We start from the raw sequence: 144,179 nt of genomic DNA on the forward strand, positions 1-144,179 counted from the left end.
AATTTATAGAAAATTTTGAATACATTATTACTATCATTATCATCATCTAGAATTGTCACGTGCAAAGCACGTGCACATTTACTAGTACTATATATAAAAGTGTGGATGCAGCGTGAAACTTTTTTTTGGACTAAAATTACCCTCTATTTTTTTTTTGTTTGAGAAAAGGGTTTATTTTAGTTTTAATGGCTATTAAAATGTTTATATTTGTGTATTTAGTCCATGCCTAATTATAAGGATTGAAAGCGTAACTTCAAGTATTACTTTCCACTTCATTTAATCTCTTCTCATTAAGTCTTATATTTAAGGTATTAAATCCCATTTTCTTTTATTAAATCATATATTTAAGTTATTTTTCAATAATAAATGCTACTAATTATATCTATGTCAATATTTTTAGCAATATAATCCCATATATTTTAAAGCTGACTAAAAAACAAAAGCACTCTTTATTTAAGTGGTGGCTAAGCAATTCAACCATTCAAATCAAATCGATCAATTATGAAATCATAGTTAGGTAATAAAATTTTTAAAATAGAAATAATTATATAAAATTACAAAAATGTAGGAAGAATTACACATTTATGATAATTTTATTTATGCCAATAAGGTATTTAATTTGTGCTCGTCGTCGTTCATTGTTATTGGTGGTGTTGAAAAAACCCGGCATGTATTAATGCCAATAAGGTATTTAATTTGTTATTGGGTGATGGGGATTCTAGTTATTCTGGTGAAATAGGATGATTTTTATTTAATTGTCTTAATTGTTTGCTAATGGAAAGCCTTGAGCATTGTTGAGGAATGCAGAAATAGTAAGCACGTTCAATAAGCACTTGATAAATATTTTGACAACTATAAAAAGTGGATTTTAATATTTTCCAAGGATAGGTTGGGGGTATTTTAATTTAAGGGACAGATGCCAAATTTTTTTTAAGTGAATGTGCTTATAACTTATAAGGTTGTGCCTACGTGATCCATACTGTGTCTTTTCTCCCCCATTGCTGTAATCACACTCTCCTGTACCCGCTCTTTTATCATACTTGTAATGTTGTATTATATTATTATGTTCAAATGTATCAAGGGGTGGCTCAATTGGTATATTGGTTGGTTAGATTCAACATGGATGCATATTAGATTCCTGCAACCATCAACGTCTGGGGAAGAGGAGGGGTTATTAGTGTAGTTTGTATCACCAAATACCAAAATAATAATAATAATAATAATAATAATAATAATAATAATAATAATAATAATAATAAAAGAGATTAATCGGATGTATTGGGTTGGGCCTAATAATCCCAATGAATAATTGGATGGGTTCTGAGTTTATCGTTATAGACCTTACGGTTCAGTTTGGAAGGAGCTAGAATGCACTAAATCGTGCATACTTGGACTGTAGGGGCTGATGCCCTTATATAGTTGGGCTGCCGTGGGTCTCATGAAACACCTTCAAGATCCTCGCCCCGCGCTGTTAGGAGTCTGTTCTGCCTTGGGAGGTGGATAACGTGTTAGCTGATAAGGCCTATCGTATCCGTCCAATCCGAGTGGGATATGAATAAGTCCCTCGGTCGTGACCCCGAAGAGCTCGGATGCAGCTGGCATGCTTCTAGAAGTTTGACATGTCACCTCGGTAGGTTAGGCGATCTTGAGCTACCCAGACCTCGATCATTGCCGAGGTGCTTGAGACACTTGAGGTGGCTTGGCTTACCTAGGTGGTAGGTGGTGCTGAGGTGGCGGTGAGTGCTGATTCACAGTCTAGTTGGTAGGTCCTGTCCACGTGTCCTCTGTTTAATAGGTCGGGCGAAATCACCCCACATCAATTGCCCCCCACTCCTCGTGCTAGGGGTCTGACTTGGTGCGGGGAGTTCATGACGAGCTCAGGTGGATTTGGCCCGGTTTCCTTCCGAGTTGATGTTCGGTCCAGCGGTTAGACTGTGATAACCCGCCTGGCTCGATCACAAAACCAAATTGCGTATTGGGGATGCATAGACGTCACGTAGGTTAAAAACTCCGCGGATGTCAAAACGTGTGCTCAACCGATTTTGGCCTCGGGAGACGTGCAACCAGTTTTCATGAGAACCGTCGGATCACGTTGATCTGGAACGTTTAGAGTCAGTGGCTATAAGTCTGGGCCTTGGGGTCCCATTCGCCTCGCCTTATATTGCGTGTTCGAATTCTGGAGGTCGTGCATTTGCTCCCAAGTCGGTGCTATCTGCCTTTGTCTTCGAGGTCACTCCCTTCCCTCTTTGGTCCTAGGTAAGTCGCCTACTTTGTCTTAGTCTCCTTGTCTATTTTCTTTCCTTGGTTAAGTATGTCTAGCAATAGTATCTCGGGTAGCTTGCTTGACACAAGTGGTGAATCCATCAGTGCCGAGGTGGATGCCTTGGTCCCGAACGTAGAGTTGGGTCTTGCCAAGGTAGTAAGCTCGACACATAGTTCTGAGTCCAGCCCGGCCGAGGAGGCCACTTCGATACAAGAGCGTTAGTCTGCCGGGGAGGAAGCCTCAACATCTCGCTGCTCTCAGGGGCCGGATCGCTTCAGTCCTTCTGTCATGATGGTAGAGAGAAGGGTATCGTTGGGACCATGATCACGACGTGATCGTGGTCTTCGAAGAGTAGTTAGTTGCCAGACTTCACTTCCCGCTCCATCCTTTCATTATCGAGGTCATCAAGTTCTTTGACATCGCCATAGACCAGCTCCATCCCAATTCAGTTCGTACCATTGTATGGATCATTTCCTTCTTCCATGACTATGGTAGGCCTTTGAACTTAGATATCTTCAGCTCGATCTGTTCTATCAAGAAAAATCCCGCCAGCCTCCATTCGGTGGAAAAGCACAATTATTATATCTCCCCTCGACCTGGGTACAAAGTCTTGCATGGTTACCCGAACAAGGTTTCAGCCTGGAAGAGACGTTACTTCGTCATTACTGTTGTTGGGGGGTGGCCGTTTCTGACGTACTGGAGGACGACCATTAGTGACCCCAGTGTTAAGCTAGATAAGCATATCAAGAAAGAAATCCGTTCTTGGGTGAAGCTTAGATTAAAGTTGGAAGACTTTTTGACTGAGGAGAAACTGGTTAAAGCTGGCTTGAGTCCTCCAGGTAGGTCGCCACTTCGGTATGCACACACATAGCCTTTCTCATTTCGTTACTTCTGCTAATTGGGCACTTTTCTCCTCACAGGCATCATGGCTGATATTCTGATCTCGAAACTGTTCACTGACATGAAGAAGAAGAAGAAAAGGAAGATGTCCCATACTGATACCCCAGCGGCTGAGCTCGCCATCGTGCCCTTTACACCTGCTACTTCAGCAAAGGGGGAGAAGTCCTGGTTATCGATCAGGTCGAAGAAGACCAGGGAACCAAGTCGCCACTCTGTGAGCCCGAGGTGGCCCAGGAATCCGAGCCTCGGCCCAGTCAATAGGAGGCTGTCGCTTCTAGTGCGATCCCCAAGGAGGGCCAGAGTATTTTCGATGCCCGGGTAGCCACTCTCAAAATCAAGGAGGCTCTCTTTCCCGCTGAAGTCTCCAAGTATGCCGGGATGTCACATTCTAAGCTCGCTACCACAGCTTGGGGTCATGTTATGGTGGTATGCTTATGAACTCACTTCCCTATTGTTCGTGTTTCCCACCTTTCTTAGTGATCTGGTCTTCTTGCAGACGAACTCAATGATCCACTCACTAGTGGAGTAGTCCGACTAGCAGATGGCGTTGCTGCAAATCTTTGAGGCAAAGACGAAGGCTTTAGAGGCCAAGGTGCATGTCATTGAGGCCATGACAGAACTATTGAAGGTCGTGGATTGTGCGAGGAAGTGGAGGCCGAGGCGAAGCGAAGGGACGAGCAGATTCGTGAGCTGATGAAGGAGGTCGAGGAGCATAAGACTTCCCTTGTCGACCGTGAGGCCATTTTAACTCAGGAGATCAAGGAGGTCGGAGCTCTTGCTGTCAAGGCTTATAAAGCTTCTCTAGAGTTCGACAAATTTGTACAAGATACTGCTACCTTGGCCTTTTGTAAGGGCTTTAAACTTTGTCATTGGTTGGCCAGGCGTGTGCTTCCTTAGCCCAACCTTGGACCACTAACCACTACTGGGGTTACTACGGAGATGGCGATCCAATCAGAGAAGGAAGACCCTGACTCCAAGGAAGAAGGCGATGATAGCGTCGGCGAGGAGTTTGGGGAGAAGTCGGGCAGTCTGGATGCAGTAGTCGACGAGGTCATGGAGACCGATGAGGTTATTGCTACAGATGAGTTTATGGAGGTTGAGCCAGCCAAGGACTCCAAGCATATCGATAGTGGGGGCGGGGAGCCCCATGAAGATTGATGTTTTGCCTCTTTCTCCCTCTCTCTCTCTTTTTTTTATTGTATTGGAACTACTTTTACAAAGTAATGAAATGCCACCTTTTTGTCACTTCGTGTACAATAACATATGTTTGCAAAAAATTTCAAAAAAGTATAGATTACCCCAAGGTGTTGAGGTGACGAGCTAAGCACAGTTAGGAGTGACCTGACGTTGATGTAAGTCGAGGTGAGCAGACACTGTAGGGTATAGGCCTAACCTGTTTGCGCACTGATGAAGTGTAAGCTGGACTTGTCCGTTGCCCATGCTTAGAAGTGACTAGGTCTTATTTTAGAACCGGGGTCACTTATTAGCTCGGTGCCATGGCCCTTGGGCATTGGGAGCGACTCATAGTCCACTCTCCTTTGTGTGACCTAACCAGCTCGCTGGTCTTCTAGATTTTGAAAAGTTTGTGGATGTCTTACTCTTGAGCTCATAGGTAGTACTTTTTCAAATTATCAATGTTCCAAGCACGAGACACCTGCTTCCCTTCCAGCGTCTCGAGTTCGTACGTACCTTCACCGAAAACCCGTCTCACCCTGTACTGACCCTCCTAGTTCGGTTCGAGCTTACCCACGTCGGGCTTAGGTACCATGACCTTCCAGAGTACTAAGTCGCCAACTCGGAACTGGTGCCTCTTGACCCGGGCATTGTAGTACCGAGCTACTCGCTATTAGTAGGTCATAGTCCGGATGTAGGCCAGGTTGCATACCTCTTCGATCAGGTCGAGGTTCATCCATAGTTCGCTGTCGTTGGCCTCCTTGTCATACGCCTCAAGCTGCAGGGTCGGTACTTCGATCTCGGTTAGGATGGCGGCCTCCGTACTATACGTAAAATTGAACGGTGTCTCACCTATTATAGTCTTGATAGTTGTTCTGTAGGCCCAAAGGACACTGGACAACTCGTCCGCCCACAAACCTTTAGCTCGCGCTAAGCGAGCTTTCAGTCCGCGGAGGATGGCCCTGTTCGTCACCTCGGCCTGTCCGTTTGCTTGCGAGTGTGCTACTGATGTGAAGTTTTGCTGGATCCCCATCTTGGCACACCAGTTCTAGAACATGATATCTTCGAACTGCTTCCTGTTGTCTGATATCAACACCTTGGGTAGTCCGAAGCGGCACACTATGTTATTCTAGAAGAAATTCTGCATGTTCCGGGCTATGATCGTCACCAGCAGCTTGGCCTCCACCCACTTCATAAAGTAGTCCATTGCCACGACCAGAAATCTCCTTTGCCCGGTTGCTGGTGGGAATGGACCAAGGATATCTATTCCCCACTAGGCAAAAGGCTACGGGCTGGTTAAGTACTTCAAATCAGCGACAAGCTGATGAAGGATGTTAGCATGCCTCTGGCAATTGTCACACTTCTTGACGATTTCGAGTGCATCCACTTTCATTGTGGGCCAGTAGTACCCTTAGCTTAGCGCTTTTTGGGCGTGCGCCCTACCCCCTAGGTGTCCTCCACGGAGACCTTCGTGGATCTTGTGCAGTATCCGGTCTACTTTTGAAGGCCGCAAGCAATGCAATAGGGGAGCATGAAGGATCTCCTGTACAACTACCCGTCAATAAGGATGTACTGGGCTGACTGACACTCTACCCTCCGAGCTGCATTGCGGTCTGCTGGGGGTCCCGTGGAGCAGATAGTCAACAAGCGGGTCGACCCAGCTCGGTTCTGCTTGCAACATAAGAGCAACCTCTTCTGCCCCCCCTGAGAATGATGGGTCGAGGTAGGTCTTCTATGTACACCGTCCTCATTGTATTGTCGCCTGTGCTCGCCAACTTCAATAGTGCGTTGGTCTCGGCATTCTATGACCTCGATACTTACCGGATGAACCAAGAAAGGAAGCCGGGCAAGAGTTCTCTCACCTTGGCCAAGTAAACCATCATGATAGGTTCCCATGCCTCGTACTCACTGTTTACCTAGTTCACGACCAGCTGGGAATCACTGCATACCATGACGTGCTTCACGTCGACCTCCTTCACCAAGTTCAGCCTGACTATCAATGCCTCGTACTCCTTCTCGTTGTTCGATGCCTCGAATATGAATCCAGCACCGCTTCCTCGCTGATTAGACGAGCCGTCAATGTGGAGGATCCAGGGCTCCTCATCCCAGATCAGGCCTTCCCTGACCGGAACTGGTGCCACTCTGGTTGACGCCTCCGACGTACTAGTCGGCTCAGACACCTTAGGGGCTAGCGCACTGAACATGCATTCCGCGATGAAATCCGTGAAGACTTGGGCTTTAATCGCTGGGCGTGGCTTGAACTAGATGTCATACTCGCTCAACTTGATGGCCCACTTCATTATTCTGCTTGAGACCTCGGGCTTCTGCAAGACGTGCCTTAGGGGTCTATTGGTGAAGACAATGATCGTGTGAGCTTGGATGTAAGGGTGTAGCTTCTGAGTTGCAATGACCAAGGCATAGGCCAGTTTCTCGATGTCGGGGTACATTGTCTCAGCTGCCTACAAAACTTTGCTTACATAATAGACGGGCCGCTGGACCCAGTCTACTCCTCTCATTAGTACCGAGCTGACCACCTCGTCACTCATAGAGAGGTACAGTCTCAGCTCGTCTCCTACTTCAGGTCAGGTTAAAATCGGTGGTATACTTAGGTATTTCCTTAGCTCATCAAATGTGAACAGGCACTCGTCGGACCATTCGAAGTCCTCATTCTTCTTAATTTCCTTGAAAAAAGGTAGGCACTGATCCACTGATTAAACTTTGCCCATCCTCGGGCAAGACAAAACTCAAGAAAAAATAAAACAAGAACAAACTAACTATCCTACCGATTTTTAAACTCAACTCTCATTCATCTTTCTCCACAAATATTCTAGGTTAACTATTGCAAACCATTAAATCAAAACAACCAATTCATACACGACTCATTCATCAGTCAATCCAATTCTTGCTACTACAAACTAGGTAGTAAACTAGGGAAAACATTTTCATTTCCTCTCTCTCTCTCTCTTTTTTTTTTCTTTAAAAAACATGGTGGAAGTGAGTGCATTTTATGCTCCATCTCACTTTTAGGATTACTTGGTCAGTAGGTGCATTTTATGCTCCGTCTTACTGTTGAATTTGCTGGATAGTAGGTGCATTTTATGCTCCATCCTACTGTTTGAATTGCTTTTGTTGGTAGGTGCATTTTATGTTCTGTCCTACCAATTGAATTGCTTGGTAAAATATTTACCCTATTTACTTAAACCTGAATTTAGGACTAGCTTAAAAGGGATGGTTTCAAATGGATGATGTACTCCTTGATCATATTTTCCCAGAATATTGTTTCAATTGATTTCAAAAGAGTTGAGTTTTTTTTTTTTTTTTTTTTTTTTTTTTTTTTTTTTTTTTTTTGCAGAAAAGCACGGCCTAAATAAAATTTTAAAACACAACCTAAATTCTAACCTAAATACTAAATCCCCTCCCCCACACTTAAAACTTACATTGTCCCCAATGTAAGGTTAAATTCAAAGAAAGGGTAGAAAAACTAAACTAGAAATGTAAAAACAAACTTCCCTATTTTTAATAATCCTGAAATTGGATCCTCTAACTCTCGTGGTTGCAACTTTCGGTGTGCTCCCCTTTCATCCATCATGGGCGGGTTCAAATATGGAATAGGGGCCTGCAAAGCAGAGGGTAACCGTCTCTCATTAGAAATCGACAACATAATATAATGAGCATTACCTTGTCTTGGCTTGAACTCTTCTTGACCGGCCTCCAAACAGTTCAAAATCTCCTTAATTTATTCATCCAAGACTTGTACATTTTTACAAGAATTAGGAATGCAGCTTCCTAAAGGATCATCTAATTTAGATGCGTTAATTTCAGCTGCGCCAATACCAATGCAATCGATTGCATATATTTCATGTTCAATTGTGTTGGGATATTTCATGGTTTTAAATACATTAAACACCACTTCTTCACCATTGATTCTAAGGGTAAGTAGACCTTTTCGCATATCAATTAAAGCATTACCAGTAGCAAGAAAAGGTTTCCCTAAAATCAGAGGCATTGTCCTATCTTCCACCATATCCAACACAATGAAATCAGCCAGAATAATAAAATTGCCCACTTTGACTAAAACATCTTCTACTATTCCCCTAGGATATTTAATGCTTATATCAGCTAATTGCAGGGTAATAGTAGTAGGTGTTAGTTCATGCAATCCAAGTTTTTCGAAAATAGAATATGGCATTAGATTTATACTGGCACCCAAATCACATAAAGCTTTTTCAAATTCAGTATTTCCCTATGGTGCAAGGTATAGAAAAGCTCCCTGGATCCTTAAGCTTTGGGGGCAATTTATTTTGGAGGATGGCTGAGCACTCTTCGTTCAATTTCACCATCTCACATTCCTCCCATTTCCTTTTGTTCGACATCACCTCCTTCAAGAATTTGGCATATTTTGGCATCTGCGACAATACATCAAGAAGAGGGATGTTAATATGTATCTTTTTAAACACTTCCAAAAATTTCTCAAATTGTTTATGCATGTTAGCTTTCAAAACTCTTCCAGAGTAGGGAAGGAGAAGTTTAATAGAATCTAAATTCAGTTTAGGTGTACTCCCTTCAGTCTCCTTTTGTGAATCGGCTACTTCAGCTTCCTTGTCATCATTCTGGGTCTCGCCAATTGTCTTCCCACTTCTCAAAGCTATAGAGTTTATTTGCTCTCTTGGATTCTTCTCCGTATTGCTGGGCAGCCATTCCTCCTTTCTTTCCGACAACAGATTCACAATCTGCCCCATTTCGACTTCTAAGTTTTTGATTGATGCTTCTTGACTTAAGAATCTCTTATCATGTTCTTGGAGCTTTGCTTCAGTAGTATTGATGAACTTAGAAATCATTTCTTCCAAATTACTCTTCTTTTCTTGTGGGGGCGGCTACAGTTGGAATCCCATGGGTGCTTTTTGCTGGTTGTTGTTCCATGAAAAATTTGGATGATTCCTCCACCCTGGGTTGTATGTGTTTGAGTAGGGGTTGAAATTTGGCCTGCCAGTATGAGAGATAAAATTAACATGCTCATGTGAAGCAAAAGGGTTACCTAATGGATAGTTAGAATTAGTATGTCCTATTTCACCTTAGAAATCACATGGGATGCTAGATGATGTATTCATTGCTGCAATATTAAAAGTATCAAATTTTTTATTCAGACTAGCAAGTTGAGCAGATATGGCTAGAAGGGAATCGATGTGGTGTACTCCCCTTCGATCAATTCGGTCATTACTCCACTGGTAGCTGTTCGACACCATCTCTTCTACTAGATCATAAGCTTCTTTTGGTGTTTTTTTCATGATTGTGCCACTTGCAGTTGCATCAATAATAGAACGATTAGAGGGGGTAATACCATTATAAAATGTTTGAATTTGACGCCAAGTTGGTATCCCATGGTGAGGACACTTCCTAAGCATCTCCTTGAATCGTTCCCATGCTTCATACAGAGATTCTCTCTCTAATTGAGCAAAAGTAGTGATATCATTAATTAATTTTGCTGTTTTAGAAGGTGGAAAATACTTAGCCAAGAATTTTTGGGTCAGGTCATTCCAAGTGGTGATACTTCCTGTAGGGAGTGAGTTAAGCCAATCTTTAGCTCTATCACGCAATGAAAATGAAAATAGTCTAAGCCTAATGGCATCATCACTAACTCCATTATGTTTAAATGTATCACATATTTCCAGGAAGTTAACAATATGTGCATTAGAGTCATCATTTGGCAACCCACTAAATTGAATACTTGTCTGAATCATTTGAATGATTGCAGGCTTGATTTTGAAATTGTTGGCTTGAATTGTGGGCTTGCAAATACTGGAAGTAGCCCCATCAATGGTTGGACAGGCGTAGTCCAAAAGGGTGCGATTTGCTTCTGCCATCTCTTCCTCAACTTTTATTGCTAGTTTGCCAATTTCAACATCCTCCCTCGTTTTGCCTCTTGTTGGCTCTTTGCAACAAGCGAAGGGTCCTGTCTATTTCAGGATCTAATCGTGCTAATCATTCTTGTCTAGTGCGTGTCATGCACTAGTGAATCTAAACATAGCTAGAATTCGAACAAATAAAATAAAAAAATATAAACAGAAATAAAAAGTCCAAATTAACCAAGGTTAACAAGCTCTAATATTATTTTTGGATTAAATCCCCGGCAACGGCGCAAAAAACTTGATAGCTATGATTATAACCCTAGCAAGTGCACTAGTTATCAAGTAGTATAAAAATATCATTCCTACGAGGATTTAACAAAATAAGTATTAGAATTACAGCCTTCCCTAATTATTTGGACAATCAAATTTCAGATTTAAGAGTAAAAGCTACTGAAAAACAGAAAAAGAAAACAAGAGCAAGAGTACCAATGCTGAAGTATGCAACGATTGACTGAATTCGATAGGACCTTTGGTCCGCCTAACCATTCCAATGAATGGTAATAGATGAGATTATACAAGATAACTTGTCATTCCCATAAGCTGAAGTTTTTCCAATTTTATTCAATATTCTTTCTCAAGATATATCAAAACTACTTCTATCAGGTAACCCCTCGATCTCTCGACTAGAGTTCTCAAGATAGAAATGCATTCAATTCATGGAAAAACTATTACATTCAGATGAATCATGTATATATACCCCTATATAACATTCAATTCACACTATGAATTATTTGGTCTGCTATATGAATTCTTCTCTTGATTCATTCACATAAACCAAATCAATTAAGAGATGGTCACTCCTAATAGCATTAAGCAAGATAACTCATAGATTATATGGAAATCACAATCTTAGAAAAAATCAGAATAAACATATATTCATTGTTATGATTAGGTTTTCCACAGCCCTAGCTACAAATAAATCAGTTCATACTAGAGGAAATAAAGCAAACAAGAGGAAAGAAAGAACTCATGGTATCACCCTTGGAGCTGAGATTTCCACTTCTCCTTGTCACCACCTCCTTCTTGCAGTCTTCTTGCTTGATAGATTGGTTGCTCTTCTGCTTCTTGATACCTCTCTAGTCCGCCCCCCATCCCTTTATATAGCTTAAAGGGGAGGGGGTGGTCTCCAACTCCTTCTTGGAGTTTATCTTTCAAAAATAGAAAGTCCGAGTCTAATCCTACTCTTATCTCTTTATCTAGTGAACTCAATCTCTTTATCTTTCTAGGATTACATCACAAATTTAAATTTGGTAGGACTCTTCTCAGTTTCTTGTTCTTGCATTCATATTAGGCTTCCACTGCGAATTGGGCTGCTGCAAGGCTTTTCTACAAGTTGGGCCTTCCTACGAATTTGCCCCGACTTCAGGACCAGATTTGACTTCGATTCTGGCCGAATCTGCGAAAGCCCAAAATATGAAAGTTGTAGCTTTCTCTCTTATCTTTCTAGCGAGTCTTGAATCAGCCCCATCAGATCTATGAGAGTTAGGCCCAGATTACCGAACAGTGCCGAAACTGTAAAAAATCATCCGATTTGCCTTGCTTTTCTCCTGATGTTTTTTTTCATGCCCTGAACCAAAATACAAGAAATATGAGTCCAAATAAGTATTAATTCAGTATAAAAGACTGAATATTTGGGGATAAAAATATGATAAATTTTATTCTCATCATTGATTTAGACCTAAACCAATTTAAGGCGGCTACCTGGCCGGTTAGTCTTTGCACTTCCTTTATGTCCCGAGGTGGTCACATATCTAGTATAGCCTTTATTTTGTCTGGGTTGGCCTTGATGCCACGTCGATTCACTATATAGCCAAGAAACTTTCCTGACGTGACCCTGAAGACACATTTATTTGGGTTGAACTTCATGTATATACTTCATTAGAATTTGAAAAACAGAACTTAAATCATCGATTAAAGAATTTGAAAACTGGGTCTTCATGACCATGTCGTCAATATAACATTTAACTTTATTTCCGATAAGTGATTCAAAAACTTTGTTTACAAGTTGCTGGAAGGTTACTCCAGCATTTTTCAATCCAAAGGGCATTACTTTATAGCAGTATAAGCCTAGTTAGGTTACAAATGCAATTTTATCTTAGTTTGCTAGGTCCATCATAATCTGGTTGTAGCCGGAGTAGGTGTCTATGAAGCTCACCAACTCGTGCCCTGGGGTCACGTCTACTAGGAGATCTATTCTGGGAAGGGGGAAGCAGTCCTTTGGCAGGCTCTGTTGAGGTCTGTGTAGTCGACGCACAAGCGCCACTCTCCGTTAGCCTTTTTCACGAGCATTGGGTTGGCCACCTTGCTCGGGTACTAGACCTCTTTAACAAAGTCTGTTGTGAGGAGCTTCCCAACCTCCTCATCAACTACCCTCAACCGCTCCGGGGCGAGAGGTTCCATTTTTTTTTGTCTAATTGGCCTAACTAAGGGATCCACATTAAGTTTATGAGTTATAATACTTGGGTCAATGTCAGGCATTTCTTACGCGGACCAAGCAAAAATATCTAAATTACTAAGTAAGAAACTTACTAGTTGTGACCGAAGTGGTTTGCTTAGTAGAGCGCCGATTTGGAGGGTCTTCGTCGGCTCGGCGTTAGAGATTGGGACCTGGACTATCTTCTCCATTGGGACAGCTCGCTCCTCTACGTGTTCGGGGGGCGGCTCTAGTTTGACCGATTATTTAATTCTTATATATAATATATAAAATTTTTAAATGTTTTATATAATTTATATATATAATAATTAAAATTATATAAATAATTTATATATTTATTAATTACCTAAAATAATTAATTAGTCGAATTCTAATTGAACCAAATATTTGAATATTCAATCTGATTCAAATTCGAATGGAATCAAATTTTTTAATCGGATTCAAATTCAGGATTCGAATTCAGATATTGTCTGATTCGATTTGAATTCAATCCGTTTACACCCCTACCACTAGTGGTTCTTTGTTTTTTTTCTCTCTCACCATCCCTCCTCTCTCTTCATCTTCTCTTTCTTCTTCCCCCTTTTGCCTTCTAATTCCCTCTCTTGCTTTGAAGTTCCATCTTCTCCACAACAAGCGAACATGGGAGAATTTGAATTGTTATAATATGGGCAACCAGTAGACACCTTAAAAATAGTGAATTGTTATAATTATCAATTTTCAACGGTTTTAGTAGGTTGAATTTGAATTATAAATACGGGCACCTTTGGAATCTTATATATATATATATATATATATATATATATATATATATTAATAGGATAGGGGTGCTCCCTCCGTGAGGAGAGCAACCTATTTCCTATATATAATTTTTTTGTTAAAACGGGTTGACCGTTCGGTTCAAACAGTTGGACTGTTTAATACAATAGCCGAATTCCTGATCGGTTTGATCTCTGGGTTAGTTTTGAAAATCATGATGTTATGTCATTCGAGCGTGTGATTTATAGGACTAAAAAATGGAACCGTTTTGGCCACTAGTTTTCAGGTTGATGATTCGACTATTCAGTTCGAACGGTCCACTCTGACAACAAAAATGAAAAAAAAGGCCAAAAACCATTGAATGGGTCAACGGGTTGATGGTTCGACCACTCGGGTCAATGAGTTGTTGACCAATTCAACGGTTTTTGGCCAGGGACCGGGATTGGTGTAGAACGGAACTGGTTGCCTAGACGGTTTCCAATTAAAAAAATAAAAAAATGGATGACCCGTTCTGACAACAAAAATTACAAGAAAAAAAATTGAGTGTGTGAGGTCCATTAAGTTGTACAATACGTGCTATGTCATTCGAGCACGTGACTCATACGACCTGAAAACGGAACCGTTCTGGCCACCGGTTTTTGAGTCAACGGTTCAACTGCTCAGTTCGAACAGATGGCTTGTTCTAACAACAAAAAATAAAAAAAAAATAAAATATGACCAAAAACCATTTAACGGGTCAATGGTTTGACCACCTGGGTCAATGGGCCATTAACCGATTCAACGATTTTTGGCCAGGGTCCGAGATTAGGATAAAACGAAACTGGTGGCCTAGATGGTTCCCAATTAAAAAAAATAAAAAAATGGCCGACACCACTGAATGGGTCAACGGGTCGATGGTTCGACCACTTGGGTCAATGGGTTATTGAACAATTCAACGGTTTTTGGCGAATGACTTGGTTAATGATTCCATTCCAGCCCCTGCGAAGCAATGCCCCTCTGCTAGTATATCTTTTAATAGGAAAGGGGTGGTCTCCTCTTTCGCCAAATGGCAGTCTTATATTTTACATTGTTTATTCTATAGGTTTAAACCATCATGTGAAAAAACAATTTTTTTTTTTTATAAATGAGTGAAAAACCTAGTCCATCTATTTTTCTCTTTCATACAGTATTCATCTCTCCCATCTTCAATGCTACATTCAATATAATAAGTAAAGAAGTAAAGATAATAAATAAAGCTTTCCTCAGTTGTATGCACTAAAAAATTCAAAAATTTTGGCCTTTTTGTTTTGGTGGTAAAACGGAATTGGTTGCTTGGACAATTCCTAATTAAAAAATAAAAAATGACGGTTTGATCGCCCAATTCAAAAGGACGACTCATTTTCACAACAAAAATTATAGGCAAAAAATTAAGTGTGTGAAGTTCATTAAGTAGTACCATATGTGTTATGTCATTTGAGCATGTGACTCATACGACACGAAAACGGAACCGTTCTGACCACTGGTTTTTGGGTCGACGGTTCGACTGTTTGGTTTGAACAGGTGGCCCGTTCTGACAACAAAAATAAAAAAAAGACCAAAAACCATTGAACGGGTCAACGGTTCAACCATTCGGGTCAATGGGTCATTGACCAATTCAACCATTTGGCCAAGGACTGGGATTGGGATAAAACAGAACCGGTTGCTTGGACGGTTCTCAATTAAAAAAAAAATAAAAAAGGCGAAAAACCATTGAATCAGTCAACAATTTGATTTCCTGTGTTAATGGGTCATTGACCGATTCAACGGTTTTTGGCTAGAGACCGGGGGTGGGGTAAAACGGAACCGGTTGCCTGGACGGTTCCCAGACCAAAATGTCTGTTCGTCCAGGTCAGTGGCGGTTCAAAAACCATGGTTTTTATGCTTTTGGATTTTCACTATTCAAAGGTTTCTTCTACTATGGGCTTTATTCGAACGTGTGCGATATGTTCCTTTTTTTTTCATTTTCTACTTTTGTTTGTTTGTTTGTTTGTTTGTTTTTTGTGTTTGGTCTTCTTATTTAAGATCCTCTAAAACAGTCTAGGGTTTACCACAATTTTATTTCTTCCTTTTTGTTTTTTCTTTAGGTTTTCTTGTGCAATGTTTTTTTTTTTTTTTCTTATAAGACGACCTGCTTTGTCACTTTCTTTGATTGCATGTATGTTTAGCTCCGTCAAGGTTCAAAATATCAATACTCCCGATATGTCGCTAGGGGCATATTGGGCATTTCGATACTTGTTATTTTACTTTTTTTTTTTTTATTTTTTTCCAAAACTAGTTCAGGGGAGCCGGTCTAGGACCCCTCTAGACCCCTCCATCCCCTGAACTGGTCAGACCCCCGATACACCCACTGTAGGGGCGTATCGGAAGGGTTCATGAATGATACGTATCGGTCGATACGGGCCGATACGTAACGATTCTTTGAACCTTGAGCTCCGTCTCAAAGCGGAACTTTGGACTCGATTTTCTGGTTTTTTTCCTTGGTTTTTCCAGTTTGGTGGATTTACCACCAATTTTTTCTATGTTTAAGGTCACTTTGACTTTATCTTTCAAGGTTTTGGAATCCCTTGCAATGTCTACCCTTCCCATGATTACGACTACAAATTTATTTCATCTAATTATTAACATCTAGAAAAAATGACCCGAAAATGGAACCATTCTGGCCATTGGTTTCTAGGTCAACGATTCAATTGTTTGGTCTGAATAGGTGGTCCGTTCTGACAACAAAAATTTAAAAATAAAAAATGGCCAAAAACCATTAAGCGGGTCAATGGGTTGTCCACCTGGTTCAACGGGTCGTTAACTGATTCAACGATTTTTAGTTAGGGATTGGGTTTGGGGTAAAATGGAACCGGTTGCCTGGACGGTTCCCGTGCCGAACGATCCTATTGTTCGGATCAACTGGGAGTTTTCGCTATAATACAAATGACAATTATGAAATAGAACTCAGAACTATCACTATATGATCGTATTCTTTTATATGAGATGCTTTGCTGAAACAATATTTAAAAAACGAGTACATGATTATCTCTTTTAAGTCTTTCTGAGCTTTTAAGACTTGAATACTTTAATTACAAATTTCTTATTAAGAAATTATTATTTTTTAATATAATAAATTGTAATGTTACAATTCTATGCATTCTAGCCCCCCTCCGCTAGTCCATATTATTGTGTTTATATGAGTGTCATGCAATGTAAGTGTTTGGAATACTTTTCCAAAACGTTCCAACATTACCTATGTTCACATCTTACCATGAGACTGATCCATTATAGTGAGATGTGTGGTTAGGATCGTACAATTGTGTATATATATATCATCCCTTACTTTGTGTTTTGTGAATATGATTTTTGGAAGAAGCACAATTTTGACGTTTTTCGTTACTATTGAAAGAGCGTATATGCATGCATACAGTAAAGAATAATATTTAGCTTGAATTTATAAATTATATCAAAATCAACTTCCTTCTTTGTTATATTATAAATAGTAGAAATTTTCATTTCATGTGTGTACGGTGCCTATATTAAAACAAATATAATTATGCATTATATCATGTGTCAAAATATTACCGTTTTAAAAGCTGGCCTAGAGATGGAACGACTAGCCACAGGTTTCTAAGTCAGCGTTTCTATCGTCCGGGTCTAATGGTTCGGATCAGTTACATTATTAGGGCAATTAGACTTTTAGGTAATTAATTTTTTATGGGAGCCCGTGGTTATGATCAAGAAAGAAAGAAGAGAAAAGAAAAAAAGAAAAGGAAGGAGAGAGAAAGAAATAAAGGAAGGAGGGAAGAAGGAAGAGGTGGAGCGGTGATGATGATAGCAATGGTGACGATAACAATAGAAACGCAGATCTCATATCTGAGATCCAGTTTTTCTCCGGTCTCCAACCTCTACAATCTTCTTCTTTTTCTTCTCTTTATTGTATATGGTATCTAGTGATATGAGATCTGAGATGTTCTTCTCTCTCTCTATTATATCCGCAAACTGCTATCTTGGTTTAACGGGTTAATGGTTCAATCGCTCGTATCAGTGGTTTTTTGACTAAGTTATTGGGTTTTGGCCTAGGAACGGGCTAAGGGTGAAACAGAACTGGTTGCCTGAACAGTTTGCGGGCTGAACGATCTGACCATTCAAGTCAAAATGCGATTCAAAACAATGTTCAAAGTATCAATACGTATTGGCCCGTATCGACTGATACACATCATATCGGGAACTCCCAATACACCCCTACAGAGGGTGTATTAGGGTTTTGACCGATTCAAAGTATGTACGAAAGACCACCTTAAACCGACCCCTTTAAACCGGATTTAAAAAAAAAACTAAAAAAAACTATCGATACGCCATGGAGCATATCGATATTTTGAACCCTGGTTAAAAACACTGCAAAATATTCTATTTTTCCAATATTTACTGCTTTAAATCATGTACAAACAATGATATAATATATATGGACACGTGTTGTGAATGAGTGGTTAATTTCAACCTGATTCCAGCTCCCATTGTCCTCCGGATTAATTATGGTTAGTGGTTAGTGGGTGGGTTGATTTTCAACTTACACCCGATCCATCCAATTGCCACCCCCAATTGATCCTATCAGTAAGAAAACCTTTTTTTTTTTTTTTTTTGAGAAACTAGCAGTAAGAAAACCTTGGGTTTACATGTTCGATGTCGGGTGAACCCTGCCAACTTGGCCTGTCGAATTTTAAACATCCAAATACCCTTATCTTTTCACTCATGCTTAACATTTTCACCAATGAATTGGTATCGAAGGCTTGTAGCGGGCACATGACAAGTGACAAGATAAGGTCGGACAAACGATGTCAAAATCATACAGTTTCTGGTTGGGTACATGACAATTCAATAACTAATACCACCGCCGTGAAAGAAGCTTCTCGCCATTGGGTTGGTGCCAAATGGGTCGTATGACAAGGTCTGGTGGTTTTGTAAATTCAATCTTGATTAGTTAACAACACTAAATTCTAACCCACCTACGCTAGACAACCAATGGTTATAAGTAGTGTAGACGGAAGGGGAGGGGGATATGAAGAAAAGCCTAAAGTTATCAAGAGTCAAAAAGATTGATTGAAAGTTGAAGGTTGAAGCCTAATATCATCAGTAGTTCAGAGGTCAAGTTTTAAGTTATTAGTTTATCAACATGGAATCGCTGACGCGGAAGCCTCTGCGTTCTTGCCAGAATAAACAATTGGCCTTCTGGTTCTACAGGGTACTATCGATCTTTTATGATTCTGCTAAGAGTGTCATGTGGACGGAGTCGATGAGGGACGAAGCTCTAGAGGAGCTGGACTTGACTGAAGAAAATCTCAAGGTGGTGGACGTTGGAGGTGGCACCGGTTTTACAACACTGGGCCTCGTACGCCACGTAAAACCTGAAAACATTACTCTGCTCGATCAGTCGCCTCATCAGTTAGCCAAAGCCATGGCTAAAACACCCCTCAAAAATTCTACTTTTGTTGTGGGCAACGCTGAAGATCTCCCTTTCCCCGACGATTTTGCCGACAGATACGTCTCTGCCGGAAGGTACCTTAATTACCCTGTATTTTAATTACTAATTTCTACCAACCTCGCTATGTTGCTATTATTATCGGTTGCACTCACACCCATGAAAGTATGTATAGTTCCCTTTTCCCTTTTGTACTTAGATCATCATCAGTAGGTACTGTTATTTCTTCTTCATTTCATTCCTTCTTTCGGAGGTTTTTAATTGGCTTGGTAAACTTGGTGCACACAGCATAGAATATTGGCCAGATCCACAGAGAGGGATCGCGGAGGCTTATAGGGTGGTGAAGAAGGGAGGAAAGGCGTGTATCATAGGCCCTGTTTATCCGACTTTCTGGCTTTCAAAATTCTTCGCAGACCTTTGGATGCTGTTTCCTAAAGAAGAAGATTACCTCCAGTGGTTCGAGAAGGCTGGTTTCACCGATGTAAAGCTCAAGAGGATTGGACCAGAGTGGTACAGGGGAGTCCGAAGGCATGGCCTGGTCATCGGCTGCGTTGTCACCGGCACCAAGGCTGATCATGGTCCATCTGCTCTCGAGGTGAGTGACACACTCTCACGAGTTCCGGATCACCTGTTTAGCGAACCCGATGAACAGACAAAACACGTAACCTCTAAGCAAGGATGTAGGATACGAACGAATACCACTCGTCGAGTTAATTTTTCGACGTGTCTGCATATCCATACGAACGAATACCACTAGCGGCAGCGACCGCTCTCCGTCAGATTAATGCGTCCTTCTGTTATATATTTTATTCACGTTGTCTTCCGTTATTTATTCTCGTCTATCTGGAGATTTTGAATCTCTGACAACAAATCAAGTATTAACTCCATGTTGGGTAGAGATACTCGATTCAAGCGCCATGCAGCTGCTATATGTCTTGACACCACCCAACCAACCAATCTATCTCGTTAATATTTATAAGCTTTCAGACAAAGATACAAGAGAATTTATCTTCAAACATATGGTTGGGATAATTTCTAGAAGTGATTTTTTTTTCTTAATATTATCCTCTTTTAATACCACATGCAACCTAAATGCTTTCCAACTTGTCTAATATTAGATCGACAATACAAATTAAAAATTAATTAAGAGAGCTAAGCATCTCCCTTCAATGCTTTTAAATCATGACCTTAAATTTATTGCTGTGGCCCCACCTAGATGCATCTCCCTTCATCTAATCCAAAGTTGGGCCATTATCAATACATCAAATACTTTGATTTTATTGTTTCAGTGCAGCCTCAATCATGGTTATACTGCTTTTCTGCCTCTTTGGTCTAGAAACATGGTGCATAGACGAGGTCTGTGGGGTCGGTGATGCTCAATGTTTTTAAATTATATGCATCTCCCTTAAATTAAAAGGGTATTATTGCCTATTGGACAATATGAGTTTTATTTTCTTTTCACTTGTTTCTAGAATTATCATGTTAATAAAAAATAAAATATATCCTCTAACTTTTATTTTTTGTTATTTTTTTGAAATAGAGGTGCAACTTTTGGGGGTTGGAGTTGGGATTTTGTTAAAATTCAAATGGGCCCAATCCGAAGCTCGAACCCGAAATAGTGTAAACTGTTAATTTGTGTCAATTTGATTCTCATTTTTTAGAATTAAAAATAAGATGATTTACTTTCAAAAACAAATTATATTTTTGAAACTATTAAATTATGTTTTCTAAAAAATAAATTTTCACTCCACTAAGAATGATGTTCGGTTTAAAAAACAAAATCAATTGTGAAAACCTCAGATTCACGAGGTGTGGGTTTGCCGCCTTAAATTTTTCCTCTCTTTCAATTTTCATACTACCCAAATAGTTATTATTTATTATTTTTTGTATTTTTAGTCATTTCTTGATATGTATGATGAATATCAATATTTTTTATTTATTGTACTTATTTTTATTTAATATGATAAATATATAATACTATAGATATGATTAATTTTTTATATTTTTTATATAATTTACTTTTATATTTTATTATTTAATTTATAATATCAATAATTTGATCGTTAAACTGATAACCCGTCACCGGGAAATTAAAAGTCGGTATATTTTCAAGTTGCTGGTTTCAAAAATATAAAGGGAATGGTGAGACTTGATCTTTAATCTGAAGCCACAATTAAAGACAAGCCAACGGCACAGGAATTTTACGACTAATATAAGTCAACTGAATTAGGGGTCCGGAATCGGAATGGGTTATTTCGATTCATACTTTTTGGTTGGTGGAATTTGAATCTCATTTCTCATTCCTGCTAGTATTGTATTTGAGCAAATGATCATTCTCTGTTCTTCTCTTAGAAATAAAATATTATTCCTGCTTATTCTAATTTTTATTCACATTCTTATCTAAATCAATTAGATTATGGGAATAGACCATTTTAATTCTGATTCTAAAATATTTTGATTCCAATTTTAATTTTAATTCCAAACTGCAAATCAAAAGGAGCCTATAGGCTTTATTCACAATTGACCGAACCTCTGAGATTGAACTAATTAGACTCAAAACCAAATGAGATAGTACTAAAGAATGTGTATGTGTGTATGATGATCTCTATATTAATATTAATGCAGCTTGGGAGCAAAGTAGAAGAAAAGAAGGTGGGAACGGCGCAATTCATACTGCTCTTCATCATCGGTTACATTGCATCAGCATACTTTATGCTTGTACCACTCTATATGTGGCTCAAGAACATGTTCGTTCCACGTGGCAAATCCATATAGGTTATGGTTATTATTACTAGATGTATGCGTATCCTTGCAAGGTTGTCTCGTCGTCATTATCGTCTCGTCATGGTCAAGGTTTGTGGTGGTCGTCGTTTGTTGTTGTTATTGGTGGTGTTGAGCAGACGGCATGTTAAGTCACTAATAGATATTTAATTTGTTGGGGGATTTGGATTAAGTTTAGTTTTTCTCAAGATAGTTTTTATTTAATTGTTACTGGAAATCCTTGAGCGTTGTTGAGGAATGCAGACATTTGCTTTCTTGTAATCAAATGTTATCAGCTGTTTTTGTGTTGTAATTGCGCTGCTCACAAGCTCGCTACATTGGCTGTTAAGTTGGGGTGAACAATTCTTGGATTAAGTTCCCTTCATTTTGTGAGAAATTACTAGTGATTTTTCGGAAATATTTTTCTAAATAAGAAAATGACTATTTTAGCCATAAAAAATTATTATAAAAGAGACATTTTGTCCCATCCAAGTATTGATGACAATTTTCTGTGCAAATGGGTATCAGTTACCCAGATATGTAATGATGAGGACGAATTTGACCCTCCAATGACATTGTGACACATGGCATTCCGAAACAGCTAGACGCCACCTAAGTGATGATTTGGAGTCTCAAATTGTAGTTCGTCTTCGTCCCGACCTGGCGAGTTGTCTTTATTGCCAACCTAGCAACTTCGACCACAACTTAGGCCGGTTAGGAGCACCTCGTCTAGGGCTGACCTGAAGCACCTCATCATTGACCGATGTGACCTCGACGCGAAGAGTGACCTCCCTCGAGGGCTTGCCGACCCGACTGAGGTCCAGGAAGCGACATACGAGTTGTGCTTGCCAACAAAATTGGTATGCATATCCCGACACTCCCAAGTTTCTCAGAAGTTGGCCTACGTACCGAGTGTTCTGGAGGATGGCCAACATGCCTAGCGGTTACCTCCAGGGATCTTGGACTGGTTAGGCGACCTCCCAGAAATCTCGGATGCGGTGTGTGAAGCCCACGCCAAACAAAGCTTATATAAAGGCACCAACCCCAATGACACGAAGAGGTACGTGTGATTAAGTGCATTCTAGCTCTCTTACTTCTCAAACTCTCAAATCGCATATACTATTACTGACTTAAGCATTAGAGCGACCTCGTCGGGTTAGCCACCCCGAGTTCTTACCTCCCTTTCTTTGTAGTTCGAGCAGTCTACTTGGCGGCAGGCATTTGAGCTGCACTACAGCTAGGAGCATCCAAATCGCACACTATCAATTGGCGCCGTCTGTGGGAAATGCTACAAGAAACTAAGATCTCACCTTCTAAAAGGCTAAGTCCTCATCTTCCAGAAAACTAAAGATCTCACCTTTTAGAAATTAAAATTCTCACTTTCTAATTTCCATTTTTATGAACTCAAAGGCACTTTTGAGCAGCATCAACACCCATAACGAATACTGATTACTGGGGGCAAAAACATCTATGATGAACCTAGAGAACTCCCCTGTAACAATCAGACAAGTTCAGGCCGAACTCAGCATCCCCAGTGCCCCAGATAAATACCCCACTACCACATGTTAACGTCCCTTTCCCCGCGGTAGAGCCATCAGTAGTTCCTGCCGGGATCGAAGCGCGGCAGTTCCATGAGATGAAGCATGAATTTCTAGATGTGAGCATGGGAGTAGCTCGACGTATTCATGTCGCTGCAGATTAGGCAGCAGCAAAATGACCTTAACAACCAGCAGCCTGGCGACAGGCACCTCGGAGTAAGCTGTCCCTGTTGGTCGAGCTAGTTATGGTTCTCGCAGGAAGTTGATGACCAACAGACTAAGTAGCTCTTCCGACTTTATTTCAGCCCAGATAAGCCTCCTCATAAGTCCTCTTCGCGAGGTCTCCTCTATAGATTGAACCCTTTGTAGCTCCCGCGGGAGTTAGCAGCCTACGAACTATGCAAACCCCCTTGTGGGTCGAGCCCCTCAAGGCTCCCGAGCGAGTCGGCGATCTACAGTTAGTAGAGCTGACCCTAGAGGTTGCTCCTTATGCCTTCTCGTAGGAGTGGACAACCAACATCATTACGAGGCTGATGTAGCGCAGCCGTGGCCCCAAACTTCTGACTCACATCGACAACAACATTATGCCCTCGCAAGGGGGGCAAAACAAGTACGTCGTGGTCTCACAAGCACTCATGTAGGAAGATAATCCCACGAGATGACGTAGAAGTAGCCATATGAGAAGTTACTACAGAATGACCACCCGCTTCGGCGGAAAGGTCAGGCCGCACGTCGGCTAAATTAGGATAAGGAGAGTGGACTGCAAGTTGCTCTCAGAACTTAAGGGCTAAAGTTCCAAGATAATAAAAGACCTTGGCACTACATGAGACCCATTCGCCTCTTTGGCATGGGTAGATAAGTCCTAATCGCCTCTTTAGCATAGGCGTGCTATGTCCCAGTCGCCTCTTCGACATGGGCAAATAAGTCCTAATCGCCTTTTCGGCATAGGCGTGTTAAGACCCAGTCGCCTCTTCGGCATAGGCGTGTTAACCGAACCATGGCACTTTTTTGTAAACCGAACCGGTGGTACCGGTTTTTCCAATTCTCCAAACCGAAATCGAACCGATACCAGTAGTTAATCGGTCCATCGGTTTCAGTTTTTGACCGGTTCAGTTCTTTGGTTTTTCGGTTTTTTATATTTATAATATATATTAAACAAATATATGTATAATATTATATAATAAATAATAAATGATATATAAAATATTATAAATATTTGAAATATATATAATATATTTATAAATATATCATTATAAATACAATATAAGTATATATTTATATATAATACATAGAAAATATGTGACATATATTAAAAATATATATAAAATATACATAAAAATATATATACCGATCGGTTTGGTTAACCGTCGGTTTTTTTTAGGTTAACCGAAAACCGAACCGATCCTTCGGTTTTTCAAAATTCCCAAACCGAAACCGAATCGATTGGTTTGATTAACCGCATTTTGGGGTTTGGTTTTCTCGGTTCGGTTCGGTTTTTTGGTTTTTTATGGACACCCCTGCCTAAAGCCTAAGGGCTAAGGTGCTGAGCTGATAAAAGAGCTCGGCACCACATAAGACCCAGTTGCCTCTTTTGCATGGGCAAAATAAAAAGCAGTTCGCATTCATCACGAGAAAGAGAACAAAGGAAAGACTAGTTTGCTTTTAGCACCATGACAGACGCAAACTTAGTCGATCTCTTCATAGTAGACCTCCACCTCTGTTTCAGGCTCTGCATCGAACTCGCTGGCTACTCTTTTGAGAACCAGCTCGAAGGAAGTTGCATCGAAGTCTACCTAGGTGGAGCGACTTGATAAAGCAGTCACACAGAACCCTCTCTTGAGGATGGCATGATAAACTTCGCTCTTGAGGTAATGGTCGGATTGCTGAACCCCTTGACGGTTCCATCCCTAATAAGGAAGATGTCCTCGGGGTACCTGCATCACCTTTCCTCGAACGGATGAATTCGCTCTCGTGCCCCGATAATCAAGACGACGAGGTCCTGCGTAAGGCTGCAAACACTTGGACTCTTCCGACTTGAGAAGCAAATTGGACCGATGCTTACGATTAAGAGCTTACCAAATCAGTCATTCCGAGGCAAATGGAGCGATCTACTCCCTTCGCCGAGCTACTTTCAGCTCGGGAGTGGGGGGTAATTGATGAGGGCGAATTTGGACCTCCAATGACATTGTGACACATGGCATCCTGAAACAGCTGGATGACACTCAGACGCCACCTAAGCAATGATTTGGAGTCCCAAATCGTAGTTCGTCTTTGCCCTGACATGGCGACCTGCCTTTACTGCTAACCTAGCGACTTCGACCACAACTTAGGCTGGCTAGGAGCACCTCGTCTAGGGCCGACCTGTAGCACCTCATCATTGGCCGATGTGACGTCGACGCGAGGAGCGACCTCCCTCAAGGGCTTGCCGACCTAACTGAGCTCCAGGAGGCGACTTGCGAGTTGTGATCGTCGACAAATTCGGTATGCATATCTCAACACTCCCAAGTTTCTCGGAAGTTGGCCCATGTACCGAGTATTCCAGAGGATGGCCAATGTGCCTTGCGGTTACCTCTGAGGATTTCGGACCGGTTAGGCGACCTCTCGAAAATCTCAGATGCGGTGTGTGATGCCCACGCCAAATAAGCTTATATAATGGCACCAACCCCAATGACACGAAGAGGTACACACGATTAAGTGCATTCTAGCTCTCCTACTTCTCAAACTCTTAGCTCTTATATACTTTTATTGACTTAAGCATCAGAGCAACCTCGTCGGGTTAGTCACCCCGGGTTCTCTGGTACCTCCCTTTCTTTGTAGATCGAGCGATCTACTTAGCAACAGTCGTTCGATTTGCCCTACAGCTAGGAGCATCCAGGTCGCACACCATCTTGTAATACCTAAGAAAAATAAATTTTGCATAGACCTCACATAAATCCAAAAAAAGAATATGATCAGTTTCTTAGTCAATAAGAACAAAAATCTCATTGAGAAGGCCCTAACATTATCCTCCCCTTGTGATTGAGGGTGTTCTTTTTCTTAATGTTTCCACAAAACAACATTTAGGCTAGTTTCATTCTTCAAGAACCAATGAGGATTGAGTAATGGAACTCGCCTAAAGGCTGTTTTATTGGAAAAAAATTAAAAAGAAAAATGCAGAGCAAAGGAAGATTCCAAACCCTATTACATGCTTCAATTCTGAATCCAGGTAATTGGATTTATGGATACTTAGGCCCTGTTCTCTTTTTGGTAAGATACTGACCCGAGTAAATGCAATTACCTAGGTAAGTTTTTCCTGGGAAACATTTACCCAAGTAAGTGCATTTACCCATGTTCTTTAACTTTTTATGCAAATAAGAAAATGACCATTTTAACCATAAAAATCCATTACTAAAAGGGGCATATTTGTCCATTCAAGCGTTGGCAACCCCGTAGGTGAGAAAGTTATTTACCCACCTAGGAGATAGATCCAGGAAAATAAACTTTTCTTGATCCCTACATAAATCTGAAAAAAGAACATAAAATTCTTGGACAATGAGAACTAAAATCCCATTGACCAACTTCCCCCTCTCAAAATCCAAAAAAAAAAAACGTCCCCTAACTGTTTCTTATAACTACACGTTTTTTATTGCTTTGTCTTTCTTTTCCCTTTTTTTGGATAAGCAAACTCTCAAATTCATAATCCCTTCTCTAAGTTTCAAATTTACATACACATGGTAGACCGCATACCTCTTGGCCAAACCATACAAACATCATCCCTACCAGTCATTTAAATTATTTAGAGAGAGAGAGAGAGCAGACATTCCTCACCAGCTGTTTTCTTCTGATTATCTTTATACCTTTTAACTCCCTGAGCGCCAAAAGAAAATTAACAAAAACAAATGAAAAAATAGAGGCACCACAAAGAGAGAAAATGGTCCACATTCACCATGGAATTCTCGCAACAAAAACCAATTTCAGTGCTAATTACAGCAGTTGGTTCAGTAGAATCATGTAAAGCGAAAAGAAGCAAGAAGGTAGCCGACAGAACAGAAACCCAGCATTTCAGACTTTTCAGTGAACTTGGTTGATCAGTACTGTTTTGTAGTTACAGAAATAAACTAAGATGGCTTGTAATATTTTGTAGGAACAAATGGCATTTTGGTGACCACACCATCATAGGATTTTCCACGAATTACAATCTTCACCTTTGTTCCTGCCTTGTGTGATCCAGATTTTACGTAACCCATGGCTATGTTCTTCTTGAGGCATGGACTGAATCCACCACTTGTCACTTCTCCAATGCCCTTGCCTGTACCATCCACAATCTCACTGTGGCTCCTTGGAGGTGGGCCCGAAGAGAAAAAACCAACACGTCTGATTGATGGACCCTCTTCAAGTTGTTTGAGGATTGTCTCAGCACCTAGAAACCCGCCTTCTGCTCTTCGTCTTTTTCCAATGGCCCATGTAAGCCCAGCTTCTACAGGGGTTATGTGCTGTTCCATGTCATTTCCATATAAACAAAGTCCAGCTTCAAGCCGGAGACTGTCACGAGCACCCAACCCAGTCAACCTTATTTTCCCTTCGGATTTCTCCAAAATTGCCTTTGCAAGATCCACTGCATGCTCTGAAGGAACAGAAATTTCAAAGCCATCTTCGCCAGTGTACCTGAAAAAGTGTATGCAAAGTACTGAGATGTGAGGCAATGCCCACTATTCTTCTTTAATAAAAAGTAACACAGAAAAAAATCTTAGTAAAGGGGAATAGCAACTGGAGATAAAACTTGTATGTTATGTCATTTTGACACCTTTGGCATCAAGTTCCATAAAATGCGACCACGGAACTTCCTACAGAGAACAGAACTTTTAGAAAGAAATATACAAATTCCTTCATTTACTGAAATGGCATTGCAGTATAATGGTCTTTGACAACTAATGATGGCTGGACAGCTGGACATGCCCTTAAATAATTCCGAAAGCCTATCCAGTATTTCATCATAAATAAAGATTTGTGGATCCATCTAGTTGTCAAAATTTTTCATTTCATATTTTTGGGTAATAATGTTCCTTCTACCAATAACAAAAACAGCACCCGGCACTTGTTTGTTTTTTCAGATAAAATAAGTTTTATTAAAATAAAAAGAAATTACAAGGAAGATGATAAGGAATCACCCGAGAGTAGGCCATCAAAACTCCCTCTCTTTCTGGGTATGGAGGAAGGGACCCTGCCCCTTACAATATTGGAGTGACTGAACAAGATATCCATTACATAAAAAATTTCAATGAATGATTTGATTGTCATCGCCAATCCCTATCACCCAGTTCAGCTATATTGAAGAATCCTATAATTGCACTAATTAATCATCCAACTGATTTGGCTCACCAATTAGTCATAGACTGTGACTTGGTTTCAGGGGGAAAAAGGAGAATTTGCCAATCTCTTTGTACCTAGGAATAGAAGTAAAGAGATTGCCCTACTTAAAACCCCATACATCCCAAACCCAGCAGGATTGGAGTCCCTACTGCAGCAGTCAAAGTTGTTCAGGTTCTGCTATTATGTAATTATGAAAAAACCTTTCACAGTGTCACTACAAAACAAGATTCATGAATGTTTTACTCCTCCAAGAAAAAAAAAAGACAACGCTATTAGAAGTATATGCAAGATGTATTTTTGGTTTCTGAAGATTTTTGAGTATGATGAGAATAGTGACTCCTTTTATGGTGGTGAGACTACAACATCCATTAGTTTAGGGATGGATAAAGAGATTCTGTCCCACTCCATGTTTTTGTTTGTTTTATTCTTTTCAGATTTTACAAGAAACCATTGAAGTTTTTACATCTCTGATTTCAAGGTAGTACTCCCTTATTTTCCTTGGCCATAAGTCCAACTCCAAGCACCACCGTTCGAACTAGCTTGAAGTCTTTACCCCTAAATCAGTTACTCTATTGGTAGGATCATAGAAATGCTTAAATACATAAGTTCACAAATTCACGGAGACAATTGCTCTAAGCAGCAAAGCCAAACTCATACAAACAAAGATGGCAATGAAGGGAAATGGGTACTTAGCTCAACAGAGAGAAGAAAATGAGCTATAGCTGCCTCATCATGTATAGTCAGCTGTAAGAAGAAACCTATCTTTTTTGGTAGAAAACTGCAATCAGAAACCAAAGGAAGCAACATACCCAGTTCTAGTAATAAAGCAGTGCACCCCATTGATATCTATCATTCGGAATTCCCCGAAGTATATCTTGCTCAAATCATCTTTTGTCAAATGTTGGAGAACAGGTGCAGCAAGTGGACCCTACACCAGATCCAAACACAAAATGGTAATAGATATCACTAAAAGCCAATAGCCAATGAGATTGAATATAGAAACGAAATTGGCTGCTTAGGCCACTTCCCCCAACACCCATGGAATGCTAATAAGTCAGTATATTTATTTGCTAAATTATAGAGGGAGCAAAGAAAATATCAATTGTAAATATTAAACTTTAGTCTCTAATGTTTCAATCTTATTTTTCCTTCTTTTTGAAGTAAAGTTTTTACAACTTGCACATAACAGAAAATTAACCATAGTTATTTAGCATAAAAACATGTAAAAACAGCATTAACTATGAGGCAGTTAAACCTTCAAACATAACTTACAAAGAAGGATAAAATAGCTCTCCTATGATAGAAGAACCTATGAAAGATGAACAGAGAGAGTTTCCAATACAAGATGGTAAGACAAACTGACTGTGGCTCAGTTGGTAGGATCTCTGACTCGTTGTAGCAGAGACCTGGGATCAAATCCTGCTGCCACCGGGGTTGGGGGGGGGGGTTAAGGGGATGGGGTATGTGTTACCGCCTGTTGTGTAGCCCCATTAAGATTTAAAAACACACACACACAAGATGGTAAGAGTAAGAAACAACTGTTTATAGTAAGAAAACTCGAAAAGATAATTATTTTTAAAAACACCAAGGGAATTCAGAAAATAAAAGAACCGTTGGTCAAAGAACAAGTCAATCAGAAAAGAACCAATGCTAATTCCAACCAAAGAATAAAACACCATCAAATAATTGTTCAAGAAACACGGGAAATCAAGCGAAACTCTAATTTAGAAGGAAAAAATGCCGAAATTGAGAACTACTTGAAGGATCAATCCAAGTGCAGAGAGATCGAAAAAAGATTACTAAGGACATCCATGACAGAGGGAACAACAGAAATGCAAAAAGTAAATAATAAGGGAAAATCTATGATGCGGGAAAGATATGGTATGCAAAGAATTTTGACCAATTAAAACCCACCCGTGAATTTTGATAAATAACACCTAATTCGCTACCATGTTTATGATTCCAGTTAATTGGTCGGATGTTTTTCGGATATCATATCTTTTCCATATCATAGTTGAACCCAAATAATAAATATCAATATCATCGGCATTAACCCCAAAGCTAGGGATGCCAGCAGCTCTTTCCTCTATCTAAAACCATATGTTCTGTTGAAGTATCAAGTCTTAAAGAATACTTGATAGATATGTCGTCATTAGATGAACCCAGGTGCCATAAATAAAATTGATAATTAACCTGGAGGGCAAGAAGAGATCTCTCATCGTGGATGTGCCACGTGACATCTCCTCCTTGGGCCTTGAATGATTTCATGTGCTCCTCAATGTGTGCCAGGTCTTTATCCCTACATCCCGCATTAACAACCAGGTATATGTGATCATCCTTCACCTTGGTGATGACAGAATCATCAATTGCCCCTCCCTTCTCGTTCGTAAAGACAGTGAGTGTCCCAGTCCCAGGAGCGAGCCCAGCAACATCAGCAATTACGAGCTTTTCCAAGAATGGGACGCAATCCTTACCCTTAAGACTGAGACCACACATGTGGGAGACGTCAAAGAGGCTACCTTTCTCCCTGCAATTCAATGTGGAGTCCATGATTGAATCCTTGTATTGAATTGGCATGCTCCATCCGGCAAAGGGAACCATCTTCGCGCCATTGGCAACATGGAAGTCGTGGAGAACTGTCTTCTTGAGTTCAGCTTCAGAGGCGAAACATCGGCGTGCCACAGCCTTCTTATCAACCTGATTAAGGCGACGTGTGATGATTTGCCCAAGCTGCCAAAGACCTCCACCTTTCATCTTATTGCACAATAAGAAGCTGATGTATTACCAGAAAGAAACAGATAATAAAACACATTAGAGAAATGGATAGTGATCTCTAAACAGGTCTTTCCAACACATCCAGAAATTTGAATTTGGAAATTGTACAACTTTCACCGCCTCCACCGTCTCCCTTTCGTGGGGAAAAAGAGAAAGGAAAGAAGAAGAATAGATAGATATATTGTGGTCTTATAGTGTGTCTGGAAACAAGTAAAAGCACTTGAGCAATCAGAGTAATGGTTATATGGGAATACACTCAGATCCACTAAAACAAAATCAAAGAAACATGTCAGAGCAATCAGAAGCGTGTAGGTGAGAGAGAACCATGGAAAATGCAAGAAATATAATCAAATCGAGGCAGAATATCTTGACAAGCCAATAAATTACGCAAGTGTCTATTTGTGTATAACAGTAAACTTGGTGTACTATAAAGGAAGCAGGCACCAGCATGAATCATGTGAAAACAATCACACAAAGCTGTTCGATGGATATCCCAACAGATAATGCAGATCAAGAAAGGAAGTAAACGACTTACAGAGACTCTTCTCTTCCTCAGAACAAAGCAAAACCCCGAAAGCAACGCAGAAATCAAGCGGAAAGCATCTGTTCCTCTGCTGCAAGCATGGAGTTGGTGAAACACTATTTTTATTATATTTATAGTAATATAAAATTGAGATGTTGGTGGTGTGTAGTGGGTGGCGGAGGATTCCTCAGCCAGATCGAGACAGGTTACCCCCATCGTTGGTGAGTGGTGGTGACCATCTCTGTGTACGTGTGTTCGATCGGGTTCGCTACTTTGTTTTAGTCTTTGAGATGGTTGTTTTAGCCTTTAGCCGATTCGGAAATCGTATTTACGGATTTATGGTTCCAAACACAATTTTTTAGCAAATAATGGATAACCCCCTATATTTTTTGGGACGCGACACGTAGGCCCGTTTGTTTCATGATAAATCGGAGGGGACCAAGTGACTAACGAGAGTTGGGATCTTTTGTCAACAAAACCGTTTCAACCCAGATGAGATTAGGATCCGACATGTATGAGATGTGCGGTGTGAGATCAGATTCGTAAGTTGTTAGAATGTATTTTATTGGTAGGTGATCTAGACTCGATTAAGGATGGATCGTAGAGAGAAAATTAGTTGAATGCAATAGTTGTTTAGCATTATGGGTTCCATGTATTTTATAACTAGTGTAGGGCATTATCATTGATCCATAACTTGCTATTAAAGCATTCACCTAATCCGAATTTTGGATTCCAAAGAGCATTTTTCATAAGTACTAATACCCATCTTTTATTTGGGTAAATGAAATTTCCAAGGAGAGACTAAATATTGTAAACTTTTTCCACTAAACACGCCTTTATAAAATGAATTTATCCAAATAAATTTTATTTAATACTAAAATTACCTAGAAACAGTTGTATGGGTAAATGCAATGAACCTGTGCAAATAAATATTGACCACATACGATATATTGTATTTAAATTTTACTTTTAAGGTTATGTTTGATTTGAAGGAAACAGTAGAGAAAGTAAGGGAAATGGTGCAGAGTAGTGTAAAGGAGTCGCAGAGACGATTTTTAGTAATAGGGTCGAAATCTTTCAACCTCGTATCCTCATTAGGATCTGAAGGAGAGCTGACAATTACAGAACGTAGTAGAGGAGCCTGGATGAGGATCTCCCTAAAGGAGAATGAGGTAAATTGGAATGTATTTCACTTACAGAAGATATAGAGGAGCGGAAGCAGTAGGAGATGCCATTAGAACCCAAAAGGCTTGCCAACAGAGGAAGGGTAACCCTATTCCAAGTAAAAGAAAACAAATGGGGAAGATTCATTAGACTAAGCCACTAGGAAGGAACAAATAAAACAAGAAGTATGTGCGTTCCAGAAGAGGCAAGCAAAAATGGTTGGTTAGCTTTTTTATAGAGCCTGAGATCGTTTCTTGAAAGCAAAACAATGCCAAGCCATGGAGTCTCATCACAGGGAAATTTTCCACCATTGGAGAAAAACAGTAGTAAAGTGGTAGTAGGAGGAGGTTCAACTTTTATCTCCATTGTCCATCAAAAGGGGCCTTTCGGAATTTGGAAGACAGCTTTTGTATGTACCAAGTCCAGAGATATAAGTTGGAAAGAAGGGGAGTTGGGATTGTCTGCAAACCTCCACTCTGTTGACTTATTGAAGTTATATCCATTAGACAGTAACAGAGCTGTGGACTAGCTTAGAATCTTTCTCCATTTACAACAAGGGGGTCTCGATCGCTTGTTGGTGGCGAACTTTAGATACAATTCCAGAGAAACTATGCTTTGACGGTTGGTTACTGATACACGGTCTCCCCTTTCATCTCTAGAAGGAAGAGGTTTTTTTCCCTGAAGCCTCTGTGGAGGCCTTGAGGAAGTCAATCCTAAAACAAGGGACTTGGTGGATTTGCGAAGTGCTAGGACAAAGGTCGAAGGAAGAGGGGTGCATGCAGTTCCACGTTCAGTACTAGTTCTTGACGAAGGGGTGTGGTTCCGTTGTACCATGGAAGTGGAGAAGATGAATGAGTCACCACAACACGAAGGAGCCGAGTTGACTCAATAACAAGCTACGGTTACACGTGGCGAGACTAAGGAGGCTGATGCAACATCTGCCCACAAAAAACTTGTGAGTGTGAGACAAGTTTTGAAATCCTCAAAAGGTAAGATGGTTGTAGAAGGAAAACTCAAGGAAAGTAATTTGGAGAAAGGAAAAAGTATTCAAAATTTAAATGCAAAATCAGTTGAAGCAAAACCAACTGAAACAAGGCTCGTTACAACTCCTAAACCGAGGGTCAACCAAATACCCAGTCTCTATATTTTCTCTTTCCCACGCCCAAGAATTTGGGTCTAGTTAAGATGAAATTGGCCCAGTTGTCTCTAGTAAACTCAGCCCCTGATAGCCTGCCCACCAGCCACTCCTCTTTTCGAAAACGGTGAGATTCCAATCACACCCCAATATGCAGATAGTTGCACAAGAGATATCAATCGGCCTCCAATGCCAAACAATAGTTCTTCGATGGAATCAGTGGAAGATCAGGAGGAAACCTCAGATTCATACCTAAGCTCTTACGAATTAGAGATTGAGATTAATGGTTGCGTGGTGGCTCTGGAAAGAGCTAAAAATCTGTTTGGGAGAGAACAATGGAGAAGTGTAGACATTCTACAACCCATACTTTTGACAGACCTTGAATATGGTCTTTCTGACTCTGGACACCTTGAAAAGGGAAGGAGTTCTGATCTCCTAGCAACTCCAAATTCTTATACCACAGGACAATCTCTGAACCCTTATCCATCTAGACCTCTCTGTTTTCATTCTTCCTCTCCCATTTCCCCTATTCCTGATAGTGTTTCGTGTGTTAATGGTGTCATAGGTCAAAGTGACCAACTATCCCATCCATCAGAAGGTTCTTACGATAGAGGGAACATCTCTGAGTCTTGTTGGAAGAACAAGCAGAGATGTTTCCATGCCACAAAGTAGTGGAATGAAAATAACGAGTAAAGAGGGATGTATGGCGGTGGCTCAGAAGCTTGGGATAACTTTTGCAGAAAGCAACAAAGAAACCAACAAGCCTCGTGGAGCGTCAGAGAAGGACAGAGAAAAGGCAGGGATAAAAAAGGAACAAATAGGGAGATAAAATGACTCCAATGGGGTTTAGTCAACCAAAGATCCTTCCATCTAAAGATCAATACTTGTGGAAGTCTTTCTAAAAAAAGGATGACTTAGAAAATATCGCTATATGTGTGCTTTCTATTTAAGGCTGATATAATATTAGGTGTATGCCTAAAAAGAATGATATGAGGGAAGGAGGATGGATAGAGGGTTAGTGGAAGGAGGCTTTGTGGAGAAAGCAAAATGGAGGTCAAAGATTTTCTCTTTGAAGAAATACAGATCAAAGGAAGAATGGGACTGAAAATAAGAGAACAGAAGAGGGCTACGGTTCTTGTGGAAGGCTCGGACATGATTGTCTGAGTGAAGGAATATGTCTTTGATGCAGCAACTAAAGAGAAACAGACAAAATGGAAAGAAAAGTTCAAATAATCAGGAGATATGTGATGAAAGGGGAATGCAAATGGTGCATTCATATCTCTCACTGAATATTTTTCTAAAGGAAGAATGGCAAAGGATGGATAAAGATAGCTGGAATACTAACAAAATTCCTAAATAGAAGGGAATAGAAAAAAAAAAGAACTATCGGAAAGTGATGAAAGGGAACTAAGACCAGAAACTAGAAGACAGATCATGTATAAGGAAGAGGTACCAGAAAATAAATTTTTAACCATGGCAAACAGTAGGAGGGATCCTTCCTGGATAGCAGATGGAACAGCAGGAAAATGGGAAAGAACACTAGTGGTTGAAGCTGGAGGATTGGTGGAAAGTTGCAGAACTACTGAAGCTCAAACTGGAGCTAAGAAGCACCTTCATCTTAACTCCGTTTGATTCTGCTAAGGCAGTATTGGACCCTCTCGAAAACCAGGTAAATGTTAGAGCATGCTGTATCCAATATGTTCTGGGGACCTTTTCAGTCTATAAATGGTCTTTTTCTTCAAACTCGAAAGTGTTCTTAATGGAAGATAATGTTACTGTCCGAGTGGTTGGGCTGCCATTCCATCTCTGGAATCAAGAAACTGCAAATTCAATTGCTTTGCTGTGTGGAGCTCGCCTTGATGGTGTCTTCTGGGGAGATCTACAAAGTGCAGCCATTCTACTGGGTGGAGTAAAACCAGAAGATATACCGAGGAAGGTGACTGTAATTGTGGATGAACTGTTCTTACCAGCTTGGTAAGTGTCCTCCATTGAAGCTAACCTTTGGAGGGAGGCAAGGCAGGAGGAAGACGAAAAGGTGGAGGAAATGGAGTTATGTAGCAGCTTGAAGTTGGTTGGAAAAAAGAGACAATGAAGTTTCACTGAAATGGAAACTCTACCTTTAGACAGTCCAAAAGATTTGGGTCAGGAGACTATTAGGAAACACAAGGTAGAGGTTTGACAACCAATAGAACCTTTGCTCAAGTAGCTGCTTGTGGCACCAAACAAAATATTTTGAATGATTTAAATGAAGGGCAGAGATATTGGTAGCATCAGAAATATGCACGGGAGTCCAACCAGTAGACCCATCTCTAAATTGTAATTTTGGGCCCAATAGGCCCGAAAAGTTAAGTGGGCTATGCTTAAAAGACCCAAGAGTGAGGGGGGCACGTGACAACTTAAAGGAGCACGTGACAAGGTTGGCTCCTCAGGTAGACAATAAAATCTGTCTACCATCGTCCTCCTCAAGCTCTTTCTCTTGTTCGAACAGTTCAGCGAAGGTCTCCAGCTCGTTATAGTGGAGACCCTCGAAGAAGATGCCGCATAAGGAACAAGATCGTCGTAACCTCAGGAGTATGAAAAACAATGGGGTTCTCGACTCTGATTCGAAAAGATTGACAGATGATGAAGAACTTTCTGATTCCGATTCCGATTTGGAAGAAACCGTTAGCTTGGGAAGTATCGACCTCCAAAAGCCAAGAGATATACTAGAAGAGGGTAGCCTAAACACTGAACTGTTATTCCTAGAGGAGGAGATGGATTCGCAAGATTCTGGTAATATCAAAATGCAAAGAAGAGTGAGCCTTAGCAATGGAGAACAGATCTTTCCCAAACTGGGTTTGCTATACAAAAGACAGGTGGAGTTGGGAACACTGAAAGAGGTAAGGCAGAGTGCATCCCGACCAATAAATGAGTCCTTCCCATTTGTGCAGCCTAGTCAGGAATCAAGCTTGGAGCCTTACCTAAGGAGTCACGTAGAGGGAAAGAGAAGTGAAGTTTCTTTGACTATAAAGGGTGAGGAAGTATTGGTTGTACCTAGTCCGCTTCCACTGCTGAGTCCGGAAAAGGGGAAGGGCCTAGTCCTGACTCCAAGAATTGATACCCAGCAGCCGGTCCACATGCAACCATCTATGCTAATTCCAGGTAAGCCTGTCCATTTGGTTTTAGATACTAACTTGGGTTCTCTGCTTGTAACAGATGTCTTGGAATCCCGACCAGACCAACCAACTGGTAGCAGGGAAGTGGCGATTGATAATGATGGAGTTCGATCAAAGAAGGGAGTTGGGTTGTTAGAAAGGAAACAAGAGGAGTTAGAATGGATTTGGGAGCAGATTTGTGCCCTGCTAGAGGAATATAAACAGAAGGAGGAAATGATAGAGGTGGCTCCAAAAAACCCTGAATCAGAGGCAAGAACCAATAGATTGGGGCAGGAATTAGGAAATAAAGGGCAGAATAGGAAGTCAGTGGGAAACAAGGGTAGGAAAAAGAACAAAAAGTCTGAAGTAGAGAGACTAATAATGGACATTGAAGGGGATATCGAGTTCAGTGGTAGAGGGGAAATAAAGAAGGGTTCTAAATGAAGGAACACTATATTGGAGGGCTAAATTCTTGAGAGGTAATGAAGATAATAAGCTGGAATGTAAGGGGTTTGGGTAGTGCTAGAAAAAGGAGATCGATTAAGGAGTTACTTAGGAGAGAAAGACATGATGTTATGATGTTGTAGGAAACAAAATTAGTTGAATTGGATAGAAGGTGGGTCAGGGAGATCTGGAAAATAAGAGGGGTAAGATGGTGCTCAACTCCATCATGGGGAGCCTCGGGGGGAATAGTAACTTTGTGGAGGGAGGACTTTGGAGAACCAGTAGAGGAGCTAATAGGAAACTTCACTGTATCCCTAAAATTCAGAATGGTGGAAGATGGATTTACTTGGGTGCTAACAAATGTGTATGGTCCAAATAATCACAGAGAGGAATGAGTTATGGGAGGAGCTTCATGGAATTCAATGTTTGTGGGAAGGTCCTTGGTGTTTGGGGGGTGATTTTAATGCAATAAGATTCACAAATGAGTCAAATAATCCTAGGAATGAGTATGAGGAAGTTCAATGACTTCATAAATTCCTGCGAGTTACGAGAGCTTCCTTTATTACCGACTACCTACACTTGGTCCAACTTCCAAGAAAACCCAACCTACTCAAAGCTTGACAGATTCCTATTTAATGAGGGCTGGGAGAGCCATTGGAGAGGTTTGGTGGCTAAGGCCCTACTTAGGATAACCTCTGACCACTACCCTATAGAAGTAGAACAAGAACCTCTTGGTAATGAACCTAGACCATTCAGGTTTGAAAATATGTGGCTGACACGCCTAGACATCTTGCCTAAGGTTAAGGAATGGTAGAGTGAAGAGATGAGAGAAGTGAAATGGGATGGGGTTAGATTCCACAAAAAATTAAAAAGGTTGAGAGGTAAAATAAAAGAATGGAATAAGGTTCAATTTAGAAGAATGGAGGAGGTAAAAGCTAGATTATTGGTTCAGATTGAGGAGTTAGATGCAAAAGAATCCCAAGGGATGATGGATGAGCAAGACAGAGAAATGAGGAGGAAACTGAAAAAGGAGTTAGAGGAGACTTTGTTGAGGGAGGAGATCTCTTGGAGACAAAAATCCAGACATAAGTGGATCAATGAAGGGGATGGGAATACCAAATTTTTTCATGCTTTGGCTAATGGGAGAAGGAGAAAAAAATTGATACTAATGCTTGATGTTGATGGTGTGGAGATAACCTCTCAAGAGGAGATGCTTGAGGTTGTGGATCACTTCAAATCCATCTTTCAAAGACCCTTAGAGAATCAGTTAATAGTAGGGGAGGAGAATTGGCCAACTTTGAACCAAATAGATAAGGGATGGCTGGAAAGAATGATTGAGGAAGAGGAAATTAAACAATTTGTTTTTTCTATGGATAGGGCTAAGGCACCGGGTCCTGACGGATTTACAATGGCATTTTATCGGGACTGTTGGGACATAGTCAAAGAAGACTTAATTGGTGTATTTAGAGAATTTGAGGATAAAAATTTTGTGAGTCCTGGAATCAATGCCACCTTTATAGACTTAATTCCCAAAAAGAATGATGCTAGACACCCCAAATATTTTTGGCCAATTAGCCTGGTGACAAGCGTCTATAAGATTTTGGCAAAAGTGCTCTTTAGGAGGATCAAAGTAGTTCTCCCCTCTCTTGTTAGCCAAGCACAAGGAGCCTTTATATAGGATAGACAAATTATAAATCATATCCTTATTGCAACGAGAGTGTGGAAGAGATAAGGAGATCGGGTAGGAAAGGATTTGTCTGCAAGCTGGACTTGGAGAAAGCCTATGACTTGGTGGATTGGAATTTCCTGTTGGAAATGTCGAGAAGATGTGGATTTGGGGATAAATGGTGTAATTGGATAAGAGGATGCTTAAACTCTTATCGTTATTCAGTGTTGGTGAATGGGGTGGTTAAGGACTTTTTTCTAGCCAATAGAGGCTTAAGACAAGGGCATCCACTCTCCCTTTTCCTCTTTACACTTGTTGTTGATGTCTTTAGAGGATGATCTCCAAAGCAGATGAGGAGGGCCAAATAAAGGGATGGAGAATAGGAAGCAGAGGCATTCCAGTAACTCACATTCAGTTTGTTGATGATATTGTTATTTTATGTGAAGAGAATGAGTTGAGCAAAGTGGAGAACCTTAAGATTTTAATAAGTACTTTTGAGAGGGTCTCCAACTTGAAGGTAAATTTTGATAAAATTTGTGTGGCTGGAGTAAACTTGGAGAATACGGAGATTGAATCCATTGCAGAATGCTTAGGTTGCAATATTTCTTCTTGGCCTTTGACATACTTAAGGCTACCCTTAGGAGCCAACCCTAAAGAAAGTAGTTTATGGGCCCCTATTGTGAAGAAATTTGACAAGTGCTTGGCGGCTCGGAAAAAGAGTTACATTTCAATAGGGGTAGGCTGACTTTAATTAAGGCTACATTTGCCAACCTTCCAACCTACTTCCTTTCAGTGTTTAGGATTCCTCCAAGGGAGGCTAAGAAACTGGAGAAGAGAATGAGGGATTTTCTATGGAAACCAGGAGAGGTGAAAAAGGATCACTTGATCAGATGGGAGATAGTTAACAAACCAAAGGAAGAAGGGGGTTTAGGGGTAGGGAACATAGTGTTGAAGAATGTAGCCCTTCTAGGGAAGTGGCTATGGAGATGGCCCAGAGAGAGAGAGAGAGAGAGAGAGAGAGAGAGAGATTATGGCATGAGGTGGTGGCAAGCATTCATGGTTGTGTAGGAAATGGTTGGGATTCTAGGATATCTCATCGAGCTACCCTTACTACACCTTGGAAGGCTATACATGGTATTCTCCTTCGTTTCCATAGATTCATTAGGTATGATGCTTATTCTGGTAATACAATTCTGTTCTAGGAGGATATTTGGGTGGGTACTCAACCCCTCAAAGATTGTTTCCCCACGCTCTATTCCATTTCCCTTCACAAACTTGAGCCAATTGCAACTTTTCTCCCGAGCCCGTTAAACCCCTTATCTTTAAACTAGGACTTTGGGTTGTTAGACAATTTTGTATGCCCTTAACTCCAATTAGTTTTGATGTACTTTAGACATTTGGTGTAAATGAATAAAGTGCATGTTTGATTCATGTTGTGTGGTATGTTTCTGTGTAAGACCCTTAAACTGGACACTTAATGAGACCAATGTTAGTTAAGAATGTTCATAACCGTTGGATAAGTCTGGGGAGATTTATCCAGCCAAGGCTGACACTGGTGTGCTACGAAATATTAGGGTGCCTGTCTCAGTGCCAAGGTGAGACCCAAGGCACATGTAGTGTAGGATTACTTGAATCTTTGAACCGGACCAGATTTCCAGTATTGCCCTTGACCTTGGAGATTGATGGGCAAAACTAGAATGTTACACCTGACCCCTAGACTCGATTATGATACTGCACTAGGTGTCAGATTGGGCTGTCTTTGATATGTCAATCAGTGAGATCCTTAGCGGGGGTCCAAATCTGGGTATATTGGGACAGTCTGAGAATTCATTTGAGTGGGTGATCATAGTGACAGGATCAGCCCCTTTGTCGGACAAAGGTAATGATCGGGGATGCACTCTCTCTGATGGAAACCAAACTGCCAGCAACTGATTTCAATCGTTGGAATTTTGTTTTGCAAAATTTATATATAAGATATATAGATATATATATGGTTTCAAAATGTTTGCAAATGGTTTTAATTCCCGGGATCGATAGTAGCAGAGAGTGCAACACTGTTCATTGCAGCCGAGGGAGAACTGATTTCAATCGTTGGAATTTTGTTTTGCAAAATTTATATATAAGATATATAGATATATATATGGTTTCAAAATGTTTGCAAATGGTTTTAATTCCCGGGATCGATAGTAGCAGAGAGTGCAACACTGTTCATTGCAGCCGAGGGAGAGGTCCTCTCTTTTCGGGCAGTGTTTGATCATTATGGGTTATACTTGATGGGCTAATCTTGCATTTGCGCACAGTCCCTGGGTTTTTATAAGATGGCTTGTCCCAAGGACCACTTAGTGTAAGTGTTAGGCCGATAGAGTCCATGTGATGGGCTTAGGGGGTTCATTGGGCTCTCTAGTGAATTCGGTTAGGCCTTGTAACAAAGGCTAGGCCGAACCCATGTGGCTGATGTGGAGATCAATGTTTGGGTCCCATGCCATACAAAGAAGCCCAACTGGGCAGCAGTTTGGAAGCCTATTGTGCACTTAATACATTTTGGGCCTAAAGCCCATTTCGAATTGGGTTGATTTGATCAATCACTTAAAGAGGCGGATCTGAGATTAGGTTAAGCCAAAAAGGATTGGGTCTTCACCCCCATGCAGATCCCTAATGATCTTTTCGTGGAGGGAGGTGCAAGGGATACACAGTTGTTCCCCCTTCATAAGGAACCCTTCATAGATGTAAAAGTTTTCTGCTGGCTGTCTATTCACACATTTCTCACATACCTGTTGGAAGTCCTCATCCTGGGCATATAGGTCTTTTAAGCACTCAAAACCCACAATCTCAATACTGAGGGTCTTGATGTGGGCTACTTTTCTGCTAAGAGCATCGATCACTTTATTTTGTCGTCTAGCCTTATACACAATTTTATATGGGAATTTGTTTAGAAAAGCAGACCATCTAGCATGCAAATCACTTAATTGTTTTTGCCCACTGAGATATTTTAAGGCCTGGTGATCAGTGTAGAGAACAAATTCTTTTGCAATTAAATAGTGTTCCCATATGTTCAAGGCTCTAACCCGAGCATAAAATTCTGTCATAAGTAGACCACTTTCTCCTGGCTTCATATAATTTTTCACTAAAGAAAGCAGTGGGTCTCTTTTCTTGGGACAATACAACCCCTATGCCAACTCTTCTGGCATCACATTTAACTTCAAATAATTTATCAAAATTTGGCAAGGCAAGGACAAGAGCAGTGCATAATTTCTCTTTTATGAGAGCAAAACTTTGCTCTTGTTCTTCTCCCCATTGAAATTTTCCCCTTTTCAAACATTCAGTGATGGGAGCCCCAATACTGCTAAAATGTTTAATAAATCGCCTGTAGAAAGTTGCCAACCCATGGAAGCGTCTCACATCTGTGACATTTGATGGAGTCGGCCACTCCCTAATGGCTACCGTCTTGGTTGGCCATTTAACTAGGCGAATTCCCTGCTCTGATACCACCTGACACAGCGTGGAAGCAATGAAAACCGGGCTGGCTTTGCAAGCACCGGGCGATTGCTAGCTTCTAGCGAAGAAAACCGAATTCTCTAGAGGAGAGAGAAAAGGTGGCGAAAATTGAAATCTAAATTGATGAATAATTCTGAAGTGTCTTTTAACTGGAAAATAACAGTATTTATAATACATCTGGAAATTGTAAAAGAATTAGGAAAGAACAACTAGGATAGATCCAAACATCTAATCTGATAGGATTGAACTCTTCTTGGTTTGATCTCCATCGTCTGATCTCCCTTGATGCATGAATCTTGGGAACATTGGATTATCTTGAATTCTTGGAAATCTTGATGGGTCTTGGATTCTTGGATTCTTGATGAGTCTTGAACTCTTGAATTCTTGGTGAGTCTTGAATTCATGAATGATTTACCTTTTCTTGAATTATCTTCTTGAATGATCCTATCCTTTATCCTTATCCTATGGGCTACCACCCCCATGGTGAGATGGGCCTTGGGATGGGCCTCCATCAGTTTGGCACACTAGAAGAGCTAAGGTCATGTGGAAATGTGTCAAGGCAGCACTCTGTGGACTCTTTGGGAGGAAATGAATGCAAGAATTTTCTTAGAGAAGGAAAGAGGGTTAATGAAATGAAGGATTGTAACCTAACAAGAGCAATCCATTGGCTTAAAACTGTGGGCATCTTTGATGACTTGTGGAGGACTTGGCTAGTAATAGCTAACACTTCAACAAAGAAGGATAGTATTCTGTCAGAATGGATTCCACCTTTGGAAGGTGTCATCAAGCTGAACTTTGATGGAAGCAGCCAAGGCAACCCCGGGCCTTCAGGTATAGGGGGTATCCTGAGAAATAAGGATGGCAACATAATTTCCCTCTTCTCAGGACCGGTGGGAGTGGGGGATTCCACAAAGGCAGAAATCCTTGCTGCAGTACAAGGAATTCAGATCGCCAACCAGCTTGGGGTGGAGCATCTCCTACTTGAAGGGGACTCTCCGGTGGTAACAAGGTGGCTCCTAAACTGGGATACCACCATTTGGGGCTACAAAGATCTCATAAAAAAAGTACAGTAGTTAACCAACAATATGAGAGTTGAGGTAAAATGGGTTGGTAGGTCTACTAAATCTTTGGCTGATGCTTTAGCCAAACAGGGGGTTTATAGGGAAGATCTTTTTTGTGCTTCTATGTAAGTTGTTATTAAGTTGGAAATTTGTACTTAACTAGCCCGGAGAGGTTGCAACTCGTGCCTTTCCTTGGGGACTTTGTACTATTGTCTATTGCTGATTAATAAAATTATTTCAATTAAAAAAAAAGATAAAAGGACCAGTAAGGGCAAAGACTATTTTAGAATCTCAAAGATCTTATGTTGGAATGTGAGGGTTGGGGGGAAATTAAAGAGGTTTCTTGTAAAAGATACCTTAAGAAGGGAGAACCATGATATGGTGTTAATTCCGGAATCAAAGAAGAGGTGGATAGGAAATTGATTAAAGCAATCTGGGGAATACAAGGCAAAAAGTGGGTAGCCCTTTCAACAATTGGAACAACAGGTAGAATTATCATTATCTAGAAAGAAGAAGTGGTTTCTGGTGTGGAAGTAGTTAAAGGTGACTTATCCATTTCTGGTGTGGAACAACAGATGTATGTGATGGGTTCAGCTAGATTCTTATAGGAGTTTATGGTTCCAACTATCCTACAGAAAGGAAGAGATTCTTGGAAGAGTTGGACTCTCTTCATGAAGTTGCAGATATCCCTTGGTGTATTGGTGGTGATTTCAGTGTCACAAGATTTTGCAACAAGAATTCTAATTGTAGGAAACTAACTACGAGTATGGAGGATTCCTCGAAATTCATAGCAAGACATAATCTTCGAGATTACCCTATGCATAATGGGACCTACACCTGGTCTAACATGCAGGAAATACAATCAGTTGTTTGTTACAAAAATTTCTAACAACGGTTGATTAGGAAGATCACTTTGCAAATCTCTTCCAAAAACTCAGTCCTAAATGTATTTTGAATCATTGGCTTATCAGTCTTCAAATTGAAAGTTCGAGGAAAAGGAAGAACCCATTTTGAATTGAGAAGGTATGAACAACTCATAAAGACTTTCAACAAAAAGTGGCAGATTGGTGGGGGGGGGGGGGGAATGTAGAGTGTAAGGGTGGGATGGTTTTTGTTTCCAACAAAAGCTGAAACACTTGTAGAAAATTTAAAAAATGTGGAGTAGGGAGGAATTCAAGGCTTTTGGAAGTCTTTAATTTCCAAGAACAATAAGGAAGATTGAGAAGGGAAGAGATCAAGAAAGAATGGGAGAAGGTGGTAAAATGGGAAGAGGTCTTCTAGAGACAATGATCCAGAGTGAGATGATTGAAAGAAAGTAATACACAAGGTTTTTCCATAACTACACCTCTGGGAGGCGAAGAAAAAAACCATATTTTCAAGCTGAAGGTGGGTTAGAATATAGTATAAGAAGAAAAAGGATATAGTAGACGCACTTATAAATTATTTTGAAGAAGTGTGTTCTAATTTAGGAAGTAGAAGAACTATTTTGAACAACTGGACTAGCCCTATCCTATTAGAAGATAAGCATATCTAGCAAGAGAAGGAATTTGATGACAAGAAATTAAAGATAGTGCCCTAGGCCGGGATTGGTTCCCCTTCTTGTTTTACCAATTGTGAACATCCCATTGAAATTGGGTTTCACTCCCTGTCTGAAATGTAAAGAGCCGCCACTCATCTAGAATAGAAACATGGGAGTGATGGGCCTCTCATGTTCAAGGAACAAGACATGACTCATACATACCATTCCCATGATTTAGTAAAGAAAGAATAAGAACTAAGGGAAACAAAGCCTACCAGATTTGTAACAACCTTACCCATTAAAGAGGAGTGTCATGGCAACATGTTTCCCAAGTGATTCAACCCTCTCATTCTCTTTTTGGGTGAGGAAAACCCTTAAAGGAGGAAAGGATTAGGCAACTACATGCATCCTCCTTTTTTATCCAAGGTTCCTCTAATTCCTACTAGGCTAATGAGAGAAATCAAAACACAAGGGAAATCAATCCCCTATGAACCACCTCACTTAGGGCTTACTAAATGCAATCTACATTTAGGATTTAAACCAAAAAAAAAAGAAAAAAACAAGGAGACAAAAATATCCAATAAAAAAGATAGAAAACTAGATTGAATTAAAGTTTAACATAAGCTAAAACTCCATTACACATGTATTCTAACGTTCAAAAAAAAAAAAAAACCTAACACGCATATTCACTTAATTTGCCAAATCTGAATTGGAACACTAAAAAAAGGAAGGATTTTAGCACTAGTATTGGTTCGAGTTAAATTAAAGAAGTGCAGACAAGATAGTGAATATTCATTCCAATCCATAAAGAAAATAACTCTAGTGCTCCCTACACCTAAACATTATGAAATCAAATTTAAAAAAAAAACACAACCACCTTTAGAAAAGGGGTGAGGTGAATAACTCACCTCTTTGTGGCCTTTGATCAAGTTCCTTGTAGAATGGAGGATAATGAAATATTGACCTTGGGTTTGGACAAATGCAATGGTTGAATCTCCTTCCTTTTTTTGTTATTAGGATTAGCTTGACCCTAAGAGTTTTGGGTTGAATGTCTTCCTTAATGTTCTTTCCTCCACCTTGCCTTTTTCACATGACCAAATGGGGAGTTTTTCCGAGGTTTAGGCTAAGAGAAGGGAATATGGTTGGAAGGAAGAAAAAGGATTCGGTTTTGGGATTAACAGAACTAGGGTTTTGATGAGGGTGATGGGTAAATGAGTGGATTTCGATTGGGGAAGTAGAAGGTGATGAAGGGTGGAAGAGTATGGGATTTTTGGTTTAGGTGTAGGGGTGAGAGAGCTAGAGAGAGATTTTGGAGAGAAAGAGTGAGAGGGATTTCGGTGAAAAAGAGAAAGAGAGAGAGTTGGAGGGGTTGGGGTTTCTTTACCTGGCCGAATGGGGTAGGAAGGGCTTTCCTTTACCTTCTATCTTGGAACAAATGGGAGAGATTTTCTTCTTCTTCCTTGAGGCGAGTAGACCTTTTCCTTCTCTTCTTCTTCTTCCTTATTATTTTCTTGCTGAATGGAAATTTTTTGCTATTTTTCTTTCTTTTTTGGTTAAGAGAAGATGATGGAAGGAGAGAGAGAGAGAGAGGACAGAGAAGATGATGTTTCGGTGGTTATGAAGGAGAACAGATGAGTGAGAGGGGGAGAAGAGAGTTGTGACTTGTGACAATGGGGTTACATCCGAAGAGAGGGAGTGTCCGGTGGTAAGGGAAGGAGGTGGAGAAGAGAGGAGAAAGAAGACGAGAGGGAGAGTTCGGTGGTCTCTTTTAGAGAGTAAGAAGAGAGGAAGAAGGGGGAGTTCGGTCTTTTGTCTATGTTTTTTCTTCTTTTTTTTATAATTTTTTATTGTTAAACCAAATGGGATAGGGCCGGTTTGGTTTGGTTCAGTTGGGATGGTTTAGTCTCATTAGAACTAAATTAGGTTTAGTTTGATTAGGCTTGGATTGAAAAGGGGAGGGTTAGTTAGGGTTTTGTTAGGGTTTCTCTTAGGATATCTTTAAGGTTTAGAACGGATGGAGGGTTGAGATATTTTGATGCTTATTTAAGGGTGGAAAGGTTCCTAGAGTTTCCTCATTTTTTCCTCTTTCCTTTTTCCTTTTTTCCTCATTGGCTCCTCCTCCTAAACCAAATTTAAATAGTTAGGGGACAGCTCCCCTTGATTTTCTCTCCCTTGTCTCCTTTCCTTTAATGTCTAGAAGAGGGGATTTCTTTTTGAGAGGGAATGGAGAGAAGGGGTGGCTAAGGTTTTAGAAATTAGGGTTTGGGGAGTGCTAAATGATGGTTAAGCCGATCCTAGGGTGGAGAAGCAAGGGTGATTTAGATCTATGGATGAGATTGCATCCAGGGTAGATAGGGGGTTCTTGGTGATTTTCAGAAATGTGTTGGGACTTGAATGAAAAAAAAAACAGAAGGGGGTATTTTTGTAATGAGAGGGCAAGTCCAAGGGGTGTAATGTGTAGGATTCAAGGGCTGAGGTTAAAATTCATGATGTTAGGGTTCGTCTCAAACAACGAGATCACCCGAATTTGAATCTTCATACATGGAGGGGTAAAATGGGGAATTTTGTAACGAAATTTTCCAAGGGGGTTCTAAGGTGTCCAAAAAGGAGAATGTTGGGGTTTGAAGGCTTCGAGGAGTGTGTCAAAGTGAGAAATCATGATTTGGAGTATGTTAAGCAACAGGGGCCATCAAATCAGGGTTTTTCTTTATGGAAGGTTAAAATGGTCATTTTGGGTCTAAAAATGGATGAGGGTTTATCCAGGTGTTTAGGAAGGTGATGGCGTGTGGTGTAGGTGTATCAGAGGGTGTACCGCAATGTAGATCTTGAAATAAGGGAGTAGTAGCCAATGAGAGCTCTCGGGTTGAAATCTTTATAAATGAGGAGTAAAATGATCATTTTAGGGTATAAAATTTGTTGGATTGTCAATCAAGGGGCTTTGATGGGGTTTAAAGGTGTCGTATGTTGCATGACAATGGATATTTTGAAATTAGAGAGTATCAGGCAACGAGGATGGTCCACGTGGAATCTTTTTAAGCAAAGGGTAAAATGGTCATTTTAAGGTCTAAAATGTAACAATTTGTCAATCAATCAAGAGGTTTTGATAGGGTTTGGAGGTGCCACATGATGTGTGGTGACAGATAACTTGAATATGGAATGTATCGGGCGATAGTGATAGTCCATTTAGAATCTTTTTAAACGAAGGGTAAAATGTCCATTTTAAGGTATGAAATGTGATAGATCATTCAGGAGGTTTTGATGGGGTTTGGGAGTGTTGGATGATGCGTGGTGACGGACAAATTGAATATGAGCATATCGGGCAACGAGGATGGTCCATGTGGAATCTTTTTAAGCGAAGGGTAAAATAGTCATTTTAAAATCTGAAATTTGACAGATGGTCGATCAGATGGTTGATGAGGGTTTTGGTATAGTTTGAAGGTCTCGATTAGTGTGTTGTGATGGAAATCCTAGATTCGAAGCGTAACGACTAATAAGAATCATTGATTTGGAATATTTTTTGAATGAAGGACAAAATGGTCATTTTAAGGTATGAAATTTGGTGGATTGTTGATCGGGGGTTTGATGGAGGTTTTAGGAAGATTTGTGTGTCTCGAGGGAGTTGTTGTGATGAAGATCTAAAATTTTAAGAGTGACAGCCAATGAGGATCGTCGGTTTAGAATCTTTTGGAATGAAGGGCAAAATGGACATTTTGAGGTCTGAAGTTGAACAAATGGTTGGTTGGGAAGCTGATGGAGGTTTTGGTAGGTTTTGGGGGTCTTAGATGATGTGCCTAGATGGAGATCTTAGATTTGGAGAGTGGCGGCCAATAAGGATTGTCGATTTGGAATCTTTTTGGATGACGGGAAAAACGATCATTTTAGGCCTGAAATTTGGTGAACAGTCGATCAGGAGTCTAATGGAGGTTTTAGGAAGATTTGAGTGTCTTGGGGGAGCTGTCGTGATGGAGATCTAAGATTTTGATGGTAGCGACTGATAAGAATAGTCAATTTGGAATCTTTTTGGATGAGGGGTAAAATGGTCATTTTTGGGTATGAAATCTGGTGGGTGGTTGATCAGGGGTCTGATGAAGGTTTTGGGAAGATCTGAGCATCTTGGGGGAGCTGTCGTTATGGAGATACAAGATTTTGATAATGGCAACTGATAAGAATAGTCGGTTTGGAATCTTTTTGAATGAGGACTAAAATTGTCATTTTTTGGGTCTGAAATCTGGTGGATGGTTGATCAGGGGTCTGATGGAGGTTTTAGGAAGACTTGAGTATCTTGGGGGAGTTGTTGTGTGGATATCTAAGATTTTGAGAACAACAAGCAATGAGAATGGTCGATTTGGAATCTTTGCATATGAAGGGCAAAATGGGGACTATTGGATTTGAAATTTGGGCGATGGGTATCCTGTGGTCCTTGGAGTCTAATGGAAGTGTGCCAATGCTTTAGTGGTGTGGGAATTGTGAGGATCTAAGTTATGAGTATTTTGGATGAATGGAGGGGGGATTGAAATTGAATCTTGCGTTGATGGATGTGTATTTGAATTATGAAGTTCTTGTGAGGATTTGATCGTATTGGGGGCATGTGGATCGTAGGTTTTAGGCTCGAGAATTATTATAATGTCAGGTTTATCAAAATGTAATATTTAATGGATAAATGACGAAATTAATGGATTTAAGGTTGAAATTTGGTGTGATTTGATAATAAACGACTTTGTTTCATGTGATGGAGTCTGATTGGGTAACAGGTGTGGTGGTGTGGCACATTCGGGACCATCGAAAGGGAATCTTATGGATTTGACGGTGGACTTGAGGCTATCTGAGTTGAAATTTAGTTTCCTAGGGTTTTGGCATATTCTAAAGATGTGGGTAGGGTCTGATTGGGCATTTGGAGTGTGAAAAGTGGGTTAGAGAGGGAATCAAGCAAAAAATTGGGTGCTAACACCAATTATGATGGGACATAGTAAAAAAGGATGTAATGGAAATATTCAAAAATTTCTACAATTCGGCTATAGTTAATAAAGGAACCAACTTGACATTCATTGCCTTAATTTTTAAGAAAATAGGCACTCTTGAAGCAAAGGAGTTCAGGCCAATATGTTTAATTGGAAGTTTGTACAAAATCTTAACAAAAGTTTTGACGACTAGATTGAATGTGGTTTACAATTGTGAAAGGGAGATAAATTATTGACAGCATATTAATTGCTAATGAATGTACGGAGGATACAAAACAAAAAGGCAAATCTGCAATAATAGTAAAGCTTGACTTGGAGAAGGCTTACGACAAATTAAATTGGGATTGTCTTTTAGAAATTTTGCAATGGAGAGGCTTTGGTAAAAGTTGGTTGAGTTGGATCAAAGGTTGCATGAGTTTTGCTTGATTCTCTCTTTTGATAAATTGTGAATGAAAAAACTACTTTAAAAGGCCAGTAGAGGTTTAAGGCAAGGATGTCCTCTCTCCCCCTTGCATTTCACCCTTGTAGATGATATCTTCAGCTTCTTACTTACGAAGGCAAAGGACAATCATTGATAAAAGGTTTCAGAGTAGTGAGAGAAGAGACTCAAATTTCTCATCCGTTGTTCAGATGATATCATTCTTTTCTTGGAAGTAGATGATTACAACATACATAGCTTAAAGTGGGTACTTAAATGCTTTGAAGAGGTGACAGGGCTATAGGTAAATCTTGCAAAAAGCAGTTTGGTAGGTTTGAATATAAATGAAGAAAACTTGGAAAGCTTCAAGGAAGTGCTAGGTTGTAAATTGGAAAACTCTCAATCTCATATCTTGGGATGCCTATGGGGGAAAACCCAAGAAGCTAAGTATTTTGGGACCTAGTGATTGAGAAGTGTGAAAAAAGACTAGCTACTTGGAAAAAATGTCATCTCTCAGAAGGGGGCAGGATCACTTTAATAAAAACATCTATGACAGTCTGACTAATTTGCCAACTTACTTTCTTTCTGTTTTCCGAATCCTAATTAAAATAAAAAATAAGATAGAGAAACTCTAGTGAGATTTCTTATGGGATGGTGGAAATGAGAAGCCTTGCCACTTAGTAAGATGAAATTAGGTTTGTAAACCTAAGGAAAAGGGAGGATTAAGTCGGGAACCACCTAGATTTCCATTATTAGCAGTAAATATGGGAGAACCTTAGATGGATGGGATATCAAAGTCAACTTGAACCGAGTGACAACAAACAACCCCTGGAAAGGTATTTTTTTCAACCTTTGATTTATTTGTTCCTTTTATCAAATATAAAGTGGAAATGGAAATATGACTAAATTTTGGAGTGATCTATGATGGGAAGATAGAACACTAGATAGTGCCTTCCCTTTATATTTTCAACCCTTCTCGATCCAAAGAAGCCATAATTTCCTCTTGCCTTACCCCTTCTTCCTTCGGTTTTAACTGGAACCCAAACCTAAGAAGACCCCCTAAGAGAAGTAGAAATAGCTGAGCTCGGAAACTTGTTACATCACCTTAGAGAAGTCTATCTTTCAACAACTACCCCTGACCAAAGAATTTGGTCCCTTAAGCTTGCTCGGAAGTTCACCACAAATTCCTTTTTCAAGGCTTTAGTGTCAAATGATCATGACTCCAAATTTCCCTACAAGAATCTGCGGTGCTCCTAAGTCCCCTCAAAGGTTTTGTGCTTTGTGTAGGGGTCTTGCCTAAAGAAAATAAACACTTGTGACACTTTAGAGAAAGAATTCAATGGCAAGTGGTTCATTCCCCACATGCGTGCCCTTTGTGCCCAAGTGATGGAGAATCAACAGAACACTTTGTTTTACATTGTATTGTAATTAGAAAGATTTGGTACCATTTCCTAAGAATGGTCGAAATCAAATGGGTGTTTCCTAAACAAGTAGTGGATGTAATATGGCAATGGAAAGGTACAGGTCTAGGCACAAGAGGAAAACTGTATTGGAAATTGGTAGTTCAAGCTATTATGTGGGGTGTTTGGGAAGAAAGAAACAATAGGGTATTTGAGAATAAAGCCAAAAGTGTAGAAGACATGATCTCCTCTATTACTTTTCGTTGCAATTTGTGGGCTCTAAATTCTAGAGGATTCTACTTGACTATCTTTGAACGATCAACAAAACCTAAAGGAAATCCTTTTGTCATCCCCAAGACAAGATGCTCCTATACATTGCTATAGAAGGGAAGCAAGGATGAAAAGATTATGTATTGATGGAAGTGCTCAAGGTTCTTCATGTATAGTAGGGGTTGGAAGTATAATTTAGGACAGGGATGGGAACTTATGTTAGGCTTTTAGTGGTCCGATTGGTCCTGCTAACTCTACAAAGGTAGAAATAGTAGCAGCCCTCGCAAGTCTTCGTTGTGCCAAAATGCATGGAATTTCCTCCCTACTTATTAAAGGTGATTCAACAAATACAATAAGATGGCTAAAAGAAAAAGACAGTGGACCATGGAATTTGGCTCATCTTTTGGCAAAAGCTAGAGATATTTTGAACTCAATGCAGGTTAAATTGAACTGGATTAATCTAGGGAACTGAACACTATAGTAGATGGTTTAGCTAAATCTGGTGCTCATAGAGATTGCTTATTTTGTGATAGTGCTCTTCCTTTGTAATCCTTTCTTTTCTCTCTCTCTGGAGTACATCTTCTCATGTACCTCCCTTTTTTTTCAATTAAATCTTAATTACTTTTTGCTAAAAAAAATTGCAGATTAGTACCTTGTACTTTGGGCCTAGTCTTAGTTACTTTAAAATGTACCAATTTAGCACCTAAACTTCCAAAATGTGCCAATTTAGTGCCTACTTTTAGCAGTCTATTAGTTATATTTATCACATGATGACACGTGCAACTTAAAACTTTTGAAAATATCAAAATTACCCTTAGAAATTGTAAATCATCATCTTTTTCCTCAAGAATCAAGATCAAACCAAAGCAATAGATCAATTTTTAACAAATTGCTTTTCTTTGTTGGCTTCTAAGAGATTTGGGTATTTGGATAGTTGATAAGGAAAATTAGATGACAACATTTTTGTCCCTTCACGTGCCACTTAACAGTGATTAACGGTTTTGTACTAAATTGGTACTTTTTGGATGTTTAGGTACCGGATTGACACATTTTGAAGTTCGGGGACCAAAGTGAGACTAGGCCCAAAGTACAGGGTACAAATCTACAAATTTCCTTACTTTTATGACCTGCTCGAAACCCTATATTTTTATATATCATTAAATAAGAAATTACTTAAGGTTGTTAGAGTGTAAATACATATACATTGTGCATTTCGGTCCATGCAAATGCAAAGTTAGATTAGTTTTACATTGACAAATTTACTTTCCTACCATACAACTTGTAGTTTTAATGGATGCAGACGTGAATCCCGATAAAGTAATATACCTTTTTTAACAAAAGCCCACTTTGAATGCAAATTTACTTCTTTTTTTTTCGATGCAAAACTAGATCTCATTTTCGATGTAAACATGCCTTAGAAATTGTGTTTTCTACCATTGTCAATGCATAAATGCATTCTTGCCAAACACTAGCAAAACTAAACCAAAGTGCATATTTACAGTGAATTGACATTTATACTCTATTTGCATTGTTTCCAAACACAATCTAATTGTTTTTTGTATTATTTTTTGTGCCTTTTAAAGAAAGTAAAATCAAGATTAAGTGATATCTAATGTTGGTTAATGGCAAATATTTTATATTTCACCTTATGAAAACTCTAATGCATGACTTACATGGCATAAATCTATTCATCTACTTATAGATTTCACCTTGAGGAATCATATTTTTATTTTAATTTGGTATCTCCTAGATGTGTGGGATCAAACCATTGCTCTAGGAAACCATTTTGATGGTCTTGATTTTTGGGCTGGTGTAGGGGGAGTTAGGATAATGTGAATGTTTTTGTTTTCACATGTTTTCAAAATTGTCGCATTAACAAAAAAATAAAAATATATTCTCTAACCTTAATTTTGTTTTGATAAGTGAAAATAATATAATCATTTCCAAAAATCAATCATGTTTTTGAAATCAAAATTATGTTTTTTAAACAAAGACAAATTTTCTATTCAAAAATATAAACAAAAAACACATATACAATTAAGATCATGTTTTTATGTTTTTGTTTTACAAACCAATTGTTTCCAAACCATCAAGATTTAGTTTTGGAATTGACAACAAGATAAACAATTCACATTGAAGAACACCACCTTAGTAATATTATTTGGATGGTTTGTATTGATTGAAATCTTGGAATACCTTGGATGGTTAAGATTAATCCATTGATCTCAGAAGACCATTTGTCTCTTCATCAAGCTCTCTCTCTCTCTCTCTCTCTCTCTCTCTCTCTCTCTCTCTCTCTCTCTCTCTCAGGAGACCATTGCTAGTCTAAAATGTTGGTATCTTATAGGACATTACAAGAAACATAAGATACCCTAATCTAATATCTCATGGCATTTTGAGATACAAACATTCAAATGGTTAAAAACCCATATTTTATGCATCTATACCTGCCCGTGGATTGACATTAATTCCGAGTTAATACCTACTCAAAATGTACTTTGAGCTTACAATTTCTTGACCCAATGAAGGGATAATTGGGCTTTCGAGTGGCAGTTTTCGACCCAGCCCATTTAATACACCCACCCCATCCATCCAAATCCAACCATTTAAATGGGCGGGTCGAATATGGGTCAATATAAAGGGTGAGGATGGGATGTTTGGTTGGGTTGAGGGTTTGAAAGCCATTTTACCCTACAGCTCTCTCCAGTCTTCACATCCGGCTCCGTCTCTCTGCTGTTTGCAGAGAAGAATACAGAGCTTCAAGTGTGCTCAAAAAGTCCTAACGTACACCATTGATAATCCTTTCCAAGGTTGTATTTGTTTCAATAGAAAGTAGTTAGGAAAACCGCTGATGAATTTATTCAATGTCAAAAGGCAAGGAAATTTTCAAAAAAAAAATAGCTATTCCCTCTCACAGACAAAATGTGTGTGTGAAAATTTTACAAAGAGAAATTTATACAAAATAAGTGGTTGTATTTATTGAGCTCTAAAACGAAAGCCACACACACATAATGATTGAAAATATTTTAATCTCTTACCCTTACTCTTAGAAAAATTTGAAAGCAATAAAGAGAAATGTTCTTTTTCTCTTAAAGTACTAGTGAATAGATCTCCAAGGGAGAAGTTCTACCCAACAAGGGGTATAAGGCAGGGAGACCCTCTATCTCCCTACATTTTTGTCCTATGTAATGAAGCTCTAACAAGTTTGACCCAGGAATTAAAGTGAATAAAAATGCCCAAAATATTCCCATTTTACAGTTTGTGGACGACTACATGATTTTTTTCTAAAGCATCAATTGATGACATACAAAAAATTAAAAATATCCTCCAAAATTATGCTAGGGCTTTTTGGAAAATCCCAAATTTCCATAAATTGGCCATATTCTTTTCAAAAAATATTCATAAGAAAATAATAAAAATCATATCCAAAATATTAAAATTTTCGAAGCAAGAAATAGAGGGAAAGTATCTAGGTGCCCCCATGATAACTGGGAGAGTGACAAAGACAACTGTTAATGAATGCACTCAAACTATAAAAAATAAATTAGAAGGCTGGAGAGGTAGAACCCTATCATTAAGAAGAAGAGTAACCTTGTTTCGAGCGATAATCAGAAGCATGGTTTAATTTCAAATGAGATTATTCCAATTTCCCAAGAACACCCTTATTGACTTAGATAAGCTCCAACGTCGTTTTTTTTTTCTTTGGGTAAGAATCAAGGAGAAACCCCCCTCTGCTTAAAGAAATGGGGCAAGGTAACTATGTCAAAGAAAAATGGGGGTTTGGGTATAATAAAGATGGAATATATTAATAGAGCAAACCTTATGAAAATGGGACAGATAATCATTAAAAATGAGAATAGTCTTTGGGTTGATCTAATAAAAAAGAAATGTCTCAAGGGTATTGAGTTATTCTAAGCCTCCACACCAAAAAAGAGGGGAATTTTGAACCAGGTGGACCATCTAAAGAGAGGCACTGCGTGGAAAATAGGTAATGGGAAGACCTATAGAATCTGGAAAGATAATTGGCTTAGTAGTATTCCTCTTCGCCCCTAAACCAGATGTCAAAATGAAGAAATAAGTGAAAATAATTAAACAATGAGCAAGATCATTAATCCATCTATTAGATCATGGGATATGCACAAAATAAGACACCTTGTCTTTGATGAAACTACTCGAGAAATAGAAGCTAAGATACTCCTTTAGAGGAGAAAGAGGATGAAATGGTATAGGGCTTCAGTCCATATGGAAGCCTCTTAGTCAAGTAAGTCTTTGACTATCTTAATGGGGAGGTTGAAATGAACGATCAAAATTAAGAAACTTCTTAAGAACATTAATAAATTGATTCCCCCCCCCCCCTCCCTTCAAAGAGAAATTAAAATTTTCTTATGGCTGGTTTTATGAAACAAATTACCTACTAGGGAGAGGCTTAATAAAAGAGGTCCCCCCAAATTGACTAAGAATGCCCACTAGGGAGAGACTTAAGAAAAGGGATATCTGTGAACATCCAAATTGAAATTGGGGTTCACTCCATGGCTGAAATGGTATGGAGTCGCCACCCATCGGTAAAAGGAACATGGGAGTGATGGGACTCCTAAGTTCAATAAACAAAACAAGACTCTCATGTGATCCCAAAAGAGGCTATTCTAAGTACTTTACAGGGGAAAGAGGGAAAGTGTTAGGCACCCCTCTCTCATACTCAACATGTAGTACTATTCCCCTAATTTGGTAAAGAAAGAATAAGAATAAAAGAAAACAAAAATCTACAAGATTTCGAGCAACTTTAACCATCAAAAAGGATTGTCATGGTGAGCTTGTTTCCTAAGTGATTCAACCCTCTCATTCTCTTTTTGAGTGAGGGAAACCCATAAAGGAGAAAAGGATTAGGAAACTACATGCATATTCCTTCTTTATCGAAGGTTCCCCTCATTCCTACTAGGCTAATGAGAAAAAAAATCAAAGCACAAGGGAATCAGTCCCCTATGAACCACCTTACTTAGGGCTCACTAAGCACAATCTACACTTACAATTTAGAGCAAAAAAAAAAATGGAGACAAAACATACCGATAAACAAGATAGAAAAAGTAACTTGAACTAGAGTTTAACATAGAGCCGAAATACTATTAAGCATGTATTCTAACATTCAAATAAAAAAGGATTTAATATATATATTCATTTAACTAGACAAATCTGAATTTAGATACAATGAGAGAAGAAATTTCAGCAATGATATATATTCTAATTATGTTAAATAACTAATAAATGACGTAGAATGTTATTCAAATCAGTCAACAAAGTGTTTTAATAATTTCTACTCCAAGTCACCAAGAAATTAACTAAAAAATAACAAACATCATCCAATAAAAAAAATCAATGCTGAAATGAAATTAAAAAAAAAAAACACCTAGAGTATTAAGAAGATTCAAGAAAACAAAAAAAAAATACTAAAATAAAACAAAAATAAAAAATAAAAAAGGATGAGGTGAGGGGATCACCTCTTTGTGGCCTTTTGACATACACTACAAGATAAGTGATTGAAATTGTTGACATCTCTTTTTGAGGTTGAGCTTTACTTGAATCAAATGGGTAGAGGGGATACTTCCCTAAGGTTGCTTTGAGATTTTTCTTTTTTTTTTTTTCTTGGATTGAATGATGATGGGGGATAGGTTCAGCTGGACTCTTGGAAGGGAGAAGGTTCAAGGAAGAAAAATGGTTCTGTTTTGGGGTTAATAGAATTAGGGTTTTGATGGAGCTAGGTTTCGGTTTGGGGTTAAGAAGTATGAAGAAGAGGGTGATGGGTGAGTGAGTGGATTTTAGTTGGGGAAATAGAAGGGTAAAGAGGGATATCAGAGAGAGAAAGAGAGGGACTTGGGTGAGAGAGAGATAGAGGGAAATGGATTCTTTACCTTAGCTGAAAATAGTGAATGGACATGCTCCTTTCCTTTTCCTCTTTCTTCTTCTTTGCCAGAAGAATGGAGATCCCTTTCTATTTTTCTTTTTCCTTTCTTTCTTTTGTTTTGGTTGGGGCATGGAGATTTGATGGTGGCATTTCAGTTGGGGTTTAGGTGAAAGGAGAGGTGGAAGAAGACGATGAGAGGGAGAGTTCGGTGGTGCTGTGTTGGTAGAGGTTGATAGAGATGGAGATGGGTAGGTCCAGTGGTGGAGGAAGAAGGCGGAGAGGAGAGGAGGAAGGTAGAGTTCAGTGGTGAGAGCTTGAGGGAGTGAGGGAGGGAGGAGGAAAGTCTGAGAAAGAATCCCCAAGAAGATCTCCTTCTCTTGGCTGGTTTGGTTTTTTAGTATAGGTTTTTTCTTTTTTTTTTATTGTTAAGTCGAATGGAATAGGGTTGGTTTGGTTAGGTTCAGTTGGGATGGTTTAGTCTAATTAGAACTAAATTAGTTCTAGTCTGATTAGGCTTTAACTGAAAAGGAAAGGGTTAGTTAAGGTTTCTCTTAGGATTTCTTTAAGGCTTGGAAAGGATGGAGGGTTGAGATGTTTTGATGCTAATCTAAGGGTGGAAAGGTTCCTAAAGTTTCCTCTTTTTTTCCTTTTTTTTCTTTTTCCCTTTTTTCTCATTGGCTCCTCCTCCTAAACCGAATTTAATAGGTTAAGGGACAACTCCCCTTCATTTTCTCTCCCTTGTCTCCTTTCCTTTAATGCCTACAAGGAGGGGGGTTTTAAATTTAAAATTTGAATTTGAGGGGTTCACATCCACCCCCCACCCAGCTTTGCCCCCCCAAAACATCTCACGGGTTGTGAGCGCTGCGTGTCCTCTCACACGCGGATTAGAGGGACTCATGTGTGCCCTCCCACACATCTCACGGGACAACCGTTAGCTCCCTCTCGCCCAAAAGGTCATCTTTCACACCTCTCTTTCGAATTTCAGCTCACTTCAACCCTCGACCTTCTGCTCTCAGAACTGAAACCTGGCGGAGATTGCCCCCCCTTTGAGTTCAGCCGGTCGATGTCGACGATCATTTTTTTTTCTCATTTCTCTGGAGTGGGAGTCCCTTTCCAGTTCCCTTGGTCAACGCCGGCAAGTTAGAACTGTTGCAACATCTGCAACTCTGTGCCTCTTCCATTGACCAACAACTCACTTCACAAGAGAAAAATTGTTATGCTTTTAATGACAATTTAAGATTTTGATGGAATCACCCAATTTTATTTAATAAAAAAAATTGCATCAAATTGTACAATTTGATGTTTTCTTTTCCCGAGTAATCTTTGTGGGTTTTTCCAAATCACTCAGCATGTAAATTTTTACTTCTCTTGTTCTTAGGTTGTCATGAAGGATTCTTGTTTCCTCTGCCTCTATGCTCTGTCTCTTTGTCATCGGTCTAAATATTTACAAGTCAATTGTTGCCATCTCCTAGATTAAAGAACAAGGAAGAACTTAATTCATTTCCTGTTGTAGACGAAGCACCAATTCCTCTAGAGCTTGAATCATCCAGACATGCGGGCAAGATTTTTTTGGCTTCATCCATAGTCATCTGAACAGAACATTTCAACCCAAAATCAGTACTTAATTCATTGTATTTGTTTCAAGCATCGAAATATCAAACACATTCCGTTGTACATACCCATGTGGGTTGGACCTTCCGTTGTTTTTTTTATTGCAAAAAAAAAAACAAAAAAACAAGGTAGAAAAATAAGAAAAAAACAAATATGAGAATGGAAGAACTAACAATAAAGAGGGAACTTACCTTCGGTAAATAAATCTTCTGAAATGATTGTCGGCATCGACCAAGGGAACTCGAACGGGGGGAAGCTCCGGCAGATTTCAGTTCGCGCACTCTAGGTCAAGGGTTCAAGTGAAGCTGAGATTTGAGAGAGAGAGAGGACAGAGAGAGAGGAGAGAGATTACTTATTTTGGGCGAAGTAGGAGTTAACGGGACGAGCTAACAGCCGTCCCATTAGCTCCGCATGAGTTAGATGCATTTGCGTGTAGGACACGTGGCACGTTATGAGTCCGTGGAACGTTTTTGGGGGGCAAATCTGTGGGGGGCGGATGCAAAGGGGGGATGGATAGGTGGCAGCTAGGGTTTTGGTGTGTGGAAGTGAGGGTTAGGCCAATCCTAGGGTGGAGAAGCAAGGGGGGCTCAAATCTAGGGTTAGGATTGAGTCTAGGTTTAGTAGGGGCTTTAGGTGATTTTCCAAAATGTGTAGGGTCCAAATTAAAGATGTGTAGGGGGTCTTTGTAATGAAAGGTCAAGTCTACGGGGTATGGTGTACAGGATTCAAGGGTTGAGATTAAAACTCAAGATATTAGGGTTTTTCTCAACCAACAAGATCGCACAAATTGGAATCTTCGTAGATGAAGGGGTAAAATGTGGAATTGTGTAATGAAATTTTCCAAGAGGGTTATAAGGTGTTTGAAAAGGGCAATGATGAAGTTTGATGGCCTCGAGGGTTGTGTTTGAGTAAGAAATCATGATTTGGAGTGTGTTGAGCAATGGGGGTTGTCGAATCAGGATTTTTCTTAATAGAAGGGTAAAATGGTAATTTTGGGTCTAAAATGGAGGTGGGTTTATTCAGGTGTCTAGGAAGCTGATGACGTGGTCTAGGTGTATCAGAGGGTGTACCACAATGCAGGTCTTGAAATGGGAGAGTAGTAGCCAAGGAGAGCCCTCGATTTGGAATATTTATAAATGAGGGGTATAATGGTAATTTTAAGGCTTGGAGTTTAACGGATCGATGATCGAGAGGTTTTGACAGGGTTTGGAGGTGTTCGATGATGTATGATGATGGATATTGAATTTGGGGCATATCGGATGGTCCATTTGGAATCTTTTTAAGCTTACGATAAAATGGTCATTTTAGGGTATGAAATGTGATGGATCATCAATCGTGAGGTTTTGATGGGGTTTGGAGGTGTTAGATGATGTATGATGATGGATCTTGAATTTGAGGCGTATCGGGCGATGAGGATGGTCCATTTGGAATCTTTTTGAGCCAAAGGTAAAATTGGTCATTTTAGGGTCTAAAATGTAATGGATCACCGACCAGGAGGTTTTGATGGGGTTTGGTCGGTTTTGAAGGTCCTAGATGATGTGTTTCGATAAAGATCTTAGATTTGGAGAATAGCGACCAACGTGGATCGTCGACTTGGAATCTTTTGAATGAAGGGTAAAATGAGTATTTTGAGGTCTGATGTTGGGTGGATGGTTGATCAGGAAGTTGATGGAGGTCTCGGGGTCTTGAATGGAGTATCTCGATGAAGATCTCGGATTAGGAGAGTGGTGGCTAATGAAGATCGACGATTTGGAATCTTTGCGTACGAAGGGCAAAACGGGTATTTTGTGGTCTAAAATTGGATGGAAGGTTGATTAGGAAGTTGATGTTGGTTTTAGTATAGTTTGGGGCCTTAGATGAAGTGTTTCGATGAAGATCTTGGATTTTGAAAGTGACGACCAACGATGATCGTCGGTTTGGAATCAATGCATACGAAGGGCAAAATGGGTATTTTGAGGTCTAAAAGTGGATGGATGGTTGATCAGGGATCTGATGGTGGTTTTAGTATAGTTTGAGCGTCTTGGGGGAGCTAGCATGGTGGAGATCTAAGATTTTGAGAGTGGTGGCTAATGAGGATTGTCGATTTGGAATCTTTTTAGATGAAGGGAAAAATGGACATTTTGAGGTCTGAAACTTGGTGTGTGATCAATCAAGTGGTTGTTGAAGATTTTGGAAAGGTTTGAATGTCTCGGGAGAGGTGTTATGGTCGAAATCTAAGATTTTGAGTATAATGAGCAACGAGAGTGGTCGATTTGGAATCTTTGTGTACGAAGGGTAAAATAGACATTTTGTGGTCTGAAATTTGATGGGTGATCAATCAAGTGGTTGTTGAAGATTTTGGGAAGGTTTGAATGTCTTGGGAGGGGTGTCTTGATCGAAATCTATGATTTTGAATGTAATGAACAATGAGAGTGGTCGATTCAGAATCTTTGCGTATGAAGTGCGAAATGGGGATTTTTGGGTCTGAAATATGGGCGGTGGATATCATGGATTATGTGGGGTCTAATGAGAGTGTTTGGTGATTTTAAAGGTGTTGGAATTTATGGAATCTATGTCATTGGTGTTTTGACCAATGAGGGGGCTTGAAATGGAATCTTGGGTTGATGGATCGGTAATTAAGGGAATTTTTAAGTTTGACTTTAGTGGAGTGGCATGGATCTGAATTATGAGGCTGTTGTTAGGGTTTGATCGTATTGGGGACTTGTGGATTGTAGGTTTTTCGTTTGAGAAGTGTCGTAGTGTCAGATGTATTGAAATAGAATCTCTGATTGATGAATGGTAAAATTAAGGAATTTAGGGCTAAAATTTGGTGTGATTGGATGATAAACAGCTTTGCTTCATATGATGGAGTCTGATTGGGTAACAGGTGCGTTGGTGTGGCACAATCGGGACTATCGAAAGGGAATCTTGTGGATTTGACAGTAAACTTGAGGCTATTTGAATTAAAATTTAGTTTCCTACGATTTTAGCATATTTTAAAGATGTTGGTTAGGTCTGATCCGGCATTTGGAGTATGAGAAGTGGGTTAGAGAGGGGACCGGGCAAAAATTGGATGCTTACAATATCTAGATTGACCAAAAATGGTAAGTTTGTGGATTAATTGAGGACGAAACATATCCTGTTCAACTATCCGGTTGTTGCTTTGGTTTGGAGGATTTTAGAAAATCAAATACCCACCCCAACCAAAGAAATACATAACAACATTAGGGACTGGTGGGATGAGATTTGCAACCAAAAGATAGATAGACTAGTTAACATGTACTAGGAAAAATTAAGCTATAGCCTTTGGTACTTAAGGAAACAACAAAATGAAAAAATATTTAAGGGAAGGATTGAAAATCCAATGGATTTAGTTCGGAAAGCCACTGTAAATTGTAATCAATACATTGAATTCCATAAAATGTTGGGTCGAGCAAAGATCAAAAAAAAAAAAATCTATTTGGATCAAATGAATCAATTTTGATGCCTCGAGGAAAGATTATTACTCCTGTGCCTTTGGATGCATAGCAAGGAACCGCTTTGGTGAATCCCTCTTCTTTAAAGTCGGCTATATTGGGCATTCATTCATCATGACAGCAGAGATAAGGGGAGTTTTTGAAGCCCATAAGTTAACCAACTAGCTAAACACTAAGAAGGTCATCATAGAAGGAGATTCAAAGATGATAATTGTGCTGAAAGGTTCAGGTCAAGTTTCATGGCAATGTTAGGTAATGCTCAAAGAATACAAGAAGATAGTAGTAGGGCTTGATTGCAACGTTGCCTTACTTATCGTGAAGGGAACAAAGTTGCAGACTGATAGACGAACGTAAGACATACTAGAGAGTTGCATGGTTTTATATCGAAAGTTTTGCAATTTAACTTTCTTCTTTTCCGACTCTATAGGTTGTGTCTTTTCGCGTTGAGTCTGTTAATCTCCTTTATTTATAAAAAAAAAAACTAAATAAATAAAACATAACCTTGATTAAATTTTCTTCTCTATAGTTTCTGTGTTTTCCTCTTCATTTCCAAACCTAACCTGCACAAATGTACAGTGTCTTAAATTATGTACTATTGACGGGTAGGCTCGCTAACACAAATAATGCGTAGCATCAGAACAATAAGCACTTCTTTCCTTCATGATAATAATTTGCAAAAACTTTTGTTTTTTTTTAAATATATATAATATAACTGCTAACACATCAAAAAAAAAAAAAAACTGCTAGCAAATTCTTACCTATGATCCCTTTTTCTCTTTATTGGAGCGTTCAGTGGTCATATCCCATTTACCATTTTACCAAAAAAAATTCAATATTGAAAACCAAAAAGTACGATTAATATATCTTTTGTTCTAGTTGGAATATTGAGTTTTTTTAAAGGTAAAGAAACTATATTTACTAGGAATAGGAATAATAAAGTTCATTACATCTAGTACCCTGTCTGGGCAATTACCAAAGAAAAAAAGTCCTGAGAGTAACTTTTTGCTAACTGAGCCACTTTATGGGCTGGAATGTTATAGCTCTTATTTACATGAGAAATCCACAAACAAACAGGATGCTATCTTTTGTTTGGTCGTTGACAAAAGCTTACAGCACGACCAATTGATGGAAACTTTGTTCATTAAAGCCCAAATCACTTTCTAACAATGAGCATATCAGAAGATTTCCTTTTAGCAGTTGAATTGCCTGTTGAACTTCCTGCAAGATCGCAAATAATTCAGCTTCTTTAATGGAATTAAGATTAACTCTTCCCCTAACTACACATAGACAGGATAAGTTAGGTGAAACACATATTGCTCCAAATGAAAATTCAGAATTATTGATGGAACCTGCATCAACAAAAATAATACAATCAATATTCTCCTGGGCTCTGAGGGAAAGTCTCCCCTACGAGCCCCTTGAGATAGGGGGAGCCTCTACTGAAATGTTATTTGCATGAATAAGTCATTTATCTTTAAAACATTTTTCATTTCGAGCAAACCAAATGTAATACAAAGCTACTGCATACCAGCTTATTACTCGAGTCATTGTCATTTTATGAGGAAGAGAATTAATTAGCTCACTCATGCATTCCAGCTGTGGGGGAGAAACAAACATTCCCGGATGTCTTTCGTCTTGGAAATTATCTATTCTAAGCTGAATAAATAGAAAGCTTTGGCCCTTACTTAGGCAGGAAAATGAATCCTAATCCAATCTATACTTCAAGCAATCCCTAACCACGCTATGAAAATGCTGAATTTTCCTAAAAAGACCATAAACGAAATCGAGAAAGTTGTGAGAGACTTTTGGTGGTCTAGATCTGAGTCTAACCCTCACCTGGTATGCCTGGGATAGGTTATCCCAACCAAGAAATCTGGGAGGTTTAGGATTCCGGAGAATGAAACTTGTCAGCCAGGTTCTCCTCAAGAAACTTGTTTAGAGATTCCTTAATAAACAACACAACCTCTAGGCCCAAATATGGAAGTCACGATATTTGAGGAATAATAATCTATGCCCTTACTCCATCAACTCTTATGCCTTGTTTACTTGGAAGTCCACCGCTCCAAAGTCGAGAGATTTATTTCATGAAGTAGGCTTCTTAGTTTGTTTAAACTCTGATAAGAAAATTGCTCAAGTCCCTTGGGTGCAATCTAGGGCTGGATTTAAAATGTTAGATCAACCGACCTCTCTTAGTATCTAGGACCTGTTTTTCTCAGAGATCACTTCTGAGTGCTCTTGGAATGTCTCTCTCTTTGAACAACATATTGGCCATCTCCAATGCCAAGACATTGAAAATTCCTTCATTCTTCCCGAGGAGGAAAACTCTAAAGCTTGGGTGTGGACCCCTCATCCATCTGGGAATTTTTCTACTAAACAGGCTTACTCTCTCCTTTTTCCCTCCCACAGCTCTCTTAGTGACAACCTAAATCGCTGCCTTATGTGGGTATGGAGATTCCCGGTAGCTCCTCGTTACCGATTGTTTCTTTGGCGAGTAGTTTAAAATTTCATTTCAATTAAGGGTTAAGTTTTGGATTTGTCCTAGGACATAGACTGTGTTCTTTGTAACAACGGGGAGGAAACTATTAAGCACTTGTTTGTAGTTGGAATATTGAGTTGGGTTTGTGAATGTTGCGGTAGTAAAAATAAACCCAATATTCTTTATCAAAAAATCTTGGGCTTAGGCCTAATATCAACCGAAATAAGGTTAAGGTTGTCAATGGGTTGGGTTTGGGTCTGGACCGATCCAATATGAAATGTTGGGACAATTGGGGATCAAATCAATTTGGATCCAAAAATCTGGACCCAAAATTAAATTGATCGATTCTTGGACAATCAAGTCTGACCCACTTGACTCAATTATAATAAATAAAGGACAAATTTCTTAAACTACCCTTATGTTTTAATTAACTATCTAATTCACTCTTATTGTTTACATATTATCTTAAAGTATTCTTATTATTTCTGATAATTGTCTAAAACCTTCCCTACCATTAATTCTTTATTATAAACTCTATACATGTGACATCCCGTGATTGATATAATTTTTAAAAATCCATAAAATATCCTTTTTATCGTAGTGAGACCGGGAGTGGGAACTCTGTTACGGTCTATTCCCGCTCATGTCTGCACTAGATACAAGCAAAACCCACGAAAACAAAACTTTGGCACCAAACCACTCATACGTACTTTATGGGCTATCTCGGCTACAACGCGGAGGAGACGTGCTTCCGAGACGAGTTCAGGCAGGGTTTGAGAAACGATGTACTGGAAATTATTAATTAAACTGTCAAAGTCGGCGTTGCAGAGAAGTTGGGGCATCCATGATGCCTGCTCTGAGTCTGAGCTCCTCGTTGCAAACAACAACTACGATGATGACCAAAAATGCCACTCTTGCTAATACAACAAGTTCTTCCTCTTTCTTCCCTTACCTTATCTCCCAAGCCCCGACACTCTGAAAGTTCCTCGAAGGCCATCATTTGCAGCGGTTACCAGAGCATCTTCATCTTCTTCTCGTTCTACTATAGTGGCCAAGCTTGAAGGCATCAATTTTGTTTTTTGCTTTTCGACTCGTTCAATACTCGCATTTTCTTGTTCAATTGCTTGCTCTTCTTCAGGCGAGGCAAACAACGATCCTATATAAGAGCAGCAGCTGCTTCTTATCACTGTATAAGAGCATCTCCTCAGACTCTGTAGAGAAAGAAAGCAGAAAAGATAAGCAAAGAATGAATGTAGAGATCAAAAGAGTGTTCTTCTTGATTTGCTGTTTGTTGGTACCTAGGTGTTTTGGATCTTCAAACCGAAGGATCTGCAAGGCTGAAGCTGTTGAATGATTGGGCTTGGCTTGTGGGGAAGTGAGGAAGAAAGCAAGCGAGAGCGAGAAAAATAAGACTGATTTAATCATCTCCCCCTTCAAAGTTAATTACAAGGGTCGATTTTTATTGGATTTTCTTTCTTTGAACGCCTTTCCTTCGTGAGGAGGGACTCATTTATACAATTAGAATGGTGTTTTTCCTAGGTTATTCTTTTTCTCATTGAAGAAGGAGCCAGAGAGGAAGATCGATATAACACTTTCCCTGTTTTACTAAGAGGATTACCATATAAAACTACCCAAAAATGGGCCGGATGCTTCAGTTGGATCTCCTTTAACTTGAACAAAGAAATAATTTGAAGGGCTGCTATTACGGAGAACTCTGGTCTCATCGGCAAGCTGGTTAGGGTAAACTTGACTATTATGGAGAACTTGGCTGAAATTGACTACAATTGCAAGATTTTACTCAAGAAACTTGGGGAGCTCACCTGAAGAAAGGCTGTGCAATGGCGAATTCAACTGTAGATTCGGATTCGTCACAATTGATTCCTTGAATTTTTTTATGGGTTTTATTTTAAAAATTTGAGGAATAGTAGAGGGTAAATTTGACATTTTTTGTTTTAGTCAATTGTCAAAAAACAGAAGGGGTACTTTAAACACTATATAAACAATAAGGGTAGAGCTAGTCAATTAACTAAACCATAAGAGTAGTTTAAGAAATTTGTCCTAAATGAATCCATAAATAAAAAATAAATATTTATATTTAATATATATTAATAATTCTATATATATCGGTCGGGTCTGAATCAATTCGGGGCTAGATGAAATCGATTCTAAATTGATAGTAATCAAGACCCTATATCAGGACCCGAAACCAACCAGAACCAGCCCATTTGATTTATTAGGTCCATTACCGAAACCAGAACCAGCCCATTTGATTTATTAGGTCCATCGGGTCTGACCCGACCCATTGACAGCCCAAATTATTTTCCATTGACCATGAGTGACTCACGCGTGGTTAGGCCATGATCTTTTGGGGAAAATCTCGTAAATTTAACCAATCAAAACCCTCGTAAATTTTGATGAATACTATCGGACTGGGGATTGGTTAGCGCATTAATGAATAACGATACCCGTTGATTGGTTACAACTTACAAGCATTTTTTTGGTATTGATTACTCGCCCTTGCCCCCGCCGTTAGCAGCGGGGCCCGAAACCTCATTGCGTCTGGGGCTTTCCCAGTTACGTGCCAACCGAGCCACCACTCGGTTGGTTACAAGTATTTCTGGTATCATAGCCGAACGCCTCATTTTTCCTGATCAACGATCGCGAAGTGTAAATGTAAAATCAACGACGGATTCTACTTCGGTTTAAAGTATCTTTTTCTGTAAAACGTTATTGTCGTCTAGATTCCTCCAACTCCAAGCGAACTCGATGACAAACTCCGCTGTCGATCCTCCCCGCCATATTTTTTTTTTTGGCAAAATTGTGCAAGTTTCAATCAAAGCTGCAGAGCCATTCAAATATTCGTGGACATAGAGTTTTTGATTCTTCATTACGGTCGTTTTCGCCTGCCTTCCTCCTCCTCCTCCTCCTCCTCCTCCCCCTATTCTCTAGTCTGTACTTGCGATTAGCTTGGTCCGTTCATGGTGTTCCCAAGCTCTGACTCATCAAAAGCCCTAGTAGGTGAGTCTTCTAATCGGTTCTCTAAGAAATTTCTTTCTCATTCAAGTATATATTACAATCGGATATCGGTTCTCTAATAAATCAAACATGGCCTCCATGTTTGATTTATTGACTATAGTTGACAATGTTGAGGTCCTTATTCCACTCTCAAAGAAGAAACTACTTACAAAATTATGTTTATCCTGGAAAGAGGTCTAAGTTTCAGGAACGTTTGGATATAATTCCCATCCATCTGATTTTGATTTTCTTAGTGAAGGTGCTTAGTCTTTCTAATAATAAACTAATTATAACCTTCTATTTCTGTTTTTAAGTACTTTGGTAACTTCTGTAGGGTAGTACTGCCATGGTGCAACCATGCTGACAATGCATGCTTCCCGAGCAATCACCAAATGGAAGACAAACTGGGAAACTAACGTATTGCGAGAACCTTCTACTTGTAACATTTTACATATCAATCTTTTGATCAATGGGAATCATCACAATCAAGGGTTTTATATTTCCACTTCTCCTTGGAAATGCGGTGGCCAAATTAAGGGCAGTTCTCCATCAAATATATCAAACCTAGCAACTTTGAAGAGACGGCTGGTAAGTAGCTACTAGTCAGTAAAATGGTTTCTACAAAAATCCTATCGTTGATCTTCTATATCTTTTGAGGTTTGCCGTTTGTATTTGAACTTTGTGGTACCAGATGCATGTCTCTGCTTCATCAGATGATGAATATCGCTCATCCCGCAATATAGCAGTCAGCTTATTTAGGAGGTACAGGAACGTCATTGAGCGCGGAGGAGGTGACAACCTAAAAGTATATTTTAGGAGTTTGAATATTCTATTTTCTGTCCAGTTTTATTATATTTCTTACTTACAGTTTTAGTTACATCTAATTAGGAGTTCATTAGTGCTGGAGTAAATGCATATGCGCTGGGCTGCACTGATGAGGGACTGAGAAAAGAACTTATTGATATGAGGGAATCTGGTGTTGAAATAGAAGCAATGCAAACTTATGGTGGAAACACCGGTTTGAAATCCAAAATTTTCTCCGAGGAGGTGAGGATTTGTTCCTATCCTGTTTAACTATTAGTTATGCAAGAATATCTCAAAGTCTAGGTTCATTAAGAATTGCAAAATCCACAAGTGTCGTGTTTCAATGAATGGACTTTTGCTTCAAAGAATTTAATGATTATGTAGTTTCTCCACCTATGTAAATGGGCATACTGTCATATGTTTCTTACTAGTCTGTCTATATTCTATTTGTCCCCTTCTCCATACTGTTGCATACTTTTCTATGCTCAATGCCTTGAACTTTAAAACTAGATGCTGTTGTGTTTGATTAGACAAAAGTAAGGGGGTTTGGTCCCTATATATTCTACATATATTTTACCTGGATGTGATAAGGACATGACTGGGAAAGGTATTCGGTATGACTACTCTAGAAAATAAGGTAATACAGCACATTTATAAAAAAAAATAGTAATACAGCACCCTTAGAAAGGTAGCTAGGTATGATAGCTCCACATGTATGGCTTATTGTGTGGGACATTAATGTGACACTAGTTGTGAAGTTCATAGATATGGTCAAATAGGTGAAAACAGATGATGCCTGGATGGGGTCCCCACACTTCATTTTATGTAGATCAACCAAGTTAAAGAACATGGAGTTCATGAAATCTCATCTAAGCCATTCTTGAGGACATTTTGATTATTGTATTTGAAATTTCTTTGCTAGTTAATCTTTGGAACATGTTAATGGGCTAAGGATAGAAGCTTTCTTTTGAATTCTGAAAAGCTATGTTAAATGGGATGGTTATGCTTAATTCATAAATATTAACCATTTACTTGTTCATTGCAAGACCATAATGCTGTGTTTGGTTTGAAAGAAGGAAAAGTTCAAAATTGCATCTTAAGCTAGCTCATGCTGTTACAGCTGCTTCAACGTGCTGGAAAAGGCATCTAAACTTGAGTGGATTCTGTTAACAGATGTTATTTTTCCTATGTATAGTACTGCAGGGGTACTATTGTACTTTTACTCTTTTTTATTTTAGTTGTTGTCGCCCAAGTATATATATTAAAAAAGCTACGCCGCCAGCAGTATCTTTTGTTCTCAGTTCTCTCTTCTCTCTTCTTCTCTCTCTTTTCTCTCTTCTTCTCTCTCTTTTCTCTCTTCTTCCATTCTTCTCTCCTGCATAACATGGTATCAGAGCGGGACTATCAGATCTGAAAGGAGAAGTCGAGTGAACAGTTTTTTTCTTCTTCGCACCAGATTTCCAGATCTGCTGCACTCATCTGCTGTTCGGCTGATTGAAGATCTCACACACTGAAGTAACTTTTCTCTCTCTCTCTTACCTTTTTTTCTAGCCATGTGCCAGGGCAGAACCTGTACTAGGTCTGCTGATTGGATGTGAGGTGATCAACACCTCTTTCTTTCCTTTTTTGTGGGGTCGACCGATCCCTGTGAAACTGTAGGTTGTGAGGACATTTTGTGTGCTGCAACAGCAACTTTTTTGGTGAACTAAGGGTCAGAAAGTGACCAGTACCTCTTGTGTGCTGCAACAACAGTTTTTATGGTGAATTGAAGGTTAGAAAGTGACCAGTACTTGCTGTAACAGCAGTCCTGTTGATGCGTAGATCAAGAGATGACCTGTATGCATTGTGGCAACACTTGTATTGAGCTTGTAAGTCCAAGGGATGACCTGTTAGTGATGTAACAACACCTGTGGTTTTTACAAAAGGAGGTGTGTTTTTGAAGAAATTTTTTTTTTCGTTCCCCCTCACTATTGAATTTCTTTAAGGCTATGTACCCCATTTAAGAGTTGTTTTTGAATCTGAAATCATGAGTGGTGAAGATTCTGCTACATCTGGTGTTTCCTCAATGCTGAATGGAATGAGTGGGGGTGTGGACCTATCCTTTCCCATGACTGTTATTCCTCTTGATGGCTTAAATTATGAGTGGTCAAGAGGGATCAAGTTGTACATCACTGCAAGGGGAAAGATAGGTTATATTAATGGGATAATCAAACAACCACATTCTGGGAATGCTGAATATGACAGATAGAACCAGGAAAACAGCATGGTCATGTCTTGGCTTTTAGTTTCTATGCAACCTCAAATAAGAAGGAATTTCATGTGGGCTGAAATGGCAAATGAGATCTGGGAACAAGCAAAATCAACATATTTGGAACTGCGACACTATGCAAAAATATACTAGCTACAAGCAGAATCGTCTACTTATAAACAGGGGGAGAAGTGTCTATCTGTGTACTACTTAGACTTGACCTCTGTCTGGAAGGAGTTAGATCATTATCAGAGTGTGGATTGGAAGTGTGATGAAGATGCAAAACTGTACAAAAAACTCGTCTCCCAATAGAGAGTGTTTGCTTTCTTACATGGTTTGAACCCTACATATGAATCTATCAAAGTCCAGATCCTAGGTAGCAAGGATCTTCCATCAGTTCAGGAAGTTTATGCTCTTGTACAATCAGAAGAAAGCAGAAGGAATTTGATGAACAGTTCTGGAGGAGATGCAGTTGTGTTGGCAGCAAAAGGGAGTGTTACTACCGATGGGGGAAATACTTCTAAGAAGGGGGATCTTTAGAAAAAGATGGATGACAAGGACAAATTGTGGTGTACTCATTGCCAGAAACCCCAACACACCCGAGACACATGCTGTGATCTAAATGGGAAGCTGAAATGGGCTCAAGATTTGAATAAGATGCAAGGTTTAGATATGAATAAAAAGTTAGGACAACAAGGTACAAGAAAACACACTATGACAAACATGGCTACTCGGGAGAATCAACCCCCAATTCATACTGTGACTCACACACATTCATCTGGATCTGACCCAAGGGAGGATATTATAAATTCCTTTTATGACCATTTAGAGATCTATGGTAGAGCAATTCATCAGATGGATGCTCCTCCCTCAACTTCATTTGTGTCTACATCATGTAACTCTGCCATAGCTTTCCATGTTGCTTCTCATAACCCTGACACTCCCTGGACCATTGATTCTGGAGCGTCAAAACACATGACTGGTACGTCCTCTTACTTTCAAACCTATCACCTTCTTTCTAGAAGAGACAAGGTGAGTCTAGCTGATGGATCATACACTACCATAGCTGGTTAAGGAACCATTTCTCTCCCTCTCAGCCTTACCCTCTCTGATGTTTTACATGTTCCGAAATTTCCCATTAATTTGTTCTCTATTAGTAGTATTACTAATTCCTTAAACTGCTCAGTGACCTTTTTCCCTTCTTACTGTGTGATCTAGGATCTGGCCTCGGGGAGGATGATTGGTAGAGGATGTATGGTTGATGGACTTTACATGCTGGAGAATAAGGCTGGTCTTCAAGTCACAGAGTCTAAGAGTCAGTCCTGTAAGAGTCAAGTTTATTTATGCCATTGTCCTCTTGGTCGTTTATCTTTTGAGTCTTTAAAAGTGGTGTTTCCAGAATTGTTTAAGTCAGTGTCCGTTTCAGATTTCTCTTGTCAAATTTGTCAATTGAGTAAGCAGTGTAGAACTCATTTTCTTTCAAAAAACAATAAATCTGAATTTCCTTTTCACATTGTTCATTTCGATGTGTGGGGCCCTGTTACTTTACCATCTAAGAGTGGCTACAAGTATTTTATTACCATTATCGATGATTATTCTGGATATACATGGGTATATCCCATGGAGACCAGGGGTGAAGTACCAAAAATCATCCAAGAATTTCAGCGGATGGTCTTCACCCAATTTCAAACTGAAATCCAAATTTTTCAGTTAGATAATGCCAAAGAGTATTTTCATAGTGATCTCACGGAATTTTTTGCTTCACGTGGTTCACTTCACCATAGCTCTTGTGCCCGAACACCACAACAAAATGGTGTTGCTGAAAGAAAGAACCGACACCTCTTTGAAGTGGCCTGGGGTTTACTACTCCGTATGAATGTCCCAAAATGCTTTTGGCTTGAGGTTGTCCTTTGTGCTACCTACCTCATCAACCGTCTGCCCTCTCATTGGTTAGAGTGCAAAGCCCCACATCAGCTTCTCTTTCCTAAGGCCCCCCTTCTTCCCATTCCTCCTCGTGTGTTTGGTTGTCGCTGCTTTGTCCAAAATTTGTCACCCACTCGTGGAAAATTGGACCTTCGTGCTATTCCTTGCATATTCCTGGGGTATTCCTTCACTTAGAAGGGATACTGTTGTTTTGATCCTATTTCTCGGAAATTCTATGTTTCCATGGATGTCTCTTTCTTTGAGAGTGAGCCTTTTTTCCTTGTTTCTCCTCAGGGGGAGAGTAGGAATGAGGAGAAACTGGTTCAGCTCCCTCCTCTTCCTGATCCTCCTCCTTTTCATGTCTTCTTCCGTCATCACAAAGGCCAACCAAATTCAAGAGTTGTGGAGAATCTAGAAGCTGCACCTCCAATGCCATTAAACTCTTCGGGGGCGGATCATACTCACTCAGGTATCTTGGTTCCCATTGATGTCCCTGACCTCATTGCAATTGATACCTCTGTTGCTAATGACCTGGACCTTCCTATTGCTCACAGGAAAGGTGTTAGATTGTGCACCACTAAACACCCCATTTCCCACTTTGTTTCCTATGAAAACATTTCACCCTCTTTTCGAGCAATCCATTAACAGTGTCTGTATCCCTAAGAATGTGGTAGAAGCTCTTTTAGTACCTGAATGGACAGATGCTATGAAGGAAGAAATTAATGCCCTTCATAAAATGGCACATGGGAACTTGTAGATCTTCCTAAGGGAAAGGATCCAGTTGGATGTAAATGGGTGTTCACAGACAAACATAGGGCTGATGGCACGGTGGAGAGAGGTATAAAGCTCGTTTAGTGGCAAAGGGGTTTACACAAGTGTACAGAGTTGATTATGTAGAGACTTTTGCACTTGTTGCTAAGATGAACTCCATTAGAGTTCTATTCTCTCTTGCTGCTAATCTTGACTGGGATCTACATCAGCTTGATATCAAGAATGCATTCTTGAATGGTGACCTTGAAGAGGAAGTTTACATGATACAACCCCCTGGTTTCCAGGCTCAAGGCAATGAACAAAAGGTGTGCAGGTTGAAGAAGTCTTTATATGGGCTGAAACAATCACCAAGAGCCTGGTTCAGCAAATTCCATGCAGCGGTTTAACAGAAAAGATACAAGCAATGTCAATCTGGTTGCACATTGTTTGTGAAAAGAGGAGAAGGTAAAATTGCTACTTTGATAGTATATGTTGATGATATAATTATCACTGCGACTGGAAGGATGAAATCCAAAAGTTGAAGAGTTTTCTTGCCACACAGTTTGAAGTAAAGGATCTAGGTCCTCTAAGATGCTTCCTAGGAATTGAAGTTGGCCGCTCAAAAAGGGGTATCTTCATTTCCCAAAGGAAGTATATCCTAGATTTACTCTAGGATACAAGAAAAATGGGAGTGAAGCCAATTGATTCCCCTATTGATCCTAACCATAAATTAGGTGACAGCTAAGGTGAACCTATCAAGGATGTGAAACAGTTTCAGAGACTTATAGGGAGATTGTTATATCTTTCTATGACCTGCCCAGACATTACTTATGCAGTTGGTGTCCTTAGCCAGTTCATCATGCCCCTATGACCACTCATCTTGAAGCAACAGAAAGAATCCTCCGATACCTTAAAAGGTTTCCAGGTGTTGGCTTGTTGTTTCAAAGGCACGGACATTTGAAAGTTGAAGTGTATACTGATGCAGATTGGGCAAGATCCCTAAATGACAGAAAGTCAACTAGTGGTTACTATACCTTCATAGGAGGAAATCTAGTTACCTGGAGAAGAAAAAAGCAAAGTGTGGTAGCTAGATCCAGTGTTGAAGGTGAATATCGAGCAATGGCTCATGGAGTGGCTGAAATTATGTGGATGAAGAATCTGTTGAGTGAGTTGGGTTTTCTAGTGGACAGACCTATGACCCTATTCTGTGATAACAAAGCAGCCATAAACATTGCTGCTAACCTTGTGCTACATGATAGAACTAAACACATCGAAGTCGACAAGCATTTTATCAGAGAGAAGGTTATCACAGGGGAAGTGTACTCCCTATGTCAACTCTGAGGATCAACTTGCAGACATCTTTACAAAAGGACTACACCACTCACGACATCATGATTTATGTGACAAGTTGGGCATGATTGACATCTATGTCCCAACTTGAGAGGGAGTGTTAACAATTGTTATTTTTCCTATGTATAGTACTGCAGGGGTACTATTGTACTTTTACTGTTTTTTATTTTAGTTGTTGTCGCCCTAGTATATATATTAAAAAAGCTGCGCCGCCAGCAGTATCTTTTGCTCTCAGTTCTCTCTTCTCTCTTCTTCTCTCTCTCTTTTCTCTCTTCTTCCATTCTTCTCTCCTGCATAACAGATTCTATAATTTGAAAATTACAGAAAAAAATAGAGAGGTTACTGTTTATTGTACAGAAGGAAAGGACCTAAACTCCTTAGTTCCACCTAATGCTATTTGGAGGTTCTGTTAGAAGTAAACAAGGAGATATTTTGAGGCTTCTTTTTCTTCCTTTTCCATCTATTTTCTAGAACTAGGGCTGTAATCGGGTTGGATTTGGATTGAACCCAGCTATATCCAAACCCAATCTGATTATCAAGATGTCAGATCCAAATCTGATCTGAAATTTGAAATGTTGGACTTTGGATTTAATCTGAGTCCAACTTGTGACTTATTATGCTTAAATGAAGAACAAATTAGAAAGTGTAAAGAAATTATTTAATTTTAACTTATACATATATAACGAAATTATGTAGATATAAAATATTTAATTTATTAGTTATAAACATTATATATAATGTCATAGTAATAATTAATCAAACTTGGATTTTAATCGGATTGGATGTCGAATAGTGTATTGGACTTTCAGGTTCCTTTGACAGCCCCAGCTAGAACCATAGGCAGAAATTGGTGGTCTTTGAGAATTGAACTCAACTAAATTGATTTTTTCAGTCTTCCTTGGTATTGATTCAAGTCCAAGACAACATAGAGCAATTGGTTGCTTGATCTATAAACTGAAGAACTTCAGGACTCATGCTTGACTCGAGTCTAATGTTCCCGGGCTTGGCCTTGACTACAATCAAAGAGCAGCTATGAAACATGAGCTGCTGCAGGAGTGCTAAATCTTCTTAAAAAGTGAGGTACCCAAGTTACAAGTTTGTCCAATGGTACATGGTCATGAAGGGAGCTTGTTGAATAATTGGCCTTCACAGAACCATAAATAAAGTATCCTAGCCAACTAAAGTGGAGATTTACTGAAGAGAACATCCAAGGCCCTTTCTAAGAAGACATACATCTTGACTTGAGTCTAATGTTCCAGGCTTGGGACTTTTTTTTTTTGATAAATGATGAAGTTTTATTAAGAAAGAGAAGGGGTTACATCAAAGTTTTACAAGACAAAACATCCCAATAGGGACGCGAGGTTCGAACCCAAACAACAACACAAGTTACAACTGAACCAAAAAATGTTCAGACTTATGCACCCCCGTTTTTGCAAAGTAATCTGCCATCCCATTTTCCGACTGCCTTTCTCATTGACCAAAAATTGCCATTTCTCTAACCAGCCATTTGAACTTTTTCATAGATTCCTTCAATGAGTGACTTGTCAAAGTTTAGCTGTCTAGCAATCTGTACTCCTTGCAAGACTGCTTGGAACTCCACAAAAACTGAATCCCCTATTCCAACTGGGCCTGTGAGTACAGCAACAATATGTCCTTGTAGAGTCAAAGAGACTTCCAATCTGCAGGGGCACAATCCACCTATGACCAAAAAGATCAAAAACCTTTTCCCAGAGGCCTATGACAAAAGGGCACAAAATTAGGAGGTGGTAGCAGCTTTTACCACTTGCTTTACAAAGGGTACACCAGTTGGGGGAAAGACACAAGGAAGGTCTTTTTTTTTGCAAGGTATCTTACATGTTTACTTTTTCCATGAAATACTTCCCAACACAAAGCCCCAACCTTGTGAGGAATAGGTTTATGCCAGAATTCTTTAAAAGGGCACAGAGAAAGGTTTAGGGCTGAGCACAAATAAGAGAAGAAGCAAGCCCCTAGGGTGCAGAGTCCAAATACGACCATCAAGCTTAGAAGGATCCAGGAAAACAGAGTCAAGGACTTGCGAAAGCGAGGTTGCCAAATCAAGCTCACTTCCTCTCAAGTTTCTTCTTAGTGTCAAATCCCAACTTAACACAGTCAACTGAGAGTAGGACACAAAACGATGTACAAGTTTTTTTTAAACAAAGAAAGGGAATATAGAGAGTGAATAAGGTCTTTAAGGGTTGAGTTGCCAATCCAAAGGCTCTCCCAAAAAAGAACCTTGTCTCCAGAGCAAATATCATACCTGATTTGGCTTAGGAACTGGGGGAGCACTCCACATATGGATTTCCAGGGGGAAGCCAAAGTAGCCATCGGAGAGACCTTGGTGTCCCAACCATTGCCTACACCACCATGTATACTGCCTATCACATCTTGTCATAGTTTCCCCCTCTCCAGAGGCCACCTCCACAACCATTTACCTAGCAAAGAAGAATTCTTCTTTCCTAAATTTCCTATACCTAGGCCTCCCTGTTCTTTGCTCTGACACACTACCTACCACCTGACCAAGTGATCCTTCCTACCTTCCCTAGGCTCCCAAAGGAAGTCTCTCATCAACTTTTCTCATTTTTGCACTTCCCTCCTAGGCATCCTAAAAACCGACAAGTAAATAGACTGGCAAATTTGCTAGAGTGGACTTTATCAAAATAAGGTACCCAAGTTACAAGTTAGTCCGATGGTGCATGACCATGAAGTGAGCTCGTTGAATAATTGACCCTCACTTGCAGAACCATAAATAAAGTATCCCAGCCAACATGAGTGGAGATTTACTGAAGAGAACATCCAAAGCCCTTTCTAAGAAGATATACATATTTTAGTACCATACTACATCTAACTTTGTCAGCCCCTCATCTTCTCTTTTGTCAAACTTTAACCTAATTGAAGAGGAAAAGTACACCACCTGTTGCTGTTTGCAAGACCCTCAGTTGGTAAATATTTCAATTGAACAACCAAGAGCTTTGTCTTCCACGTAAACAGTGTAAACCTGAGACTTATAATCCAATTTATTTTATTTTTAAACAAATTAATTTATTCAGATTCTGTTCTTTTTTTTTTGTCTTTTTGTGTTAATTCATGACTTGTGTCAACAACCATGTTCTTGAGTCAAACCACATTCTAACCAATTTCACAATGTTGTATCTTCATGATTACTGAGTTATATTTATTTATTGAAAGGATTTTAGGTAGAGAAACATTGTAAATAGGGGGCACTACTTCCTTAGGAATTGACTGTGTTTTAATAAAATTTCATGTATTCTCAACTCAATTCAACTCAGCCTTAACTCCAATTATTTGGGTCAACTACATGAATCCCGTCCTGCTATTGTGCTCTATCAACTCATCCTTAAAACTTCCTGTATTATAAAAATAAATAAAGAAATAATATTCACTAAAAAGTAAAAGCATCAAAGTTGTTTCATCATCATCATCATCCAAGCCTTGTCCCAATTATATGGGGTTGGCTACATGAGCTCTGTTCTATTTAATGCCATATTCATTGTCAAATTATGGGCACTTAAAATCATTTCTAACTACTTCAACCCATGTCCTTTTTGGTCTACCCTTAGTCCTTCTGGCCCCATCAACTTGCAACATATTGCTTCTTCTTATGGGTGCTGTTGGTGGTCTTCTATGCATATGACCAAACCATCTTAGTCTATGTTCCTTCTTATGGGTGCTATTGCTATTCTATCACGAACCCAAATAGGGACATAAAGAATTCCATCTACTTCGAGGGAGACGAACACCTCCAAGAGATAAAAATCTCAGTTAACAAAAGATAATTCTCATCATAATTACCCATTAAGAGGAAGCTTACAACTTAAATAGACTCTTGGATAATAACAGACTCCTAAAAACTTGGCTCCTAAAATTAAGCAACAACTTGACCACTTATCCCAATTCCCAACCACTTCCCACAATCCTTAGACTCACCTATGACTTTTAACAGACTCCAATTAGATAGTTATCTACAAAAGTATCAACAACCGAACCTTGTCCACTAGACTCTCCCTAGACTTCTTAAATTATTTTGGCCCAATGACTCCCCTAAATTTCTTAAATTACTTTGGCCCATGGGCCCATTAGTGGGTCCTTGACCTATTCCTAGGTTCTTTTGAATGATTTCATTTCTGACCATGACTAAAAAGTGAGAAGCTGTTTCTTCCAAGAAAATACATAATTGGTATGGAAGCATTTCATGGCAACACAATGTGGAGTTGATATCTTTATTCACTACATCAATGGAAAACTGCTTTACCATGTTTAACTATTAACAAGCATGTACTTGTCATATGTATGTATTAGTTGACTGGAAAGGCTATTACTATTGTTTGTCTCTAAAACTATCATTAAATTCACTCTGTTGTTATGGGACAGAATTCCATGTTTATGGTTCCACAATGCAGGTGGATGAGTGCATTCTGTGGGTGAGCATTATATTCATCACCATTTTATGTACACCGCAGCCAACCATTGTGAGATGGTCATCTACACCTCCAGTCTCTGCTGATATCATGGTGCAATGGAAAGGCTTTTGTGCCCTTATAGCAAATGCATACTATATGAAAGGAATGGCATGGTGAGGTCCTATGCTTGTTCTGGTTCTGATTCATTTTAATTTGCTGCTATATAATAGAATGATGCAGTCTATATGTAACAAGACCCCGTTAAAATAAGTATCATGCAAAGCATGTTCTTGTTCGCTTATGAGAGAACTTTTTTCACCAATATTTTCTTTTTCACATATTACTTCTATGTTAATTACATAATTTTGACCTGCATCTATTAGTGGATACATTTTATTGTTTACCAATTTAATTTTAAGGACTTGTGTATGTGCATTCGGGGTCAGTGTGCTTGAAATCTCTCATCCCGTCAAAAAGAGTGAGCTACTTGTTTTTGTTGAATTGAAATATAAAGCAATTTTATTTCTATAATTCAACCACAATTTAAGTCGTCATTTTCTTTTATGTCCTTTAATAGGTTCACTAGGCTGTGTTTGGTTTGAAGAAAAGGTAGGGAAAGGAAGAGAAAGGTAGGAAAACCTGTATAAGGTTTGTATGAATTTCCTTACCTTTCCCTTCCTTTCCCTACCTTATCCTTCAAACCAAACACAACCTAGTGAAATCTTATCTTCTGAGAGAATTGCTTGGTGTGGAACCCTTGAACTGAACTTTCTTATGTACAGGCTTCCAGTGAAGACTCTTCAACTAGAACAAATGGCAGTAATTGGACGTGCCGAGGAGCCATCAGTTGTTGCTAGCCGAATGCGATTAGTATTTAGCACATTAGAGGTTTAACAGTTCTTCCCATGTTTATTTTCAGTAAAAATAGAAGGTGCATGATGAACCTGAGGGACAACATCCTCAATAAGCCTTAGATGGCCTGCCAATACATTTATAGTTGTCATTTGAAGTAAAAGGATCTCTAGTCTGGGCATATTTTGAAACTCAAGCTGGTTTATAGGACATTTTTATGGCCACTATTATCCAGAACTAGAGGTGGCCTAGTAGTTCAATGGTCCACATTGACCAATATGCTGGCAATATACATGGCAAGTAGATGGTTTCATTGAGTATTATGGACCTTAGGTTCTATGGTGCATTCATGTCCAAGTGTGCAACACTGAAAAAAGCTTTATGATTGAACTTATAGAAGACATTTAATGCATCTCATCTCTGAAAACTTTACTACTCTCTGGTTCAAGTTGAAGAAAGTTCCTGACAAGAGCCGTCTCTTACATAGTTCAGTATTTTAAGAAAATCATCTGATGGTTATTTTGGTCTGTGCAGGTGGTAAGTCCTCAATGGCCAAGAGTTTAGTTAAATCTAGATGCTTCACTTGTTCACTATTAAAGAAATTGTTTTAGCCAAGGTGGTGAGTCCTCAATGGCAGAGAGTTTAGTTAAATCCAAGTACCTCACTATTAAAGAAATTGTATTGCATTGGACTTTTTCATCGTATCCGTGTGATTGTAAATCTGCATTTTAGAAACTACAGCTTACTAGAATTTGATGTAAAGAAAGGATGGTGAAGATGAAAGTTATGTGAAAAATAAAGACACGCTTTCATATTCTACGGTTGTGTTTCAACTTTTTTGGGTTTAAGCCACAACATCTGCTCATTAAGTCTAAAGCTTAGGTCTGATCTACTTTCACTTGATAATTAGTCAATGTGGCCCAAAATCTTTACAAAAAGTTTTTTTTTTCTTTTAATAGAAGTTGGCTCACTATGGCCTCTTTGTATTCAACTTTTGCTTCTAAAATCCCTTGAATACATCTATGACGTAATTGTTGATGAGAATTCCGTCAAATATGAAATGGTTCCTCTTTAATTTTCTCTCTACGTTTTTTTAAAGGTCAAATTATATTCTCTCATTTTAACATTTTCAATTAGCTTTAGGCAAGAACGCAAGTTTCAATCACAATAACAAAGAGAAAAAATACAACAATAAAGCATTCTTTCTTTTACTGTAAGACGAAAAAAAATTACCAAGTTTTTCCTCTTTTGTGTGCGAGGGTCCATAGCTCAGTGGTAGAGCATTTGACTGCAGATCAAGAGGTCACCGGATCGATCCCGGTTGGGCCCTTGTTATATATATATATAACCATTTCGAAAATCATTAAATAATTTTTTTTTCAAAATTAACCAAGGTCATTTTTGACTGCAAAATATTTGAAAACCGTTGACTGGTCATCAATCTTCTCTCAAATAAAAGTTACTTTTCAGACGTACTAAGTGGTGAAATAATGTGCAGACGAACACCACGTAGTTTATAATCGGAAGACTTTCATGCTTAGATTTTGGAGGAAATTACATTAGAAAGTATTCAAAATCTTCAGCTCTGTAAGACAGATAAATTAAAGCCAGATAATGTTTTCTTTTTCTTTTTGAATAAATGAAGAAATTAGACAACTCGTCAAAATTGAGAGAACAGATTACAGAAACCCATCATAAATCATGTGGAGCAAGCAATCCACTCGTGTCTTTGAGCGTCTTCCGGGCACGCCAATAGACAGCATTCGCCGTTTCTGATGTACCAACCTGTAAAATTTACAAGATCAATGTTATTTCAGGTGGTATAATTGGCAATTACAGGAATCTTCTACGGTGCAAGACCACAGCACAGCCCTTACACATGGGCCCTGTGTATGGAGCGGACATGGTATTTCATGATTGGTCTAGAATTAAAAGAAGATTGAATCTGGCAAATGGACGTAAACTACCATCTCAACAGGCTGAGTGGCTCATGGCCCACTCCATTTAAAGGATGCACCTACGAGATCTATTGGCCAACATCTAACGTTACCAGGGGACCTTAGCAAAATCTAATTTATTAAATGCTCTTGCATGATAAAAGATGATATTGCAAAACCTCCAGAGATTGGATTATTATTTCATCCAGTGGCATATATATTTGGCCTAAAAAATCTTCATTGTTAGACTCTGGATGCAAATAAAATCCTAGAATGCATTCAATATGTACGGTAGGGGATCAAAGGATGGTCTCTTCTATCAGATGGATAGGCAAAAGAATGTTACCTTGATCTCCAGTGAGTAATAATCTCGCCATAATCCAACATCTTGGTTGTAAGTTGTAAGTGCAGATTCATACAATTTGCGTGCATTTTCAAGACCTTTGTGATCACCAACAAATGCAAGGTTTGATTCCAACTCGATGCAATTTCTATAAATTGCAAGACTTGGACGTGGTGAAGAAAGAAATCTTCTCATAAAGCATGGCAAAATCATTAGCAATCACATTTTGCAAATATATTATACTCGAGAAGAAAATTCAAAATTGTATTCAATATTTTAACAGATCTTTCATGATTTATTTTTAATTGCAAAAAGATAATGGATTATTGGATTGGAGTGCGAACAGATTATTGCCCCAAAAGAAAATCTATAGATGTTATGGGATGCAAGTCTAAGCAAGTGCGACATGAAACAAAGGTTCTAGTATTGAAGAATAATATTAGAACATACCGTTTATACATGTCTCTTGCACGTAAGATACCATCCCTTTGAACAACCCAATTCACAATAGCGGATGAAAGAGAAAATTTGCTTTCAGAATCATCACCACCTTTGGCTAATAAAATAAGGGAAATCTGCACCAGCTTGTCAAAGTAGTCCTTGTGATTTGAAAACAACTTGATGGCCTACAATAGAAGACCACGGCAGAAAGAAGATTAAGATATCGAGTTACATCTAAACAATGCTGATAAAAAAAAAAAAAAGTTACATCTAAACAAAGTACTATTTATGGTATTTATGCAAGGCTAAATCTTTGGATCTGGGGAAAGAATGCATAGAAGAGTCTGTCCCTCCCAACTTGCTACCTGTCCATATTTCAAGCAATAAGGTCCACCATTGGTGAGTACAAAGCCAGACATCACTTGGGTACAAAATAGCCTTCTCATAAGACTATAACCATCCTTACCTATCATTTAATTGGATGCCAGTATAACATTATGTATCGAGGCTGATAAGCACTATGCATAATGCCCAAATCAGATGATTAAATGTCACCAAACAATGGTGGGTTTTGACACTTGAAAAATGGGTCAGATTTGAGTTAATTGGCCTCAGAACCACCTATCTAATACTAAGTCCCCAGAAGTCCCCAGATCCAATATGCTTCCTTTATGCACTAACAAGGATAAATGCTTTGACAGCTTTAATTCATAGAATACTACATAAAAACATAACTATCAGATCAATGATTTGCCAAAAACCATAGCACTTTGAAAGTAGTCTAGTGGCATTCATTAGAAGCTAGTAGAAGTGCTGACAAATTAGTGCATGCCCACAAAATTGATAAAGACTAAGAGACATTACCCAGTGATGGTCCTGGCTATCCAGGGTCTTGGGAAGGGTAGACTGGATATGGACCTAACCCTAGGCATTTTCTTTTTACACAGTGGCCACTCTCAGACCCAAACCTGTTTTCTCATGCTTGCCAATCTGAGATTTTACCACTGGACCAAGCAATGGCCCCTAAAGTTGAAAGACTTGAAGAACAAACGCAGTTTTTTTTTTTTTTTGTATAAAAGACAGGCTTTTATTTAGCTTCTAACTCTAAACTCTAATTCAAGAAAATAGCCGCGATCAACACTTCACAAGTATAGTTTGATGACTAAAATATTTTTAAACAATGAATTGCAAAGAATGTTCACTAAACGGCACCATCTCCTCTGGAGGCATAAACAGAGATAAAAGAGACAAAACCATGATATAGTTAGAAGGGGGGGGGGGGGGGGGGGTAAGAAGGCAAGGCATGGCCCTTGTTGAATATTGAACAAGTGAATCATTTAAGAAAATTTTTTGAAGCTGCTGATAAAAAAAGAAAAAGAAAATTGCAGAATGGCCCAGGACCCAGGCTTTGCCTGATTGAAATTTAGGTCCTGGGCATAATCTGCATCCCTAATTAGAAATGCTTATCCCTGCAAAAAGGGATAGAAAGCTCACCAGTCAAGAAATCACATGAAGACTAACAAAATCAACCCCATTAAGTTTTCATATTATTTTGATGAGTGCATTAAGTTTTCAAATTTTCAAGAGTAACAAATAAACGGGTATAAGATTTACGACCCCTATGGGGGTTCAGGCGTGAAATGCAAATTTATTCTAATTATTTGGCTGCCTGCAAACATTACCAGAAATTCTGGATGCCAATGAGTTTGAAAATGCATTGCTTAGAGAGAGAATTTAGTGCAGCAAGAATTAGGAAGAGCTATAGATATAGTACTTAGGGTATTTGTTAATCATCATAACCCTAGAATTATGCTTTAAAAGGAGAAAATGTGAAGATGAGATTACTTATAACATACCATTAACCACAAACTCTCAGCTTCTGAAATGGCCACTTTTGTCAAAACATTTCTCAGAAGTTCATAGACAGATAGCAGGTCTTCCTTAGACAGAGAAGCAGATTTCCTTCTAGCCCATTTTATCTCTATTGAAACCCTTAAAACCCATAATTTCACTGCCCCTGGTAGTTTTTCATTGCAAAGCTTTTCTGCTAGCTTCCTGGCTTCCCCTAACTTTCCCAGTTGCAAGTAAAATGAAATATACTGGTAAGCAAGATCCTCTGTAAGGCATTCCATTGATTCAGCTTTTTCATATACCTTCAAAAGATTTGATATGTATTCTGCAGCATGATCGGAGGTGCTTGGAAACCAAGAATCTATGGAATCTTCTCTTTCAGGAACAATAACATCCATCAAAAACTTCGTATACAGGGAAAACATCCTGGCAGAAGCCACAACTTTCAAGGCTTCTTCATAAACCTAGATGTAAAACATCCAAAGTGAGCATTAGAAAGATCCAGATACAGAACATGGAACTAAGAATGATTTTCAGAGCCTGTCAGGAATATTTTTGAAAATCAAAGAACGACAAAAATATAAAAAAACAAAATCCATAAAAAATCAAGTTAGTGCTCACTATCATATAGCCATTACAAAAAAATAACCCTCTGAATGGATGCTTAAACACATTTGCTTTTTGTCACCCATGCACCCACCATAAGCATGTATGAAGCAGAAAACCTACTTTATAGGAAGCAATAATAAGATGAAGCAATGCAATCACAACCTTAGAAATTGAGTTGTGAATTGATTTTCCTAATACAGGATAGCAGGATGAAAGCATTCTGTTCAATACCAAAAAAAAAAAATATTACTAATAATATGGAGTTACAGATGTCAACACAACACCTCTAAAATGAAGTAACCTTTAGAAGGATTTATCCCTGTGGCTTGGTTTGGAAAGAGCACAAATACAAATATGTACAATGGAAATACATACAAAATAATACAAAATACAAGATTTTTCACTGTACATATTTGTATTTGTACTCATTCAAAACTGAGCCTATGTGAAGAAAATTTGTTGTTTTTAAGAATATAGAAGATGAATAGTGGGAAGAAATGTGCAATTACTTCATACTAGTGACCTATGGTACGTGGGGTATTGGTACAAGAGTGTTGTAGTATTGACTACTTCAATTTTTAGTATAAATTCTGCATCCCACACTTTCTCCAGCCACAACATCCTTGCCTGATATGGGTAACATAGCTGGTGAACACAAAATTCCTTTAAGTGTTCATTTAGGTATCTCATCTCAATTACCAATAAAGCCAAGGGATCACTGATAAGAAAAAACATGGAAAAAAAGGAGTCAAGTGGACACAGTGGAGATTGCTTCAGGAACTTTTGTGTACTCAAAGAGTACCATTAAAATTGAAGATGAAATTTTATAGAATAGAAGCTCTTACTTTAGAGGGCAGAAAAGTACATCACTAAAAAAGTGCAGAATAGCTCAGGATGTTGAGATGGATGAGTGGTAAAACTAGATGGGAAATATTAGAAATAAGTGTACAGAAGGAACTCAAGATTACTACCAATTGGTAACAAGATAGTAGAGAATAGATTGGATCATTTGGTAACAAAAATCCATTGGTCAGAAGTGTCGGTGCAAGTTAATGGTTCTCAAGGGAACAGGGAAGGACAAAAAGAATATAGGCTTAGTTAGTTCATTATTTAACATATGAAGGCTCAAATAGAACACACAAACACACAAAAGGAATAGGACCCACGCAACCATGCTTTAGAGTTTAAACCTCAATTAGGTTTATCTTTGTTAGGTCCTTTTTCCCTTTTTTGATTGTTAACCATGGTATGATACCTTTGTTTGCACATTGATCCTTGCAGAATGAAATAACTTAATTTAGTTTTGATTTCTTTCCCAAAATAATGTTTTGTGTCTAATGCATGTAAAGCAAATTATTTAATTTAACACTATTTATTCCAGGTATATCCTTTCTTTTATTGTTTTCCGGGTAGAGTTCTATTTTTTCATTATTGCATAGCAAGTTCCGGTGTCACTTTAATAATTAATTCCTAATACCATTGCTTGTGATTTTCCTTCTAATTTTTCCCAAATTTTATTCCAAAGCATCTCCATCCTTCATCTTTATGATTAGAATATAATGTCCTAAGGCTTCATTCCATGGGCATGGAATTGTTAACCTAAATATACGAATAGACCCATGTCACCTAGATAATAACAGGTTTATGGCATGAATACGACATGCTTATGAAACTTAGTCAACTTATGTTGAAAAGTTAAGTTTCGGAAGTTTGGACCTGTTTGCTCATTCCATGGCATACACTTATTTCTGTCTTGGCATGGTTTCCATTACCATTTGATCCTGGCATGGTAATTATCCATCTACTTAATAATCATATCATAATATTCTAAATTTGGCAGTTGTTATAGGCATTACACGTCTAATATAATTCAGCAACCAACCTTATAATTTTTCTGATTGTCATGCACAAATAGCAATTTATTATGCAAAATCTTGCAAAACAACTTTCTGCATACTTTCAATAATCAAAATCAGCTATTATAGAACAGACATATCTCTACATTTATAAAGGCCTTAACAGTATACATGAAGTCTCACCTCAACTGCTTTGTTTAACTGACGAAACACAACTTCTTTACTGATATCCTTTGAATTTCTAATATCATTAATCTGAAGTCTAGCCAACCAGTCCCAGTAATCAGTATCCTTTGAGAAATCTCTCGTCATGCTGTTCATTATCTCTTCCTTCAGTTCATCTGAATGTGCCAAGTCTGTTGCATCCAATATCTCTAAAAAACGCTTTCTCAAGCTCATATTTGAAGGAAGAGCCTTAACTGCCCCACTGTAGATTGTTTCAAGAATAATAGAACCTTGTTCCCTAAAGGCATCCTCTTTCTTCTCTGACTCCTCTTCCTGCGCACTCGATCCATCTGCATTCTCTCCTCCTTCACTAAGGGGCATAAATAAATCTTTATTTTCATCTCTCCACTGTTTCTCAATGGCATCTCCATTATCACGTGTTAGTGTCCCCTTGTCTTCCCCAAGAGCAGCCTTTCGAGCCTTCAACTTGTTAAGGTACGTGAGTTCCATCCTGAGATATTCGACCCACAGGTCTTCCGAATTTGGACATGCCCTTAAACCACTCTGCATTAGAGCACGGGCAGCTGCAACATTTAAGTTGTGGTCAAACTCCCAAGCTGCAGCATAGATCCAAAGGCCTGGAACCTTTGGATGAAACCTAATTACCTGAGCCAAAACCTGCAAAGGAAATTGGAAAAATCACAAAGAGGTTAAAATTGAATCGTTCCTTACTTTAAATAATTCTTCCACAAGAGACAAACAAAGAAAATAGGGGGAAAAAGGATGAGCATATGGTTCAGTTTGGAAGGAGTACAAATACAAATATGTAGACTGCAAAACCTTGTATTTTATATTATTCTGTAGGTATTTGTACTGTACATATTTGTACTCTTTCCAAACTGAGCCTATGGAACAAAAAAGAGGCACATGAATCTAACATAAGAAAAATGGAATCTAAATTAACACCAGATTATCTGCTTTAGAAGTCAGAAAATCCCAGAATACAACCATCAATTTTCAAAAGGTACCAAGAATTTTTTTTTGTTAAATGTTCCAAGAAACAATTTTATCAACACATTTCTACATTTTCCTTTTGAACAAATACTATAAACTGGTTAAAAATACAATTTGTTTGAACAAGATCAAACCATCCAATTTCAGTAAGCAAGTGAAAAGCAGACAAGGATAAACAATTTGCGCAGGTGTTTGTCAAGTTGACCGAAGTAAACGATAAGAATGGACAATAAGTTGAAAGAGAAGAAACCAAATACCAAGATATACTAAAACGGAAGCAACAAAAAGAACAAATTAAAGTAAATAGGGACCACCATTCTGCTCCATTCCAATAAATTTCTAAAAATAACGATTAGGTTTGTAAGAAGAACAACACCTACAACTTAAATATATAATCTTCAAGTACCTGCTTCATTCTCCCATGACCGCGTTCTCTGCAAAACTCAAGATACCGAAACCATAGATCGATATCGCCTTTATAACGCATAACAGCCAACCGATAAATCTCCAGAATCCTCGACACGCCGGCGAAATCCGAGACAGATTTCCTCAATTTCTTATTGTCCTTTTCTTTCATTTGTCGAGCGACCGATTTCTTGCGTAGGCGACGGAGTGAATCGAGCTGCTTCTCATATTCGATGTATGCCAAGTAATCCTGCTTGAGTGGACTCGGACGCTTCAGTCGGTACTCGAAGTTCCTTCTCTTTTTTACGATTTCTGCGATTTCTCTGCGTGTGAATAGACCTCTTCGTTCAAGGTCGTCCAGCTCGTCCACCATGCGCTCTAGCCTGTACTGCACCACGTCCGCCATTTTCGATTGCTTGACGGCTACTCAGCTTAGCTCTGTTCTGTTTCAGGTCTTTCTTGAAGCAGAGGAGCTCAGAGGAGCACTGAGAGAGAGAGAGAGAGAGATTTTGCTTGGGAATATGGGGGTTGAGAGAAAGAGCGCGACAGTGCGGTATTAGGGCCAAATTTTGGTATTCGGCGAAGAAGGTCTGATGTCGCCGTGGGTGGACATGGGCCGGACTAAGCCCTTCTATAAAGTAGGTAGGACTGGGCCTAATATTGGTCCCATTTATTTAGATTTCGAGAGAGGCACTAGTAAGTAGGCCGGGCCGGACCGTCCATAATAAGCCCAATATAATTTGGTTATGACTTATGATGTTCTCAATTTAATCCAACAGTAGTTCGATATTCCTCTTATCTTTCCATGTATAGACATGGTACATGAAACATAATTCTCTACTGGACAAAATGTATTATGGGAAGAAACACTAAACATAATTTGGGCACCCTGAAGCTTGATATTTCAGGGAAAGCCTGTTTCAGGGAAAGCCTTAACTGTCACGTTTCATGTCTTTATAATAGAGCTGCTTATCGGTTTACCCATTACGCTCTTAGACATCATACCTCACAGACTGTATTAGGTTTATTGTAACGTTTTAAAAAATGACTCAGAAACGGAACTGTTATGGTCATTGTTTTTGAGTTGATGATCTGTCTATTTAGTTCAAACGAATGGCCCATTATGATAAAAAAAAATAAAAAATGGTTAAAAACCGTTGAATGGGTTAATGAGTTAACTTTTTCAATGGTTTTTGGTCAAAGACCGGGTTTGGGATAAAACGGAATCAGTTGCCTGAATAGTTTCTAGGCCGAATGGTCCAACCGTTCGGGTCAATGATGATTCAAAAACCATGATTTATTGTAGATTTTTTTAAAGAAAAAAATCAATGCAAAGAGTTTTAAAATAATGAATTAAGTAAAACTCAGTTTGAAAGGAGTATAAATAAAAATATGCACAGTGTAAACATACATAAAATAGTTCAAAATATAAGGCTTTGCAGTGTACATATTTGTATTTATACTCCTTCCAAATTGAGTCCATGGAAAATTAATCCACAGTTTTTCTGCACTATATTTGGTTAGCATAAGAAATCATAATCACTTCTTTTTCATAATTTTTCAAAAAAAAAAAATCCAAGCGGCGTTTGATAATGAGTAAAGATGCTGAAATGAAAGACTTATCACTTTGTCTTTTAGTTATTAAATAATGAATTAAATAAAGTTTTTAAAGACTGTGGTCTATCCAACTTAAATTTCAGCGTTTAGCAAGCTCACAACCTCCTTAAAATCTTATTCATTAAAAGACAAATTATGTAATAAGCTTTTCAGTTCCTCATCTTCAACCGTAATCAAACGGCCATTGGTCACAGGTGTATGCTTTTAGTCTCAGTTTGGAAAGAGTATAAATACAAAATAATATGGTTTTTAAATCATTGTTGACTCAGATGGTTGGATTGTTCGGCCCAGAAACCATCCAAACAACTGGTTTTTGTTTCACTCCTAAACCAACAGGATTAGGCAGTCAAACCATCAATCCATTCAACCAAGATAATGGTTTTAGCTATTTTTTATTTCAATTATTTTTAAATTTCAATGAATTGTCAGTTTGAACCTGATGGTCGAACTACTAACCTGGGAACAGTAACTAAAGTGATTCCAATTCTGGATCAACTTTTAAAACATTGCAAAATAATACAAATACAGGGTTTTGCACTCTATATATTTGTATTATACTCCTTTCAAACTGAGCCTTAGAATTGGATTGAATGCAATTTTTAGATGCATACCTAATATTGGTGGAATCGTGATTCTTTATAAATTGATTTAGCTAACTTTACATTAGGTTTTAGCAAAACAAGTTTTAATGCATATGATGAACATGGGCAAAGCAAGGTTTTAAGGTCTGGGATCAAATAGAATAGTTTTGATGCACCCTTTCCCCCCAGCTCACTACTTTTGTTATGACGGTGTCGTAGCGCAGGGCTAAAACCAAAACTCAACGCCTTTAATTTAAGGTGGACCATAATAATTTATCAAAGGTAAGGGTGATCATCAAAAACTGAAAAACCGAATCGAATCTAACTAACGATGTTGAATAAAAGTTTTCAGTTAATCAAATCGGTCAGTTCAGTTTCGGTAATCAATATAAAAAACCAGTGGTTAACAAGACTGATTGGTATACATATATTTATGTACATGTATTATTATATTTTTTATATATATTTTATATTATCTATATAATATTATAAATGGATACATATGCATTATATAAAAATATTGTTTATTATTTATAATATAATATTTTATATGTATTTCTAATATTTTTATTATATATTTATATATATATTTATAATATATTATAAATATAAAAAAACTGAAAAATTGGTGAACCAGATTGGTGGTTGACCAAACAGATCAATCGATTAACTGATTATAGGGGTGAGTAAGAAAAACCGAAAAGCCAACTAAAACTGAACAAAAAATCTGGTTAACCAAGCCAGTTGGTTTGGGATTTTTAAAAAACTGAAGGTACCGGTTTGATTTGAGTTAACCGATATAAAAAACCGGCGGTTAACCAAACCGACTGATATACATATAATTTTATATATTTATGTATAATATATATATTTTATATTTTCAGTATATTATAAATTAATAAATATACATTATATAAAATATATAATAAGTTATTTATTATTTAAAATATAATATTATATATTTTTCTAGTTTTATTATATATTTATATATTTTTATAATATATATTATAAATATAAAAAAAAAAACAAAAAACTGATGATTAACCAAACTAGTCAACCAGTTAACCGGTCAACTTCAATTTGGTTTCAATTACAAGTTTTCCAAAAACCGATAACCCGATTTGATTGTTTCAAAAATAGGCCCACAATCGAACCGTGAGCACTCCTATCTCCTATGGCTTCAGTTCGGTTTTGATTAATAATTTTTCAAAAAGTGATATTTCAGTTTGAAAAATAGTTTCAAAGTTCGATTAATCAAACCGATCAACTGGTTAATTGATTGGTTTCGATTTGAAAAATAGGTCAATGGTTAATTAATCGAACGATAAGCACCCGTAATCAAATGTCTTTAATGTCGTTGTTTCAGCGTAGTGCAAGGACATTATTATCGTAACAAATGTGATCCCCCGGGGCCCATGTGTAGTCCATCACCATACCCATAAACCCGGCCCTATACCCAAACTACTTTGCATCCCACAACTTGGCTACAAGCCTACAAAAAGAGAGAGGTCCAACGTCCAACGCCGTACCAATTGAACCACCATCAGTTGGTACTTTTTAATGGTTCAACCATCTGGTTTTTTCGGATCAGTTTACGCACGTACCCAGCAGTGAGTCAAAACTCAAACGAGGTTATCATTAAAAAGTGTCTAACAAACAAATCAGTAACTACATTGTGTGTTTTGGTTAATGAATGTTTATATTTGGGAATTGTGGATATATCGATCTCATCATCATCCATGAGCCAACTGTGTATAAAGAATGGGGAATAGAATACCCGAATGAATGAAGCTCATCACGTGGATTGCTATAAATGAATATGCTGAGTGAGTGTTATTGTCGGTGTACAACGACCAAAGTGCCCCTCTAGACTTACTAGTATTTTTTCCTTGCACCTACTCGGATGGGTCCAGTGCTGATCAGATCTATGGTTTTTCATCCAGCTCCGGTCACAGGCCACAATGTGAAAAGCGAATGATAAGGGTTGGATTAAAATGGTTCCAGCCTGTATTAAAATTGACCTTATATTATGGGAAACAATCTGTTACATCACTTTATAATCTTTTTGTAAAGCAAAGTTGATGCCAAATTAGGGTGGCGTATATACATTTCCTTTTTATCCCTATCAACACCCTTGCAGTCAAAATCAAATGCTCCATGACATAAACTCCTCTTTGATCATTTTGGCAAAGATAAAAAAAAAAAGGATTTTTTACTAGTGGCAAAGATTATGGCGTGACTAAATTTTAGAGGCTTCTCAAAGGAAATGGGCCAATGAAATAGCCCAATAGTTGATATGGACAATGGAGTCCCTCCAAAATATAATATATGAGGTATAACATCAAATCTATGAAACTGTAGACTCTCTTACTAATAGTATGACCAATAGACCTAACATGACCTCTATTCCCAATTCCGCACTAAAAGAAGGCAATAGAATATTCAGGATAATGAAATCTTACCATGGAAGTATGAAACCTGCAGTTTTGAAGAATTTAAATGGATCTTAATTAATTAAATAGGGTTGTGACTTGTGAGGATCGATCACGTGAACGGATTTCATATTGGAGAATGGGGAGTAGTCGTAGGGGATGCAGCAGCAGAAAGTGCTGTCGACGTATGCATGGCATGGCCAACCCGATATATATGAATATGATATATTGATATATCCCCAGTCTCATCATCTTAGCTCCCACCTCTCCATTTTCTCTCGTTTGAGTAGAATACATTAAAAAAAAAAAAAAGAATGGGATTAGGATTATTATATAATTGCATGCATCTCGATCCTCTGCCTTAGCTCAGTGGGACAACTCACAACTGTGGGGGCTCTTGCTTGAAATCCAAGTCATCTCGTTGACTCTAGCCCACGCACGATGTTCAAATATGGTCCTCATCCACACCATACAATATCTCGTATCATTTTTTCAACGTAACTGTTGTTCTCTCTCTCTCTCTATCTTTTTGAAGAAGCACTGCTTAAAAGAGAATCTGAAGCGAAACTGGGCAAATAACATGGCAGAATGACTGATGGTTGGTGTCAATCCTCTCTGTCACTGACCTTCGAGTAGTACTGCATACTGTCACTGACCTTCGAGTAGTACTGCATCGATCCTCTCTGTAGTAGGCGAAAATGAGATTGTTACCCTCTAAATATTACGAGCCTTTTACGCAATTCTGTATGCGCGCGACCCAGCAGGCCAGCAACATTATCGATATTAAAATAATTATGGATGCTTGAGAAGAATCACTTAGAACTCACGCCCAAACCCTTGATCAGTAACACAATTACAATTCCGTGATGGCCAGTTAATTTGGAATTGGAAACTTCTGAATATAATAGGAATGCTGTATTGCTGTTCGATCGAGAGACCACAGTGTAGAGAAAATATGTTTGTCAGTGTGGATAGAATAAGGTTAAGATGATGGGCCTTGTGGGCTTGTCAACAAAAAATAGTTGTTCCAAATCCAGTGGGAGGAACGCGGTGTGGTGGTCCCCCCCACCCCTTTTTTTTTCTTGACTCCATGAGGCGCAAGTTGGCCAAAAGCAAAAACAAAACAAAATATATATATATATATATATATATATATATATATATATATATATATATATATATGAAAGAGAGAGATAGATTCCATTTCATCACTTCCACCTTTATATAAGCTTCGGAAGCCATAACAAACCTTAAGTTGCACAACATGGAGAGATCGATTGCTTCCCTTGTAGTCTTGATATCCATTCTATTTTGTGTTGCACGGTTTCCTTGCAGTGTCAAAGCAAGAAGTCTGGTACAGGTATACAAAGAAACTAATCCAAGTGAGAGGAGACTCATATCTTGGAACGGTCGTGGTGGAGGTAGAGGATTTGGATTTGGTGTGAGCCGTAATGGGTCCAAGATCGACATTGGTTTTGGCGGTGGCGCTGGTGGTGGTGCCGCCACCAGTCATGGTGGAGGCGTTGCAGCTGGTGGAGGTGCCGGTGCAGGTGTTGGAGTTGAAGTTGGGAAGGGGGGTGTGCGTATTGGTATAGGGGTAGGTGGTGGAGGTAGTGTTAGTGCTCGTAATGGTAGGGTTAGTGTAGGTAGAGGGGGAGGTGCTGGTATTGGGGTCAACATCGGCCGTGGGGGCGTAAGTGTTGGTGGTGGAGGTGGGACTGGTGGTGGCATCGGTAAAGGTGGTAGTGGCGGAGGTGGAGCAGGTGGTGGTGGTGGAACTGGCAGTGCTGGAGGAGCCATAGGGCATGGCGAAGGATATGGTAATAGCAGTGGAACGGGTGCAAGTGGAGGGGGAAGCGGAGTGGGATCGGCGGGAGGTGGAGCAGCCAAAGGAGGAGGAGGAGGTCGCGGCGGCGGCATTGGTGGCGGTGGAAATTGAATTCCAAAAATCGTAACAAGTCAATAATAACTCCTTGACGTTTACTTTGTATAAAAATTTACAGTTTCTGCCTATTTTTCTAGACTTCATATCTGGGCGAAGGTGTTGGTGTCATGTATTAAGATATCCTGATTTACTACTTGCAGGATAGAGTAATTCATTAAGTTTAGATCGTTAGATGTACGCAAAAATGCTTGTAAGTCATCGTTTTGTGTTCTGTTTAAACTGTTTAAGCATATGGGATGCCTGCAGTGAGAACTGAGAAGATCAGATGATGAGCATTGGGGCCGTATGCACGGCTGCAAATTTCAATTAAACCATATGGATTCGATTAGTTCGCAAAACTCACAACGTTGACCCATTGAATATTAATAAATTTGCAAGTTGAGATGCGTAATAGGAGGATCTATTATCTATAACCGATGTATTAATTGATACAGGGGAAAACCGAAATTTTGGATGAATAGAATTACTGTTTGTTTCTAAAATCGAAAGAAAACTACTTATATGCAGAGGTAGAATGCTTTGTGAGATGGAAGGAAACAGTCCAAGCATCAATTCAATTTCATGATAAAAAACCTCCCCTGAGTTTCTGATAATCATAAAAACCTCCTGTCTAGTTTTATTTTAAGAAAAACCTCCCTTGAATTTTTTGAAAAGTCAACACAAACCTCCCTTCTATCACCAACAGAAACGAAAACGTTCCACCTATGCATTATTTTTTCAAAATATCCATTTTACCCTTGCGTATAATTTTACTAAAATAATTCTGAAACTCATCAACCCTCCTCTTCCTCCTCTTTCAATCTCCCGCCCCTAAACTCAACTCCATGGAGTCAAAAAGAGAGAGGAAGCATTCAGCCACCGTAAACTCCATGCGTTAAGAAGAGAGGAAGCTTTTTTGCTTTAACTCCACCGTAAACTTCAAGCATGAGCATGGTGGTACCAGATTCACACGTGTTTATATTAGGGGTGCCCACGGGTAATTTTCTGGACCGAACCGATAGGTTCCGTTTTTACATTCAACCGAACCGATACAACTGGCCCACCGGTCAACCGGTTAATTGCGCTTCGGTTTTTTGATTTTTTTATGCCCTTAAAATAAAAAAAAAAAACGAAAAACATGGCAATTGGGATCGTCAGTGTTGTCAAGATGCATTAGCCTCTAACCTGCAAGCCGAGCCTCCAGTGTCGCGGATCGCCGGTGTCGGAGGCCAATGGTGAATCAGTTGGAGGGTGGAGCGCCAAAGGCCAAAACCAAAGAGAGAGTCTGAGAGGTGAGAGAGAGAGAGAGAGTTCAGAGAGAGACTGAGAGGTGAGAGAGAGAGACCGAGAGGCGAGAGAGAGAGAGAGAGTTCAGAGAGAAACTGAGAGGCGAGAGAGAGAGAGAGAGAGAGAGTTAAGAGAGAGACTGAGAGGCGAGAGAGAGAGAGAGTTTAGAGAGACTAACAGGTGAGAGAGAGAGAGGGAGTATGAGGGAGTGGCAGCGGCCAATGGGTGTCAGTCTGTCAGACAACTCGGACTGGTAGCCAGCGGATGTCAGTCTGGCAAACTTGTCCCAACTCTCAGTTCGGCAGTCTGAACACTCTCAGCTTGTCGAACCTTTTTATTTGATTTTTTTAAAATAAAATATAATATATATATATATACATCGGTCGGTTCAGTTAACCGCTGATTTTTAAATGACTAACTGGAACTTTCGGTTTTTGAAAACATCAAACCAAAATCAAACTGACTGGTTTAGTAAACCAATTTTTCAATTCGGTTTCGATCTGTTTTTTCGGTCGATTTGGTTTTTCGTTTTTTTATTGCTCACCCCTAGTTTATATGGTTCCAAACATTTTGGATTGAAATCAGCCCCTAAGCAAAGGCCATTTTCATTCAGTGATCCCTGCTGCTATGAAAACTATGATGCCATACAGACCACATGTGGCAAAGACATCATACTAATTGTGGCAGCTTGCCATACCGATTGCCATGACCTCAATGCTTCAATCCATGAATACATCCAGAGATTTCCATCTATATTTAGTCTCAAAAATCGAAAATGCACCGATAGAGGAATCATTGTGATCTCCAAACAGAGATCACACTGGTCTAGATCTTCTGTCAAGAAGTTGTAAGGCTCCATCAGAGGTGAGGGTGGCTTAAATAGCTGAAATAGGACTCCCACTTGTCCATTACGTAATTGACATTGCTTTCCCATTTCAGTTTCAACTCACTTGAGACATCCACGGAGAGATTGTAATAACTTGACATCGAGTTTTTGCTAGTAGCTCGGAGTGTTTAACCAACATATAGATTATGGCCTTAAAATATTTGTTCCCTTGAACCTTGTCTCCTCAATGACAAACTTTTTGGCTTCAACATTCAGACCTTCTCCAAATTTCAGATGTCATAGTTGCTACTCCCACCTGTGGATGTATAGAACTAACATATGAATTAGCATAAAATTTTGCCCAATATTCTTCATACTACATTGCAGTTTACATCCGTTTGTCTATCTAACAAATCACACCCTTCCACTTGATCATTGCACATGTAGGAAATATGTTGCTAGGTAGATGATTGGCAACGGATTTGATAGAAGCAGATAATAAAACTGCAGGCTGGAAGGTTATCTCACCATAATCCTTTAAAAATTTCTTGTGACGATAGAATGCGTTGAGTCCTCAAATATGAGTTTAATATTGTCTGTAAACATCAAATTTAAGTGAATGTATTGGAAGAAGAATAGGATCCTGAAATCAAGATAAATAGAAACTTAATGTTTCCTCTCTTCTTGAAGATCGCCGATTTGGTAGACCTAAACAATACCGTGAATGATGTCTAAAAGAAGCCCTAAGTTAACTTCTCCATCTGAACCTTATTTGCTCATGATTGTTAACATGAACGATGTCAATGCTGGAAAGGAAGACAAGAGCGTCTCCTTCCTCGGAGTCACCAATGTCCCAATGTGGCAGAATGGGACAGTTGGCTTGACAGATTAGACTCCAAATACCACCACTTTCATCCTTGAGCACACTTTCTGTTACAATGAAGTTTATGGTGGCTGAATGCTTCCTCCTGTTCTTGATTCCATGGATGGAGTTTCGGGGTGGGAGATTGAAAGAGGAGAAAGTAAAGTTTCTTTTAAGATTATTTTTGTCAAATTCTATGTAAAATAAAAGGGTAAAATGGGTATTTTGAAAAAATAGTGCATCTGTGGAACGCTTTTTGTCTAGGTCAATAATGGAAGAATTCAGGGGAGGTTTGTGTTAAAGGGAAACTTGAGGGGAGGTATTTATGATTGTTAGAAACCTCAAGGGAGATTTTTATATTTTACCGATAAAAGAAAGCAAATCCATTGGATGGTTGGATTGTTTGATCAGTTTGTAATTATCCACTTATAGATATCACGCTCAAATTTCTAAAAGCGTCGGAAGAGAGAGACAGAGAGAGATCGATTGGTCAAAATTTGGAAAGTGTAGTTTTAGGAGCTATGGTGAATCCAGCAACTTAATGTTTTTATCAAAAAAATAATATTTTTAAATATTTAAAATATATTTTTTAATTATTTTACTATTGTTTTTATAAAAAAATAATATTTATTGGTTAATATTAATTCATTGATGTATTTATCATATAAAATGCAAAAATTAGATATTTATGATTAACTGTGTAGATCATTCATAAAATGTATATGAGATACATAGAATCAAAAGGTGTGGTGTAGACTAGTGCACACCACGCTTATAGAAAGCCACTGTGGGTGTGCACTTGTCCAGTCCACACAGTTTGTCCACAGTTCAAAATAACTGTGAACTGTGGTGTGATGTGGACCAGTCCACACCCACCAATTTCTCATCCACACTACATAACACCCCTTTAGTATTGCCTTTGCATGCAACATATGAAACCCACCTCTAATATCAAGTACAACGAAAAAATGAAATAGAAACTTTCACAGTGTTTCGCACAATTAAATATGCAAAAAAGGGTGTTGTATCACATGATTCACATCTCTTCTTCTCGGAGATTTTTTACTCTTATGGCGATGATCATAGGTGAGAAAGTTAGATTTCACACTATCGGAGATTTCTCACGAAAGAAGTCAGATATTTTCCTTTCTAGTGACAATCAAAGGTATTTTTGGGTCAGTTGGATTTTAAGAGAAAATTGCAAGAAAAAAATAGAGAAAATTTAGTGGGGTATTTTGTTAATTTAATGCCTTCTGTTATCTGACTTAATGACCAAGGGGGGTCTTTGTCTAACGATCAAAGTTCAGGGGGGGTCTTTGTCACAAAAAAATTGCAGGGGCGTCATTGTCACAGACCCCATAGTACAAAGGGGTCCATGTAATTTACCCATTAATTAATGCATCTAAAAACTAACCAGACAAAAAAGAGATTCTTCTACTAAGCTATGTTGCATTTCTTTTATTTTTTGTTGTAATTCAAAAGTTTTATAGGGGTATTTGTATCTTTATATTCACATGTTTACAATTCTAACACATGCTTAACTTATCCAAAATTCTTTTAAATAATTTTTAATTTAAATTTAAGTTTTAAGTGGCCTTTCTTCACTGACTTTCCTTATTCTAAATGACTTTTCAATGTAAAGTTACTTTTCATTTAAAGTTTCTTTAAATGGGTCTTTTAATTTAAATTAGTGAACTTTTAATTGAATTGCCTCTTCATTAAAAAGTGCCTTTTAAACATGTCTTTTATTAGGAATGGCAATGGGGCGGGGCGGGGTTGGGTTTTGCCTACCCCGTATCCAACCCCAAATTGAAATTCCCTACCCTGTCCTCGCCTCGAATCCCAACAAAGCTAAAAATCTTAACCCCATCCTCGTCCCTAGGGAGAATGGGGATCCTCGACTTTGCCCCGCCCTACCCCAATCATTCTTACTTGTATACTTATAAATTTATTTATTTTTATTTTTTTGAAACCTACCTAAAACTATTTTATATTATGTAAATACAATATAGTATAATATAATATATAATAAAATAATATGATATAATATACATTAGCATATAATAACAATTTTATATGTATTAAGTTATATAATATAGTTAGGGTGGGGTGGACAAATATCGTCCCTACCCTGACCTCGACCCCCAGAGTTTCAGGTTTTCCCCAAACTCAACCTGAACCCCAATCAGTTGTCAAAAAACTTGCCCCGACTAGGGTTGCACAGGGCGGGGCCCCATAGGGACGGGTCAAATTTTCATCTCTATCTTTTACTAGTGTCTTTTCATTAAAAACTCTTCATTTGGAACCTTTTCTTTATTAAGTGTCTTTTGGTTTGAAATTTGGTAACATTTCATAAATGCCTTTTCCCATAAGATGACATTGGGTTTATATATATCCAAACTCAAAACACTGAAGAAATAATATTATTCTCTCCTAATCCTTTTCTACACTTGTTTTTGGCATTTATCCATTCTCATACATTGCATCGACCGAATTGGAAGATTGTTGAAGTTCATCTAACCTAGTACTTCCGAGTGCATGGTTATTGGGAGCCACCAAGGATGTTGAATCGAGGAGGACGCCTACATACCTATATGCTCTGGACTTGATCCAAAGGATAGTGTCCTAGACATGCCTTAATCGACAAGTCCAATTATCTCCTTTTTCTTTTACTTATCTAACTTTGCTTGTTATTAGTGGTTTTCTACTTTATTTTTTTCATTAAATTACTTTCTCTCAAATTTCTTTGATTTCTTGTGACAAAATTATAATTTTTTAAAATTTACATTTTTATCCTCACTTTGTTATTGATGATGCACGATCTGGAAGCTCCTAGCCGGAGGGTTGCCTGGACGTACTCGAGTAGTGAGTTGGAGCAAGCTGTAAAACAGAGATCAGAGTGACCGTGGATGACCCGGGGAGGTCGCTCTGATGCTTAAGTCAGTATTCTATTGTGGTTGCGAGCTAGAATTTGAGTGCTAGAGAGCTTGGATGCAAGTAATTGCGCGTACCTGGACCATGGAGGGATTGATGCCTTTATATAGCTGAGCTATTGTGGGTTTCCCGAAACAGTTTTGAGATCTGTGGCCTGAATGGATGAGATCCGTTTCCGCTTTAATTGGGGAGTAACGTATCAGTCAATGAACCTTATTGTCGCCGCCCGATCCGGGCGGGGAGAAGATAAGGCTTGTCGTTATGCAGTGTGATCCCATAAGATTCAGAGTCTGCTGGGAAGCTAATAGAATTGATTATGTGTCACTTCGGTTCCTGGGCTCTGAACTCGATTAGGCGCCGAGGTGGCATTATGCCGAGGTGACTTTATGTCGAGGTGGCCAAACATCTGAACTCCGCATATTGTTGACTAAGCTCCCCTTGCTAAGTTGTCTTCCTATAGGCAGATCACGTCCATGTGACATTTATTTACTAGGTCATGCCAAATTACCCCTCATCAATTGCCCCCCCACTCCTCGTGGCAAGAGTCCTGATTTAATTTCATATTATACTGCTGCTTTTTCCTGAAGTGACTCCGAAGACACACTTATTCGGATTTAATTTCATATTACATTTTCTCAAAATTTGAAAAACAACGTCTAAATCATTAATTAAAAATTTAGAGAATTGGGTCTTCACGACCATGTCGTCAACATAACACTCTACTTTATTGCCAATCAAAAGCTCAAAAATTTTGTTTTCAAACCAAAGGGCATAACTTTATAGCAATAAAGCCATAGTTTGGTTACAAAAGCAGTTTTGTCTTAGTCAGTTGTGTCCATCCTAATTTGATTATAGCTGGAGTAGGCGTCCATGAAACTCAGTAACTCGTGCCCTAAGGTCGCACCTACCAGGCAGTCAATTTTGGGTAGGGGGAAGCAATCCTTTGGGCAGACTCTATTTAGGTTGGTGTAGTCGACGCATATGCACCACTTGCCATTGGCTTTCTTCATGAGTACTGGGTTTGCGACCCAACTCGAGTAATGGACCTCCCTGAAGAAGTCTGCAGCGAGGAGCTTCCTGACCTCCTCATCGACTTCCCTCAACCGTTCTGGGGTGAGGTTGCATTTTCTTTGTTGGACCGACCTAACTAAAGGGTCCACATTTTCTTTGAGTAAAAAACTTACTAGTTGATTTCGGAGCAGTTCGCTTATGAGTGCACCGATTTGGAGAGTCTTGGTCGGTTCGGTCTCGGACACCGGTATGTGGACCGTCTCTTCCATCGGGGCAACTCGCTCATCGCTGTAGTCTGTCGGTCGCTCCGGTTTGACGTCCTTTGCTAACTTTGCTTTTCCTTTAAGGGCAACCACATAACACCTCCGGGACTCGAGCTAGTCGCCTCGTACTACTCCCACTCCACAATCCGTTGGGAACTTCATCGCAAGATAGTAAGTCGACACTACTACGCGTAAAACATGCGTAATAGGCTGACCTATGATTGGGTTGTATGGGGATGGAGTAGTGACCACCAAGAATGTGTGCTCGAACCGGACAATATTTGGCCACGTGCCCTTCTCCACTGGTACTGTGACACGACCTATAGGCCTAACTTCCTCTCTGCCGAACCCTACAAGTGGGGCATTTGTTGGTTTTAGGTCGCTTTGTTGTAATGTAGCTTGTCAAAGGTTTCTTGGAAGAGACTATTGGCCGAACTACCTAAGTTCACCAAGATTCGCCTTACTTCAAAGTCATTGATGACCATCTTCACGACTAGGGCATCGTCATGAGGATACTGGATCCCACAGGCATCATCCTCGGTAAAGTAGATCGGTTCTTTGATTCGAGGTCGCTTGGGTGGTTTCTCTGCTTCATGCTTTAGTTCTCATAATGATGCTCTCTCAGCTGCTATTGTGCACCCTGTTACAATAAATCCCCCAATGATCATATTAATCACCCCGTTGATCGGTCTTTCTTCTAGTAGCGGGCGAGGTGGCTGCTCTCTAGGGCATCTTTTTTCTGATCTCCCTATCGGTTGGTTCCCTTGTGCCTTTTCCTCATGTAGAATGTACTTTTTCAAGTACCCACGATGGATCAGTTCTTCAATTTCATCGCGGAGGTTTCTATAGTTTTCTGTGTTGTGACCATGGTCCCGATGAAAGTGACAATAGACGTTCAGGTTCCTGGTCGTTGGGTCTCCACGGAGTCTGGGTGGCCATCTGACGATAGAGGAGTCCTTGATTGCCATTAAGATCTCTCCTCGCTTCACGTTCAAGGGAGTATAGTTCATCCTCTCCATTGAAGGGGTCCTAGAACGTTGACCCGACCTATAACTTTGCGAGGGGGATTTGCTCCTTGAGCTCGGGGACTTGCTTCTTCGCTTGAGGGACTTACTTTTTTTTTTCTTTTCTTGTTGTTCGTCCCTTCTTCCCCTCTCTTCCTCTTTTCTCTTAGCTGGTTGTCACCTTTCTGGTTTATCTCCTCTTCAGTGCTGATAAACTGATCTGCCAACTGGAGGAACTCGATGATGTTCTTTGGTTTGTTGGCCACGATGTTCCACTTGAACTCTTTGTGGGTGATGCCTTTGCACGTTGTGGTGAGACGTACTACTGGGTCTAGGTCCGGTATCTGTAGGCATGGCTCATTGAAGTGTTTGATATAACTGCGAATTGACTCTCCCTCCCTCTACACCACGTTCAAAAGGCTTTCTTGTGACTTTGGGCACTTCTTACTAGTGATGAAGTGGGTCGTAAACATATCTGCGAACTATGCCCAACTTCTGATGGAACCCGGCGCTAGGTTTCTGTACCAGGTCCGAGCAACTCCTTTGAACGTGGTGGAGAAAGCCACGCACATATAAGCCTCGTCGGCCCCGGCGAGGTGCATCTAGGACTGGAATGCGTCCACGTGATCATTAGGATCAAAGGACCCATCGTACTTGTCTGGCGGCGGGACCTTGAAATCTTTTTGCATTGGGGCCACTAGGAGCTTCTGTGGCCACCGAGCTCACCTCCTCTCTTTCCCGATCTTGATCTGCTGGATGGTTGGGCTTTGCTGCTGGGTCATTCCTTGCTGATGAATGGTGAGTCTTGTAACGTTGTCGCTGCTGCTTTTTTGGTGGAGCGGCATTCGTGCTGTCGGCCTCCGTGTTGTTAGGCACTTCGATCTTACTTTGAATAGTAGGGTGAGCTGGTTCAAAGATTCTCCTCGATCATGCGTTCGATGCTGGCTGCTGTGAGGAACCGAGGGGTCTCCCTTGGAGCCCACACCTCGGACCTCGGGCCGATGCTCCACATGGGAAATCTGCCGGCTGCGCCTCTCAGGATGGCTGGGTTCGGCCCTATTCCTCGAGCTTTCTCTTCGGGAAGTAGGGAGAGTACGTTGGTCACCTACGACACCCTGCAGCGGGGTTCGTCCCGAAGGAGGGACCAGTACCTACAAAGTTCTCTCCTTGTGGGGAGGAGACTAGTGGGCGTTCTGGTGCTGGTTGTTCGTCGGCTGGCTTGGTTGCAGTGGTGGGAACTGCTATTGATATTGTTGATAAAAATAATACTGTTGGAACCAATGAATCTGCATTGTCCGAATGCTTTGGATGAGGTTGCTGAATTGGGAGTGTTTGATCCTGCGGCAGAGTTCTGGCATTGCGGCGGGGTTCATCCCAAAGGAGGGACCGGTACCTGCGAAGTTCTCAACCTGCGGGGAGGAGACTGACAGGCGTTCTGACGCTGGTTGTTCGCCGGCTGGCTTAGTTGCAGTGGTGGGAACTGCTGTTGATATTGTTGATAAAAGTAATATTGGTGGAACTGCTAGAACTGATGAATCTACTGCATTCGAATTGGAATTGTCTGAACGCTCTGGACGAGGTTGTTGAACTGGGAGTATCTGATCCCAGGGGGAATCACAGAAGGCTTCGATAATGTGGCGCTCACCTGGGGGAGCGGGACACTCACCTTTTGGGTAGTGTGGGGCACAGATAGTGATGGGACCCCGGATGCAGTCAAAGGAATGGTGAATTGGCCGATTGTCACCGAGGGTCCTTGGGGAGCGACTATCTGCTGTTCTTGCCCCCCAGTGATGTTCATGGTACCCTTACCGTTGTGACTGGATGATGCCATTGAGGTTGAGATTGAGTTTGAGACTGTAAAAATTTGGGATGACCTTTCAATCGTTCCCACAGACGGCACCAATTGATGATGCACGATCTGGAAGTTCCTAGCTAGGGGGTTGCCTGGACATACTCGAGTGATGAGTTGGAGCAAACTGCAAAACAAAGATCAGAGTGACCGGGGTGGATGACCCAGGGAGGTCACTCTGATGCTTAAGTCAGTATGTTGTTGTGGTTGCGAGCTAGAATTTGAGTGCTAGAGAGCTTGGATGCAAGTAATCGCGCATACCTGGACCATGGAGGGATTGATGCCTTTATATAGCTGAGCTATTGCGGGTTTCCCAAAACAGTTCCGAGATCTGTGGCCTGAATGGACGAGATCGATTTCCACTTTAATCGGGGAGTAACGTATCAGTCAATGAACCTTATTGTCGCTGTTCGATCCAGGAGGGGAGAAGATAAGGCTTGCCGGTATGCGGTGTGATCCCATAATATTCGGAGTCTGATGGGAAGCTACTGGAATTGATTACATGTCACTTTGGTTCCTAGGCCCCGAACTCAATTAGGCGTTGAGGTGGCGTTATGCCGAGTGGCCAAATATCCGAACTCCGCATATTGCTGACTAGGCTCCCCTTGCTAAGTTGTCTTCCTAGAGGTAGATTGCGTCTACGTAACTTTTATTTACTAGGTCGTGCCAATTACCCCTCATCAGTTATACTATCGTTTTTTTGTGAAAATGACAAATGCCTTAAGTTTTAATTTTCTAAGCTATTTTTATTGACATTTCTTAAACTATTATGGTAATTGACACTTTACACAAACTTTTAAAACATATGTTTCATATGTTAATGCACATTATTTACAGTCAAGACCTAGATTTAGTTCTGTTGATGTATTTCTAAGATTTATTTGAGTTTCCTTAGCATATCCATGTATATCTTAACGTTTCCATTGTATACACCTCGTATCCCTATACCACCACTCCTTTACTATTAACAAAAAGAATTTCAAAAACAGAAAAATGATCTATTTAGTTTATTCCTCTACTCTTTGTGAACTGCTACCCAAAAGTGAAATTTTCCTAAAATCTACAAATAAACTAACTCAATCGAGGCCCTCTTCCCTTTTTTTTGGTAAATGAGTAATGATTTTGATAATAATAAAGGAAGTGTACATTCACCCTAAGAGGAGGCACAAGATGTTACCTCCCATGCTAGATACATGAAGGAAAATTCTATTTGATGTACAACCTAAAATTGGACAATGGGATTGCACTGAGACTTCTCATATAAGCAAAATTGATATAATTAAAAATATTGTTTTTTTTATCAATAACAAAGATTCATAAATTGAGAATAACATTACAAAGGAGGGGAGCTAAGATATCTTAACTCTCCAAAACAGTCAAACATACACCCAAAAAACAAATAATAATTATAATTGAGCCCAAAACATAGAATGAATTTACACTTCTATTTACTCATTTGCATTGAACTTCCATATCCTTAGTAAATCATTTAAATTTTCTCTTTTCATTATTGTAGTTTCAAAGCCTAGGAATGTCTTCATTTAACTAATTCACTAATCACTACAGTCTCAAAGTCTCCTTCTATGATCAGTTTATTGACATTCAGGTCTTTATCGCTTTATACCCCTTCTAGAGTTGCTAGTATCTCTGCCCTCAGAGAATCTTCCACTCTGATTGGACCAGAAAACAATGCTATGATACTCAGTTTTTCATCCCTTAATACTCCCCATATTCGCGAGGGCCCTGAATTGCCCATACTGCTGCCACCAAAATTCTTTAATTAGTCATCAGGAATCAACAATTAAAAATATTATTGAGGAACTATAATGTTTGAATTGCATTAGAGGAATCAACAACAATCTTCTTTAAAAAGTTTTAAGAGGTTGAATTCATAATTCTTTAATTAGTCACCAGGGAATCAAAGTTATCGTGGAGTAATATGTCTTCTCTCTCAAGTATCCAATATGTCTTTGCAGTGCATAATATCAGATACTTGATATACAACTTGAGCCCCGAAAATCTTAAAAAAAAGAAAAAAAAAAGAAACCATCATTGGGATTTGTTGGGGAGTTGCATGCTATAAATGATTCTTGTAAGGACAGTTGGTGTTTAAGTGACAAAAAACTCTGAAAGTGAAAGATATGTCTTAAAGTTTGGTGAAGTGGAGTTAGGGTCTGAAGGAGAAACTAGTCAGCCGGTCCTTGAATTGATGATGTTTCATTGTATATTTTTTATATGGTCTACTTTGGATGTGTTTGTATGTAACAACGTTGGCCTCAATTCCCATCTCGATGATAATTTATTGGCAAATCATTTGTAAACTCATTGGTTTTTCTGTAGATACTTTTTTATTTTTAATTATTTTGATAAAAATAATAAAATAATGAATAATTTTTGTCTAACGGAACAAAAAAATTTGGATGAAAGATATATTAACTGAGACATATATCACACAGTTATTATATGGTCAATGCTTTTCTGGCAAAAACATCTAATACAGAAAAATTTTCCTATGGTTAGACAAAACAAAAGAAATCATGCACGCCTGCAACGAGAGAAACCAAAGACACCAATCCAAAACCCAAACTTAAATAACACCAATAGCCAACCTCTACAAGAGACGAACCCAAACAAAATTGCCTGATTCATTAATAGCTTAATTAAAGTCCCATCCTATATTGATGTTATAACCCATAAATTGAGTCCTCAAGACAAAGAAGTCCAAATCACCAAACTAGTTAACATAGCAGAAGTTGCAAAAGTCGGCTCTGTCCATGAAACCAATTTTACCCGGGAAGTATTTCACGTCAATCATCAGAAACATTGATTTGATCATCCATAGCTGCAGAAAGAAACAAAAAATGACGAAACAAGGGAGAAATTAGTATTACAAGATGAAATCCTTTAACTCAAGAAAGAAGAGGCAGTTACCAAAAACCAAAGCCTTGGAGTTGAGAGACGAAAATCCATTAATCTACATTTATATGAAAAATTGTTTTTTAATTTCAAAAAAAAATATACAAAAAAATTAATAATGAAATAATTATTTTAATAATTAAAAGTTATGAATTTGCATATGATATATATCTTAGAAAATTTAACCAATTTTATACATTTTTAAGTTAAAATTATATATTTTTATAAATTATTAGATGATAATTTAATTTATATTTGAGAATTTAATATTTGATTAACTTTTTTGTTGATGTTAAAATGTAAAAATAATAAAGTAGAAAATAATTGATATAATAATTACGATAAATATAATAAATCAATCTTGGACTCTTAATTAATGCATTGTATGATATATTTTTAATGTACACTTTCTTATATATTTATACATTATTTATGGTTGTTTGACCATACATTTAGTGTTATTAATGTATTTATCAAATTTGCATGTGTTTCCCTAGTGTATCCAAGTTTTTTTTTTGTATTTTTCCATGTATTTTCAAAACGTATCCATATCCGTATCGATATCCAAGTTGTCCGATACGATACTCGATACCTTAATCCTTGACCAGAAATCAACCCAAGCCCCCTTTTCTAGTTACTTTTGGTGATTTGGAAATGCATCGTACGTCACATTTGGAATATCATGTGCCTGAATTTAACAAACAAGTATGGGAGATTCTTTTTTGTTAAAAAAAAAGAAACAGCTTCATATATTACTTGATAGGTAATAACTGTACAGTAGCATATTGTCTAGGATCATAGTTGATGATCATTTGACCTTTACAAGCAGAGCATGCAAGTGTGTGAGCAGCTTTGTTGAAACTTCTATTTACATGAACAAAAGATATGTTTGCAAAAAAAGATGTAAGTGTTGTGAGTTTTGTCCAGTGCAACTGCTCAATCCATTCTGATGGTGTTCCTTTGCTTCCTAGAAGATGTATTAGCTTTTCAGAGTCACTGTATACATAGAGATCTTGATCAGTTAAGGTAGAAACTGCTTCGAGACCTGCTGTATTAATGCCTTTATTTTCTGCTTCGTAGCTTGAGACTACCCAGCGTGGTCTTCCTTCAGCAATGGTTTCACTTGTAATTCGTTGGAAGATGAAACCTCTTCCTGCAGTTCCTGTTAAAGGATCAAAGGCGCCATCAACCTGTAATTTGTTATGTATATAATTCAAACTGGGGGGTGGAATAATGCATGTATTTCTGAGGTGAGGGAAGATGGCTTGTTGGTGACTTTGTATATGTTTTAGCAGATCTAGAGGACTCTGTAAGGTGTTTTCGAAAATCAAGCTGTTGCGAGCCTTCCATATCAGATATAATGTTATGCTAGCCTTGAAAAGAGAAGATTTCGTGGACTGAGCTTGGCAGCTTGTTCACCGAGTTTAGCCATCCAAGGATGATTTCATGGGGGGGGTTTCTCGTTGACTTTATCTGGGTTCAGACCCGTGTGATTGGGGACACTTAAAGAAGAGGTGGTGCAATGTTTCTATACTTTGTTTACAGAATGAGCAGATTAGGTCTTCTGGTTGTAGCCATGCAATGCACTTATCCTTGGTTATAATCCCCTCCCATAAGAATTTCCACATGAAAATTTTTACCCGTGGAAGGAGATTTTGCCTTCATAAGAACTTCTAGTAAAAAAAAAGATGATGAACTCGATGCCATAGGCTCAGTCAAATATCTGTAAAATGAGTTCACAGTGAAATCTCCTTCTGGAGTTTTCCTCCATATGACGAGATCTGAGTCCATGGAATGATTTGGGTCTATCTCTTTCACATGTGGAATATGACTAGCATCAATGCTGTCATTTAGGAATTTCAGGTTCCATGTACCATCTGTGTTCAATAGATCTGCAACTTTAAGATTCATGCGTTGCTGAAGTCCATTTCTATTTGGCTTTGGAATTCCTCCTATCAAAGTTGGAACCCATGGTCATTAATTGCCTCGATATTCGAGCCATCATTAACCAACCAGAGCATATTTTTCTTTTAACTCCGGAATGATTTTTTGGGCTTGTTTCCACCAAAAGGAACTACTTTGCTTGACTCTAGCTCCGAATAGACTTGTGTTTAGGAAATATTTTCCCTTGATGGCTTGACTCCAAAGGCTATTGGGGTTTTGTAGTAATCTCCATATCTGTTTACTAAAGAGTGCTTTGTTCTTTTGAGAGCTCTTTCTGAAACCTAAACCTTCTTGAGCTTTAGGTAGACAAAACTTTGTCCGTGCTAATATTTCTGTTTGGGTTGCCCCACCAATAATTACGAATACATCTCTTTAGGATATCATGGTTTTTTCTTGGCAAAATGGTGGTCAATGTAGGGAAGACCGGGACTGATTGCACCACAGCTTTTATTTGGGATAGTTTTGCTTGCTTGTGATAGGAGTTTAGAATTCCAAGAGTTGACTTTTAATTTAACTTTTTCTATCAGTTCTTGGTGCGAGGAGATTTGCCTTTCCTTAGTACCAATTTTGATCCCCAAGTACTTCTGAGGAGTCCGGATCAGGTCCCAAGACTCCCAACATCTTTATAGTCGTGCGGTGGGAACATGTCTCTAATATTCTATGTGAGATGTTTCCAATGTACAGCTGCAATCCTGGTTGGGACTGATTGTTGAACTTTGTTGAGACTATATCCAGTTTCGATTTCAAGTAGACCTGTTTATGGGCTGAGTAGCCCGATGGCCTGGCCTGGTCCATTATAAGGGCCATGAATTGAGATGACACGACATCTGATATAATTGGTCGAGCATCTCTTCCACTTGTTTCCATAGAGATTATGAGGAGTCCGGATCAGGTCCCAAGACTCCCAACATCTTTATAGTTGTGTGGTGGGAACATGTTCCTTATCTTCTATGTCAAGATGTTCCCAATGTATAGCTGCAATTCCAGTTGGGACCGACTGTTGGGACTTCGTTGAGATTAGATCCAGTTTCGATTTCAAGTAGACCTGTTCATGGGCTAGGTAGCCCGATGGCCTGGCCTGGTCCATTATAAGGGCCATGAATTGAGATGACACGACATCTGATATGATTGGTCGAGCATCTCTTCCGCTTGTTCCATAGAGATTCTAAGGAGTCCGGATCAGGTCCCAAGACTCCCAACATCTTTATAGTCGTGCGGTGGGAACATGTCCCTTATCTTCTACGTCGAGATGTTTCCAATGTACAGCTGCAATTCCAGTTGGGACCGACTGTTGGGACTTTGTTGAGACTAGATCCAGTTTCGATTTCAAGTAGACCTGTTCATGGGCCGAGTAGCCCGATGGCCTGGCCTGGTCCATTATAAGAAGGGCTTTGTCATAATTTTATGCCCGCAGGCATGGGCTTGGGCCTAAACCATCAGGCCTAACCTATTTTTCAGGTTAGGTTCAAGCTTTCTAAAAAAAGCCTGGCCCGAGCCCAAGCCCGATATGATACTATATAGTAAATAATAAAAAATATATTTTATTTAATAAAAATATGTATACAATATTTTTTTTCTTTGTTTTTCTTCTCTTTTTTTCAAGTAATAGTGAGATGTTTGTTATTTTGAGTTTTGAAGGTTTTTAATATAAATAAAAAATTTTTTGTTGAATAAAAAAAGAAAAAAAATATGTTTTCAAATTTCTGCCTGGGCTTGGGCTTGGGCCTGAATGTATTATGTTGATACATAGACAAAGCCTAGCCCATGAACAGGTCTAATTCCAAGTCACTTGATCATTCTCATTTTTGACACCACTTCCACGTGAGAGCACCCCTATCCTATTAATTACAATAACAGTAATTACAGTTATAAATTACTGTTATTAATTACTGTAATTACGTGTTATGTCATTCGAGCGTGTGACTCATACAATCCAAAAATGGAACCGTTTTGACCATTAGTTTTTGGGTTGATGGTTTGACTATCTGGTTTGAAAGGATGGTCTGTTCTGACAACAAAAATTAAAAAAAAATAAAAGAAAATGGCCAAAAACCATTGAATGGGTCAACGGGTTAACGGTTCGACCACTCGGGTCAATGGGTTGTTGACTGATTCAATGGTATTTGGTCAGGGACCAAGATTGGGGTAAAACGGAACTGGTTGCCTAGACGGTACCCAATTAAAAAAAAAATTACAGGCAAAAAATTGAGTGTTTGAAGTCCATTAAGCAGTACCATATGTGTTATGTCATTTGAGCGTGTGACTCATACGATTTGAAGATGTAACCGTTCTGGCCATCGGTTTTCGGGTCGATAGTTTGACAATTCGATTCAAACGGATGGCCTGTTCTAACAACAAAAATTAAAAAAAAAAAGACCAAAAAACATTGAACGGGTCAACAGTTCGATCGCCTGGGTCAATGGGTTGTTGATCGATTCAACGATTTTTGGCTAGGGACCGAGATTAGGATAAAACGAAACCTGTTGCTTGGATGGTCCCCAATGAAAAAAATAACAAAAATGGCCAAAAACCATTGATCTGGTCAACGGATCAATAGGTCGACGATTCCATTCCAGCCCCTACGAAGCAAGGTTCCTCGACTAGTTGAATGAATCATGAATAGGTTATGATGAAAATCTCTAAAAATTCTAATATTTCAAAAGAAAGAATTTGACGAATTTTGTCATTTCCTTACACGCATATCCATCTATTGATGTTGGTTGGCTAGAAAGAAAAGAATTATATGTATTATATATATAAATATACATTGTTGATGGTATCAATGATTAAATTCATGTATAAATAAACTAATTATTTCATACATGAGCATGTTGTAAGGTCTTAAATGTGTATATATCTATTACCCATTATTAAAAATGAGAATGATCAATGGCTCTTCGTTGAACACCCTGATTTTTATTTCTAATTTTACCTCTATTAATAATACAAAACAGTCAAACTAACATATACCCCATTATTTAATTGATAGAAGACCTTATCAAATATCAATGTGGCTGAACAACTCTTACATTACTCAGGGTTGTTTTCATGATATTAAATGGAATCAAATTATCTTGATAAGTTCAAAATTTCTCCTTCAATGATAAACTTAATTGATAAGCTGAATGGATGTATCTCCCCATTTTAATAGAAATGTGATCATATTTATAAAAATCTTCCAAATTTGAACCTAAATAGGGGTGTAGTATGTTATAACATTGCAATGCTATTTCGTTTTCTTTGGATACAATTTAGAATCTCAAAATAAAAGTTCACTCAACAAAGTAGTTAGTTTATTATTATTTTTTTTATTTTGTCTAAAATTCTAAATTGATTTAACTTGCATTCTCTTTTGTTCTTTTTATGCTTTTTTTGATTAACTTGTTTTAGGTGTATAGCAATTTTTATGAAGAGAAAGGTGATTATACAACCCTATAACTTGCAACTGAGATAGTGGTTCGATTCTTTACTTTTAAATAGCTTTGGGAAGACTACTATTTTTGTTTTGACATGGTCGTTTTGGGCCAGTCTATAAGGAATGCTTTTGGATGGAAGGTACACTGCTATTTAATTCATAGATCAAACAAGAAAACAAAAAGAGGAGTTTAATTTTTTAGGAGTAATGAAGAGGAGTTTAAATTAAAGATGATCGAGGATATTTGAACTTACATTTTCCATTTGTGTTATTTTTTCATGCTCAATTGTTAGGTGGAGCTGATGAGTCATTTTCAGTATGTTCACTTGCTAGCTTAGTAGTTTTGATTGATTACTGTTCAAATAATGATTATAATGCTAAAGTTGGATTATAAATTCATAGTGAATTTAGTCATTATTATTGTTCCCAGGTTGTTTTTGTGTATTATTTTTTTGGTACTTGAAAATCAATTATTTTTTTTAAATCACTTCAATTCAAATATGTTATTTTGACTAGGGATGTTCATTATATGGTTCAAACTGCAAAACTGTACCGAACCAAACCGAATTTGCGGTTTGGTTTGGTTTATACCTATAAACGGTTTGGTTTATTAACTTTTATAAACGGAACCAAACTGTAATCTGAAATTATATATATAATATGAATATATGATATATAAATATTATATATAATATATCTAAATGGAATACGTAAAATTATAAATATATAATGAACTCTTTATTTTATAATAAAACAATAAATAAAAGTTTTTAAGTTTTAATTTTTAGGGGAGCTATTTGGACTTTCTAATTGGGTTAAACCCAAAAGAATCGTAAAATGGTCCAAAGTCCTCAAACCATATTAGAAACCACACCAAATCGTACTGAACCAGACCGTGAACACCCCTAATTTTGACAATAGAAACATACATGTGTAACACTTGTGCACCCCTACTAGTGCTCAGTAAATAAAAGCATTTTTTTTTTTATGATAGAAGACAAATGATGAATAATATTTTTGTGTTAAATACCTCAGAGAGAATTCTCTTAATCAATTTTTTCGATCTATTATTAACTCAGACGGTTGGATCATTCGGCTCGAGAACTATCCAAACAACCGATTCCATTACGCCCTGATACAATTTTGAAACTTGATTGATATTTTGTACGTATGTGGAGAGCAATGGTTTTGCATAAAGATTTGTACAGTTATATTGATGAAGTCCTTTTCTCTTGCAAGTTGAACAGGCTTCGTACGAAAGTCCTTGATCAACATCAAGAAATGAGACAGCCTACAATTTGATTTCTATCAAAGAAAATAGTAGCTTGTTTTATATATTTTAGTAATTAGAATAAAAGACTTACACTTGGGGGGCCAGCCCATTAAAACATGAGTACAGTACTCAATAAATAGCCTCTAATAAAATCATTGCCCATTTGGGGGCCCAGCCCATTAAATGACCCTTGAGGATATGGTTGTTGGACACCTTAGATTAATATTTCAAACAATTAGGGCCTAATTAACCTCTTTGCCTTACTTGAGGGCCAACCAACTTATCAAATTGCAAGTCGAGAGAGAGAGAGAGATGGGGGGCGTAGGGTTGGTCAAATGACAAATCCAACCAAAACCAACCGGGCGCCCATTTGCCAGCCCATTTGGTCTCTCAAAATTTCCAGGTCCGTAAACAAAATTTTCATCCAAATCTGCACTTAACGCCATTCGGATCTGGGCAGCAGCTCAAAAATGCTCTTACAAAACCCAGCCTGGGCTTGTTATGGAGCTAAGGGGTCTATATATCTCCTTTTCTTTTTCTTTTAATTATATATAGCGGAAGGGTGCGAGTTCGCATGTGTATGGGTATTGTATGCATTCTGGGTCTGACCAATTTATCATGTAAAATAATTAAACAAAACTATTTTCTCCATCAAAAGAAAGTGCTGAAAAGATATGCTTTTCATCTTTAGAAAGTAGGTTACATCAAGATCTGTAATTTTTAAGTAAATTAATCTAAATAATAGAATGAACTAACAAATGCATGTTTATCTGGTAAATGGTACTTGGATTCCCTGTGTAAGGTTTTAAAACCGTATTGGTTCAGACGGCTGGACACCATTCAGACCGAAAGCGGTTGAGGTACAGGCCTTTATTTCATATCTGAATTGTTATTTTTCAAAAAACCATTGAATTAATCAGCTGATTTGAGCAATCGAACCATTTGACCCGTTCAACCTGGCCAATAATTTCTGTGCTAATTATGTTATTTTAATTACTAGTAATTAAGTACGTGTATTGTATGTAAGAGTTTTTTTCATATTAATTATTTGAATTTTAGAAATATTTCAGTTAAGATAGGAATGAAAAATTAACAAAAGTAATAGTATGATTAAAAATAAACTTAAATACTTGTACTAAATGTGTACATGCATTGCAATAGAAATTTTAAATTACAATAACAATTATTATTATTATTATTATTATTATTAAACTTTGTATTCCATTTCTATCATAAATAAGAATACTTTTTATTTTAACAATTATTTTTATTTAATATGATGAATATATATCAGTAGAAATGTTCCTAAATGTTTTTGACAAATTTCTATACTTTTCATTTTTTGTGTTCTATTTTTTTAAATATTTACTTTTTTAATTATGACATCATGAATTTCTTTGAAAAGTTGGATTATTGACCCACCATTTAAATAAGAAAACTTGCAGATCAGTTTTAAATTATATACTCCATCTACATTATATAAATAATTTTTATTTATCACACTTAATTTTCGTTTGACATACTTAATATATAAAAATCTATGATGCGGGCAAGACATGGTAACGGAAGAGTTTTGACCAATCAAAACCTACCCAAGAATTTTGACAAATAACATCTGATTGGCTGCCACATTTTTTATACCAGTTGATTGGTAAAAAAATCCAAATATCATATCTTTCCAATATCATAATTGAACCCAATTTTAATATATTTTCTTTTGATTACATGTACTTTGTTTTATTACTTTTTAAAGTATTATTATTTAACTATCATACTATCGATTGATCCATTTGACCCAAACCATTACCACACCACCCAAAAAGAAAAATAATATGATTTCTAGGTTGACATTAAATTTTATATTACATTCTCATCATTGAAAAAATTATTTCTTATGTATAATATTTATTTTTGTTCAATATAAAAAATATATAATATTATAAATGTACCTGATATTTTATTTTTATAAATATATAACATTAGATATGTGCCCAAAAATTTCTCTATGTTTTCAATTTTTGTGATTCTTTGTATTTTTTATTTTTAAAATTTTATTATTTGACTATGACATCATTTCATTTCTAGGTTGATTTTAAATTTGGAATTCCATTTTCATCATTCATAAAAATACTTCTTACCAACCACCGGTGGTAAGATTTAATTTTTTTTTGTATTATATATTTTACTTATTTTAATATTTATTATTTAATTATGGCATTATTATTAACACATTTGACCCCAAATGGTTAAATTGCGTACTAACCAATGGGAGGGAAGAAATTGGTTTTGTTTTCAAATTAATTTTAAAAGTATATATTCTTATATTATTAAAATTAATATTGTGGATTTAATTAGTGAAATTTAATGATGATGAGAAAAATATATCTTAAATATAAGATTTAATAAGAAAATATACCTTAAATATGAGATTTAATGAGAGAGAATAGGAAAATAGTTTTTTTTCCATCATTAATAAAAAATATTAATAAAAAATATTTCTTATTTATCATCAATCTCTTCAACCCACTGTTGACCCGGTCGATTAAACTATTCGAGCCATCACTCGACCTTGATTTCAGGTCTAGTTCCGTTGAGGCTCGCCCTTTCAGTCAAAAAACAGTTGACTTGGTCAAAAATCGTCTAACCCGGGTAGTTCAACCATTGACCCTTTGACTCGGTGGTCTTTTTTTTTATTTTAGGTAAATTTTCAAGATCTATATGCCCCAAGGACATTAGGCATCTTGCCTTTGTATTTTCACAAAAAATCCCTTCTTTGGCCCCAAATTGTAATTTTTAATATTTTTATAAATAAAAAATTTAAAACTGAATTAAAAACATAAATAAATGTAACATAATACATATATTATATGTAAAACATAATTATATAGATATATAGATAGATAGATAGATAGATAGATAGATAGATAGATAGAGAGAGAGAGAGAGAGAGAGAGAGAGAGAGAGAGAGAGTTGATGTGGAGCAGTTTGACCCGTTCAACCTTGATAATCGAATCGATGATCTGTGACCCGAAGGCAAAAGTAGGTCAATCTCGGGTCGATTTTTAAATTGTGGCAACATGGATTGTCCCATTTGATCCAAAATGGCTTAATTTTTTACCACCACCTAGATGAAAATACTATTTTTTCCAAGTAGATTTTAAAAGTTTAAGTTTTATGTTATTGGAGTTATTAATTTATTATATATGGATTTAATTGTAGTCTATTAAATGAGTTGAAAAGAGGTAATTCATTCAATTCTCTCTCATTAAATCCAACATTTAAAGTATTAATTTGCATTCACCTTCATTGAATCATATATTTAAGGCATTTTTGTTTCTTCTCATCATTAAATATTAGATTACCCTATTTGTCCTCAATTTTTATCAACAAATTTAAATATAGAGGAGTAAATTTTGTCCTAAAAAAATTTTAGAAATATTGTTGAGGCTATTGGTACTTTTTAAAGTAGTGTAGATTTTTTTTTAACATCAGGAACTAATCATTTAGACTGGACAGTCATATGTTGACCTAATGGCCATAGGGTTCCCATTCCGGTTGGTTTTTAAAACGCAATGCCTTTTTTTTTTGGCAATAGGTCTGTCCATGTGTTGGGCAAATCGGATTGGAGAAATCCAACTCAACCAATCCAGTTATATAGAATCCGAGTTTCCATTAAACGTAATAGTTATAATTTGATTGATAGATCGATTTTGGTTGTTCTGAGCCAATGGAAGCCTAAATTTAGCAAGGACATTTTAGAAAGTTACAAAGGGAATGGGCTTAAAGGGTTTAATGAATTTAGAAGAATAATGCTTGGAAAACCAAAAGTCGATCATGGACCGAAACACACACATACACAGAGAGAGAGAACTCTCGGCCAATTATGACACACAACATTATCCATGTATATATGAGACTCACCTATGAAGCTGATGTGGCACATGATGATTGGCCTTAATATAGAATTCATGCACTTTCATGTCAGATCCATTTGTATCTTATTATTAAGGGTAAAAGACTGAAACATCCCCTCAAATTTACGCTAAATACTAAGGGTGCGTATGATTCGTGGATAGGACCAGAATCAGAATCGGAATTGAAATCCGTAGGAATCGGAATTATAATCACCTTTCCTAAATTTCAATCAAAATCGGAATTGAAATCCATAGGAATCAGAAGCTAGAATTGGAATCAGCCAAATTTTCAATTTTGCACCTTAAAAAACCACAAAAAGATATATATATATTGAACAATTTGCCCCCATATATACATATATATATTGAACTGCAAACTAAAGTACGTCTGTATTAGAGCCATAACTCAAATGGAATAAAAGAGAGATGACTAACATCCATCATAATGTTTAATTAGTAAGATGGACCAGCTATGAATTCATTCCATGCAAGAAGCGCCTGATTCTGTACGAGATCCTATCTTGCTTGAACTTCTATAGGAAACTTCACACTTGCCCTGAAGAGCTCAATGTAGGCTTTCTTCCACGAGATTGGAGTTGGCACTCATCGGGAGAATGTAAGCCATCGACTATAACAATAGGCTTCTTTGGTCTTCCTCTGTTTGATGTCTGTTGTCCAGATAGTGCATTATTAGCAGAATTCACAGGAATTTCCTCCATTGTTGGGTTCAAAGACAAAACCTCTACTTCAAGCTTCATTAACCGACTTCCATAAGTAGCCATTTCTGATTGCAACTAATTAATTGCAGTCCACAAACTAAACAATCTCCATTGATTGCATAACCAACACCATAGATCGACAAGCTACAAATTTATTGCCACACTAACAATATGGTAAACTTAATCGAAAAAAAAGAAACCAAAAATATCGGTTAAGAAGGTAATACTTGAGCTTCCCACATTTGCTGGTGTTTTTTAAGAAAGTTTTTGAGAAACTTCATAGCCAAGTTTCTCTACAAGATTTCTCACAAACTTGAACTGGTCTGGAAAATCCTGTAGAAAGCGCAAATTTGATTGCCAATTAGAAAGTTGAATAGAAAGAAAATGCAAATTGATAGTCAATTAGAAACGAAAGCAAACTAAACAATGAAATCATACCCCATTTTTATCCTCCATGAATGCATCTATTAAATTTTCAATAGCATATTCCTCTGCACTAGTAGACAGAATTACCAATACAAAAAGATTGTCCAAAATGACAGAATACTGGACAACAATGACTATAATGATAGCATTCAATGTGGCTTCCAAACATTCATTTACCTGACATGGTTGCTAAGAATAATTTTGACCTGTATTTTTTATTTACATTCCGGTGATAATTCTGTTTCTAACTTTGTACTTAACCTTGGCATTGGTTGTTAAGAATTACTACTTGAATTTTTTTTCCTGTTGGATAACACTGGTTCTTAATTACACTTTATCACATATATGTTCCACCTGTCGTGTTTTTAAGCTATTTGCTAATGCTTATTTCAACTTCAGACCTGAAATTGTCTCTATGATTCAACCTACCAAGAAGGTAAAGAGCACATTCAACCTTGTGTAAAGTCCCAGGCATGATGCTCCCAAACTAGTTCAGATCTGTCCACTCCCTCTAACATTTCACTAAGCACTATCTAGCACCAACTAAAGGAACTAAAAGAGAGGGAAAAAATTGTAAGTACAACCCCGAAACATTAAAGAACAGAGGTGGTGAGGATACAAAAGAGAGGGAAAAAAAACCCAAAAGAGACCTTATATAGAAGGAAATAACAAAGTTGGGTTAAGTAATGTCCTACAAACTCCACTATGGCATAACTCTACATCACAACAAGCACTGTTAAAACCCATCTAAATGAAATAGTTCAATCCATCAGATTGTTAGTTTGCTAGCCCTACAATACATACTACTGATTACTGAAACTTAAAGAAAGATTGTCTATGACCTACAATCCTCTTGTTTTTAGAGAGATATAAAAACAATAACGTGTCAAAAAGAAATTAGCTATTTCTGGAGGTTTTTGGTTATTTACCAATTTGACACTAGAGGTTTTGTGTGTGACTTTGTGTCAAAAAGATAGATTGTCATATGTTACTAGTTAAAATAGAAAAGTCATATGAAGTATTTCAGTGATAATTATAACAAAGCTGAGTATCAACCATTCAGTATTTCACTATTTATTGGAGGTTCGTTTATTTTGTTTCTTACTATGTTGTTAAGGCTCAGTTTGGGAAGAATGCAAATACAAATATGTATAGTGCAAAACCTTGTATATGGCATTTCTAAACCTTGTATTTGTACTGAACATATTAATGTATTTGCAAATTACAATCTTCCCAAACTGAGCCTAATATACAAATCATCTAAATGCATCTAATAATAAATTTGACTAAAGCTTATCCTGTGGTCAATATCCTCAATGCCTCTATTATTATCTTTTTAATTAGCCTATAAAATACTAATTCAAGAAATTTGTAGCTTCTATAGTCAATCTATAGTTATATTCTTTGAATCAATCTTTTCTACACTCTGCTCCTTGTTTATCTGTTAATCCAAATAAATAGCTTTTGTTTGATATCTTGCATTTGTCATTTTCTTAATGTTTATGTTTACAAATTTTATCTAAGTATCTCCTCTTGTTTGGCAGGTTTGATTGATGATTAATAATTGTTACAAAGTGAAAAGTTTAATATACTTTCTTTCTTTTCACAAGTATGAACAATGGGTATCATAAAAAAGATTAAAGAAATTGAAGCTGAAATGGCATAGACAGAAAAAAACAGGTTCTTCTCCTAACCCTCCTTGACAAATTCTGATTGTATATTTTTGATATTGCTTGAAGTTCTATTCTAAGGCATTTAACATGTCAGATATTATTAAGCTACTTGGGACCACTAAGAGGAGATTCTTTGAGGCTATTTCACCCTTCCAATTATATATAGCAACCTTGTTGTAGAAGGTAACCATCAAGTGGAAAGTTCCTGGTTCATTTCTATAACTTTAGGTCCTTGGTCTCTTATAAGTATGATACTAAAATCCCAGGCTTTAGCATCAAACATGAACTAGTTCAATTGAACCCCAAGGTTGGCCAATAGCCTAGCTGATCCTTCAACAAGAGGAATCACAAGATCTGAGGATTCTAAACTGATTTGAGGGGCTCCATGTCTAAGTACAAAGTCTAAACATATTTATCTATCTGTTTTTCAGGATGACAGAGATCCAAGGAACAATTCCTATATCAAGAGATACAAGAAGGAGCTCTGTCATCCTGAAAAACACGCTGGACCTTGTCTAAATGAGGATGAGATGCAGAAGGAGCTCCACATTATAAGAATGCTAAGACAGTTACGGCTAAGTCATTCATTCCAAATGGAGGAAACATCAATCAAATTTGTAACAAGCCTACAAAAACCATTTTGAAGACCTTGTCCTATTATTTTTCTCTGAAAAATCATAACACAGACCTCAAATAAGATCTTTGAAATAAAAATACAGACCTAAATATCATAAAACAAAACATATGTATCAGCTGATTTCCCAGAGCTGTAATCAAACCAAACAAATAAGAAAATGTCTCACCAGAGTAGGAAGCGAATTAAAATAAACAAGAATAGGGCAGCTTTGTAAAATGAATCACAACAGGGCAAATACAAAGTGGAGATGGGGCGGATCTATAAAATGAACCACCATATTTCACAGTTAGTTAAATAATAAAGGATGAGGAGGAGCAAGAAGAGTGGTAGCTGATTTGGAGGAAGAAGAAGGAGGAGGAGAAGGATGGTTGGCAGTATGGAGGTTGGAGGGATTCTTCCTTTTCACAACAACTTTAGTCAATCACATGTTGGATTGGAGGGGTTTTTTGTCCACAAAAATTAGGAACCTCACTACTGGAAAATTCATCTATAGAGGCGGCCATAACTGCCTCTAAAAGCTTAAGAAATGCCTCTAAAGGTTAGGAGGCGGCCGGGTAAGTGCCTCTAAAAGCCCTGTCGCTAAATGTTTTAGAGGCACTTGGTTGAGCATTACCTCTAAATTGGACTTTTAGAGGCATATACGACTGCTTCTATTTTACTGACGCTAAAAGTCCTGTATAGAGGCAGTTAAAAGTGCCTCTAAAAGTTCAATTTAGAGGCGCATTTGAACGCCTCTAAATGATTTTGTGGCAATTTTATGTGCCTTTAAAAGAAATCTAAGAAAATGAAAAATTTGTATGCTTTAATATTTAGAGGCACTTTTGGCTGCCTCTAAAAATGTTCCAATTTTTTTTTTTAAAAAGTGCAATATATTGTGAATATTGCTACATAAAAATTCCAATTGATAGACCCATATGAAAATATATTCAATCAAAACATAAAACCTGTATGAAAATATATATAAAATCCAAAAAGATACACCTTATCCATAAAGTTCTAATTGACTTCCATCATCATTTTAAGAACAAAAAAAAAAACATAACATTCAGCCTTCATTATATTCATTCTTCCTTTTGAGTAGGTGTCTTCTTTTTTTAACAACCTATAAATCAAATATACAGTAGTCCAAAAGAAATTCCTTTTAACATCTCAAAAAAAATGGTCTTTGTAGTCTTCATCCAATCCTTTCTTCCTCTACAACCTACAAAGAAAAGCAACAAAAAGAAAAAAAAAAGTAAATAGGTATAATTTTTGTAAATTAATAGCCATTGACTATCTAATCACATATAGCAACAAAAAATGAGAGATAAGCCCCAAAAAAGGAAGTGACTCAAACAGAAGAAGGCACTAAAAAGGAGAGCTCCGTATATCAAAGATCATCCAAGAAGAAAATCCAGACTCTCACTTCAATCCTAACTGCAAGGTTCTAAATATCGATACGCCTGATACGCCGATAAGGGTGCATCGGGTGGTATCAATATTGCTTTTTTCCACTTTTTTTATTATTTGTTTTGAAAACCGGTTCGGGGAGCTCCCAAAACGATATGTATCGGCCGATATGTGTCGATACTTTGAACCTTGCCTAACTGCTCGAAGCAAGGCTGCTTGTGGCATTGCTGATAAGCCCAAGGGATTTCATGAGGATGGAAAGGGGTTTCATGAACAGTCTTCTGTGGACCAATAATCACTACTGTTTTAATTTGTCTGTCAAATGATCTATATTCTCCGGTATTCTTTTATGCTTACCAAAATTTCCCAGAGTTCTCTATCTTAAATCTTTCCCAAATACAATATAGAACCCTTGTCTCTTTCTCAACTCTAAGCAAGAAGAGTGGTAGCTGATTTAGAGGAAGAAGAAGGAGGAGGAGGAGAAAGATGGTTGGCAGTATCGAGGTTGGAGGGATTCTTCCTTTTCACAGCAACTTTTGTCATTCGCATGTTGGATTGGAAGGGTTTTTTGTCCACAAAAATTAGGAACCGCCTAAATAGCAGAATGGGAATCACATTCCAGGGGAGGGGATCGGGAATGGCCATTCCCCCATATGGGGGAATCACATTCTGCCTACTTATTCCCATCCCGATCGATCAAACATCTGGAAACGGAATGACCCATTCCGAATTCCAATTCTAGGGTCCTATTCCCTCGAACCAAACAGACCCTTAGATTTCCCCTCTTCTAAAATGCACTAATGCCTCTCCCTATTCGATGATATCATGGGACAAAAACATCCCCTCAGTTATAATTTTGTGAAGACCCAATTGTATGCAACCTCACCTACTGTTAAGTGTTTTCAAGAAACCCAATTTTGCCCCATGTTGCTTTAGCCACCTGTATCAGCGTTTAGTTGAGTGTTGACCACTTAGCTCTCCTCCATCTCCATTTTCTCATTTGCGACTTCGAAAGTGTACAGAACATGGGTTAGGACCAAATCTGATTTTCCCCAATGACATGTGATTCCATGAAGGATCCACCAACCTGAGATTCCCAAATGTATTTCATCATCACTATGCTTTATTGTAACAATATCCTTCTGTTGCTAAGTTGAGTAAAATAAAACACCTAATTGTCCAATTGTGCTCACATCAAAACCAACAGATAAGGCTTCCTTGAACTCCTTGCTTCCAGACCTTGCAAAGGTATCGAGATTGTTCACCAGACCAGATGTTCTCATGCCAATGCCACTTTCAGTAATGGATAATGTATAGAGTGTTGTTGGTCTTGTCGACGATATTGATGAAGATCGTGGGTTGTGCATTTAGCTTGCTCTTGTGAGCATTGCAATTTTGAACCAGTTTGCATCTTTCATTATCTATACTACTTTAAAAAGTACGAACGTTTCCAAGAATATCTCTAGAATTTTCTAAGGATAATATTTACCCTTTTATATTTAAATTTAATGATAAAAATGAGGGCAAATAGGGTAATTGGTTCTTGATATTAAATGAGTTGAAAAGAGGTAATTTAAAGATATTCAATGCATTCAACCCACTCTCATTAAATCCAACATTTAATTTATTAACTTGCATTCATGTTCATTGAATCATATATTTAAGTCATTTTTATTTCTTCTCATCATTAAGTTCTATTAATTAAATCCATATTTAATAAATTAATAATTCCAATAACATAAAAGCTTATACCTTTAAAATTTACCTAGCAAAAATGGTGTTTTCATCTAAATGGTGGTAAGAAATTAAATCATTTTGGGTCAAATGGGTTAATCCATGCTGCCATGATTAAATAATAAAATAAAAAAATAGATAAAGTTAAAAAAAAAATTAAAAGAATTGGGAACATTTTTAACATACATATTAAACAATAATAAGTATTTTATATAAGAAATGTTTTTATTAATGATGAAAATGGAATGTAAAATTTATAACCAATTGGAAATAAAAATATTTTACTATTCTCTCATTAAATCCTATATTTAAAATATATTTTTCTCATCATTAAATTCTTGTAATTAAATCCACAATATTAATTTAATACTAAAAGAATAATTATTTTGAAAAGTAATTTGAAAACAAAACCATTTTCTTCCCTCCCGGTGGTGGGCAAGCAATTTGACCATTTGGAGTCAAATGGATTAATAAATAATACCATAATTAAATAATAAAAAATTAAAAAAATAACTATGGAATGTAAGAAGTATTTTGTTAATGATGAAAATGGAAAGCAAATTTCAAAATCTACCTAGAAATTAAATGATGTTATAGTCAAATAATAAATTTTTTAATACTAGAAAATACAAAGAATCACAAAAATAAAATAAAAAAAGATAAGAGGAAAGTTTGGGTGCATATCTAATGTTATATATTTATAAAAAATAAAATATTGGGTACATCTCTAATATTGCACATTCATTATATTGAACAAAAATAAGTTTTATACATAAGAAATAATTTTATCAATGATGGAAATGTAATACAAAATTTAATGTAAACCTAGAAATCAAACAATTTTTATTTTTAGATGGTGGGTTAGTAGTTTGAGTAAAATGGTACCATAGACAAACAAAATTTAAGTGTGATAAGTAAAAAAAAATTATAAAATGTAAATGAAATATATAATTTAAAGGGAAAATTATAGTCAAAGTCGGTTGTACATTTAAAATTAGGTTGTAGGTTGGTCCAAAAACCAACTGAACTTTGAAAACTGGCTCTACATTTCAAATTATAAAAACCCTTGCCATGTCATTAGGGGTTTATGTAGCTGTTGCCAACATGGGACTCTTATTCCATGTTGGATACAACAGAAAACCTATATCGAAAATAGGTTTTCAGTTTCTCTCCCACTCCCTCTGTCTCTCAATCTCCCTTCCTTCTCTCTCACTCTCAGAGTCATCTCTCAATCTCTCGCTCCCTTTGTCTCTCCCACTCTCTCTGCTTCGGTCTATAACCAAATCAAAACCTCTCTCTATTGTTATCCCTCAATCTTTCTCATTCTTCTCCCTCACTCTCCTTCTCGATCAAAATCTCCTTCTCCCTCAATCTCTACCGTTCTCCAATTGGTGTAAATTTCATAGCCAAGAGTTTCTTGTGAATTTTATCAAATTGGTGTAATAATTTTTGAACCATACCAAGTTGGTCTCATGTTCTTTTATATGATCTGATTAATACCATATAAGTGTGTAAGAAAAGAAAATAAGAAAATAAAAAAAAACAAGAGAGTGAGAGGGAGAGAATCTGAGGGAGAACAATAGAAATTAAGGAAGAATGAGAGATCGACCAAGAAAGAGAATGAGAGAGATTAAGGGAGAACGATAGGTAGAGAGAGAGAATGAGAGAAATTAATATAGAGAATGTAAATACAGAAACCAAAAACCACTTTTATTTATTTTCAAATCACATAGTCATTGAGCAAATAAATATGACTATGGATTAAGAGTCACATGTTGGCAATAGCCACATAACCCTCCGATGACATGGTGAGGACTTTTATAACTTGAAATGTAGAGTCGTTTGTTAGAGTTGGTTTATGGACCAACTTGTAACCAAATTTTAAATGTATAGCCGGCTCTGACTATACTTTTCCCTAATTTAAAACTAATCCAAAAGCAATGCTATTTCTTATCTAGATGGTGGGTCAATTATCCAACTTTTCAAAAAAAAATGCATGATGTCATAATTAAATAATAAATATTTAAGTTTTTTTTAATCATATTGTTATTTTTTATTTTCAATTTCTATCTTAACTATGATATATCTAAAATTCAATTAATTAATATGAAGAAAAATTTCTCACGTGCAACGTATGTGCTTAATTACTAGTCTATAAGAAAAGTACATTATCCAAACAAGTTTACTCAGGCGTATTTTTCTTTTGAATTATTCTGTTGAATATAACGTCTAAAATGTGTCACAGGAGAGGTATTAGTCCATTTTGAAAGATATAAGGGAGTTCTTAATGTTTAGTGTAAACTTGAGGGAAGGTTTAAGTCTTTTGCCCTATTATTAATACAACATTTATTGTGATTTAATGATCATATTAATTAGTGTTGTAAGACTTGATTGGATCGGATGGTTGTATCATAAAAATCAAGAACTGATGGTCCTTTTGGATCTTGGTTAGATGGTTTTGAATGAGGTAACTGTTCGGTCAACATATTTTTTTGGTACCGAAGAAAACTGTTCCTCCCACAAACCTGCATTGACGGGACTGTAGTGGACCGAGCAGCCCTTATTCATTTTCCTCATCTCTCTGCAGCACGGTTCCAACTCCAAGGCCGTCTATACCCATCATTTAATTTGTGAACTGTCACTCTACCCCACTGAACAAAGGGGAATGAAGGGAAAAGCATGGACCAAATATTAAAAATTTAGGGACAGTCAAAAGATGTAATGAGCTTATATGAAGATGTTGACAATATGAATACTGTTTGGTTTAAATGTATCTTTTTATACATCTTTTCATAGGAAGATGAACCAAAAAATAATAATGAAAAAGAGATCGGAAATACTCGTTACACATGGTGCCTCACAAGCACATCCCACCATGCATTAGGAACATCTCTCATACTTATATGTTATTATTCACAAGAGATATTTTCAATACATGTTGAGATGTGCTTGTGAGGTCGGTGTAAGGCACCCTGTGTGAGGAGTAAATCCTCGAAAATCACATAAAATGGGATTCTCATATCTTTTTGGCACATCAATTTTGACCGCTAAATGTAGCCCGAACCAAATGGGATTCTCATACTCTTTTGATATCATGTCTTTCCCGCATCATAAATTTTTCCGTCATTATAATAAGGCTCCGTTTGGTTTGAGAGAAAGTTTGGGTGGGATGGGATGGGATGAGAAAGTGTGAAAATTTTACTTTCCACCGTTTGGTTGTACAAGGGAAAATAGTGGAAAAATTCATTTTCTCATGTTTGTTTTTTGAGAAAATTCATTTTCCCATGTTTCTTTCCCTCTCATATTATGAATTAATGAAGTGAATTAAAGGCCAAACAGCCAAACTAGTTGATGTAATCCAACTTATATATATTTTTAGAATCATATTTTAACGATGTTGATTGTAACCATCACATTTGATACAGACCAATGATGGGCCCACGCCATTTGAATTTCATATGGCAAGTTATGGCCCCATGCAACAACAGCTAGTAGTCCTATTTTGCAACCAATCAACCTGTAAATATAATTGTATTACTGGAGTCTGGATCTCCTGCCCACGAGAACTCTGCTCATGTTTATCTCAACCATACATAGAGACATCTCATCCTCTGCATAGTATTATGCAGGGGGAGAGATTCCCAATTCACGGGGGCTAGTGTATTGTGGATAGGCGGGGGCAGAGGTATCGTGGGCAGGAGATCCGGAGTCGTGTTACTGCCCTTGGACAATAGAGCTAAGTTGGATTCCTAATGATAGACGTTCATTAATCAGTAAAGCTTAAGGCTTGTGTTATATGTGCGTCACAAGATTTTGCAAGTATTGGAATGATAGCTTAATGGCATAAGAGTGAACATTGAAGCGTTGGGATTAGAGCTTTGTAACTTTACTGGTAAACAAAATTTAGATTCATTCAAACATTTATATTTTGTTTGGATTCCCCACTTAAATCATTTCAATCTATTTAGTTTTGTGATCTCCACCGTAGTAAGATGCAAAAGCATATCTAAGATGTTGGGTCTTTTCTTTGCATATTGCCAAAGACCATGGTAATTATGATTTCTTTGCATATCAAAATCGCCACACATTTGATACAAATAAACTAAAAATAAAGGCCAAGAGATCCTAACCAAGGGTCCAAGTTTTGAGGCATCAAAGCTATGAAAAGTCCATGCTTCAATTAATTTTATAATTAGGCTAATTCCTCTTAAACTAAAACAATCAAAAAATTCAAAAGCAGAATTTGATGCCATTAAACTTGCAAATTTCAAAGATGTCAAAGCCTAAGTGTTGTTTCTCCATCATCCAACTTCAAAATATCTGAATGATGATCTGGATGATAGGAATTACATAATCTTGGCATTGTGGACTCTCTCTTGCAGAGGTTAGCTGGAATGGTGGTACTGCTGAAGGAAAATTTTGCAACATAAAAAAATACATGGATGATGTACTGTTGTGAACTCAATCCAGGTTCAGCATTCTTTCAAGGAAAAATAACATCAAAGCCTGTAATTAAAACAGCTTCCAGATCGGACCTGACAAGTATATATTAATAGCATCATCACACTAATAACATAGAATGGTGATCAGACAATATATATATATATATATATATATATATATATATATATATATATATATAGTTCTATGCAAGTCTAGAGAAAAATATGATTGTTGCTTCCTTTTTCTCAGCCCTAGCCATTGCATCACATATGTTTACTACATCACCCTATTTTCAGCTTAGGTGCCCCTACATTATAGCATCTTCTCATATCATTCCTTCCCTTTTCTTTTGAATGAAAGTTGTTATCAATTCCTCCATGTGGCAGAAAATAGGAGAAGTGATCTAGAAAAATGTTCAAGTGATTTTTATATAAAACTTTTTTCCTGTCCAATGAAATGTGGTTCTGTGGCTGCAGAATTCTTTCATTAGATATGTTTACAACTAAAATGGTTGTCTTGGCTCTTATTTATTGTCATTTAGAGTATTTTAATTGTCTGGGATTTGTGTGAAATCTGATTCAAATGTTATTTTGTCTAGTTTTAAAGAGAGATTTGTATGATGCAATATCTGTAATGCTTTTCTCAAAAAAAAAAAAAAAAAAAAAGTAACGCTTATGCAATGTTTTAAAAGGCAGAGGAGTAAGGTGAGATGCTAGAACCTTCCAGAGCATGGGTTGGACATTTTATATAAGAGTGCATATGAAAATCATAATGTAATCAATTACTAAAAGCTTAAGGAAATAAAGAAGAAAAACAATGTGCTTTAGGCTTTGGGAGGCTGATTGTTTAAGGAGACTCCTAGGGCCTGCCTTGTGGGAATAGGGGTCTCAAATCTGAATCGAAATGGCCCATTCCGATTCCAACTGTTTGGGCAGAATCGGAATCACGTTCCCATTCTTGGTGGAATGGCATTCCCCCATTTGAGGAAAGGGCCATTCACTCCCCCTTCCTTGGGAATGAGATCTCATTCCAGCTTATTCCAATTCTGAATAAGCTGTAGAGTCACCAACATAGAGTTTAGCTAGGTTTAGAGTCACTAACATAGAGTTACCTTCGACCTCCAGCTGCCTTAAACTAGGATGTTTAGCTAGCTTTAGACCAGAACAGCAGAAATTTCAGCTGTAAGGGAGTCTTCTAACCCTATTGGGCCTGCATAGAGAACTACTAGAGAGAACTGCAATCTTAGTTAGATACTCAGATTCTAACTCAAATTCTAGGTGTGACAAAAATTAAAAACAGGGGTTATATTCTGACCAAAAATTAAAAACATATACACAGATAAATCTACCCATTTGGTTCCCTCTTCTAACCCCAGAAAAATCTACCCATTCGGTTCCCTCTTCTAACCCCAGATAAATCTACAGTAAATCAAGGAATGAAGTCAACACTTCAGAAGAACCAATCGGTTCCCTCTTTTTTTTTGGTAATAGCTCCATCGTCTTCTTTGATCATGGTAGAGAAGGGTTCTAAAATCGAACCAAAATAATAGGCAATTTTGTTGGAAGTCACAATGGAAAGAAAAATGCACACCACTGTAAATCGATCAAACCAACAGCGATTTGATGATCGAATAACAAAAAAAAAGAAATCTTAGAGAAAATCCCTGTACCTAACAAATAGCATCACTTCAAAATAATAATAAAACAAAAAAACCCCTTCGTCACAGCACTGTAACGTGAATATCAGAGAAAACCCTTGTACTTGTGCATGTCCTGAAGAAGATGAAATGGAGCTTCTCCTTTGCTCGCTAAAACGGACTGTCCTACCAAATCTCCTAACAAATCTCGCTTACACAAGGAGAATGGAGCTTCTCCTTGCCGAAAATAGTTTAGAAGATGAAATGGGATCAGTCATTGCAGAGACTGGCGCAACTATGGTAAAAACATTCTTATCCACCAAAATATACAAGAACATATAGGAGAGGAGTGTAGATTTGGTCTTACATTTGCTTGATATCACCAAAGAAGTCGCTGGAGATACGACCGTTGGAATGCTTGGCTGAAGGAAAAAGGAGATTCTAGAGTTCAGGCCTGGCAAAGCCTGATAACTTTTCTCAGTCGCGTCTAACATTTTTCCTTTCTCACTAGGGTCGCACCATTTTGGTGGATCCCATTTACTTATTTTTTGGATCTACTTCTTACTCTTTTCTCATCCCATACTATTATATCCCAACAATCAAATATGGGAAAAAGATATCATTTAAGAATATTTTTCTTTTCTCATCCCTTTCCCTCAACCCAAACGGAGCCTAACGGATGAGATGGCATGGCTTCAGTAATCAAATAATCAAATAAATAAAGTAAATGCAGATATATGACGTACGGAAAAGCCCTGACGCAGTCAGTCTGCAATCACATGGAGACGGTCTATTTCATCACGTTTGTCATAAAACACGTAGCCTTTAATTTAATTCCGAATCATTTTAGATGGAAGAGATGTTTATATCTTTCCCGTGTCATAAATTTTCCCAGATTAAAAGAGGAAGCTGCTTAGAAAATTTACATGACAATCTCTTTGTTGAAACTATTCATTAATATATAACCTTCTTTTTAATTTTTTTGAATAAAAAAAACAGAGAGATTTCTTTATTTTGGAAACTCAAAACATGATTGATGGCACACCACTGATAACTATTAAGCAATTAACAGTTCTTTGTTTACATGATACACTCCTAGCCGCTACTTATACCACTCTTTCATGCATCCGTCTACAAGACTACAACTACAAGTGATGGTTATACATGACTTATGAACTTCATTGGTTTTAATGTCCACCACCGGATCCACCACCGGATCCACCACCAGCACCAGCACCTGCACCTGCACCAACTCCAACTCCCACACCTACACCAATTCCTATTCCAAATCCTCCACCTATTCCATGACCCCCATCAGATCCTTTACCTCCACCCACACCACCACCGGCTCCAAATCCTCCGCCATGGCCGGATCCTCCACCAATGCCACCCCCACCACCTCCTCCAACGCCTCCACCACCTCCAACACCTCCACCAGCTCCACCTCCTACCCCTCCACCTGCACCAAATCCGCCACCATGACCCGACCCACCACCTGCACCTCCTCCACCACCGCCACCCAAACCACCTCCTCCACCAACACCTCCTCCTACACCACCACCTGCACCACCCCCAGCTCCAAAACCACCACCATGACCAGACCCACCACCTGCACCACCACCACCACCACCACCAAAACCTCCACCTCCACCAACACCTCCTCCCGCACCACCACCTACACCACCACCAGCTCCAAAACCACCACCATGACCAGAGCCACCACCAACACCACCTCCTCCGCCACCACCAAAACCTCCACCTCCACCAACACCTCCTCCAGCACCACCACCTACACCACCCCCAGCTCCAAAGCCTCCACCTTTTCCTGACCCGCCACCTACACCCCCTCCACCACCACCGCCAAAACCACCACCTCCTCCTGCACCACCACCTACACCACGCCCAAAACCTCCACCACCTCCAATACCGCCACCTCTACCTCCACCAAAACCACCCCCACCTCCAACTCCACCACCTAAACCACCACGATGACCAAATCCTGGATGGCCGAATCCACAACGCCTACCTCCAAAACGACACCCATTATCGTTGAACCTATTCTTATCGAGCGTGTTGTCAGCAGAAGTTCTTGCACTCAGAGGGAAGAGAATACTCAAGAGAAGGAGAAGAAGAACAGACAGCTTCTTGGTAGAGAAACTCATGATTAATTTCCGGACGCAAGTTGATTTTTGGCTCACTTGCTTGGTATGCCAACTCCATACTCCGACTACCTTATATAAGAAGCTTACAGTCATCGTGCACCAGCTCATTCTCCTCCTACTTAACTCTCTAATAAGCATTTATTAATTGGTGCATGTACCAGTACCATGACGCGCTTAAGCCGTTGGTGAAATGGCGGGAGCATTAAATGAAAACCCAATTCAAACAAGATTAGAAGAAGTGAATAAATAATGCAGCTGAATCGGGTCAACCTGCCGACGTTTCGATCTTATCCTTCATTCAGACTGATCCCGCCCCAAAAAACCAGATACCAGAGGTTCAATGGGCCGTTCTTGATTGTAGATCTCAGCTGCCCTTGTATTTCCTGTACAAATTTCAAAACAAGGATGTACGTAGGTAGAAACGAAAATTTAATGCTTTCCATCCATGAAGTCGTCAGATGTCAATCTCAACTATATATAACGTATTATTTAATTAATTTGTTTTCTTCAAGCCACAATAAAAGATAACAGCCATTTCATATTTATACTCTTTTTGGACCAGTTACCTCATCAAACTCTTTAAACCAACCGGATGGTTATGATGATCCAATAGTTAAGTGATTCCCCCAAAAGTCTCTCAAAAGCTTACCCTGATTACGTATATGTTGTTTAGGGGTCTGTTGATTTCAATTTTCATTTTCATTCGTGTTTGAACCAAATTATGGGAATAGATCATTCCGATTCCGATTCCAACTGGACCCTCAATTCTTTCAAGAACAATCATAAACTATCTCCCAAAGCCCTCTTTAGTTTGGAATTTGAAGTAAGCTTTCCTCTTTGCATTTGCATCAGTTTGTGAATATCCACTATACCATGAAAACTAGATTGGGGTGACCCTTCTTATTGTGATCTAGTTAGGGCTGTCAAGGGACAGGACTTTGGTCCAACCTGACCCAGTCCAATATGAGTTAAATGGACCAGATCCGATCCGATCCAATCCAATAGATACTTTTGATCATTCTGGACTGGTCCATTATTTTAATGTGTCTTGACCATTTAATCTGTTCAAAATTTCAAATTCATTTTAATTTGGATTGGGTCCAACCCAAACCTGGTCCATTGACACCCATCCATTACAAATCTATTACAGATGGAACAGGTCCAATCCAATCCAATAAATACTTTGGACCCTTAAATCTGGATACTGGTCCAATTCAATATCTTATTGGTCCATCTGACCCGATCAATTTGATTTTGATTAAGACATGGTCTAATCCAAACCTAGTTCATTGACACCCCTAGATGTAGTCTATGGTGAGCTTTGAGCCCCCTTCAATAACAATTTATTTTTTACCAAAAAATTTACGATTTTGTGGCATAAATCTCTAGTACATTTGATCGTTTCTAGAACTGCCCATGCTTATGCAACAGTGATAAATGGAGTTTTCACCAAGGTTGTAAAAGGCTAAAGGCGGAGGCAAGGCAATTTTGCCCCATAGGGGAGAGGCATAAGAATCAATGCGTTTTGAGGCATAAGCCTTGAGCTAAAAAGAAAAAGATATAATCCATAAACAATACAGACTTGAAAATATAAAATTAAGATCTTATATGTCTTTTAGGATATATTAAACATGGATTCATGGTTCAAAGTATCCATACACACTAATGTGCTGAAAATGGTGTATTAATTATTGACACTTTTAAATGCATAATATTTTTTTTAGTTTTTTTTTTAATTTTACATAGTTAGTTTTATATTACCTATTTTTTAAAAAGATTTTTTTTAAAATACCTTAACAAGGGGTATTGGTACCCCAAATATACAATACAATTTTGGTTACCAAAGTAGTTTTTTTTTTACTTTTTTCCTTATCAAAATTTTCAATTTAGGGATATGAACCAACATTGTTTTATCAATCTTGCACTAATATGCATTAATTAAGAGTAACCATATATATGATGAATGGGCTTTAAAAGAAATAGAATATCAAGTATGAGATAAATGAAAAAATGGGAATTATAAAAAAATAATAATAAATGGGCAAATGAGTAAGAATAAAGCAAACTATTTTCTTACACATTCTATATGCATTTTTGTGTTATTTGTATGTTTATTTATTTGCTCATTACACCAATACATACAAAACAAGGCTTTTTTTGTCTTAAATTTATTTTTCCCCCTAGTAAACCTTCATATTCCACATTAGCAAGTTGAATAGTTGATGCCCAAGCCTTGGACATTTTGAGACCAAAGGCCCAAAGGTGTAACCCTCAATTAACTCAAGGCCTAAGCCTTGCTGATGGGGTCTAATGAGGGGTAATTTGGCATGACCTAGTAAATAAAGGTCACATGGACACGATCTGCCTGTACGATGACAACTCAGCAAGGGGAGCCTAGTCAGCAGTATGTAGAGTTTGGTCGTTTGGCCACCTTGACATAAAGTCACCTCAACATAAAGCCATCTCGGCGCCTAATCGAGTTTGGGGCCCAAGAACCGAAGTGACACGTAATCAATTCCAGTAGCTTCCCAGCAGACTCCGAATATTACGGGATCATACCGCATAACGACAAGCCTTATCTTCTCCCCGCCCGGATCGGACGGCGACAATAAGGTTCATTGATTGATACGCTACTCCCCGACTAAAGCGGAAACGGATCTCATCCATTTAGGCCGCAAATCTCGGGACTGTTTCAGGAAACACGCGATAACTCAGCTATATAAAGGCATCAATCCCTCCATAGTCCAAGTAAACGTGCAATTACTTGCAACCAAGCTCTCTAGCACTCAACTAGCTCGCAACCACAACAAAATACTGACTTAAGCATCGGAGCGACCACCCCGGTCACTCTGATCACTGTTTTGCAGTTTGCTCCAACTCATCACTCAAGTATGTCCAGGCAACGCTCCATCTAGGAGCTTCTAGATTGCGCATCATCAATTGGCACCGTTTGTGGTAAATGATCGAAAGGTCAACCCAATTTTTTACATTCTCATACTCAGTCTCAGCCTCAATGGCATCATCCAGCCACAACGGTAAGGGTAACATGAATATCACTAGGGGCAAGAGCAGCAGATAGTCGCTCCTCAAGGACCCTTGGTGACAATCGACCAGTTCACCATTCCTCTGATCGCATCCGGGGTCCCATCATTGTCCGCACCCCACACTACCCAACAGGTGAGTGTCCCGCTCCCCCAGGTGAGTGCCACATTCTCGGAGCCTTCCGTGATTCCCCCTGGGATCAAGCACTCCCAGTTCAGCGACCTTGTCCAGAGCGTTCAGACAATGCAGATTCAAATGCAGCAAATTCATTAGTTATAGCAGTATTATTTTTATCAACAATATCAGCAACAATTCCCACCAGTGCAACCAAGCCAGGCGGCGAACAACCAACGCCAGAACACCCGCCAGTCTTCTCCTTGCAAGGAGAGAACTTCGTAGGTACTGGTCCCCCCTTCGGGATGAACCCCACCCCAGGGTGTTGTAGAGGACTGACATACTCCCCCTACTTCCCGAAGAGAAAGCTTAAAGAATAGGCCCAAACCCAGCCAGCCCGAGAGGCGTAGCCGGCAGATTTCCCATGTGGAGCATCGACCCAAGGTCTGAGGTGCAAGCTCCAAGCGAGCCCCCTTGGTTCCTCGCAGCATCCAGCATCGAACGCACGACGAAGAGGAAGCGGCGAGGAGAATCTCTAAACCAGCTCGCCCTACTATTCGAAGTAAGATCGAAGTGCCTGACAACACGAAGGCCGGCAGTATGAATGTCTTTTAATCGAAAAAGCAACAGCGGCAACGTCGCAAGACTCGCCATTCATCAACAAGAAATGATCCAGTAGCAAAGCCCAGCCATCTTGCAGATCAAGGTCAGGAAAGAGAGGAGGTGAGCTCAATGGCCATAGGAACAATGCCTGCTCTTTTGAGCCGGCCTTCTCCCTTGTCACCCGAGCTACTAGCGGCCCCAATGCCGAAAGATTTCAAGGTCCCACCGCTAGACAAGTACGATGGGTCCTTTGATCCTAATGATCGCGTGGACGGATTCTAGTCTTAGATGCACCTCGCTGGGGCCAACGAGGCTTGTATGTGCGTGGCTTTCTCCACCACATTCAAAGGAATAGCTCAGACCTGGTACAAAAACCTAGCGTCGGGTTCCATCAGAAGTTGGGCGCAGTTCGCAGATATGTTTACGACCCACTTCATCACTAGTAAGAAGTGCCTAAAGTCATAGGAGAGCCTTCTGAATGTGGTGCAGAGGGAGGGAGAGTCAATCCACAGTTATATCCAACACTTCAACGAGGCATGCCTACAAATACTGGACCTTGACCCAGCAGTACGTCTAACCGCAGTGCGCAAAGGCATCACCCATAAAGAGTTCAAGTGGCACGCCGTAGCCAACAAACCAAAGAGCATCACCGAGTTCCTCAAGTTGGTAGATTAGTTTATTAGCACTGAAGAGGAGATAAACCAGAAAACTAACAACCAGCCAAGAGAAAAGAGGAAGAGGGAGGAAGAAGGGATGAACAACAAGAAAAGAAAAAAAAGTAAGTAAGTGAAGATGCAAGTCCCCGAACTTGAGGAGCAAATCCCCTTCGTGAAGTTACAGGTCGGGTCAGCGTTCCAGGACCCCTCCAGTGGAGAGGATGAACTATACTCCCTTGAACACGAAGCGAGGAGACATCTTAATGGCAATCAAGGATTCCTCTATCATTAGATGGCCACCCAGACTCCATGGAAACCCAACGACCAAGAACCCGAACGTCTATTGTCACTTTCATTGGGACCATGGTCACATCACAGAAAATTGTAGAAACCTCTGCGACGAAATTGAAGAGTTGATCCATCGTGGGGGAAGCTGATTGTAGCAGGGTGCACAATAGCGGCTGGGAGAGCATCATTCCGAGAACTAAAGCATGAAGCAGAGAACCCACCCAAGCGACCTCGGATCGAAGAACTGATCTACTTTACCGAGGATAATGCCCATGGGATCCAGTATCCTCATGACGATGCCCTGGTCATGAAGATGGTCATCAATGACTTTGAAGTAATGCGGATCTTGGTGGACTCAGGTAGTTCGGCCGATATCCTCTTCAAAGAAACCTTTGACAAGCTGCAGTTACAATAGAGCGACCTAACACCAGTAGATGCCCCACTAGTTGGGTTCAGCAGAGAGGAAATTAGGCCTATAGGTCATGTCACAATACCAGTGGAGGCAGGCACGTGGCCAAATATTGTCTGGTTCGAGCACACATTCTTGGTGGTCACTACTCCATCCCCATACAACGTAATCATAGGTTGGCCTATTACGCATGTTTTACATGCAGTAGTGTCGACTTACTATCTCGCGATGAAGTTCCCAATGGATTGCGGTGTGGGAGTAGTACGAGAAGACCAGCTTGAGTCCCGGAGGTGTTATGTGGCTGCCCTCAAAGGAAAAGCAAAGTTAGTAGAGGACGTCAAATTGGAGCGACTGGCAGACTACAACAAGGAGCGAGCTGCCCCAATGGAAGAGACTGTCCACATACCAGTGTCCGAGACCGAACCGACCAAGACTCTCCAGATCGGTGCACTCGTAAGCGAACTGCTCCAAAATCAACTAGTAAGTTTTTTACTCGACAATTTAAACGTTTTTGCCTGGTTCGCGGCAGAAATGTCCGGAATTGACCCTTGTGTCATAATTCACAAACTGAATGTGGGCCCTTTAGTTAGGCTAGTCCAACAAAGAAAACGCAACCTCGCCCAAAACAGTGGAGGGTAGTCGATTAGGAGGTCGGGAAGCTCCTCGCTACAGACTTCATCAAGGAGGTCCATTACCCGAGCTGGGTTACAATCCCAGTACTCGTGAAGAAAGCCAATGGCAAGTGGTGCATGTGCGTCGACTACACTGACCTGAACAGAGCCTACCTAAATGATTTCTTCCCCCTTACCTAGAATTGACCTCCTAGTAAATGCAACCTCAGGGCACGAGATGTTGAGTTTCATGGGTGCCTACTCCGGTTATAATCAGATCAGGATGGGCACGGCTAACCAAGACAAAACTGCTTTTGTAACCGAACTAGGGCTCTACTGCTATAAAGTTATGCCCTTTGATTTGAAAAATGATGGAGCAACCTTCCAGTGACTTGTAAACAAAATTTTTTAGCCTTTGATTGGCAATAAAGTGGAGTGTTATGTTGACGACATGGTCGTGAAGACCCAGTTCTCTGAATCTTTAATTAACGATTTAGACGTTGTTTTTCAAATTTTGAGAAAATATAATATGAAATTAAATCCGAATAAGTGTGTCTTCGGAGTTACTTCGGGAAAATTTTTAGGCTACATAGTCAACCGACGTGGTATCGAAGCCAACCTAGAAAAAGTAAAGGCAATTGTAGATATGAGACCACCTCGGAAAATAAAAGAAGTCCAGAGGTTGACTGGCCGGGTAGCATCCCTAAGCCGTTTCATGTCTAAGTCGGCAGGTCGATGTCTCCCCTTCTTTAAAGCAATTAAAAAGAATGAGACTTTCGAGTGGACTGAAGAATGCCAGCTAGCGTTTAATGAGCTCAAAAGGTATCTAAGTACTGCCCCAGTTTTAACCCGACCTGAGGAAGGAGATGTTTTGAAGCTGTACCTCTCCGCGAGTGATGAGGTAGTCAACTCGGTACTAATTAGGGAGGTAGACCGGGTTCAACGGCTCATCTACTATGTAAGTAAGGTACTCTAGGATGCAGAGACCAGATACCCTGACATCGAGAAGCTGGCGTACGTGCTAGTGGTAGCAACTAAAAAATTACGCCCATACTTCCAAGCCCATACCATCGTCGTCCTTACGGATAGACCTATGAGGCACATCCTACTTAAGCCTGAGGTATCTGGGAGGATGACGAAGTGATCCATCGAACTTAGCGAGTACGGCATCTGGTTCGAGTCACGACCAGCGATCAAAACCCAAGTCTTGGAGGACTTCATGGCAGAATGCATGCTCAGCACACCTGCCCCTGACTGACTAAGCCCACTTTTACGTCGGAGGCATCAACTAGTGCGGCACCGGTCTCGGTCGTAGCAGTTCCGACCTGGGACGAGGAGCCCTAGATCCTTCATGTCGATGACTCGTCCAACTAGTGAGGAGGCGGCGCGGGACTGATACCGTACGGCCCGAGCGAGGTGAAATTGGAGTATGCTCTCTGATTCAGATTCGAGGCATCGAACAATGAATTATAGTAAGAGGCGCTAATTGACGGGCTCAACTTAGCAAAGCAAATGGGAACGAAGCACCTCATCGTGTGCAATGACTCTCAACTAGTAGTTAACCAAGTCAATGGTGACTATGAAGCTCGTGACTCGACTATGGCAGCCTACTTAACTAAAGTTAGAGAGATCCTACCGAGCTTCAGCTCCTGCTTCATCAGAAAAATCCTGAGGTTTGAGAATGTCGAGGCCAACGCCCTGTCATGACGAGCAAGCACGAGCGGCAACACTATGCAGATTGTGTACATAGAGGACCTACCTCGGCCCAACATTCTTAGGGGGGCAGAAGAGGCTGCTCCCATGTTGCAAGCGGAACCGATCTGGATTGACCCGCTCATTGATTATCTGCTCCACGGGACCCTACTTGCAGAATGCAATGCAATTCAAAGGGTAGAGCGTCAATAAGCCAAGTACGTCCTCATAGACGGATGGCTGTACAGGATATCATTCACGCTCCCCTACCTACATTGCCTGTGACCCACAGAAGCTGAGCTTGTACTTCATGATATCCATGAAGGTCTATGCGGAGGAAACCTAGGGGGTAGGGCCCTTGCCCAAAAAGCATTAAGGCAGGGCTACTACTAGCCCACAATAAAAGTAGACGCACTCGAACTCGTCAAGAAATGCGTTAGATGTCAAAGGCATGCCAACATCCTCCATCAACCTGCTACTGATTTGAAGTATCTTACTAGCCCGTGGCCCTTTGCGCAATGGGGAATCGACATCCTCGTTCCATTTCCGCCAGCAACCGGACAGAGGGAGTTCTTAGTCATGGCAGTAGACTACTTCACGAAATGGGTGGAAGTTGAACCGCTAGTAAGCATTACCGTCCAGAACGTGCAAAATTTCTTTTGGAAAAACATTGTGTGTCGTTTCAAACTCCCCAAAGTCTTGATTTCGGATAACGAGAAGCAATTTGAAGATATTAAATTCCAGAACTGGTGTGCTGAGATGGGGATTCAATAGAACTTCACTTCGATAGCACATCCACAAGTAAACGGGCAGGCCGAAGTAATGAATAGAGCTACCCTCCGCGGGCTGAAAGCTCATCTTGCACGAGATAAAGGGTTGTGGGTGGACGAGCTACCCAGCGTTCTTTGGGCCTACTGGACTACCATCAAGATAGCAATGGGTGAGACCCCCTTCAACCTCACATATGGTACAGAGGCGGTGATCCCGGTAGAAATCGAAGTGCCCACATTGCGACTTGAGGCTTATGATGAGGAAGCAAATAATGACGAGCTCCGTACCAACCTGGACCTCGTAGACGAGATACAAGACCTGGCCTACATCCGGACTGCGGCATACCAGTAGAAAGTGGCTCGATACTTTAACGCCCAGGTCAAGAAGCAGTAGTTTCGTGTCGGCGATCTAGTCCTACGGAAAGTTATGGTACCTGAGCCCGGCGTGGGTAAGCTCAGACCGAACTGGGAAGGTCCGTATCGTATAAGACGGGTGTACGGGGAAGGCATGTATGAGCTCGAGACTTTGGAAGGGAAGCTGGTACCTCAAGCATGAAACATCGATAACTTAAGAAGGTACTACGTATGAGCCCACAACTCTAGGTATAAGTTACTCATGAGATCACTGAATTGGTCAAATAGGCGACGAGCTAGAGAGACGACTATAAGTCACTCCCAGAAGCCTAAGGGCTATGGTGTCAAGCTGATAACAAACCTCGGCACGATAAAAGTCCTAGCCGCCTCTTCGGCATAGGCAGCTTAAAACCCAGTCTTTTTGGCATGGGCAAAGCAAAGTGACCCAGGCACAGACAGGTCGGGAATGTACCCTATAGTATTTGTTCACCCTGGCATACAATGACAATTAGATTATTCCTACTAGTGTCGAGCTTGCCAATTCGGGAGTAATCTATACTTAGAAAAAATTTCACTCCTATTTGGTTTAGCTCGCCAGCTCGAGAGTAATCTGTACTTAGAAAAAATTTTCACTTCTATTTGGTTTAGCTCGCCAGATTAGGAGTAATCTACACTTAGAAAAATTTGCACACAAATATTGCAAAATACTTGTATTTCATTGATAAAGAACTCTGAGTACATAAAAAAAAAGAGAAAGATTACAATTGCCTAATCGAGCTCAGAGGCTCGGAACATCGAGCATTACAAAAAGG

General features: G+C 38.7%; 4 protein-coding genes and 2 non-coding genes across 12 annotated transcripts; 4 read left to right on the top strand and 2 right to left on the bottom strand.

Annotated features, from left to right (window-relative positions):
* The first annotated feature begins 9,709 nt into the window (after nucleotides 1–9,709).
* LOC148803403 (small nucleolar RNA R71) lies at nucleotides 9,710–9,816 on the top strand. The gene has a single exon (XR_016081606.1). It is a non-coding gene; the product is annotated as a small nucleolar RNA R71 (small nucleolar RNA).
* Nucleotides 9,817–18,480: 8,664 nt separating this feature from the next.
* Nucleotides 18,481–22,043, top strand: LOC104612757 (2-methyl-6-phytyl-1,4-hydroquinone methyltransferase, chloroplastic). Its single transcript, XM_010280324.2, has 3 exons — nucleotides 18,481–18,985; nucleotides 19,197–19,503; nucleotides 21,534–22,043. The coding sequence occupies exons 1-3, from the start codon at nucleotides 18,603–18,605 to the stop codon at nucleotides 21,681–21,683; spliced, it is 840 nt and encodes a 279-aa protein (XP_010278626.1). The 5' UTR covers nucleotides 18,481–18,602; the 3' UTR covers nucleotides 21,684–22,043.
* A 5,065-nt stretch (nucleotides 22,044–27,108) lies between these two features.
* LOC104612758 (aminomethyltransferase, mitochondrial-like) lies at nucleotides 27,109–58,796 on the bottom strand. 2 transcript variants are annotated; one of them, XM_088902694.1, is made up of 5 exons: nucleotides 58,421–58,796; nucleotides 31,866–31,941; nucleotides 30,749–31,328; nucleotides 29,365–29,483; nucleotides 27,109–27,850 (listed from the first exon to the last, which is right to left on the bottom strand). In XM_088902694.1, the coding sequence occupies exons 3-5, from the start codon at nucleotides 31,307–31,309 to the stop codon at nucleotides 27,304–27,306; spliced, it is 1,227 nt and encodes a 408-aa protein (XP_088758820.1). In that variant the 5' UTR covers nucleotides 31,310–31,328; nucleotides 31,866–31,941; nucleotides 58,421–58,796; the 3' UTR covers nucleotides 27,109–27,303. The 2 variants fall into 2 exon arrangements, with proteins under 2 accessions (XP_088758820.1, XP_010278627.1); XM_010280325.3 differs by having other exon boundaries at nucleotides 58,010–58,796.
* Nucleotides 58,797–68,594: 9,798 nt separating this feature from the next.
* Nucleotides 68,595–82,155, top strand: LOC104612759 (orotidine 5'-phosphate decarboxylase). Of its 5 annotated transcripts, none has more exons than XM_088902713.1 (7): nucleotides 68,595–68,973; nucleotides 69,305–69,558; nucleotides 69,662–69,775; nucleotides 69,859–70,017; nucleotides 80,545–80,657; nucleotides 81,267–81,372; nucleotides 81,871–82,155. In XM_088902713.1, the coding sequence occupies exons 2-7, from the start codon at nucleotides 69,328–69,330 to the stop codon at nucleotides 81,898–81,900; spliced, it is 753 nt and encodes a 250-aa protein (XP_088758839.1). In that variant the 5' UTR covers nucleotides 68,595–68,973; nucleotides 69,305–69,327; the 3' UTR covers nucleotides 81,901–82,155. The 5 variants fall into 5 exon arrangements, with proteins under 5 accessions (XP_088758839.1, XP_010278631.1, XP_088758842.1 ...); XM_010280329.3 differs by having other exon boundaries at nucleotides 68,601–68,973; nucleotides 80,485–80,657; XM_010280330.2 differs by having other exon boundaries at nucleotides 68,603–68,973; nucleotides 69,285–69,558; nucleotides 80,485–80,657.
* A 439-nt stretch (nucleotides 82,156–82,594) lies between these two features.
* Nucleotides 82,595–82,666, top strand: TRNAC-GCA (transfer RNA cysteine (anticodon GCA)). The gene has a single exon. It is a non-coding gene; the product is annotated as a tRNA-Cys (tRNA).
* Nucleotides 82,667–82,849: 183 nt separating this feature from the next.
* On the bottom strand, nucleotides 82,850–90,560 carry LOC104612760 (U3 small nucleolar RNA-associated-like protein). 2 transcript variants are annotated; one of them, XM_010280331.3, is made up of 6 exons: nucleotides 89,959–90,560; nucleotides 88,557–89,216; nucleotides 85,914–86,372; nucleotides 84,067–84,242; nucleotides 83,620–83,803; nucleotides 82,850–83,121 (listed from the first exon to the last, which is right to left on the bottom strand). In XM_010280331.3, the coding sequence occupies exons 1-6, from the start codon at nucleotides 90,361–90,363 to the stop codon at nucleotides 83,029–83,031; spliced, it is 1,977 nt and encodes a 658-aa protein (XP_010278633.1). In that variant the 5' UTR covers nucleotides 90,364–90,560; the 3' UTR covers nucleotides 82,850–83,028. The 2 variants fall into 2 exon arrangements, with proteins under 2 accessions (XP_010278633.1, XP_010278634.1); XM_010280332.2 differs by lacking the exon at nucleotides 83,620–83,803 and having other exon boundaries at nucleotides 89,959–90,512.
* Nucleotides 90,561–144,179: the final 53,619 nt, after the last annotated feature.

The sequence above is a fragment of the Nelumbo nucifera genome, chromosome 1 (genome assembly GCF_055504915.1).
Source record: "Nelumbo nucifera cultivar China Antique chromosome 1, China Antique-T2T, whole genome shotgun sequence".
Classification (NCBI taxonomy): domain Eukaryota; kingdom Viridiplantae; phylum Streptophyta; class Magnoliopsida; order Proteales; family Nelumbonaceae; genus Nelumbo; species Nelumbo nucifera.

What these genes read in the sequence shown, in the direction of transcription:
- LOC104612757 (XM_010280324.2), top strand. Translation starts at nt 18,603, where the DNA reads ATGGAATCGCTGACGCGGAAGCCTCTGCGTTCTTGCCAGAATAAACAA. An exon ending in AGATACGTCTCTGCCGGAAG is followed by an intron (nt 18,986 to 19,196) that starts GTACCTTAATTA and finishes TGGTGCACACAG; the next exon opens with CATAGAATATTGGCCAGATC. An exon ending in ATGGTCCATCTGCTCTCGAG is followed by an intron (nt 19,504 to 21,533) that starts GTGAGTGACACA and finishes ATATTAATGCAG; the next exon opens with CTTGGGAGCAAAGTAGAAGA.
- LOC104612758 (XM_088902694.1), bottom strand. Translation starts at nt 31,309, where the DNA reads ATGAAAGGTGGAGGTCTTTGGCAGCTTGGGCAAATCATCACACGTCGC. An exon ending in GATCTCTTCTTGCCCTCCAG is followed by an intron (nt 29,484 to 30,748) that starts GTTAATTATCAA and finishes GATCTGGTGTAG; the next exon opens with GGTCCACTTGCTGCACCTGT. An exon ending in TGCTTTATTACTAGAACTGG is followed by an intron (nt 27,851 to 29,364) that starts GTATGTTGCTTC and finishes ACACTTTTTCAG; the next exon opens with GTACACTGGCGAAGATGGCT.
- LOC104612759 (XM_010280329.3), top strand. Translation starts at nt 69,328, where the DNA reads ATGCTGACAATGCATGCTTCCCGAGCAATCACCAAATGGAAGACAAAC. An exon ending in GAGGAGGTGACAACCTAAAA is followed by an intron (nt 69,776 to 69,858) that starts GTATATTTTAGG and finishes ACATCTAATTAG; the next exon opens with GAGTTCATTAGTGCTGGAGT. An exon ending in TATATGAAAGGAATGGCATG is followed by an intron (nt 80,658 to 81,266) that starts GTGAGGTCCTAT and finishes TCTTATGTACAG; the next exon opens with GCTTCCAGTGAAGACTCTTC.
- LOC104612760 (XM_010280331.3), bottom strand. Translation starts at nt 90,363, where the DNA reads ATGGCGGACGTGGTGCAGTACAGGCTAGAGCGCATGGTGGACGAGCTG. An exon ending in GTCATGGGAGAATGAAGCAG is followed by an intron (nt 89,217 to 89,958) that starts GTACTTGAAGAT and finishes TTTCCTTTGCAG; the next exon opens with GTTTTGGCTCAGGTAATTAG. An exon ending in GCAAGAGACATGTATAAACG is followed by an intron (nt 83,804 to 84,066) that starts GTATGTTCTAAT and finishes CTTTATGAGAAG; the next exon opens with ATTTCTTTCTTCACCACGTC.